Source organism: Haemaphysalis longicornis, unplaced genomic scaffold (genome assembly GCF_048455015.1).
Source record: "Haemaphysalis longicornis isolate Haplotype H1 unplaced genomic scaffold, Haemaphysalis longicornis Haplotype H1 scaffold_1, whole genome shotgun sequence".
NCBI lineage: Eukaryota > Metazoa > Arthropoda > Arachnida > Ixodida > Ixodidae > Haemaphysalis > Haemaphysalis longicornis.
In genome coordinates this window covers 213,112,744-213,256,922 of record NW_027526203.1, presented here as the reverse complement: position 1 = coordinate 213,256,922, position 144,179 = coordinate 213,112,744, and the positions used below count along the sequence as shown (strand labels likewise).

General features: G+C 47.8%; 1 protein-coding gene and 1 pseudogene across 2 annotated transcripts; one reads left to right on the top strand and one right to left on the bottom strand.

Moving 5' to 3' along the window:
- Positions 1-6,037: 6,037 nt before the first annotated feature.
- Positions 6,038-6,832, top strand: LOC144157148 (RNA-binding protein sym-2-like). The gene has a single exon (XM_077688408.1). It carries the CDS (start codon positions 6,038-6,040, stop codon positions 6,830-6,832), a length of 795 nt encoding a protein of 264 aa, XP_077544534.1.
- A 65,433-nt stretch (positions 6,833-72,265) lies between these two features.
- Positions 72,266-132,378, bottom strand: LOC144141545 (uncharacterized; annotated as a pseudogene). Its single transcript, XR_013316638.1, has 10 exons — positions 132,211-132,378; positions 131,789-131,867; positions 125,667-125,855; positions 125,198-125,329; positions 121,619-121,756; positions 120,962-120,994; positions 120,717-120,840; positions 96,348-96,593; positions 75,084-75,193; positions 72,266-72,779 (listed from the first exon to the last, which is right to left on the bottom strand). The product of XR_013316638.1 is annotated as an uncharacterized LOC144141545 (transcript).
- Positions 132,379-144,179: the final 11,801 nt, after the last annotated feature.

The following is a 144,179-nucleotide window of genomic DNA, read 5'->3' as shown; positions in this document are numbered from 1 at the left end:
GGACATCGATGACCTCAAATCGAAGATCCCGGCGAATGTATGTGCTAACTAATGGGGCACTATCGCTGTCGTAAGCCGCATGTAGGACACGGTAGCCAGGAATACCTTTAAGGGCACGCGATTCCTGTATGAGAATTACGTGAGGTTGCGAATGCCAAGTCAAAAACCATTGGATTAAGAGGGTTCGATTGGTGTTAAGGTTTCTACAGTTCCACTGTACAATGTGGGGGTTATTGTTGTCTGCCATCGTTAAGCTACGTTAGCCCGCTTCTCGGGAGGGTTGGAAGAGGATGCAGCAGCTTCTTCGGTGGATGTAGGTGGACGGGGACGTTTGAGTGAATTGGTGAGGAATTCCATGCGTTCGCCATGCTGTAGAATATTACTAAGGAGAGTGTGCATCGAATTCTTGGCGAATGGCAGAAATCTCTTCGGCGAGATACCAAAGTAACGGGTCATTCCGGTCTTTTATGTGCTGCAAATAATTGTCAGATGTGATGACTGGTGTGGGATTAGGAGATGTGTAAGAGATAGGGATGGACGGGGGAGGGGGAAGGGACGGGATCGGCTCAACCGCTGGTAGAAGCGTAGCCGGCTTGAGAAGTGGACGTGGTGGAGCTGACTTCTCCTGAACTTCCAGATGCCAGGGATTAGGTCGAGGTCTTGCAGCAATGCAGCCTCCTGTTGGGCTGGGGGTAGTGGGGGGAAGTCATCACGGTTGGGAGTTTGTTGGAGCTGCACATTCTTCTGGTTGGTGCGACCAGATGACAACTTCCAAGCAGTCGATGTTTGCTTTGGAGCGAACTGCTGGGACTTAGAAGATTTTCTGTGTTCTTCTGGCTGTGATGTTTCCAGCTTGATCCGGAGGCTTTTCCTGCGCTCGTATGCGGCTTTGTGGCTCTTTTGGTCTTGCTGCTTTTGTACGGGGCAGGTGTTGTCAAAGGTCGGATGATTTCCTCCGCAGTGGAAGCAATGGGCGGAGCAACGATGCGGTTCATCCTGTGCGTTGAGCTTGGTTGAGCAGGTGGGGCAGCGTTGATATGTCGGGGGGTGAGGGCAGTTCAGCATCCGATGCCCATATTCGCGGCACCTATTGCACTTCAGGGCATTGGGTCTCTCAGGTTTGCATCTATACAAGACGCGGCGGAAGAGAACGTTGTGGGGTACATGGGTGCCCTCGAAGGTTATTTACACCGACTCAGTCTCTCCCATCATGCGGGCAGACAGGATGGTCGCATGCCACGATTCAAGGCTTTCTAAAAGTTGGTCGTCGGAAAGTCCTTTCTCAATCCCGTGGATGACGCCACGGCACGAAACCACGGGGGCCGTCACATAGGCTTTCACGATGTGAATGCACGCTTGAATAGACAACGTGGTGATAGCTGCAACCTTTCGGGCAGTGAATTCATTGGAGGTCTTGAGGAGGATAACATTCTGGAGGTACCGAACTTGGAGGGTCAAAGCCTGCTGGTCGTGTGGTGGCAAGTTTGCAGCTAAAGCAATTGCTTGAAGGATTTCGTAGTGTCTCACCTGGGCGATTTTGAGCGTGTTTGGCGTTCTGATGACGACGGTCTTCAGTGTTGCGATTGGTGCTGGGGGAATCTTTGGCTTGGCTTTCCTCGTAATGGTAGTCCAGTCCCTCGCGTCGATGTCTTCTTCGATGACATGAGCGGGTTCTTCAGCGAGGAGAGCGCGTGCTTCGGATGGAGATGCATCGGCGGCACGTGGCAGCGGTGGCGGTGGCGGCGATCGCGCCGTTGCCATGGCAGCAGATTGGAACTCCGTTGTTAAAGGAGTACTGACACCAAATTTAGAGGCCTAAATAACGATATAATTGGCTTCAGTAGTTTGTACAGATTACCCACAGAAATTTTTGGAGCGATCCGAGGCTGGAAACGCATCAAAAATCGATTTTAATTGCCCTGGCCGCGAACTATTACAAATCGGCAGCACTAGCGAAATCGCTTAGGGTGTGACGTCAGGCTATCCGCGATTTTGCGGCCGATTCAGCATGACGTCATACAGTTGTTTCCGGAACCGGAAGCGATAGCCTGCGCTGTTGTTGTGGGCGGTCTCGCTTCGATAGGAGGTTTGGCTTGGCTGCGGTACCGCTGTGAGCAAGGCTTGCGAAGTGCGCACTTCACGTTTCCGCGCAGGTATTGCCATCTCTCGACCGGTCGGCGCACCGCCCGCCGCGCGCCGCGGGGGGCCGGTCAGCGTATACGCTTGCATCGCGGCAGATATCTGATCGCCGCTTTTAAAATAAGCCCTGATAACAATCCCAAGCACAATTTTTCACCACACTAACACCTACTTTCTCGCATGTGGAACTTCATTTTAACGATCAGATTGATTCAGAAGAGCAGCGACAAGCGGTTGCTACCGTCTTGCTACCGTGGTCTGCGCCGGATCGAGCCGCTGAGTGTCCGAGCTGGCAGGCGCGGCCGGCGTGTGCGCGAACTGTTTCCGAAGGCAGGAAACGCTTCACGATTGCCTGCTTTATCCATTTTTTGCGATTAAACGCGCGGGATCTACAAATTCAGCTCAGCGATAGTCGTAGTTGACCATGGAGCAAAAACGGTGGGCGGAGCGACGCCGACGACGCATCGCATGCACGCATCGGGTCATGTGTCTCAAATTCACGCGTACGACTAGTCGTGGTGACAGTCGTAACGATCAGTCGCATGCGAATCGAGTGTACAAATCGTACATGTGTCCAGCGCTTTAGTGTGAACCGCGTGCAATCCGTAGCAGACGATGCAGCGAACGTCCCTGACGTCACGGAGACCATGACGTCACGGTCCGACGTCACGGAGACCGTGACGTCAGGCAGTCCGCTTGCAGGCTCTCCTTCGAACGGCCATTTTCCCGCGCGGCGACCGAATTTGAAAGTGGTTGCAATAAACGTGCTATAATTAATTATATGTTGGTGGCTGACGCCTTTCGGTTCGATTTTCGTAATTACTGGGACCATAGGTATTCTTTACAGCATAAAAACTGAAAGCGAGAAATTTCGTGTCAGTACTCCTTTAAGCTTAGCGGGCGTCGGGCATGACTGCTGCCTTCGGGAGGTCGGATTTGCAGTGTAAAAACGGTCAAATACGGCAATTGAGGTTCGAAAATGATCCACGAGACTTGCCGAATAGTGTGAACTGAACGGTTCAGGTCACAGCGTCGATGACCTGGTAGGAAGAGCGTAGATTCTGCAGCTTGGTGTTGTGCCGTCTTTCCAAGCCGAGGACGATGATGATGATCCCTCTACAAGATGATTTGCCCTACGCGGCTGTGCCGTCGGAAGATGACGAAAGGGATGACGACGATTGCTACTGAATAAAACACTGTACTTCTTCGCTTTATAATGCCGTTCAAAACGGCTTTGCGCTTCTGGGGTCCGGCTGCTCTTTCTCTCCTGGGATCCGCTTTCAGTGTGGGGAGAAGCTATAGGTCGACCGTCTAGCTCTGCTGTTGTTCCAGCCTTGCAGAAGGTACGCCAATTTTTTTTCAAACGTCCAGCTTTGCATGCTCACAGCCACTGGGCTGTATAAGAAATGGTTGTATAACAAAGAAAAAAACAGTGGCTACGGCGTTGTGCTGCTGAGCACACGGACGCGGGTTCGATTCCCGGCCGCGACGGCCGCTTTTCTGATGGAGGCGAAAATCGCAAATGCCCGTGTGTTCGAGATTTCGGCGCACGTTAACGATCCCCAGGTGGTCAAAATTAATCCGGAGCCCTCCACTACGGCGCGCCTCATCGCCTGTGCAGCGTCGGCGCGTTAAGCCCTACAATCCATCCAACGAAGAAATGAAATTTCCTCGTGGTATACCATAGTTTGTCCACACGCATTTCTGAGTAGTAAAGAATGAATTTTACCGAATCCTACATTTTTTTGTCATATTGACCGCTGTAACTGTTTGCTCACCGCGTCAGCGAAGTTTTTTTTTTTTTTTTTTGCCTCAATTTAATGCGAAAACTGCCACCCTCAATGATCAGGAAATCCGACGTTCGGAGACAGCGCCGTGAAACGGCTCCTAAAATGGGTGACAGGGCAAAGAGAATAAACGGAAAACAATTCAGTAGAAAATAAGATTATGGTCGACTCAGTGAGAATCGAACCCAGGTTCTCCGCGGAATGGGAGACCAGAGCGCATCCCCGATGCAGCATTAGCTCCTTGGCGTTACGCGTGACTGCATAGCGAGTGCACATTTTTTGCGGCCTTCGACTTGGACAACGCCGACAACATGTACTCGCAGTTCGCCGTGCAATGAGTTTGACGTTGCTTAGCACGTCATTAGATTCGATGTTAAGGTAACCATACGTTAATTATGAACAGACTCCAGGCCCTCAACGGAGTTATGAGGCAAGGACCTTATTATGCCCTTGCTGCGGAAGTACTCGAAGTATGCTCCTTGACATTGCAACAAGGACATGTCCTCACCATTCAGTGGGTACCAGGCCATTGCGGCTAGCTGGTAACGATTGGGCTGACGAGGAGGCAAAGAAGGTTTCTGCAAATGCAGATGTTGTACGTCTGCCCTTCGCAAGGACGGACACGACCGCCCTTCTATCTACCATTCTCCGCCTCGCCTCGGCGAGTCACTGGTCCAACCCTGACAATCGTCTAGAAGATTACATCATCTGGACCCCGACTGCAAGTTTCGGTTACCTCCTGGCAATCAGCGAAACCACGCCACGCTGTTTCATCGACTACGGCTTGGCGTAGCCTTTACCCGTCGCTACAAGCACCTCATCGGCGTTACGAGTGACCCCGATTGTGAAACATGCCGTGTACCAGAGACTATTTCGCATGTTATCTGCCACTGTCCATGCTACGCGCATCCTCGAAAACAATTAGCGAGAACATTTGCCCGTTTCCGTTTGGACTGTCGTGTGGTGTCGGAGGAAGTACTGCTGGGACATTGGCCAGACGCGCAGCGTTCCTACAAGGCATTTAAAGCTGTGCTGACATTTCTGCGCAGCAGCGGCCTCTCAGCGATATTGTAGTTGAGGCCCGTCCGGCTAAACTTTAACACATGTACAGTATAAGTATAGGCATCTTCTGTACATAGCCATTTATTCATTTCTCCGCCATCCTCATCTCTCTCGTCCTCTATCCACGCTCTTTCCTCTCCTTTCCCTTCCCACACAGAATAGCTGGCCAGATACACTACCATCAGGCCGACCTTTCTGTGTTTTTTTTTTTTTTCATTTCAATAAAATTCCTCTCTCTATTCCTGACGGCACACGTACTCAGGTGGATTGGCCGGGATTCGCCACGGGCTCAGGTGTCCTCAAACGAAGGATCGTGCGCGCTGCTACGCGGCGCCTGGGCGTGCTCATTGGCTGCATCGAGCTCTGCTAGGCAACAGTCTACAGTGGGCCAGGCCTATCGGTGCGGCAAACCGTTAACATCGTCAACGGTGGCCTCAACCTCGGCAGTCGCGAAGCGTGCACATGGCCGCCCACAGCCGCAGAGCCCGAAAGGGAGCGGAAGAACGAAAGCGGCGAAATCCATCCTCGCACTGCTTGAAAATAAACGCAGTCTATAATTCCAAGCAACACAGCCAGTTGATTACGGAGCAAAACCACCATGATAACCCGCACCAATGCAATCCAAAAACTCTTTAACGTACATTTCAGCAAAACTCGAAAACATTGCAGGCACCTAAAAAATCGACGCAGCACTCAGCGGCGTTCGATTCCATTTTTTTTTCTCTTTCACTACTCATAAGAAATGCTTACTTCTCCTTTATTTTATTTTTACTTCCTGTGATTTTTATTAATCCTTCTGGCGCGCGCCCTCTGACAAACAAGGCTCGGTGAAGAAGAAGGAACAGAGAACGATCGCGTGCACCTCCACGACAGCGCATGATCACGTGACTCACTCACACAGATCAGCCGAGGCCGGCCACGAAAGATGCATACACAGGACGCAGAATGCTGGTCTTTTTAGACGCAGGATCAGTGCCACCGGCGTATTTGGATTCCAAGCGCAGTTCAGAGCCAAACGATTGACCGGAGATAAGGGAATTTACCACGCAATGGAACACCAAACGTTCGACGCATCACATTTCGTCGCAGTGCCGCCAGTCCGGCAGCCGCCGCAGCTGGAAGGAACGCTCTCTTCCCGCAGGGACTGCGTTCGCCTACGCGGGCTACCATCCGAGGCAGATGTTTTCACCATCATCAAGTTCTTGGGTGAGCACGCGTCCGATGTAGTGATCGGGGGTGTGCACATGATTTGCCATGCCGACGGTCGGCCCTCCGGTCAGGCGTTCGTTCAGATGGATGACGAGGACTCGGCATTTGCGGCCTCCCTGCATCTCCATGGCCGCTACATCATGGGGGGAACGGGGCCATGTTACATCAAGGTGTTGCAGTGCTCCGCGGAAGACATAAGCAACATGGGTGCCGTGTCCTTGGAGACGCTCCTGGTTGGCGGAACGGATGTAACTCCCTCGGAGCCCAGCGGCCAGTCCGGTGAACCTGGCGGACTGGTGGTGCATCCCGAAACGGCCGCCCCACTGCTGTCGGCGTCTCCAGCGGCGTTCCCGGCCGTTGCGAACTGCCCTGATGGCCGCGAACTGTCGCTGGTGGATATGTGCGCCCATATGGCGCTGTTGAGTGGCCTGCCGTACTGCACCACGGTTCATGACATCTTGGCACTGTTCCCGGACATCCCCGAGCTCACGACCAACTATGTGGAACTCCGGTTGGACTCTTTCGGCCTCCCAATAGGAGAAGCGCTCGTGACCTTCCCGAGTGGCACGGCGGTTGAGCCTATCATCAATGTGCTTCATCGCCACAACATTAGCGTCGAGCTTTTGATTCTCTGAAAAGCTCGTGGTCCGCAACACCGACTGCGCAGCCAGTTCCCATTCGTGAGGACTCTCGTTACCCGTTTTATGAAAAGCCAAGTGTGTCTCGGTGTCGGCAGCAACCCTTGCACGACTTGAGCGATGCCCAAACTGTCCGTCCTGTTGTCCAGACTGCGTGTTCTGCACTTGTTGTTTGCTTTGTGTTATGCCTCCCTTATCCGTATATTTCGTCATTTCTTTCATATTACTGTCTGTTTTGTTAAATCGTTTATGGTTCCTTCCCTCAGTGTTTCGGTATCGCTTGCATTACTTGCCGTTTAGCTATTCATTCTACCTGCGTGTCGAAATGCCGGTCCAAGATTTCAGTGGCCCCCCTTTGTTGCCTTTTTTAGTCAGACACCCACTTCGCCTTCTCTGGTATAGAATTGAGATTTATACCCCCTTTTCAGCAGTATGTTTGTGCTTTGGTGGAAAGCTTTCAAATGGGCAATAGAAATAAAAAGAAAAGCCACCTAGCCGTAGTTCTGCGGCCAGAAATTTGTCCGAGTGATTTTCTGCACGGCGGCGATAAATCGGTAAGGTTTTTCGTATTGTGTATGAATGAATCCAAGCAAACATTTGTATTTCTGTACGTAGGGACTGCACAGAGACACTCCCATTTTTTCTTGCATTAATTAGGTCGGTGGCGTCGACAGGTCCAATGAACGCTGAAACGTCGCATATATGAGCCGCATTTACGCGAAGCTTATATGGCTGGTATTCGAGTATAAATTTCGCATCTGCGAAAAAAAATCTCCCGAGGCTGCGCGGTTTTCTTTCGAAGGGTATGCTCGTCGATATACATCTTACCAACTGGCCAGCCTTTCGCAAGGACGACTCAGACCTCCCACCCATCGGCGAAAACCTGGAAGATTGGACCCAAGCCCTTGAGCAACGGGTCGGGAAACACACCCAACTCATTGCCCTCACGGAAGACATACCTGCGGTAGACCCCCACCTTACGCATATTTGGGATGCTCGGCGGAGCCTCACAAAGCGGTGGAAACGCCAAAAACACAATCGAACCCTAAAAAAGCGCATTGCCATTTTAACCCAGAAAGCCCAGACATATGCAGCCCAACTCCAAACCCAGAACTGGCACGATTTTTGTAACCAACTGCAAGGAACCCTACACACTAAGAAAACGTGGCACTTACTGCGATCTCTCCTGGACAATATATCTCGACTCACAAATAAACGAATCACCGGATACAACAACTCATACGAAATAGTGCCCTCCACCCAAGAGACCTCCTGCAATCCATAAAGCTACACCTCTTCGGAGATCCTGCAACTTACCCCTCCACACCGGACATTCAATTCACCGGACCAACTAACGAAGCCCTTGACACTCCCTTCACCCTGGCCAAACTCCGAGCCATCCTATCCCGGCTAACCAGCAACACCACGCCGGGTAAGAACCGCATCACTTATCGCACCATCCGCAACCTAAGCGAAGATACCCTCCAAGTTCTCCTTGACTACTACAATCATCACAGGCAACAGGGCACCTATCAGAACAGTGGCGGCATTCCGACATCACGCTAATCCCGAAACCTAACAAGCCTCTATCACCCACCACCCTCCGACCTATATCCCTGACATCATGTCTCGGAAAAATCTACGAACATTTAGCACATCAACGCCTAACTACCCACCTAGAAAAAAAACACCTGTACCCCCTAACAATGTTCGGCTTTCGCCAGCACCTCTCTACGCAGGACATCCTTATACAAATCAAAGAGCAAATACTAGACCACCTAAGCCGTGACGCTCCAAAGGCCCTACTGACATTAGATGTTAAGGGCACCTTTGATAACGTAACACACCAAGCCATTCTCTAAAACCTCAACCATACCGAATGCGGCCACCGAATCTTTTACTTCGTCAAGGCGTTCCTGGGAAACCGCACAGCCACGTTGCGACTCGGACCCATACAATCCCCAACTTTCGAAACACCGGTCAAAGGCACCCCGCAAGGGTCCGTAATTTCACCCCTGCTATTTAACATCGCACTCCTCCAATTACCAAGCAAACTAGACAATATCCCCGGCATTCGTCATGCCCTATACGCGGACGATTTAACCATTTGGACGACACATGGCTCGAGCGGAGAACAAGAAGACGCACTCCAGCAAGCCATCGACACCACCATTGCTTATCTCCAACCCAAGGGCCTCACAGCAGAACCTAACAAATCGGCCCTGTTGATTCTACGTTCCCGCACAAGAGGCCGACCCCCTCCCACTACCCCAGATCCCCAAGTCGTCATTCAAGGATCCCCCATCCCACAAGTTACCAAGCTCCGCGTGCTCGGCGTACCTTTCCACTACGATGGCTCCAGAGCGGCCCTTCTACCACAACTCCAAAAAACAGTCACACAGCTAACACACCTCATCCGAAGAACACGAGGCTCTACATACGGACTTAAAGAACACGATACCTGCGAGCTAATCCAAGCGCTGATAGTCAGCCGCATCACCTATGGCACCCCATTTGTCAACCTGAAACCGCAGGAAATCAACAAACTGGACACCCTCATCAGAAAAGCCTACAAAGCAGCCCTCGGCCTCCCAACCTACACATCTAACGATCGTCTCCTCAAACTCGGCCTGCATAATACCTTAAGTGAACTGTTGGAAGCACAGCGCGCATCACACCTCCAGAGACTCATATTGACACCAGCAGGAAGAAAAGTTCTCCAGGACATCGGACGCACTACCCCTTCTTCACAGCAAGCACCGCAACGTATTCCTCTCACCATCCGTCAACGCCTCAAGGTCCATCCTGTTCCAAAACACATGCATCCTACCTACAACCGGGGACGCCGAGAGGCCAGGGTGAGGCTCCTTGAAAAACGACACAGCTCAGACCCTCACACACGGTACACAGACATTGCTCGATCTACAGACCACAAGCACACAACCCTGGTAGTCCTCGACTCAACTGGTAAATTAGCAACTGCAGCCTCCTATCGGAACCTACCTGTAGCAACGGCCGAAGCGCTAGCCATTGCTCACGCCACCACTACCCACCAACAAAAACCCTACTTGACCATCATATCGGATTCCCAACAAGCCTGCCGCTTATACCAAGCCGGCCTCGCACCCCCTCAAGCCATCCAGATCCTACAACACCTCCCCGAAGACATCGACATCTGTATCATCTGGACACCAGGCCACACCGGCCTTGCAGGGAATGAGGCGGCCCACGCCGTAGCCCGCGACCTCCTCAACCGGGCACTCCCAACAGCAAGGCCAGGAAGAACCGGACAAGCTCCACCTGTCCCACAGGCACTGACCCCACTCGACCTCACATACAGCTCCATTCTCTCTCATTACACAAACACAAGAAGGATATACCCACCTCCTCATCACACTCTTTCCAACCATCAAGCGTATATCTACCGGCGACTGCGAACCGAGACATACTACAACCACACCATCCTGTCCCATATCTCCCCATCTCTGTTCCCCTACAATTGCCCACAGTGTGACATCCCACTCTCAACTTACCACCTAGTATACTCCTGTCCCCACCACCCTCACCCCATCCCATCCCCATCCCCTGAGCAGTGGGAGTCTGCGCTGACCAGCTCGGCGCCAGAGCGTCAACTCGCGCTGGTGCAACGAGCCACGGATGCAGCGCAGGCCCGCGGCCTCCTGGACGAAGGAGGCTGACCACACCTCTTTCCCTATCCCTTGAGCTCAGTAAAGAACGTTTTTCACCACCACCGAGGCTGCCCTTGTTTTCGAAGCGTGAGGCGTTGACAAACGCACGTCCTGGTGTGTGTCCCGTCATATATCAAACGACCTATTATTTCGGTGGTGACCGTGCAGTTAAAAAACACCCCAGCATGCTCGTCTTCGTCACGAAAGGACCTCAGCACCTGTGCTTGAGCGCATCACAGTCACCGAACGCGTCGACAAAGAGGAAGAGGCAAACGCTTTATTGAGCCCATTGAGCCCCTTCCCCTCCCTCAAAAAAGGGCGGGTGGCGTTCTTAGGAAGTCGCGCGCTTCCGCATCTCCTTAATTGATTTTACTTAACTTATACGATGAAGTGGTCGGACTGGGGGACGGTAAGGTTCCATGCATTTTTGTTCTGCGTGAGCAAAAATACCTTGCGGCAAAGCAAACTTTATCGCGAATGCTCAGCAGAAAACGGCTGTAGCTGTATGTGTCTCCCTTAGGAATGGCCGTCGTCAACGCTCAAGAGAAGTAAAATTTTCTCATACTTTTCACCTAAATTCTGGGTCACCTCTATGTCGTGCACTAGAAAGCGTCGCTGGTCACCAACCTCCAAATATCAGTCAAACATTATATATAATTCGAATATGGCACCATAGTAGATTAAATGTCATGACAAGAGGGGACACTATCGCACCACCGAGTCGCACAAGAGTAATTTGAGCCTGCTAATTACTGTAATTACTGAAGTAGCAAAGCACGTTTACACTAATAGCGTATATTCAGGAATAACGAAGACGATTGGCCGAGTTTCTCGCTCATAGTAACAGAGAGAAGGAAACTGCGCAATGGGAAAGAGATCACTACGATGCTAACGAGAAGGCACAATCGCACCCCTGGAAACAATTCTGCTGTCGGTTCTGTCTGTACTGTGATGCACTATGTAGCTTCTACCTCGGCGGAAGCTGTGACATGTGCGTGGTCGGCCACGGAAGTATACGCTTCAGGAGAAGACGAGAACCCAAAAGTGCCGCAAAAACGCGCTTGCTGCAGCTAAAACCACTCCCCCGCCGACGCAGCAGAAACCATTACGACTAGAAGTTTACACGTCAGACTTACATCTCTCTGGTGACGAAGACGTTGTCGTAACAGAAGATGACATGATAACGATAGACCAACCATTGGATCCAGAGAATCGCATACCTTGAAGTAAAACGTGGTGCTTTCGCATTTGCACGCGTTAGCAATCTTAAAGGGTCCATGAAAACGAAAGACAAGTTAGTTAAGTTGGAAAAAAACTACCCCTTCGTAACACCCTCAGCTCATTCCAGCCACGAAAAACATTTTTAACAGAAAAAAGCACGCAATAATTATTGAAAAACGTTTAAATATTGCGCTGCATTGACGGAAAATGGACAGGAGTGACGCAATAGAGGCCAGCACTAAGGGCATAGTTATCAGTGTGTGAATCTGCACGTTCACCCACTGCACATTCAAGTGATACAATAACGATAATCGCCCCTGCAATCGCGCAGCCGTGTTTCTTGGTCGTGGTTTTGGTCGGCGGCCGCCAATCGCAAGAACAAAATTCGGTGACGTCATAAAGACGTCGTCGAAAAGTGGCTGAGGAGGCGCCACTGTATCATTTGTTTATCCTGATATCCCCGTTATTTGTTTGAAGTTCGCGATAAAATTGGTACTACTGCCATGGGGACCTTCCAACTAACCAAACTTGGGTTTTGTCTTCATGGTCCCTTCAAGCGTTTGTCTAAACTTCTTAAGTCGGTTTCACTGTAATATACAGCGAAAACATTAAAACATCTTAACACATCATAAGACTCAATGTATCCAACATACACCGAGTCCGTTGAAAGTCGACTGCACTGCTATACACGAATGCATTGCGGGCGCGGCGCATCGTGTCATGCATTTCCGGCGTTTTTGAGAAGGGGTCATGAAGACAAAATGAGGCGGGTTTTTTTTTTTTTTTTTCGAAATGAGCCAGATCCAGAACCGAACTAAACCGATCAAGAACTAAACCGAATAATACTGCAGTGACAAGAAAAACTCGGCAACGTTCCCCTAAAAACGGGTTGGTAAGAAAGCAGTTGAGATAACGCCCTCAAAACGTGTACGGAGATCGCAGGTCGTATCGAAAATGAGCCAGTCCTGCTGCTTCACGGTCCTGATCTCCAGGGGCAGGCAGCCGAGGAAGCATATGGGTTCCGTGAAGAGGGAACCACCCCATACGGCACGTAGTCGCCGCAATTTTGGTTGGGTCAATAAAGCTGTTCTCTCTCTCTCTCTCTCTCTCTCTCTCTCTCTCTCTCTCTCTCTCTCTCTCTCTCTCTCTCTCTCTCTCTCTCTCTCTCTCTCTCTCTCTCTCTCTCTCTCAAAATTAGCCAGATCCATTTTCTCAATGGGAGTTTGCTTTGGGCTTGACTGTTCAAACTGTTATGTCGGTGTTTTGGGTACTTTCTTTTTTCCGCTTTTCAGAGCTGGCTTATTATGAATTCAGACGGCAATTAGGAGATTAGAGAAAGATATGTCCCCAGATATCAGTAACGAACGAAGTGAATGGGAGACGAAGTGAACGAAATGAAACTGAGACCAAAATAAAATGAAACAATGAGTGCGTTTCATCTCACCCGTCACTACGAAACAGTTCTGGTTATACTTATATTTTACTCCCATATTTCTTATTTTAGTACTTAAAGGAGCCATGAAGAGAAAATGCAAGTTGGTTTTATTCGATAGATTTCGTGTTTTATAGTGCCCCCAGCGCTTGTCCGGATACAAACGGTGCTTTATTCACTGAGAAATTAAACAATTTAGGTTAAAATTTTGATTTTCCCGCTCAATCGTGCGTTTTCGTGGTCCCAAATGACATCACAGGAACCGACCGCTCTGCAGCCTAGAATACCTTCATTCACGCATCCGCCGTACAGGGTAGAGACACGTATACGCTGGCGCCGCCATTTTCGGTTGCTCGCTCGCCGCCGAAGCAAGTCATTGTGTCAAAACCGCGCTAAAATTATCGCCGCAACGCGGTTTACTGAAGAAGTTTGAATCATATTGTCTGTTTCGCGTTGCTAGGTCTCGTGGGAAACGAAAAGAATAACGCGTTGAGCCCGTTGGCCCAATTGCGGCGGCACGGGACCGTTCAAAGGTTGTCTCCACCCTGTACAGCGGTGTTGGTTTGTTCCCGCGTTTCTTTACGTTCCGTAACCTAGATGGCGCCACCATACCGTGGCAAGCGTTTGGTTTGTTTTTGCCCGCATTTAAAGGGACACTGAAGTGAATTTGTCAAGCTCCCGTTTTTGCTTGCACTGTGTAGACTGGCTCAAATTAGCACACTTTTCATCGTTTATCCGGTTGACAAATCGGTAATTATTTTACAAAGCGCGAAAGAAGAAAAACCACCATGCGCGGTTTGCGGCGGCCGCACAAACTAAGCTGTGACGTTGAGAGGAGGGGGCGCCGTGATTGGACGATGCCCAAGGTTAGCAATCAAACAAGTTTCGGTTTCGGTTTCGGACTGTAAAACAACCTGTTTGACATTCGATGGCGTCGTTGGATGGGCATTCTCAATATCCCAGTTATCGTAGTACCGCGCTTCTGCCATGTTGTCGGCTGTAAAATGCATAAAATAAGCCTCCCAGGACGGCTTGAAATCGTAGCATTCACTAATCACTATCTGAGGCCTACGCAGTGCATGAACGCCCTCCGCGCCCCCCCCCCCCCCCCCCCCCCCAGACGCTCAAATGCATGCGCTTTTCCCGCATATTTGGAGCTTGCCTCACTCATGCCTGTATCGTAAAAAGCGTGTTCGCACCAGGCCAAGGGTCTGTTGATTCTGGCCTGTGCCCACTGCCCGCAAGCAGTCGGTGCTTATGGCAACAGCACGCCAACGAGAACTCGCTAGCGCGGCAGTGCCAGCCTGCGCGAGTTCTGTGGACTAGTTCGTGGAGCAATGAACGTTGCGGCCCAAAAAAAGGTGAACTCAGTATAGAAAACATCGGCGAAAAACAAAAAAGTTAACTCATAAAAAAAAAAGCATGTACCCGCGGCGATTCGAACTTGTGACTGGCAAAAAATTGCGATGACATACCTAGCACCCCAGACGACTAGGCCACAGGGGGCCGCTTGTTGCAATGGAAAAGATAAGGTATATGATGTATAACGAGTTTACACTTTTATTTAGTTTTAGTATTTCAAGCAGCTTAGGTGACTATTTGTTGTATTGCGGCGTCCCCCGAGTTTCCACAATAGCTCACGTCTAGCAAGTGCATTTCGTAGACGGGAAAGCGTTCGCAGATGCGTAGTCGTGCTGCTGACCGCTCTGCTTGTTCGCCCAGTGCAAAAAAGTGCTTCCCGCACCCTAGTTTTACGCTGTACGGTAAAAATGTCAGTTGATTTTATTTCCTTAGTACCTATATTGACTTTGCTCACTCTTCTCCCCCTTCAAGAGGCCTTATATTTTCCTACTGGCGTACCAGTCAGCGAAGCGTCGCATGTGCGCTTGTGCAGCGCTTGTGTGAAGCGACCTTGACTTGGAGCTAGATACAGTGTACAAACTAACGAAGTAAACAAAGGCGCATTCTTCCATTCCCAAACGTGTTGTGGCTTAGTTTCAACTGATCGAGCGAATTGCGACGACCCGTTGGCGGCCGGCGGACTAAACGGTGGGCCGACTGACTCGGTCGCGGAAGGTCGGCGAGCCGTGCAGTAGCGCAGCCAATTATCAGCTCCTCTCCTGCTGACGTCACACGAAAACGCCACAGAAAATGGGCGAGCGTAAAGAGAGGAGGACAGCATTTTCGAATTGATTTTTCTACTAAATAAATTCGCGTAAACGCGCACAGAGTGGTCGAAACAGGGCCCATGGACTCCGGACTACAGTTTGCGCTCGTAATCCCGCATTGTTTACAAATCACTTCAGTGTCCCTTTAAACCTGGCTTGTTTTTATTCTGGGAGAAAATATTCGTTCCCTGAAACAGTGCTCGCTCGACAAATGGGGTCACGTAAGACACCGTTGCTCGCGTCAATCGGCCAGTGTCGTCTGCGACAACCCCAAGCCCCGTAGTGCTGTGCAGCTAAACCAAGCATGCTGTGCGCAGTACGAACAGCAGAACGCATCAGTACTTCAATGTTTACATGTGCTTTCGTAACTTCCACTGTTTGTCCCATCATTCTTATTGCTTTGTAAAGAATGTGCCCTAAATTTAAGCGCAAATCGCTCGTTCGTCTAGTTTGTAAGCTCTACCTAATTTGCGTCTGCTTCTGCCAGCCTCCGCCAATCGCAGAGCTTAGCTCATGTGACATCATAGGTTCTGTTGCGGGAAATGAGCTGGTGGGTCGCATGACCATTCCCGTTTTTCCTAATTATGTAGCTTATTTGAGCGAAGTTTACGTTAAAAGTGGTGTCAGTATGATTCTAACGAGACAATCTTTTGAATGAACCAAACTTGTGTTCTCTCTTCATGGCTCCTTTAACTAACTAGCCGCCGCTTACAAGACCTGGCAAATCCCCCCCCCCCCTTCCAATCTGAGAGTATTAACCGCTTCATTGAGGTGAAGAAGAAGATATGAGCAGCCTTCTTGCGAAGAGTTTTAGAAATTTATGGCAAATAAATGAAAGCTTGCTTACTTCGTGAGTGGCTTTAGGCGCGCCCAGGAAAATTATCCCAGGGAAGAATTCGAAAAGATCTGCTAATAGTGCCAGGAGGACTCACTGGCTCTCCATGTATAGTTATACTGTTCTTGAGGCCCTGTTGCATATTTTAATGCCTTTTCTACGAATACCTAATCGCACCATGTTTGAAAGTCAATTTGAATAACGTTTCCATAAGAATGCCGTATCAACTTGAGTGTTTCAATTCAGCACGAGCCAAATCCAAACTTAGCACCGCAATATTGTTCAAATTCATGCCACAATTTTTAATTACTTCTGGCCATAAACTTCCCCTAGCTGATATATAAAATATATCATATACAAGATTTGACAGCGTGCATTTAGGTCGTTAGTTAAGTTGGACAAAGTTCCGCTTGTTCTTTAACAAAGTTCCGCTTGTTTCTCAAATTCGCGTTACGTGGATCTGGCTCATTTCGAAAAAAAAACGTCTTAAATACAAGTTTGTTTTATTCGAAAGATTTGGTGTTTTATTGCGCCCCCAGACATTGCCCGGTAGCAAACGATGCTTTATTCAGTGAGAAATTAAACTAAAAATTTTAAGCCAAAATTTCAATGCCAGCGTCTGGAACCCCGCGCGGGGCACGAGATTGAGCCCCCTCGCAACGGCTCCTGCCCCGCGTGACGTCATAACTACGTCATAGTGACGTCATATTAACAGCAATTGTTGTTATATTGCGTAGTAGAATACAAAAAGCACTTTTTTTACATTTTAATAAAAAATTAGAAAGCTACTCATTTGCTAGAAGTTTTATAAAAGAATTCTTTTGTTCGTTTTTGCGGCAGCCGCCGCTGCTGCCGCTGCTGGCGGTATGTCCACGTATAGCGTATCCGAAAGCCCTGAATGCCTGAATTTCTTGGGTCGACAACGTAGATAATGCAGAGTTAACAGAGTTGCACTGCTCCAAGTGCACTATCAGAATGTGCGAGAACGTTGCCGTATGCGGGGACCAAGCTAGCCTTTCCACACGGTAGCGAAATCCGCTCTCGAGTAATGCTGACCTGTGATTGCCTGCTGTATGCCGATGGTATGTACAGTCGGGATCAATTTGAAGGTTATCGCGGGAGCACCGACCGACCGCGACGACAGCGCCGTAGCGTGATCTTTTCTGCATCACCCACAACTAGATTATGCTAAATTTGCTTCTCCCATGGCTGTTCCAGGCAGTGCGCGCACTGCCGTCAAAAGCGGTAAAGGTCACGCTCGTTTCTTTTTTAAAGCAAAGCTTTTTACCTCTACCCCCAAGGGTTCTTTCGCGACCGTTGGTGTCACCAGAAAACTCCAGCGAACAAATAAAACAATTTACTGGCACCGCCGGGAATCGAACCTGGAACTAATAGACTAACAAAGCGACAGCCCGTTGTCTTACCGATTTAGCTACGAGCCCACGCGAAGACTGTGAAGACAGGTGGTGTACTCACCAAGCACATGTACGGGTTTACCCCCTGCGTTCTCGCTGAATGCCACGTGAACGCGTCACACGACCACTCACGCCCGTCTAGCGGCCCTGTGCGCACCTTGCTCATGTGCTAACAGTTACAAAAATTAAAGTAAGCTCACACCAATGCATGGCATCTCACTTCTAGTACGTCAATGTGCTAAAGCCTGTGGCCTCCAGTGTTCACGTAAACAATGACAGCTCCTTGTCGTCCGCCCTCACGCCAAACCAGGGAATACATTGAAATACTCCTTGATGGCCAGGCCATCACTCCAAGCTCCAACATCAAGATCCTAGGCCTACATCTCGAGGCTAACACCAAGAGTTACGTCTCCTTGCAGCGCCTCAAAAACAGCATTAATCAAATCATACACATGATCAGGCGAGTTGCCACCAAGAAGCGAGGCCTAAAGGAATCCGGTACCTTTCGATTAATTGAAGCTTTTGTCCTCTCGAGAGTTAGTTACGTCAACCCCCTGTCTTCTTCTCGACAAGGAAGACATAGAGATGCTTTATATAATTTTTAGAAAGGTGGTCGAGCAGGCCATTGGTATTCTCATGAGTGCGTCCACACAGAGGCTGCTTAGCACAGGGCTCCACAACCCGGTGGAAGAGCTGATAGAAGGCCATCTTTCTAACCAGAAGGTCCGAATGAGAACTCGATGGGTAACCGCATGCTTCACCAGATTAGCGGGGCAGCCCAGAATGTCATTCCGCTTGACGTACTCCCAGACTGTTGGCGACCAAAACTAAAGATGCTCCCTTTGCTTAGAAATATGAACCCCTCACATGACGAGGGTCACCGAAAAGCACGGGCTCAAGCGCTAAACACCACCCTCGGTGGGGTACATGCAGTTATCTACACAGACGCCTCCAAACATCGAGGGCAGCAATACGCCATCATCGTGGCTACCTCCAGAACCAACCTCCTTGCGTGTACCTCGCTTAGGACCCAAGAAATGACGGCAGCAGAAGAGGCAGCCATCACCTTGGCACTCGCTCAACCAGGGGTTCGGAGGGTAGTCATCGATTCCCAGCAAGCCTACTGGAATTACCAGTAGGGTTGGGTGTCCTGACCTGCACTGCGCGTACTAAAAAACCACTCCCCAAACGGTTCCATTCAGCTCATCTGGACACCCCCTCACGCTTCAATGGAGGGCAACAAATACGCCCACCCAACAAGCCTGCGCTTTTACCTCCCGTGCTATGGAGCTGCACGAGGACAGTCACCCGCTTGTCACGTTCAGGGAGATAACCCAGCATTATCGCCTTCTGAGACAGACCGTACCTTCGCCTTACCCATGACCTTTCAAGAGAACAACAAACTACCCTACGGCTCATTCAATCCGGGCTCCTTCCCACAGCCTACGCGTCTTCAGTTAATGTATCCGAATCGCTACGACGCTGAATATAAATTTTGCTCAGAAGTAGGAACACTCCGCCCCGTAATCTGGGTGTGCGACTTTAGCCCTTAGCACCCTCCTCTCTTTCCGTCATCTACCCAACAAGAGCAATGGGAGATGCTGCTGTCCAGGCCCTCTCTACCTACCCAGTCTCAGCGGGTGGACAGTACACAGGCCGCGCGGACTGCATATGGACCCCACAGAAGAAGGAATCACTCCCCAGGGCTGCACTCTGGGCCGTTCAGAAATCTGAACAGAAGTATTTCTTCCTCCTCCTCCTTCTCTGTCGCAAATCTCGTCGCCTCCGTCCGCGGCGCAGAGACGGAGAAGACATATCATCTAACACCGGGTTGTAGCTTACTTTAATTTTATAAAAAGTTTCCACTCTTGTGCTACACGAATACAACTCAACCAAACACCGTTCATGCTTCATGCATTGGTTTAACCTTAACAAGAATATCTCTTTGAAATAATAAATGGTGTGGTGAAGTGCATTTCACTTCTCTGTGGGTTTGCTATTTGTAGAGCGATGTGAGTGAATTTCAGTGACGTCGCATGGGTAATCGCTATGGGTGCCGTTTACAGCTTTGCTTTCCAACCACATTCACGGGGTGGATTGGCGCGATTTTTTTCTTTATCCTTTTCTTTTGCCATCGACACACTTCACACTGATACGCAATCTTCTGAGGGTAACTATGGCGGCATGCCGGGGCATTGTTGTGTAAAAAAATTGCAATTTGCTTCCGCAATGCTGCAATGCCGAGGTATCTTCGGTGTTATCAGGTTGCCGAGAAACAATACGCGGATACGTCCCCGAAAAGGAATGAAGAAAAAATTCCCCCGCATTTCCCCGAGGGGGAGAATGTGAAAGTGCGAATGCACGGTTGTCGGCCCGCTTGCGGCGCTAGCCCCGCGGCCCCCGCAGCCCACCGCCTCGCCGCCTTCTCTTCCATCTCTTCCATCGGGTTTGTAGTATCACGTGTACACCACGCAGTTATCAAGCCGCTATAACGCCGCTGAGTCGCCAACGCACGCCGCTGACGACGTAGTTTGAATGCGTTAAAGATATAAGGCGCGTCACTAACACTGATATCACCGTCGCGTCCCTGGCTTGGTCGGTAGAGCGTCGCGCTGCGGCCGCAAAGTCCTCGGATCGAAACCTGGCGCCGGATGCTGTTTCTTTTTTAAATATAGAGGAGCACTGCAGACGCCGCCGCCGCCGCCGCCGGCGGTGGATGGTTTGGGGTCGCTTATGCACTTAAAAAACTGCGGCAGTCGGCCTTTTCAGAAGGGGGGTGAGCGAATTATATGCAACAGCCAAGGGGTGAGAGAGAGAAAATGACCTTTATTGAGTAGTCCGGCGTGCAGGGGCGGATCAGGCCACGCAGGGCTTCACCGCCCCTTGTCTAGTATCTAGACCTCGAGGAACACTAGGCCAGTGTCCCGGCGTTGGCTACTTGGCGGGACCGCTTCCCCCCGCTAGAAGGAGGAGGGTCTCCCGTTCGCACCTGCCGGGCCAGGGCGTCCCCGAGCCGCTGGACGGCCATTAGCTGTGCCTCCGAGTCGGAGGAGCTTATGTGAGCTACAATGTCCGGCGGTAGTGAGTCCTGCACGGTATCGTCTTGTATCACACTACACCCCCACATGATGTGGGCCAAGGTTGCAGTTCCTTTCGCGCACATACTGCACTGGTCACTCACAAAAAGGTCCGGACACACGTATCGGGCGAGGGCGGGCGTAAGCACCGTCCGGGTCTGTAGTTGACGCAGGAGGACGCCCTCGCGTCTGTCCAGCTTCCTGTGAGGTGGGGGCAGTGTTCGACGTTCTTCCCTGTGCCATGCCAGGATGTCGCCGTACTCCGTCAGTGGCTCCGCGTGGGGGACTGTGCCGTCCGCATTCGGGGGGCAGGGGGGCGCCGCACGGTGCGCGAGCTCGCGTGCGACGGCGTCCGCCCTCTCGTTGCGGTTGGCCGTGCCTCCTCTGATGGGTCCGACGTGAGCCGGAAACCATCTGATGGTGGTAGTAGTGGTCTTCTGTGTTGGTAGTATACGGGCCGCTGTCTCGCCAATGTCACATCTGGCAAAGCTGGCGATCGCCGACCGGGAGTCGCTCAAGACTGTCGTGATGTTGTGATCGCTCCGTAGTGCTAGAGCGACTGCGGCCTCCTCTGCTTGTGTCGCGCTGGGTGCGCGAAGGCTGCAGGCGTTAATCGTGCCCCCGTTCGCGGCGCGGATCACTACAGCCACAAAGGTGTCCGGCCTGTCCGGTACCTGCGCGACATCCACGTACACTGCAGTGTGGTCCGTATCATACGTTTCAGCGAGTGTTCGTGCCCTTCCCTGTCTTCGCTCCTTATTGCGCTCCGGATGGATGTTGCGCGGGAGCGGTGAGACCACCAGATGTCTGGCGATGGCAGTGGGGATCTTCTTTCCGTGTCTTTCGGTGTCTTCCTCGAGTGGTGGTCTGAGGCCGACTCGTTGTAGGATCTGCCGGCCCGCACTTGTGGTGCCAAGGCGGACGAGCTGTGCGGTGCGCTGGGAATCGCATATCTCCTCCAGAGTGTTATGCACTCCGAGCGACTCCAGGGCCCGGTTGCTCGTGCACTGCAGGAGTCCCAAGGCTGTCTTGTGTGATTTTCGGATTGCTGCGTTTATCTTGTTTCGCTCGTGCTGCAACCATCGGTGGAACGAGCCCACGTACGATACGTGGCTCACCACGAATGACCGCAGCAGTCGCAGAAGGTTAGGTTCGCGCATGCCTTCACGTCTCGTGGACACTCTCTTCAGGAGGCGGGTCGCGATGCCCATCTTCGTCAGGATCTTTTCCAGGGCCGTGTGATTAGTGTTGCCAGTGTCTATGTGGAAGCCCAGTACCCTGATACTTCGGACGTGTGGTATGGTCGTCCCGTCCTCGGTGTGGAGGGTGATGTTGTGCATTTCGCGTTCGGCCTCCTTTCTTCGGTGACCAGGAGGTGGCAGGATCAGCAGCTCCGACTTTTGTGGGGAGCAGCGGAGTCCGGTGTGTTTCAAGCAGGCCTCGACCTCGTTGATGGCTTCTTGGAGTGATTCTTCAATGTGTCCGTTTGTGCCTCTCGACATCCAGAGCGTAATGTCATCGGCGTATATTGTGTGGTGCACCTGCGGTAGCCGGGCAAGGCGCTCGGCCACCGGTATCATCACGATGTTGAATAAGAAGGGGGAGATGACGGACCCCTGCGGTGTGCCGACGCTGCCCAATTCTCTCTCTTCGAGTTGCAGGTGTCCCACTTGGATGTTTGCCGTTCTGTGTGTCAGAAACGCTCTGATGTAATTATATGTCCGCTCACCCAGGCCCTGATATGTCCGCTCACCCAGGCCCTGCTCACCCAGGCCCTGATTGACTTGTTCCAGGATGGCGGAGTGGAGTACAGTGTCAAAGGCACTTTTGAGGTCGATGCCCAGGATCGCTCTGCAGTCGGTTCTGCTGGGGTGCTCGAGCAAATCGTGCTGCAGGAGTAACATTGCATCCTGCGTGCAAAGCTTGGCCCTGAAACCCAGCATTGTTGCAGGGTATATGTTGTGAGGGAAGGCAGCATAATCTCATCTTCGCGAATGAAAAAAAGTGACACGGAACGACGCTCTGGTCTTGCTTGCTTGGTGCTCCCGCGATAACCTTCAAATTGAGCCTGACTGTACCTGCGTTAGACGACATCGCGCAGCCGAGTGGCCCCGTTCGAGCAACCCACGTCCCACGCAAGAAAAGACACCGTCCGAGCGTGATTATGAGCCTGCTGCGGCATGTTCGGGCGGCGGCATCTGCTATCAACAGTTTGCACCACGGCAAGTTCAGAATGCTTAACTCGCTACCGCGCCTATCAAAATCGATTAATTTGATTGATACTTTTTGGAGCGCCTTTTCATAGCGTCCCAGGCGTTTCTCGAACAAGTAAAGCTGTTCGGAGTTAGATCAGAAAATGGCCTTTCAAAATGAGTTTTGTTTTCATTTTTGCAACGGAAACGTGATTTTTGACACGCTTTTGAATCACCTGGGTGTGGAAAAGGGGCGTGGTCATCGCGCGTCACGGCTACCAACGAAGAAGGACGATGCTATATGTACTACCAGAGTCCTTCAATGCTTTACTGGTCACGAAACTGCTCCGTAACTCAATGGGAGAGCTTCATATGCTGCATTTGGCCGCCGCGCGGTGTCGCCACCCTCTCACTGAGGTCACTCCTCGGGCGGCGTTGCGCTGGCTCGAACGGCGGAGCCGCGGCGAGTTGTGTTTGTTTTGTGCGGGAAAAAAATGTAACTTGCATATCGCGCTCTTGTGATGCGACTTAAGTAGTGCAACGACGATGCCGAACATGTGTTGCGTCCCGGGATGTCGTTCCTTGTACAACGATACCACAGAAAATGTTTCCTTGTTCTGTTGACCCAGCGACGGGCAGCTGTGTGAGAAATGGAGGGGTGCCATTCCAAGGAGATTTCAGCTTCGATTATAAGTGTGCGACAGTGTGTGGAAATGCACTGTGTGTGAGCATGGAAAAAGCAATGTACCCTTTTGAGAGCATCGTGGGCGTAGAATTGTACAAGGCTAACTTAAAGCCGGATTTTTGTCATATCAGTCAGGTTGTAGCGGTGCTTCATTACCTGTTTGCAAACTTGTATTACCTTGCGCTCAGGCTCGCGTGTAAAAAAGCTTTGGGACATCCTTGTGCTTTTACTTTTCATATTTCCGCGAATTATCCCTTAGTGTTCGTTTTGTTTGTTTTGTAGCCGCGCGTGGTCGATTCCGGTTTCTTATCTGGCGTTTCAACCGGAGCGCCCGTTTGCTCTTTTTGTCGTACGTCCCATCGGGCAATATTGTTTGATATGGAAAGGGTGACACCTTGTCGCTAACTTGATTTTTTGTTTCTTCGACAATGTTCTCGATCCTATTTCCATGGATCTGAAATTAATAACGTTCCAAGAGTAATGCATGCGTAGCAAACGCCGCGCAACTCACTTTATCGACGTTCATCTGTTCACGTCACACTGCAGACTGCTTCTTAGACGTTTGTGTTTCATTCTAGTCTTTTGTAGTGCAGGAGATCGCTAGCTCGCTGCGTTCAGAAAAGCTTTGCGCCGTTCTTGGCTACGTGGCAATATTCTGTTTCCTCCGTGTGCTGCACATCGCAGCGCGAAAAAATAAATTTTTGTAAGCTGGACCACGCTCTTTTGTCTCCCTTCGTAACATCGCAATTTTTTGTTGCGTGTGATAAAATCAGTTTCATTGTTCTTTTTTCGCTTCCTGTTTTTGCAAGGATTGCAAAGCGTGGAAGCAGAAAGGCACATGGAGTAACATATATCTCTTCGTGCTTTGATCCTTCGCGTTTCTGCAGCGTTTTTATGTTCTCAAGTATGTATCCACTCATCGAAAGGACAATAATATTGGGCTATCTCTTTTAGCGTTCTGTGCATTACAGAGCAATCAACGGATTCATTAAGCGTAGTCTGAACGACGCGTACTTGGTTTCTTTCAGTTTTTTATTGTATTATCGATAGGCCCGCAGCAGTCCGTCACTACACAGCTACCGTATGTGTGGCATTTACAACTTTGCTTTAAGAAAAGTAGCAATATAGATTTAAAAATCCGTAAACACGACGGCGCAGCGCTTGTGCCAGAGCACACAGAAGCCGTTGCCGTTCGCGGCCGAAGTCTACGGTAACTTACTTCGAAAAATAAACCCCCATTGAAGGCAGGTGGTAAACACAATTACTGGACTATTCATCGCTAAGTACTACGAAAAACAACACACTTAATCAGCGCGCAGGCACCAAAAGCAGCGAGCGTTTGCACGCCAAGAGCCGGCAAATACGCCGCACGCGCGGCGGCTGGATGACCTTCGTGCGGCGGTGGCGCCTGTAGTGGCGCGCGCGGTCCCTATTCGCCGCGAGCTCGACATGTAGGTGGCGACAGCGTCGCGCTGCTAGTGTGGATGCTCCGCTCAGCAGCCCGTAAGAATGCACACTGTGGGCGCGCTTCGTGCCTTTTTCTCGCCGTATGTGCGCACGAAAGGTGCAAACAAGAGTGGTATGCTGTAGTTCGGTTCCTCAACGTTCAATGCATAGCATGGAAGTGGCAGTCAGTTTTCATTACTACGCCACAAAAAGCGACGACTCATCGGGAATCTCAGAATGGCCGTAATTGTGACAATGAACTTGTACGCTGTGGCTCGTAGCAAGCTCGATCTTTCCAGACTATGGCTTTGAGCCTTCAACAAAAGCATAAATAGAAACAAATCAGGAAGCCTCGATCTCTGAAATTCAGTTTACAACGGAAATCTCAATCGCTTTCACTGGTAACATGACGCATTCTTGCATTTGTGGGATGGCCTGAAATGGTGACACTACTTAAATGCCCCGAAATTCTTTATAAGAGCTTACGATATTTTTTGTGTGTTCAAAAGGCAACATAAGATTACTGAATTTTGATCAGTGCAGAGATATAAATGTAACCGCTCTAACGGGTCTTTTAAATGAAATTTTAGCGACTCTGAAGGAAGGTTTGATGAATAACGGTTTCGGATCACTTATTTACGGCTTTCGTCGCAAGTGAACTTGCGAATTGAATTGCAAACGCACGCAGTGCAATCAACATATCATGTTTAGCTAGGTTTTCGCAAAGTGACAAGCAGGTTTACAGTGTGCAAACCAAGCTTCTGGGACCTCACAGTGAGCACAAGTTTTCTGTTACGGCTGCTCTGTTGACCATTTGTGTTCCTTTAAAAATTTAACAGGTGCCTGCAACAGCGAGATGTGTTTGCATTCTTGCGTATAAGGTCGCTTACGAACCCTAAAGATGGCAATAAAATGAAGTTGCGCTGTTGCAGATGTAGTAAAACATTTCCTTTTTATTTCTCGTTGCGAATCAGCGCAACGGGTTCCCGGTAACTACTTTGTTTTGTAAACTGAATATCGCCTTTGTCTTGGCATTTACTTCTTGAAGATTGGTTAAAAAACAAAATTCTGTGCATATCGTTTTTTTTTTCGGGAAGTGGGGGGGGGGGGAGGTCCTGCCAACGTTGCAAGAGCAGCGAGAAGAGAACGTATGTAACGCGAAAAGCCAAACTATGGGCCAAACCCCCCTTTGGTCCGAGATTGTCCAGGAATTGTGGCTCGCCTTTTTCAAAATTGTATAGAAAGCAAGCATCGTGGGAAAAAATTTATAAAACAGCGAGTGATGGCACACACCCCTCACATATGTGGGCAACAACGTGCATTATAGTACGCGTTTTCTCCTCTTTCTTTAAACTTAGGTCCACCTTAAGAGGTTAAGACGTGACCATATTAGGCATTTGGTTATGCTGAGTGAGACACGTTTCTGGACAAGGTGATTCATGTCGGATTTCAAAATTATATTATGAAAATGACACACGAAATGCCACATGACAAACGCAAACTCACAGCTGCTTTTAATTTTACCGAAAAATCCCCCTAAATACTTTTGCGCATCCATAGAAACGTATTTTAAATAATACGTAAAATTAGCAACTCGATACAGTTGGATAAATGTTTATTCCTCCTCCTCAGTATAAACAACGACTGTCCAAAAATGGTATTTATTTTAGAAAAGGTACGGGAAGGACACGATCACACAGGCGCTTGCGGATGTAAAATACGTGTCCGGTAACGTATGGGCGATAGCGCACGGGTCGTGTGCAGTGTAAATGTTTTTCTTTGTTTCTTCTTTCTATAAGGACACAGCGCAATTTCACAAGGGTGTGGAATTTGCACGCATATGCACAGGTCTTGTCGCTTCTTACCCGTTTCGCGTGCTAAACTTTTATCCTTTAAATAATCACCACGCCACCTTCAAAAAGCACCCTTCGACGTTCCCGAAACGGCAGACGACTGCACTCAACAATAATAAATGTTCAATGTGTGGAAGCAATGTTTATAACACGTTTCACACTCAAGCGGTGACCAGGGCGAAGATGTTTCGTGGAATTAAACCAGCGCATTAACCCGCAATGGCCGCTGATTATTGCGTTTCTAGAGGAAATGTGCAAGCAGAGGTAACTATGCCATTGCTTACTGCCAGACGAGCACACATATTGGTTGTTTTGTCGTGTGCAGCACGCGTCTTGCGCCGCACGCAACGTGAAAAAGCAGACGACGCGAGAGCGCCATCCACACTAGGAGCGGTTCGTCCCGCCGCCGCCAGGGGCCGACTGTGTTCGCGCTCGGGGCGAATATGAAGCGAGCGCCGAAGTTTCGTAACCAGTAAAGCATTGAAGGACTCTGGTACTACTTAGTGAAGTCCCACCGGAAATTGCTATACGCACTACCCATATAGCGCCATCTATGAGGAGCTGTCAGAAACACTGCGGAGCTTGCTTGGTGGCGGGCTGACACGACCTCCGTACGAACGGCAACGTACCTTTTCGGTCACGGCAAAGTTTGCGCTGCAGTCATGGGCGCGAAATAGATTATGGCTGCCCACAGGGACGTTTACTGCGCGTTTGAGCTTTTAATCGAGGCAGGAACAGAAATTACGCGGGCAGCCGGTGCACAACATACGGTTAATACGGTGTATCAACATATCGTATCTTGGGTCGGGCCGGCCGCGTCATTTTTTATTTTATTTTTGAGTTTTGTGTAAGCAAGTATGTGTAGCCCGAAGCTGTTCATTCCTGGGTATTGCCAACTCTCTAAATAATATCCCACGGCGGCTTTATTCGCCTTAATAAGATTTATCAGGCGCCAGATTGCTCAGATCTCGCATGGTATCTCATGGCTGCAGGGGGTACAATGTCTCGGGTTCGATTCCCGGCAGCCAAGGCTGCGTTGAATTTACGATGAAGGCGAAAAATTACTGCGTGTACCCGATGTTTCAATCAACACTAAAGATCCCTGAGTGAGATACGTGTCTACAACGCTGCCCCGTGCCTCTTAGCGCGTTGTGGTTTCGGCGGCGCACAAAACACCAGTTTTGATTGACTACGCAGCAGTTAACTAAAGCATGTTCTACAGGAACTCCTGAGTACAAACGGGAGTACATGCACCTGTGGTCATATGTGTTTGTACACCTTGCCTCAAGCTGTTAAAGTTGGCTTTTCCGCATGACGGTTAAGCTCTGCAAGAAAGTCACCGGGGCTAAATGTGATAGTAAGAAACGCTTCTGATGTAAAGCAGCTCATCCATAGTGTTTAAGAAACGCTTAGGAAACATTCCTTTGCAGTGTGACCTTTAAACGTTTCACACCCCTCTTCCCACTCGGCCTTCTTTTGGTAAATAAAGGCGCTTTCAACATGCAGACACAGGAAAAGGATGATGTATAGGACTTTTTTCTTTCACGTACATTGTCACATGCTAGCAGTGCCATTTGTCCACCACGTTTTACTTTGTGCATTGTAACAGTTTCTTACCAAGCTCCAAAGACTCGCCTAGGAAATTTCACATCACGAATGGTAAAAAAAAATTATCTGTAAATTATGTGGAAGCAATGCCCATCTCTTCATTGTTGACACTTTCTAGTTTATCAGAGCTGCTGCAACCAAGCGTCATGTTACATCTATAAACTAGAAAATACAGGAAAGAGAAGCTGACGGAATTATATTGATTAGCATCTGCGTTGTTTGAATTGTATGTTTTCCAACTGGCAGGGCTATTATTTCTATGCACGTAAGATGCCCATGATTTTGCTCCAGTATGTGAATCTTAGGTGGTTACATGCTGATGAAAGAATTCTGTGCTATCTTCATTCATACAATGTAACTCGTCCGTGCTCATGGTGAGCATGCAGGGTGCACGTGTGACGCTTAGCATGGTAAACGTCAGGCGACGTCTGCTCAGTTGTAATGAGAATATGTCTACTCCAGAATGCTTAAATAACGGAACCAATCGTGAAAAACAGTCAACTCAAAACAACCTGAAAAAAATAGAAGCCCCCTCCACCCTAAAAGAAAAAGAAGACAAGAAGAAACAAGTAACTATTTCACATTGTTTTCAGGTTATCCAAAAATAATTCTCCATGCAGAAGGTCCAAGAAAGGCTGTTGTTTCTTACACCTTCAAGAAGACATCAACACTGCCATTGTTTTACAATATAAAGTAAATTTTTATTACACCATATCCTCAGCTTCAGTTGGTGTTGTCCTTTCTGGGTGACCTGTAAAACCAAAGGTGCAATATAATTAGCAATACGGCTGTGTTCCTTCTATACATGATAGAAAAAGAGCAAAAAAAATATACATGGCAAAACCCAGGACCTTCTTCATTTTGTGTTATTTTTTGTCCTACTGGCCCAATTTTAATTCTTGAAACCTACTTTCGTGAAAAACATATTGAGCATGATTTTCCATACCAACTCTTATTATATGAAATGGCTACACAATAATTTTTGCCTGAATGTAAATGTGGCTAAGAAATTTCTTTATTATTATTTTGAAGCAGCCAGTTTTATTGCCAGTCACAGAAAATTGGGACAGATGGTGCAGAGCTGTATGCGACCACACAGTGTAAAGTAGTGTCCAATTTTTTTGCAAATCACTTGTTAGCCCAACTGGAACCACACCACATACAGAAGCTGTCGTAGTCTTTGACACAGCCTTATAAATTGACGTGAACCTTTTTCCTCCGCAGTTAAAACTGATATCCTTTTTTTGCTGCCTGGTGCTGTTTACAGTAAGAACTACATTTTTTTAGGAAAACGTAATTGCCACCCAAAGAAAACCACTTCTGATTCAAAATAGCAATGTACAAGATTAGAATCATACTGCAGAATGGGAACGTATACATGTTGCCCCCCCCCCCCCCCCCCCCCCCAGCTACCCCAGCACTTGCACCTTCCCCCATGCCCTCTGCCTCTTCCTTCGTGAAACTGGATTTGCCGGCCCCCTCAAGATAAAATCCTGCTGACGCCCATGCATAAGGAACCAATAAAGTGTGCCGCTGGCCTAATTGGTTCTCAATGCATAAATACGAGACTGATTCAAAGAGAAACGATAAGAAAAAGGGCACGGGTGCTTTCATGCTCTGTTCTAGGGTTGCCACCTGCCCGGTTTTGGACCGGCCCGACCGGTTTTTTAAACAGTGGGCCGGTGGCCGCTCCATACTTAAAACCGGCCGTCATTGGCCGGATTTCTGGCCCTTGTGCCGTGATAATACGCGTTTTGGCGCTTTATAGGCGTCAATTCAACAACTAAAACGATAAATATGTGTCGACAAGCTGCGCAAAGACACGCGAGCAGAGAAATTCCGCGGGCGAGCGCGCCGCCTGAGATGGAGGGGACCTAAGGGAGGAACAAAAGAAAGAAATGCTGCCGCCGCGGTCAGAAATTATGGCTACTTTTCAGTGAAACACATACAGAGCAATAACCAAGCTCTCAATCACTTTCAGTACAGGTTATGTTGATTTCTCTTTAAGTAAGAAAACGCTACAATAAATGGTGCTGCATGACAAAAACATGGAGTCTTTTTTTTTTCAACACCAATTAAATATGCTATATACCCCCCCTCGGTGGGCCGGTTTTTTTCTCGGGGAAATGTGGCAACCCTACTCTGTTCCACAACTTTCACTACAACTTGGAACGATGTTTTGGCCTTGAGTAAGGTATACGCCTCCATGCCTATTCGGCACTCATCAGCACTGACTTCCCCCACCTATCATTACTAATAGCTTCACACTTGTTGATTAAAAAAGTGCTTGTCGTTATGCGTCATCCCACTTGTAACAATGCATGCAACGACATTTAACAAGGTGAGGGGAAACGCGCTGAAGGCATACAATACTCGTTCGCACCGTTCAGTTGCACGGGCCGGCTGTTAAGGAACCACGCGACAACGCATGCATGCTCGCGCATCGGCTGGAAAGGCTGGTGACGGAAACACAAGCTCGGTGGTCGATGCGGGTCTCCTACTTCAACATCAGTAAAGCAAGCGTTACGGGACAAACCAACGAGGCCAGAAATACCTACCTTCAGATTGGGCAAGCCGTCTTCGAACAACTGCGGTGTGTCGACGGCGCGATCGGAAAGTTGCCACGCCAGCTTGACAGCCCTGGCGCGAATCGTGTACCTCAGCCCGGCCCACGACTCAAGGCTTGCGCTTTATTACGGTGATTTGTCGCAACAAGATTGGTGGGATCGATCCATCCATGGATCGGTCAAAAGCGACGAAAAGCAGCCATGTCGACCGACCGAACGCTTGAGACCACGTACGTTAAAAAACATAAAAAAAGTGTTTCTGACAGCACCCATAGATGGCGCTATATGGGTAGTGCGTATAGCAATCTCCGGTGGGACTTCACTACGTAGTACATATAGCATCGTCCAACGAAGAATGCGTGCAACTCGTAATTACTCTGCGCCAGCGCTTGTTTTTTGCTATCAGGGCGTAAATGGGGAACTAGCAAACGATTTCCAATCGTCAGGTTCGCGCTCTGACAGCAATAATCCCAGAAATCGGCTGAAAATGTCAAGCAGTGCCTGGTTGCAAACCTACTTTATGATTTTAGGCAGTTTTATTGCCTTTGCGCACGTTGTTCTAAGTACTGTCGTAGTTCTACTTACCCCAGGACCATTCGCAAACAGTTTACAACAGTTTCGGTTTCGTTTCTGCATCGCGAAATTCATATTTAGCGCTACTACGCATAGGGTCCCTAGAAATTGTGCTAGTCTGCCTTCCGCGCGCTTTCTCTATTGGAAGTCGTGTCCGCGCCGCTGATGCACGCACAACGCTGTGCAGAGGGCGCTGCGAGCAATCGGAGCGCCCGAGCGGCCGGAGCAAGAGCGGCCGCAGGCCGGCCTGTGCCGCGCGCTACACTGCCGCGGAACGCGAGCGCGCATCGGGGTTTGTCGGCCACTTAGAGCGGTGAAATGGAATGGTACGAGGTACATCAGCTCACAATTGAAGGTACGATAGTACTATAAGACCTTTTAGTTTCACGCCCCGAGTTTTTCGCGAATTGGGCTACGGAGCCTCTTTGCGGCCGTTGAATTTCGCGAGTGAGACCGAAGGATGAAACCGCAGCAACCAGCGTAGCCGTTTCACTACCACCGCTTGGACCATTATTAAAGTAAAACTTTCTATGTCTCACTGATGGCCTATGTCGCCTCGAAAAAGCACTGCGGGAAAGCCAACTGTCTCTGACGACGGTGATGTTTGTGAGTAAAGTGAGAGGGAAAAAAAACGCTTCCCGTGATCAGAATCGAAGCTGGCTCCATCGCGTTTTGAAGCCGACGTCTATCTCAATGCGCAATTCCAACATGGTCAAAGCAATTTGGATTTGGAGAGGAGTGCATGGACGTGCACATGTAATTAGTCAGAAAAATTATCCACTCCTCCACTCCGCAACGATGGTTGAACACGAAGCTTTCTTTGCGTGAAATCAAACGGCAAAGGGTCGATTTCAAATCCGGCGCGATCATAAGTCCAAAATGCGTGCGAGTCAAAGTGAAAGCTCAATGAGTCAAAGTCAAAACTCAGACGACAAGGAAGCGCTCACAAGAAAGCTTCGCGTTCAACCACCAATGTTCAGACAGTGAGATCCCGTTCAAAAAGAACTCCCTGCGGCACCAGAAGCTGTGTTTGTTCCACATCGAAACTACCGGGTCATTCCCGAACGTCATTGACGGTGACAAGCACGCAGCCGGCTGGTAGGCTGACAAGAAGAAAAGCGAAAGCTTGAGTAAAATGTGGTGCCAGCAAAAACTTGTTCCTATATACTTTGGGCAGAGTGCGGGGGGAGGGGGGATAAAGCAAGGTATATATGGTCATGACAGTATAAATAAACCTCAATATTTTGCTCCTTGGTTTCAAACAGCCACGATTATACGATTGGCCATAACACAAATATTCTCCCGTTTTGCTTTCCCCGCGTGCGTCTCGCAATTCTCTCCGAGTGTGTGGGTGATCAAAAAGAACCTGTGTAATGACTTGCAAGCGAAGTTACTGATTTGCAGCCGGGTTTTATTAAAAATCAGTTTCACGTACCCAATGCTGGCGAATGTTTCAAATCGTGGTATTCACGAAAATTACAGGCACGCAGAAGAGGTTTGATAGTACCTAAATTTTTGAAAATTTCCAGGTAAGCGGAGTGTTGGGTTAAGCGAAATGCGAAAAATGTATGGCCAGATCACTGGAATAAGAGCTAGTGCTGGTAACAAACACTCCAATGCACAGGGACGCTTCCGGAATACAGGCAAAAATAATTTGCAGAAAAAACTATTTTTTTAGGTATTGCGGAAAAAGAACTGCGTGATGCTCGCCTGTTTCGCGTTCGCATCTGGTCCCAAAAAAGTGTTCTCGAGCTTCTCAATGCCGCATCAACTGTTGGTCGCCAACGCTATATTCTATCTTTGCTGTGAAGCAGGCAAAGCATATGTTTTTCTTGTTCCTGCCGTTTTTGGGACTTTTTGAGACACGTCGTCGTCCACATGATCAGAAGCGTCTTCCCCAGCTATATCAACGATGTAGGCGCCAGACAGCACTCCGCTAACGTGACACCGGCCGCGCACAGTGCGTACCCCGTACAAATTTGCCGTTCGCGACGGTGTTCGGCGCGTAATGGGAGCTAAGCTTTAACCGAGAGCTTATCAGCTGCCTGCAGCGGATGTTGCATTGCGTCCTATTGTCAACATTTCGAGATATCCGTGATCCCCGAAAAGACGTTTCGAGACAAAGGGTGGAAAATGTCGCCTATGGCAGGTATATGCACGGCAAAAAAAGGTTTCGACTTAACCGATATCTCGAGATATCCGAGTTCGAGTTATGGAGAAATCACTGTCTCTGATGACTGAAGGTGATAAAACTTCGTATGCATGTACACACGTCTTGTTTTTTTTATTCGGCATTTACATTTAACAGATTCCCAGCTGACTGGACGTAACTGAGGGGGCCGCGAAGACGTGTGCTTAAGGGCCTCCAGATCAACGATGCGAAAGGTCAGGAGGCACCGGTTCGAGCTGCTTTATTTACATACACGTACAGGGGACAACATCTTGGGAAACTTGCAAAGAAAGACGGTTCCAAAGAGCCATAGAAAAAAGCGGAGCGCCGCGACACACCACACGCATTTTCACGCGCTGACTAATCCATCAGTTAACAACGGCGGGGGTATTCACAAAGAACGGTTGTTTGCTAGCTGAAGTCCCGCATGATATTTCCAAGCTGGAAAACGATGCCTTGCCGGCAGTGTTCCCGAAGCCCCCGAGTATGTGTCGAAATCGGTTCGACACATACTCGGGGGCTAGCATAGCGACACGATTCCGCGGTTTTTACAAGGCTCGATCCTTTATAATACGCGAAAACGTACTCCTGTCACTTCACGCTCCGGTTAAAACACTTCGTACTGGTAAGAACCTACTTATTTGGCTAATCTGGTTTGTCGACAGAAACGGATAGGGTTCGAAAAGGGGCAGTTAAAATGGGCTGAACCTGGCTGAACCCGCACAGAAATAGGGCAGAACTACGAAGGCAGCTGCGGCACGGCAGAGCGCCGTCCGCTGCTGCCCATCGCGCCGGCCGGCCACCGCGCTCCGATTGACTGCAGCGCCGCCGCTGCATGCATCACGGAGGAGCCCCCTTCGCGGCCGGCGGACAGCAGACTAGCACATATTTCTAGGGACCCTACTACGCAGTTACCCAACTTCAAGGCTACCTGCCATGGCGCCTGAAGCGTCCGCGACAAATCCTAGAACGAAGCACGGCGCTCCTGATTTCCCCCCACCCTAACCCGATTTCTGCGATAAGAACTTCAGATACAAGTCAAAAGGTCACACCCAGTCGCCAGATATCTGTTCCGCCGAGGACAGCGCTTCAAACCGGCCTTACACTGCCAGCTGTTCGCCTTCCAGTTTCGTTTCCATGCGAGGGTATATCCGGGTGTCTAATGTTGCTGCTTAGTTGAACTGTCTATTCGGACGGAGTCTCTGATAAGTTTTTGTACTGTTTCATTTGAAAAATGTTAGTTGACGCTGCAATAGAGGAGGCTCGTTGTGCTGATCTTTTTCAGCGCGCAACTGCTACTCGGCCAAAGATCGCAGGGCACGATTCAAGCTCATCGTACCTCATTTTTGCGAGCAAGGCTACTACAATTGCGAGTAAGAAGATGATAATAAAGCTCAGCTTTATGTTTTGAGAGATAACTGACCGTGAACGACAACAAGCGTCAGCCACGGCGTTCCGTTTTCAACTTCATGCATGTTTTTTTCCGCATCGCGTGCTTGTCCCAAATATTGTGCTCGCTGTTAATGCAAAGTCAGCCATTGACAAGATGTTTTTACGTTATGTGGGGGCAAATTGGTGCCTCTGATAATGACAAACCGCCAGATTTATTTCAGGAAACCACCCGAAATTGCACATTTTGAATTGGAGGTTGGGCTTCACCGCATGACACGAGCACCGTGCATGCTAACATTTTTTTTTATATCTGACAAACTGTTCCGCGCAAGTCGACATTTTTTCTAGGGCGTGTTTTTGAAATGTTTTCCTACAAAATGTATTTTCTATTTTTTTTTTCTACTACCGGTGGTTTGATATACACAACTCTTTTTTTATCTTTTTTTTTTTGACAACTTGACAAAAATTTTGGTTTTGATATTTTTTTTACAACTATGATATATAAAAACCTTCAAAAAACTGGTATTATTGGAAATTCCGTTAAATAATCTGCATTTTGTGCTCCTGCAATTGGTGCCTAACCAATTTTGTAGCAGGGAAAAAAATGTTTTCTCGGACCCCTAAAATTAGTCAATTTTCCGGCGGTAGCGAAAGAGTTAAATGGGTGGCCTGAAATCGCGATGTGTTTTCAAAATGACAGCAGCGTGGAACGTACAGTGCTCAGGACGTAGGCTAGACGCGGCCACTGATATTTTACTGGTCGCATGTGCGCATTACAAGTGCAAACCACGGATAGCTAGAAAAGGTAATCATTGTTGTCCCCACACATGTACCGCGTACAACCCAGCACAGTAGTTTCCCCTTTCAGGAGATTAGCAAAGAAGACCCGAAAATCGGCAGTTTGTCGCGCTTTTTGTATATATTTTCGTGTGGATTGAATTGTGGCTTAAAATTGTTTACCCGAAATACGTTTTGTGCGCGGAAAAAGTGTGGTGATCATGAGCGTCTTGCATCATAAATGCATGGCATTCAGCGCTTGAAAAGATTTTTCAGAAGAAATTATTGCAGCTGTAGTGGTGAGTCATTTCACTACAGTAAAATGTGGCAGAAATACATCTGCGATACAAAGGATGTGAAAGAGTGAGAACATTGGCAGTCTCGTATCCCGTGGCCCAGATTGTGGCTGGGTAGTTTCCATCATGCATTCAGCTCCTCACATTGGCACACACATGATGCTACGACAAATTAGGACCTGGGTCCTCCAAAAGGTACACTATAATTCGCATAACCTTCACGTCTCTGTATATGTGGCAGTATATGCTATGTTGGCCGGATTTTACCGAGGCCCTTTATGCAAAGGGACTTAATTCAGGACACCCAGCCGATAGGGTCGGAGAAGAAGCTGTACAGACGGTAACAGGAAGGGCGGACTATCATGTCTCCAGCATATGAAAACCCATGGGTTTTATGCAGGCTCAATAGTCAACGTCAAAGAGAATCTTAAGATGCGCCTGGAACGTGAAAGCCTCAGCGGATTGTTTGTGTCCATGGGTATAAGCAGCGAGCACAGTGCAAATGTAATTGATAGGCAAAGGTCAAGGCTGTAATGGTGCGAGTTTAACCAAAAGAAATGGTGAAAAACATTCCAATTTCAAACTGCATTGATGTAATATGGGCACGAGTGACGTCATATGGACGTGCACTGTAAATGCAGTTATCTGTGTGTTAACTGTACGTTAGCACTCAAGTGATACGATCAAACAGAATGGAGGCCCCACTGCAATTGCCCAGTTATGCTTTTTTTTGCGGTGGGTTAGGTTGGTGGCTGTCAATTGCACAAACAAGATTCTGTGATGTCATAGAGAAATAGCTGGAAAGTGTGGATGGAACTTCCACTGCTCTACACATTTTCTGTACTATCTTATTTGTTTGAAATTTACAATAAAATTGATGTCATTTGTTTTTTGGGCAAAGAAGTCTTTTTAATGAACGAACCTTGTATTTTTTTCTTCGTAGCCTCCGTAACAGCCTGCCTACTGTGCCCCTAAACAGTGGTCGCTAAACAAATGCCCACTTGCCAGCCAGCTTCAGGGGCTTGTAACGATTTACTAGGATTTTTCATGACCAACATAAATTCCAAGGAATCCATGGTGGTACACTCCAGGGCAGTGCAAGTCTCAAAAGAAGTTTGACAGCAGGACTGGACACTAACACAACCAACAGGCTTCATAAATGGAAGCCAGAAGCCCACCCACACAATGCCATGCAATAATCCAATGCAGCGAGTCTCTTTATTTTTATGCGAGGCATTCAACGTGTGGGTCGACTAGTGAGGTCTAGCTGGCCAGTTTGGGCACAAAATACTCACTTTTGTGATTTCAGACAGCTCTCAAAGGCCTATCTAGATGTCTTTGTTTTTTTTTTTTTTTTTTCGCAAAAAAAAGTGCAAGCTCACAGTTGGGGATCTTGAAAACATTGTTTAACCTCTCCAGCAATTGTGCGAGCCTGAGGTAACCCTGCCTATAGGTGGTCCTCATGGTTGCTAGCTCCCACAGCAAGCACATGAATGCAGTGACTGAGAAAGATGGTGGCCAAAGGGAGAAGAGAGGGTGGTTCCTGAACAAACAGCCCTTGATCATCAAAACAGCAGAAAAGACCGCTGACGACTCACAGTCCTCGGCTGGGTGTCAAAATACCTTATGGCATTCGTGTACAGTGCATTCACAAACTTTTCTCTAAAAAATCTTGCGATTACACACACTTCCTCCATGGAAGGGAGGAGCGTTGACGTGTCCCGCATGGGCTTTGCCTATTTTAAGCCTCAGGTGCAATATACGCCAAGTCCTGAGGACAAACCTCTCACTAACGCCTTCGTGAAGTTCTTAGGACTACGCCAATACCAAACTTTGGCCCGTAAGTGCATTATTTTTTATTTTACGGGCAGCCTTTGCTCGGAGGTGGCGGCGTTGGTCTAGGCCTGTTGCCTAGACCTACAGCTTCGAACACGTCACAATGACAACCCCTCCTGCGACCTCGGAGCAACCCTCAAGCTACGCGCAAGAGCAACGAAGTGACGAAGAAGCAATGGAAGACAAACACGAACAAGAAGATACCACCACGACGAACAGTAAGGAGGAATGGATTGAAATCGTCAGCCGAGCCCAGCGACGCAAACAAAAGGGAAGCAGCGCTACGTTAAGAGTAACCACTAATCATTCATCGGCCGGACCTAGCACCACGACCTCTAAGCCTAAGCCACCCCCATTTCCGAAAGACGACTACAAGCTCGTGATTAGACCCAAAGAAGGTTTATCTCTAACCAAATTGAACCCGGCCAAGCTCGCCGGAGCCATTTTACATGAATCAAGACTTACCTGGCGAGAGGCAGATATTCGTATTTAGAGTGGAAGAGACTCAAAACATCATCACCTTGAGCACACCTCACCAGAAGGCAGCGAGGGCCCTCAATCAAATCCGGGAGATAACAATTGACGGGAAAACACATCCGGTCAACATCTATGGACTGGCCCCCGCCGACTCGGTCAAAGGAGTGATTCACGACGTACCACTTTACTACAAAATGCAGCAAGTCCTCGATTACCTCTACTCCCCGGGGCATGAGCTCCTGACGTGCCGCCGCCTCGGCAATACCGGGACTGTGGTGATCACCTTCCAAGGACACAAGGTACCTTTTTATGTGTACTACATGGGAGTTGAAGTTAAATGCTACTTATACAGGAAGACTGTGCCAGTGTGTAGTGTGTGCCACGTGTTGGGACATCGTGCCGACATGTGCCCAAACCCCACCGTTCGGTCTTGTGACCTCTGTGGGGCACGGGATCCGACACCAGAGCACGTCTGCAAGCCGCAGTGTGCCCTATGCAACGGAGACCACCTGACTGCGTCCAAAGGGTGCCCCAAGAGGTTTTGCGAGCCTTTCGTCTTGCGCCAGAAGGCCCTGGCGAGGGATCGTGAAACCCGGCGCGTGTCCGCGCAATCCAGGCCCTCACGGAGCAGGTCTCGCGGACGCAGCTCATCCCGTCGCGCCTCCCGTGGACCATCCCGCTCCAGATCCAGATCCAAGAAGCGGAGCACATCCCACGCAGGACAGGTGAGCTGGGCAAGCATTGCTTCTCCCGCTGCTCATACCCCCGCACTTACCCAACACCAGTGTGCCGAGTGCACAAAGGTCAAGGCAGAGAATGAAAGACTAGAGGCCGAATGCGCGCAAGTTCAGGCAGAGCTAAGGAGTCTTAGGGAAGAGTTCGCTGCCCTCAAGGAAGCAATAACTACGCAGACCAACGAGAAACGCAGGAAGATGGTGGTAAAGAAAGATCTTCCAGTTGAGCCGGAACAGCCTAGAGTTGAGCCACGAGAAGAAAACACACACATAGTTGAAATAATCACCAAGACAATCGAGGCGCAACTGAAACAGTCAACAGCGAGTATCACAGAGCAGCTTGGCACACTAACAGCACGGGTCGATTCAACGTACAAGGAATCAGGGGCCTTGCACAAAAGAATCGAGGTGCTTGAAAAGTCTCCGAGCAGGCGTCGAGAGAAGCCTTACGACAGACCAAACACGCAAGATCCCCAGGAAGGCTTCTCAGGTAGTAGCAATGGCCCGTAACCACAAGTCGAAGCAAAGAACAACAATATGGCAGTGGAACTGCAGGAGTATTAAACCTAAAGTCGGATCCCTGCAGCAGTATATAGGAACCGTCAGTATTCTACCAGACGTAATTGCGCTCCAAGAAACCAATGCACCGGTCAAACTACCGGGCTACATGACTCACGCAGATTCCCAAATCAATAATTCAGCTACACTCATCAAAAAGGAAATCACAGCCATACAGCATTCGTTAACCCAGCATGAACAAATCGGAGTGCTGTCCGAACTATTCCCCAGAAAAACAGGAAGAGCCCAGAGCCTGTTCGTCCTCAACGTGTACTGTCGCCCCAAGAGGAAGCAGGCGGAGATAAAGCAAATAATTCAACAGGCGGTGCGAGTAGCAGCTGATAACCCGCTCATCATTGTAGGCGACTTCAACGCCGCTCACCCACTGTGGGGATACGGTTACACCAATAAAAGAGGCACAGAACTCAGCCTTGCCATGGAAGAAGAAGACCTCACCGCTGGTCACTGACCACTTGGTCCCCACACGAATGGGTAACAGCGTCACCAGGGATACTTGCCCTGACCTCACGTTAGTGAAGAATATTAGTGAGGTCAGCTGGACCAACACAGGTGAAAACCTAGGCTCTGACCATGATATCATATCCACAGTCATCCTAGGTCCCGAGTACCGAGCCCACATAGGTGAGGCCAAAATCACTGATTGGCACAATTTTCGTGAACGCCGGGAAGCCCAAGAATTATCTAGCGAGATTACAAGCATACAGGAATGGGCCAGAGGAGTACGGGAGGACATGAGATCCATGACCCAGAAAGTAAAGACCACCACGCAAGTGCCTAGCGTCGATCCCAAGCTGCTTCACTTATGGGAGGCAAGAAGAGGACTGATCCGCAGGTGGAAAAGACAACGCCACAACAGAAAGTTGAAAAAGCGCATAGCCGGACTCACCGCGGAAGCGACGAAATACGCAGCACAGCTGAGTCGAGAGAATTTTCCATTTTTTTTTTCATTTTTATTACCCTAAAGGCCCTTCCGGGCATTACATAGGGGGGGAATAACAAAAGCACACGGTACACTCATGTGCCAAAAAAAAATACAGATGGTAAATATCTGTTTAGATTGAATTTAAACAAAACGTTACAATGGAACAGAAAACTCCAAGTGCAAAATACAGTGCAGTTAAAAAATAGCAGAGCACCATAATAACAAGCAAACAACACAAAGTTTACCACAAAAATAAGATTACATAGGTTCTACCAATATACCGCAGGCGCATACTACCATGTTTTTGTTACAATCACAAAAACAATTTTGTAAGTTCTTCGGCAAATTTTTCAGGGTTTGAGATGACAGCAATATGTTTTGGAAGGGCATTCCAGTCACTGATTGTTGAAGGCAGAAAGGAAAGGCGGAGTAGGTCAGTACGGGAAAATTCCGGCTGCACTTTGTTGGGGTGGTCGATACGCAGAGATATGTGTTGTGCGGGTTTTTATTCTTGAGATAGTAAAATGAGTAGGATTGTGATAAAGTTTATGGAATAATATAAGCCGGGAAATTTTGCGCCTTGTTTCCAGAAGTTGTAGGCCGAGGTTACTTTTTATCAGTGTAATGCTTGAATGAGGTGTGTACTGGCCTGATATGAACCGAGCGCTCTTGTTTTGCAATGATTCAAGCTTTTTTGTCAAGTATGATTGATAAGGGTCCCAAATTATTGCGGAATATTCAACTTTTGATCTTACAATGGACGTATATGCGATCAGTTTAGTGTCCTTATTGGCGTGGCGTAAAGAACGACGGAGAAAACCAAGCGTTCTGTAGGTATCTGCTAAAATAAAGTTAATGTGCGCTTTCCAGGAAAGGTTGCTGGTAAGGTGAACCCCTAATAATTTAAATGAATTTACAGGCTCAATGGTAATGCTAGTAAGGGTATAGTCGAACAATATTACTTCATTTCGCGTGGTAATGCGCATAAGTTTAGTTTTTTTAGTATTAATAGACATTTGCCAGTCAGCACACCACTTTTCCAATTTTCGTAGGTCATTTTGAAGTTCAATACAACTAGACTGGTTAGTTACGCGCCGGTGAAGTACGCAGTCATCTGCGAATAACCTAACAGATGAATTAATGTCAACAGCTATGTCGTTGATGTAAATTAAAAAGAGAGTGGGGCCAAGCACTGACCCCTGAGGAACCCCAGATTTTACTACTTGGAATGAGGACTGTACGTCATCTATAATAACTGCTTGGTGTCTATTAGTTAGGTATTCTTTAACCCACCTTATAACATTCCTTTCTATCTTAATTTTTTCCATTTTCTGTATAAGGCGATTATGAGGTACACGATCGAACGCTTTGGCGAAATCAATAAAAATAGCATCAGTCTGTTGAAGTTTGTGTAGAGAGTCGTGGATATCAGTTGTTAGCTCAAACAGTTGAGTCTCGCAAGAGAGCCCGCGCTGGAAACCGTGTTGATTTGGGTATAAAATGTTGTTACTCGTAAGGTATTTCATTATTTGTGATGACAGAATGTGCTCAAAAAGCTTACATACGACGGAAGTTAAGGATATTGGTCTGTAGTTGCTGAACTCGTTTTTATCGCCTGATTTGAATATCGGAACTACATGGGCTAGTTTCCAATCATCAGGAATAACGCCAGCGTCTAAAGACTGTTGAAAGATGAGTACAAGAATCAGTGCGGAAAACTCTTTTGTGATTTTTAGTAATTTCGTGCTGATGCCATCAGGACCTGGGCTTGAGTAGGTGGGCAATCGCTCGATCACTTTCATGATTCCCTCGGAGTTTACCACAATGGCATGATGAAGTCAAGGCTAGTGGGAACGCTTATAGATGGCATTGGACTCTCCTGTTCAAAAACACTACAAAAATAGGAGTTGAAAGCGTCAGACACTTCTCGACGATTCGAACCCGATTCCGAGACAAGCTGAGGCATTTCCCTCAAGGGCGACGGAGAAATAACTTTCCAGAATTTTTTTGGGTTAGTTTTGATAAAATTGGGCAGGTCAACATTGAAGAATCTATTTTTGGCTTCAATAAGTTTCTTACATAATTTGGCGTAATCAAGATAAGAAGTCCAGTCCTCGTCTCTTTTGCTGCGCCTGGCCCTGGTGTACAAACGTTTCTTCTTGTTCAAACAACGCTTTATATGTTTCGAGAACCATGGCCTGTCGGTCGTTTCAAAGAGGCATTTTTTTGGGACGTGTATTTCCTGCAACGCTCTCAGCCCATCTCGGAATAGCAGCCAGTTCTGTGGTGCCGAACGATTTTTATAAGACTGCGAAAAGGTCGTGTAAAACTGCTCTAAATCTCTGTTTATGCCGTCAAAGTTGCTTTTAGCAAAATCGTACACCGTTTTCCTTCTGGAAGGCTTCTTTTTTGTAGCATACCTGAACAGGCAATGAACAATGCGATGATCGCTGATACATTCTAATACGTTGACGTGAGCGCTATCTGGATGTGTGGTAAGAACCAAATCAAGAATAGCATCTGAGCGTGTGGGTGTGGATACCAACTGGGTTAATTGAAAGAACGACATGAAATCCAAGAATGGGGTACTTTCAAATGTAGACTGTATGCTGTGGGACCAGTTTAATGCAAGAAAGTTAAAGTCACCAGTCAAGATAATCGGCGAGTTACTGTATCTGTTCTCAATTTGAACGAGAACTTAGTGAAGTTCGTCAACGAAATCTGCGGATGAGTCCGGAGGCCTGTAACATGCACCAATAACTATGGTTATGCTTGGAAAATTAAGGGCGACGTGCACAGCGTTTCAAGCACGCTGGTTACATCAATCAACCGAACGGGAATATGTTTCTTCGTCGCGATTAAAACACCTCCTCCCCCTCGCCTTCCATGACGATCCCTACGGAACACCGTAAACGACTTGGAAATTTCGATTTCGCTGCTGTCGATCTCTGGTGAAAGCCACGTTTCAGTGCCCACAATGACATCTGCACTACACGTATGAATAAAGGTGGCAAGTGCATCCTGTTTGCTCATAATGCTTCGAAAATTCGCCAATATCAAAGAAAGATCTCGTTCAGCGTCTTGAGCTTGCGCATTACACCCCTTTCACGAAGGGCGGCTCTGCTGCGTGCAGTCAACCACCTGCGCAGTAGCTTGATCATAGCAATACCGGCGGTTTCTTAGCAAAAGCTTGTCGAAAGATATTTTCATTTTGTCATTGGGCTGACGATGCTCGCGTGCAAAGTCCCGAAGTTGCTTGCGCACAAATTGGATCCTAGGTGAAAAATCTTCTTCAATCCATACTTTTAGGGTCTTCAATTCCTTTAGTTTAAACGCATTTCCTAGGACTTCACACTTTGTTTTGTAGTTGAGGAATTTCACGATCAAGGGGCGGTCGTAACCCTCTCTTTGAGCACCTACTCGATGTGCGCGTTCAATGTCGGTGACTTCCAAGCCAAGGTGCTCTTTGCAAAATTTCGTAATTTTCAATCCAGAGGTCACAGGGTTTTCTTTTTCTTCCTCAGGAAGTCCCTTAAATATCAGATTCTTTCGTCGCATGCGGTTATTCATGTCATCTACTACGTCCAGAAGACCTGCTTGGCTGTCCTGCCAGCGTGTGAGGGCCGAAATGTCGGTTTTTATTTCATCAACTGAGCCTCCAACAGTCGTTATGGTGTCACCGCTTTTAGATAGAGCCAGCAAACCCTCCTCGACCTTTGAAAGACGCTTCTTGATATCAATAATTCCTGCAGATATGTCTCTCATTTTAGTGTTTACTTCCTTTTGAAAAGCATCACGCGACAACGCTGCCTCCTTCACGGCACTCAGAATCATGTCAATCTTGTCAGGGCCTGGGTTGGTCTCTATATCACCGCAGCAAACCAACAGCTGTGCCAGGCAAAAAAACACGACTACGATCCTGCCTCGAGGACACCCCTTAAACAGGAGACGAGCCGTAGCATCAGCCTGTGACACAGCTACAAGCTCCCGCAGTGTCGTGCGGCCAAGGCAGCCGATGCGAGCCCGGTAGGTTTCAAGATCAACCCCCATTTCATCAAAATCACTTCATCCAACAGTGCACAGGTGGGATCTGCGGCAGAATACTAGTAGATCCCTGACGGGCACAAATGACACACACTCACCTACGAAAGGCAAAGACAACGTTCAGTACAATGTTTCGCGGCCGCAAATCCCAGCGATGCAATCCTCGACGGGCCCTTTATAGCAGCGCCGCTCAGAGTGATGACGATGTACCACGTGGTCCAGACAGGCCGGAGCCGTACAGCGCCGCGACTCTTGTGATGTCACCCGAAGGCAACCACACCGACGCAGGCGCAGTAGTGATGCAGATAACACCACCGCCTCGGCCTTCCTTGGTCACACAGGCACAGGTCACTCGAACGGAGCATCCACTACGAAAGGCAAAGACAACGTTCAGTACAATGTTTCGCGGCCGCAAATCCCTTTGCGATGGTCTAAAGGGGACTCTTAGTAGCTCAAAGACGTGGAGGCTGCTGAGATATTTGATAGACCCGACCAACAGCAAAGGCCAATCTCGCCGCACAATGACGACGGTTCTGCACTCATTTCCCGGGACGCAGTCAGAGCTACTAAAGAAATTGCAGGACAAATACTTGCCACCATCCCCTGTTACGCCTATCTCAGACTACACGGGAAGGCCAAATCCTGATTTGGACAGGGACATACAGCTATGCGAGGTGGAAGCTGCAATGGCAAAGCTTAGACGCAACACCACTCCGTGACGAGATGAGATTACCAATAAAGCGCTAGCAAACCTCGAGCCTTCCTCGGTGACTGCTCTCACCGCATACATGAACACCTGCTGGAAGAGCGGAACCCTCCCACCGGAATGGAAGACCGCAGAAGTGCGATTCATTCCCAAACCTGGCAAGGAACCACACATTGAAAACCTCCGTCCCATCTCTTTGACTTCTTGCGTGGGGAAGCTCATGGAACACATTGTCCTCACGAGGTTGCAGAAATACCTAGAAAGCACCGGAAAACTGCTATCAACCATGTTTGGCTTTAGGCCGCATCTTTCAACTCATGATATCCTCTTACAACTGAAAGAACATATCATGATGCAAGCCAACAGCCACACGCCAAAAGCCATACTGGCCCTCGACCTAAAGGGGGCATTTGATAATGTCACCCACCAGGCTATTTTAGTAAACCTCAATGGTCTAGACTGTGGGAACCGGACTTACAACTATGTCCGAGACTTTCTGTCAGGACGGAAAGCAGTTATCAAGATCGGAGACATTGCGTCGGACCCCATCGACCTCGGTGGGAGGGGTACGCCACAAGGAGCGGTTCTGTCACCCCTACTGTTCAATATCGCCCTTATTGGCCTCCCCGCTAAACTAGGGGTCATACCAGATCTGCACCATGGCTTGTACGCCGACGATATAACGGTGTGGACTGGAAAGGGCTCGGTGGGGGAAATGCAGGACCGCTTACAACTTGCCGTCGACGTAGTCAATGAATACGCGAAGAGCTGTGGCCTCTCTTGCTCACCGAAAAAATCAGAGCTCCTCATGGTGCTAAGGGGAAGGCGGCAAGCCCCAAGCATCGAGATCATCTTGGATGGCCATACCATCAGGCCTTCCCGTCAGATCAAGATCTTGGGAATGTTCTTCCAGGCGGACAGCAGGAACACAGTTCTTATCAGCCGGCTCAAGCGCACTACCGAACAAGTGACACATATGCTCCGAAGAATAACGACAAAGTCTACGGGCATGAAAGAGGCGGACACACTTCGGCTCGTTGAGGCCTTTGTGATATCCCGACTGGCTTACACCCTTCCATATGCCATACTCAATAAGACTGAAACAGCTAAATTGGACGCATTAATCAGAAAGGCATATAAGCAGGCTCTGGGCCTCCCAGTAAGCACCTCGAATGAAAAACTTTTAAAACTGGGTATTCACAACACAGTGGCTGAAATCATCGAGGCTCATCTATCAACCCAGCGGCAAAGATTGGGGTCAAGTATTACTGGGAGAAGCCTCCTAGGCAGACTAGGAATGACGTCCCCTGAAGAGGTACAGTATCGGGATATGCCAATCGAACTGCGAGAGATGATTGCAGTAGCGCCAATACCGCGCAACATGCATCCAGTACATCATGCAGGCAGAAGAGAGGCAAGAGCTCGTGCAATCGGAAGGGTCAATGACAACAGGGCCAGCACGGTCTATACTGATGTGGCTGACTACGCCAGAAGGGGATCGATGACTGCGGTTGTGACAACCGCAACGTCGCATATTACCAGCATTACCCTACCCTGCACGACCACTGACCAAGCAGAAGAGGCTGCCATTGCCCTGGCCATCTCTCAGACCACCGCAGATACAGTTGTCACAGACTCCCAACAGGCATGCCGAAATTACCTGCATGGAAGAATATCCAAATGTGCCTTAAATATTCTTCTTCAACGTCCGCTTCACCGACGAGTCAAAATACTCTGGACTCCAGCCCATTCGATCCTCCAGGGCAACAACCCCGCCCATAATACTGCCCGAGAGCTATCCCGCCGGGCACCACGAGGGATAGAGGCTGCGAGCCCATTGCTCACCTACCACGAGATCAGCCAGCATTACAGGCTCGAGCGCAGGATTTACCCCCCGGCCCACGAATCCTTAACGAAAGCCCAGGAAAGAATACTTAGGCTGCTTCAAACGAATACGTTTCCCCACTTGACGAAATTGCGCCTAATGTACCCGACCCAGTACTCCTCTCTGTGTCAGTTTTGTGGCGAACCTGGCACGCTCTACCATATGGTGTGGGGTTGTCAGAAAAACCCCAAGTTGGACAGAATTCCTCGCCCGTCTTATGAGCAGTGGGAGAGCGTGTTGTCCAGTTCCAGTCCGGAAGACCAGCTTCGGTTGGTTGAAAGGGCTGTCGCAGCTGGCACCACGAATGGGGTCCTGAAATGAGGACACCACTCCACATTTTTTTTTCTTTTTTTTTTTTAAGTGCGAATGCACTTTATAAGCGACCCCAAACCATCCACCGCCGGCGGCGGCGGCGGCGGCGGCGGCGGCGGCGGCGGCGGCGGCGCCGGCGTCCGCAGTGCTCCTCTATATTTAAAAAAATTCCCCCGCATTTCCCCGAGGGGGAGAATGTGAAAGTGCGAATGCACGGTTGTCGGCCCGCTTGCGGCGCTTGCGCTCGGCCCCCGCAGCCCACCGCCTCGCCGCCTTCTCTTCCATCTCTTCCATCGGGTTTGTAGTATCACGTGTACACCACGCAGTTATCAAGCCGCTATAACGCCGCTGAGTCGCCAACGCACGCCGCTGACGACGTAGTTTGAATGCGTTAAAGATATAAGGCGCGTCACTAACACTGATATCACCGTCGCGTCCCTGGCTTGGTCGGTAGAGCGTCGCGCTGCGGCCGCAAAGTCCTCGGATCGAAACCTGGCGCCGGATGCTGTTTCTTTTTAAGTGCATTCGTCCTCGGATCGAAACCTGGCGCCGTATGCTGTTTCTTTTTAAGTGCATTCGCACTTAAAAAGAAACAGCATCCGGCGCCAGGTTTCGATCCGAGGACTTTGCGGCCGCAGCGCGACGCTCTACCGACCAAGCCACGGACGCGACGGTGATATCAGTGTTAGTGACGCGCCTTATATCTTTAACGCATTCAAACTACGTCGTCAGCGGCGTGCGTTGGCGACTCAGCGGCGTTATAGCGGCTTGATAACTGCGTGGTGTACACGTGATACTACAAACCTGATGGAAGAGATGGAAGAGAAGGCGGCGAGGCGGTGGGCTGCGGGGGCCGAGCGCAAGCGCCGCAAGCGGGCCGACAACCGTGCATTCGCACTTTCACATTCTCCCCCTCGGGGAAATGCGGGGGAATTTTTTTTGCTAATAAAGAAGTTTATTCTCTCTCTCTCTCCATGGAATGGGTTTGTTTCCGGCAAGGTGGTTGAGTTGAAATTTGTGATTAGTAACAACATCAACCCGCTATTCGTCCCTTTCATTTAGCATGCTTGCGAGCTTCACTTTAAAAACCCTGCATTTTCTAATTTATGTACAAATGGATTGATTATGGAATATTCTCTTATTTACCTCTGCTCAAATAAAACTGTGTTATACCTTAATTGCTGCTGTGTCCATGCAAGCGTAACATTCTTCAATGGTGTTGTCTGGGGTACATTAAGCTCAGTACTAATAAGCTTAAAACCAGGGCAAGTGATGTTTCCCCTATTGTTTCAGGTTATCCAAACTATTTATAAATTTTTGTAAGCATTCTGTCTACCAATACATTGGGGGTAACTCAACTAAGCTCACCCTTTTTTCCCATGCCTTTATTATTGTTGTGCTCTACAAACACATTCCCAGCTGGAACATCCTGCTGAATTTAGGGCCCAAACCATTATTTTGCTATTTCACACGATTGCAGCTGTATGAAACATTGCTTTTGTTTAGTTTTAGCCTATGATTTCCAACAGGCCACTTAACTACTGTCAAAACCATATTAAAACATGAATTTCTATTTATAACAAACAGTATTCTAACATTTTACATAAAACATTTGGTTGTTACCTCACTTGACGTTTTTGTTACAGCCACCCTGGTTCATAGGTATGAAGGACATGTACACAACAAATGCCTTACTACAATACATTCACATGCCCGTCTTACAGCAAATCAGCAGTGACAGAAGCCACACGTTTTGGCTTTCCAGCAGAGCTTTGGTGTCACCAAAAAAGGAATCTTTCTTGGCTTCTCTGCAGAGCTTTGCACTCAAGCAAAAAGATCACTTGGTTGTTTGGCTTTCCTGCAGGACTGCAGTGTAGTGCTAGAAGGCATCAAAAAACCTTTGTGTTTTGTTTGGAAAAGGAACTTCACACCACAGACTGTGCAGAGAAAGTAGAGCTACTCACTGACTTTTTTTACAGCCACGGAAGTTTAGCAGAATCACTTGTCATTGACAAACACCATGTTTGCTTTCTGTCTGAAGGTGTGAATCTGGGAGAGTTGGTTTATATTTTGGGGAAAATACAGCGACAACAACAGTACTGAAGTACAAGGAAAGGTGGTGTGATGAACAGTGTCCATGTGTTCGCAGCTTTTTTGTCCAGTTTCTTTCCCGTGTTTTTTCATGAAGACTTGCTACAGTGCCTGATCAAGCCTGTTTTTGTGTAACAAAAATGTCAACAGCGAAGCACGTATCAATGCTCACATGCTGCCCATTGACACCAAAGCAGAAGTACGTTCATTGGAGTCATTTTATTGTTGAAGCCTTCCAGGATACATGCAGCTTTCAGCTGTACTGCAATATTCACAAAAACCAATTAAGACATTCACGTCCACATAGGTGTCCTTGGCTCCAGTTCCTGCACAAGGTATTAAGTACTCTCGGGAGAGAGTAATGTCAAGCCGTACAAGAACCATTCCCTCGTAGATGTGCTCCATAAACTGTTTTTTAGGCTTGCTAGCTTAAAAAATAGTTTCACTGCCCTTTTTTTTCAAGCTAATTACCACCACCAGAGAATGTGCTTTCTAGCAGTTGGGCTCTGCTGGGTATGCATCGTTGCAAACAAAATATGGGACACTGTATTATGGCCCTTACGACTAAGCATAGTCACTTAAGCAATTAGCCGAAACAGTTTTTTTACACAGCACAGAGTTAAAAAGCAAAAGAACATGAAATATCTCCTTGCAATTAGAAACTTTTACTGTTCACCCCCCTCCCCCAAACACAGAGCAGACAATTACCAGCTGTGAACACAAGTATTATCGTCAGCGATAGCTGAGTACCTATGCTGCCCATGGACGGGCGGCTGCTGGGCTCTCCCATTCACCAGGCCACCCAAGGAAGTGGAGCTGCGCTCCCTGCATGCAGCGTGCACGGATCGTTTCCGCGGGGTAGTAAGGTTTATTGCAGTGCCCGTCGAGAAAAATTGCAGAACAGGCTACATGCGAGGACGGATTGCGTTCGACGATGCCCTGCGCTACCTGACGATACTTGATTCGTGCACATTGACGCCGCTGACACTGCGTCGCTCGCGTTATCACGTCATCAAAGTCAGCTACCTCGTTAGCCACGGGCGCTGGAAAACTGATCCGCACATTTTACGCCAGACTCAAAATACAAGGCTTGGAATGCAAGTAGCGATCGGAGCAAGTAGACAACGAATGCAGGAGCATAAAGCCGATGGCACGCGAACTGCAAGACAATATGAAGCTAGCAACATATTTAACGGCAACAAAAGGATCACGGAAAAAAGCGGGGCGAAGCAGCTTGCCAAAATAGGATGCGTTAGGCTTACCAAGACTAGCAGCAGCAAGTTCACAAAAAATACTCAATAAATAATTGCAAACAATCCTCCCAACAAGAAAAAAGCGCCGCGAGGCAGCTGCTGTGCAAGGCGATAAGGACGTAACGTTGCGCAGGCTTGCGGTTGGAGCCAAGGCTGGAATCCCACATGGTGCACACACGCCGTCAAACATTTTTCTTCCTCCATGCCGTCAAACAACGTCTTCAAATGTGCAAAAAAAAATAGTGACGTCACAGGAAGTCACGTGGCTAGTTTAGTTTGACGTCACTTCTGCGGGGCAGGAGCCACCGCGAGGGGGCTAGATCTCGTACCCCGCGCGGGGCACGAGACTTACCCAATTTCAATTCTCCCGTTAACTCCTGTGTTTCGTGACGTCACCGAGGACGTGTTCAAGGGACACTGAAGTGAATTTGTCAAGCTCCCGTTTTTGCTTGCACTGCGTAGACTGGCTCAAATTAACACACTTTTCATCGTTTATCCGGTTGACAAATCGGTAATTATTTTATAAAGCTCGAAAGAAGAAAAAATTGGGCCCATCTCCCCGCGAGGGGGACTCGAGTAAATGCGTCGTATAGGGGGTGGGTGTATTGCGTTAACGTTTAGTGTTTGGGGAGTTGGTGGTATTGAATGCGTTGTATCAGCAGCTTCTTGACGTAGTTTGAATGAGTCAAGGATATAAGGCGCGTTCGTAGCCTTTGATTCGGTGTCGGTTTTGTGGCGCAGTGGGAAGAGCACCATGTACCTCGCGTTCCGCCAACAGGTAGTGAATGCGTTGAATCAGCAGCTTCTTGACGTAGTTTGAATGAGTCAAGGATATAAGGCGCGTTCGTAGCATTTGAATCTGAGAGCTCCGGGGAGAGCTTGAGAAGGGTTTTTGGGGAGCCCTGGGGCGGAGCAGGGAACAAAAGGTAGAGTTCGAAGCAAGGCCATCGAAGCTTTTTGCAGCCTTCGAAAGGGAGAACTCGGCACGGAAAACTATCACGGAGGTCAAACAACCTGCAGGCATGGCAAGAAGCAATGAGGAAGTCGCCAGAGCTTTTGCTGACTATTATGCAGAACTGTTCTCTCGACGGTCCGTCCTAGATGCAATCCCAGCTGAAGTGCTAAATCAAATTCCCGAAATACCTGAAGAAACCAAAGAGCTGATCAACACCCCCACAACAGAAGCGGAAATAGAGCGTACCATCAACAGCCTACCGCGGAACAAATCTCCTGGACCGGATGGTATCATCTCAGAGTTCTACACGGTCTTTAGGAAGGAACTGAGCCCCATCCTAGCCATGGTCTTCGAAGAAATAAGAAAACAGAAGCGCCTGCCATCCTCCATGCGGACAAGCCACCTGGCCTTAATTTCCAAAAAAGTGCCCACCGATTTTATCCCCGACGTCGCCGATTACCGTCCGATCAGCCTCCTCTCAACAGATTACAAGACCCTGGCCCGAGTTCTCGCCGGACGGCTCGAGAGTGCACTGAGCGCTGTAGTTGGTCCGCACCAGACATGCGGTTTCAAAGGGCGGTCCATCAATTCCAACCTACATCGCATGAGGGTAGCCGTCGAGGCGGCTGAATCAGGTCTGCTACCTTTGGCCATTGTTCAACTGGACCTGAGGAAAGCTTTTGATCAGGTGGACCACAATTTTCTACTGGATCTCCTCCAACACTGCGGAATCGGTGACACAATGATCGATTGGATCAAAACTTGCTACGAGGACATCTCTACCTGCGTAGTAACAAATAGGTCTGTGGGAACGCCCATAGAAATCCGCAGGTCGGTGCGCCAGGGCTGCCCCATGTCACCCATCCTATTCACTCTCTATCTTGAGCCACTTTGCCGTATGGCCCTTGCATCCTAGGCCATCAATGGCATGAATGTGGGAGACGAGGAGCTCCGTGTTCTCGCCTACGCGGACGACGTGGCCTTCATTTGCACTCGTGGATTACAAGTGGGCGAGGTAATTAAACTAGCAAACCAGTTTTGCCGCTTTTCGGGAGCAGAGCTAAACCTACTTAAGTCGAGGGGAGCCTGGTTGGGTGATTGGGCATCCAAACCAAGTTGCGTATTTGGAATGGCCTGGGAAGAGGAGATGTCCAATTACTTGGGCGTCAACCTCAACCAAAGCGCTGCAGTAAAAAAATCGGTGGAAACCCAAGCTGTCAGCTGCGGAAAGAAAGCTGCAACCATGGAGAAATAGAAACATCGCTCTGTTCACGAGGGCTCATGTGTGCAATGCGATTGCATACCCCGCAGTGCTGTACAGGGCCCGCATAACTACCATCGACGCAGACACCCTGAATAGGTTGCACCGGTCCTGGGCGGTATTTCTCTGGCGTTCCACATTCGAACCCATGCACCGCTCAAACCTCTTCTGGAGCCTAGAAAAGGGTGGGTTTGGACTCGTCAACGTGGAGCTCAAACTGACTATCCAACGATTCTTGTACTTTCTGGGTCTACGCGATCCGTTCCTAGTGGCAGCCACGCAGTGCCTGGGCACCAGACATTTGGCCCCGTGGCTTGCTACGACAGCATCTCTCTGCTTTGACACGCGCGGAACGAGGTTCTACAAAGAAATCGCGCTAGCCTTAGCCCTGCTCGAGCAGCATTTCTCTTGGGATTATCTGCTGAAAACAAAACCCAGAAAACTGTACTGGGACCTCGTGGAGAAGGTCCTGTCGCCCCCTCTCTACCGACAACCCCCAATACCTAACGATGTCTTGAAACGAATAAGACGACTCCCTGTGCCCACCGCCTCAAAGGACTTTTTCTTCCGCCTCCACATGGGGGTGCTGCCCGCAAAGGCACGTTTGGAGGATAAGGGTTTCTTTCACCATGGCGGCGCGGGTTGTCTCCTCTGTGGAATACGGGAAACGGCAGAGCACGTCCTCACAGATTGTAACGCCGCGGCCGTCTTCTGGGACGAGCTGCAGACCGCGTACACCGAGCGATGGGACCTGTCGTGGTCAGGCCTCCGACACCTGAGTGCGCCCACACAGAACAAGGCGCTTCGGGACTGCGTGCTTGTCCTGTGGCTCCACTCGTTGTGGAGGGCTCGAGTGGATGCAGTGGAGTGCGCCAGGAATCCCAGGCCTACCTGGCGGCACTTCACGGCAAAGGCTGAATGGACAGTGAGCGTGTTGGGGGCATCAGATTCCGACACGGAGCTCCGCGACTGACTGCAAAAAGGATGCGAAGCACTGCAGCGCTTTAAAGAAAAAGAGATGCATCGCTGGCAACGGCTGTGATGTTGCCCCACTAGTACAGTCGTCAAACCTGTTAACAACAACAAAACACGAGGTGCCTACCTACACACAGAGTGGCAGCTCACGATAGCTACAGCCGAATCTTTGGCGCCTGATTATCGGAACTCACAATGCTTCCCTACTGAACTGGGATGCTTCAGCGCATGCGCACAATTTTCCTTAGCAGCCCGAGCCCTACCGTAAGCTGTCGCTCTGTGCATACGCTGGCACATCGTTATTTGTTGTTGTTAACAGTTTTGACGACTGTACGTTGTACAGACGCGTCTCCCCTCTGAACAGGCGTTGTACATCCTTGCCCAGAGTTTACACTTATAGGGGAACATGTCAGCTTCACACGATTCTCAGTTCATGTACTCTAATATTATAGTGTCTCAGGATGTCATATTTTCCTGCTTGTTTGTTCTTTGTTGCCACCGCAGTCCCACTGCGTTGCTTACTTTGCGGCTCAAGTGAAGGCACGCCTAAAGGTGGTTGGAGTTCTTGTGGCGACAGTATGTACGCGTACCAATGTTTGTCACCGCATCGAGCGTGCCAGTGCATTATGTATATATGTATATCCTTGTAAATAAAAGTTGTGTTTGGAAGAAAAAAAAAGTAGGCTTTGTGGCGCAGTGGGTAGAGCACCATGTACATTGCGTTCCGCCCGCAGGGTCGTGGGATCGAAACCAGGCGCCGATAAGTATTATTTTTTTATATAGTGTAGGGGGAGGGGTGCGGACCTGTTGTTGAGAGCGAGGAGGGTAGCGTGATGCGGGAGAGGAGGAGTGGGGGAGAGGGCGCACCTGCGCGCTGAGCTGTTGCGGACGGACGGCGGACGCTACATGTGAGTTAAAGAAATGCTCTGCATTTAAAACTACCATGTGCTGTCTGCGGCGGCCGCACCAACTAAACGCTGTGACGACGGGAGGAGGAGCACTGTGATTGGAAGATGCCCAAGATTAGTATTCAAACAAGTTTCGGTTTCGGTAATCCGAAGTAATCTGATGGGCATTCTCGATATCTCAGTAGTCGTCATACCACGCTTTTGTCATGTTGTCGGCTGTAAAAAGCCTAAGATAAGCCTCCCAGGACGGCTTGGAATCGTAGCAATCACTAGCCGGGGCTACGCAGGGGATGAACGCCCTCCGCGTCACCGCAGACGCTCAAATGCCATGCGCTTCCCCCCCATATTTGGAGCTTACCTCACTCATGCCTGTATCGTAAAAAGCGTGTTCGCACCAGGCCAAGTGTCTGCTGATTCTGGCCTGTGCTCACTGCCCGCAAGCAGTCGGTGCTTATGGCAACAGCACGCCACCGACAACTGGCTAGCGCGTCAGTGTCAGTCTGCGCGCGTTGTGCGAAGTCGCTCGTGGAGCAGTGAACGTTACGGCCCAAAAATGGTGAACTCAGAACAGAAAACATTAGTCGAAAAGGGAAAAAACCAGCTTACAAAAAGAAAAGTACCCCCGGGGATTTGAAATTGCGACTTGCAAAATATCGCACCTAGCGCTCGAGACCACTCGGACACGGGCCAGCGCTGTCGACAACGAAAATATAAGGTATATAATGTATAACCAGTTTACACTTTTATTTAGTTGTAGCATTTTAAGCAGCTTAGGTGACTATTTGTTGTATAGCGCTCGTGCGGTAAGCGTCCCCCAAATTTCCACAATTTCTCACGTCTAGCAATTGCATTTCTTAGACGGAAAAGCGTTCGCAGATGCTGCTGACCGCTGTGGTTGTTCACCCAGCGCAAAAAAAAAGTGCTTCCTGCTCCCTAGTTTTACGCTGTACGCCAAATTTTTAAGTTTATTTTATTTCCTTAGTGCCTATATTGGCTTCGCTGACTTCTCCCGCCTTCAAGTGGCCTTAGATTTTCCCACTATACAGCATACCAGTCAGCGAAGCGTCGCATGTGCGCTTGTGCAGCGCTTGTGTGGAGCGACCTGGAAAAGGAGCACTGACACTAATTTTCGGCGTTAATATTATTGCACAGTTCGCTTCCTTCACTCAACAGAATACCCTGGCTGAAATATGAGCGGCCTGCGACGCGAAGAACATAGTTCAATTGGATCTCACTTATCGCGCCGACGGAGCAGCGCGCGGAGCGGCACTCAGCAAAATGGACATCAGCGTGACATCACTCCAGGAGAAGAAAAAGAAGTGACGCGACAGCGCTGGTCAAAAACTAGTGACGTCACTTCACGCGCGCGGCGAGCGGGTGCAACACCCTCTCAAGCGGGTGCCGGTGACGTCCGCACAAAGCGGTGAGGTCAAACCGGGACTCTGTCATATGCGCCATTCGGGATGAAAGCGCGGGAATTTGAAACAAACGATTTTCAGGCCGTTCAATGTAATTAACTCCCGCGCGCTGAAGTATTTGAAGTGCTGTTTCAGGTTCGCCAGACCATTTAGCATCAATAAAAGCAATAAAAGTGTAACATGAAATTTTCGTGTCAGTGCTCCTTTAAAGCTTGATACAATGTAACAAACTAACAACAAAAGAAACGCACATTCTTCCATTCCCAAACGTGGCTTAGTTCCAACTGAGTGAACGAACTGCGACGACCCGTCGGCGGCGGGCGGACTAAACGGTATACCATAAACGCTGGGCCAACTGACTCTTTCGGAAGGTCGGCGAGCCGTGGAGTAGCGCAGTCAAGCCAAGTCATCTCCTCCTGACGTCACACGAAAACGCCACAGAAAATGGGCGAGGGTGCAGAGAGGAGGACAGCATTTTCGAGTTTGTTTTTCTACTAAATAAATTCTCGTAAACGCACTCAGAGTGGTCGAAACATGCATGCCTGTGGACTCCGGACTATAATTTGCGCTAGTAATCCCGCAATCGGGTCAGTGTCCCTTTCAGGGAAGATTTCTGAAACAGAAGTTAGTATGTTGACTATGGCTGCTGCTAACGCAAAAGGTGTCTTTTGTTAACTGTACGTTTTCATAGGTGGCGCCACAATACCTTTCATATACCGCTCAGTGCTTGCTCGGTTTTTGACCGGATTTGTGCCTCAGTTACTTTTGTTACGGATGATAGTAACCGTTCGTGAAAGATTGGGCATCCTCGACAAACAGGGTCACGTAAGTGGCGTTGTCACTTACGCCAGTTGGCCAGAGTCGTGTGAGACAGGCCCAATGTCGTGTCAGACAGGTTCGGCCGTCATAGTACGCGCCGTACGCAGTGGTGCTTCGATGTTTGCGTGTTCGTAACTTCCATTGCTCACCCTACCATTCTTACTGCTATATAAAGAGGATGTGACGTAAATTTAAGTCCAAACAGCTCGTTCTGTAAGCTTATATTCCCTGTTTAATTTGCGTTCGGTTTTGTCGGCCTCAGAAAAATTGCAACGAGCTGCATTGAAGCAACCGAATACAACGCTACCACTTACCGATGTTTGGTCCCTTTCGGTCAAATCAGTTGTGCTTTCCCGAACTCCCACGTCCTTGGCAGTTCCGCACCGCCAAGCAAAACGTTCCTTTGTGGGACCCGTGATAAATATTGACATTTTGTTGAAGAAAAAAATTCACAGCATATCCACGGGGTGAATGATGATGAGTGGGCGAAGCTCCTGAGGGGAAATCATCGGTAAAACCGTGACTCTTCAGTGAAAGTTCGCCCACTACATCTGTGTCCGAACGTAACGTCTAGAAAGTCTCGCTTAAACCGCGCGTCGGCACCTTGGGGCTGAGCTCGCCTGATGCGTTTTGCAGACGCCTCACGAGCTCTCACTGCATCGGGGTCTGCCTGCCGATACGCGCGCTTTCTCGCCGCTTCCCGTTCTCTGACGTTTTGGAGATCCTCTTCGCGCCGCAGCCGTGCCGCTTCGCGTACGGCAGGGTCCTCGCGCCGTTGCCGTGACGCTTGGGCCTCTCGTTCTCGAACGCTGGGATCTTGGCGGCGTCGTCGCGCAGCCAGACGACACGCTTCGGCCTCCCGCTCTCGTACGGCAGGATCTTGGCGGCGGCGTCGCGCAGCTTCACGGAGCGCTTCTGCCTCGCGGGCTCGCACATCTGCAGCCTTATCCATCGGGCGACTCCGAGCGCGCGCCAACAGCGAACGGATTTTATTACAACGCTCCCCGCCATCTAGTAAACAATCCAAGAACTAAACTAGAGGTAGCCACGCCATCTAGTAAACAATCCAAGCGCATCTTTTCATCATATACAAGTACCGCCATCTAGTAAACAATCCAAGAACTAAACTAGAGGTAGCCACGCCATCTAGTAAACAATTCAAGAACTAAACTAGAGGTGGCTACATACATACGTCGAGGATGGACAGGCCCACGCCTTAAGGAGCTTCGCCCCTAAAACAAAGTGTCCTTGTGAGGCCCAGCTGCGCCTGTTTACGTCGAACCAACCGCTTGTGCATATCTCGCATTCTTCCTCCATGAGTGTCACCGCCGCCCCAAGTGTGGACGAGTAGCGCCATCCAGGTTCAGCCAGGAAAGAGATTGGCCCGCCAGACGATTTAAGCAGTTCCAATACAAGTTTCACGGGGGAGGCAGTGGCGAAGGCACGTGTCCATGTTTTCGCGAATTTATACCTAATTAAAAAGCTACGAGTAAAAGTGGCATATACCGAGAGCAACCTGTACATAGACTTCAGTGTCTGTTAAGGAGAAAAGTGGTAAGTTGTTTCTGGAGTATCGTAGTGCTGGGCGGTTTCCTCCAAGTACCAAAGAACTGCATTTTTCAGGCGTTCTGTGAACACTGCCTATCCTTCATTACGGATCAGCCCCTGGCCTTTATATAAATAAAACTAGAGGCGATCGACATGCTTCGCGTTACAAAGTATTTTTCGCGAACGCGGAGCTGATTCAAGAGACCGTGAACACCCAGAAAGATTTCAGCCTAAGTTCGGGGAGCGCGGTTGGAAAGCGAGATTTCTAAGTAAAAACCCCAAAACAATGCTGCCACGTGCACGACATTCAAATGACTGCAGGATGAGACACTTCACTTTTAAGTGCGAATGCACTTCTTAAGCGACCCTGAACCTGCGTCCACCGGCGATGTCCGCGCACGTGGAGATGGGCGCACGCAGCCTGGCCGCTGACATGGCACATACCCACGTGGGGGATTGGCCAGGAATCTCCTCGTCTTCCTTGGCAACGGGGGGAGATGGGCGCGCGCTGCCTGGCCGCTGACATGGCACATACCCACGTGGGGGATTGGCCAAGAATCGGGCGTGAGAAGGGCTAATGCACCTGCTTAAAGGAGTACTGACACGAAATTTCAAAGCTGAGATCCCCTCTAGCAATCATGTACAACGACAACACAAATAGGTGTCTGTGAATAAATGCATCTTTCTTTCTTTGTAGTTGTGTGTGTGTGTGTATGATCTCTCTTTCGCGAACATTACCGAACCGCGCAAATTCAACTCGTGCATTCGCACTTTCACATTCTTCCCCTCGGGGAAATGCGGGGAATTTTATTTCAAGACCAGCCCCATCTTTATAACCGTTTCCTGAAAAGCATTTCTGTCAAACACAGTGCAAACCAAAGACAGGCGCAATCCGAAATCGCGCCGTGTAAGTTGTCCAGGAAGAAGCCTCGATGGTCATCAGTTGATGAACAGTTCCTTCGACTTGATTTCTCCTGTCGAAACGGTCTGTGTGCTGGCGTTCACGAAGGCAGAGACAACAAGCTTGCTGTCTTGCTTGGAGGATGGCCCTTGGTCAACGGTCTGGACACCAACGTCGCGTAGGACGACTCGCAGACTCTCTTTCTGCGCTACGAACCCCGCCACCGCCATTCTCGCCAGCCCAAGGATCACACGGTCGTATCCACCAGCAGAAAGTAACGACAGCTCTGGAGTACCGCCAAATGCTGACGGCTTTTTGCATGCTCCACAGGACCGCCTGTGGGCAGGAGTGCTCGCTGGCGCTGGCAGAGTGGCACGAAGGCCAGCCATACAGGCCGAGCTTCACTTCCCATACTGGTCACCGTGTCCACTGGCTGTTCGTTGTCAGAGGGTACACGGAACGGACCATTGGACGCCTCCCCAGCTCTTTCTATATCGGTCTGGAGGTCTTCAAAGCAGAGGGAGTTCTCCGCGTCCTGCGTGTCACTCTAAAGCCGGAGCCCAAATTCTCTGCCACACACCTCTTCGTCTCCTGCCCTGCCAGAAGAGGTCGCAGCGCATTTCTTCCCACATTCCTTTGACGCCAACCATGCAGTCGAGGAACACCGTGTCGCCCTCACGAAGCCCCTCGTTCAGGTCGTCCTTGAACATGGTGCCGTCCTTGTAGAAACACCCGATCCTGAACTCGATATTTTTCGTGGCTGTGCGTTCCCAAACCACGCAAGTTCCGGAGCACTCCCGGGTCTTAACGATGGTCCCTTTGCCTCTTTGCAAACGGAGATGGAAAGCTGGGAAGGTGGGGATCCCGGGCCCACATTTTGGGTGTTTTTTTTCTCCGCTAAAATCACCGCTTGGTCCCGGTTCAGGTGTTGGCAATGATTCATCACTACCAAAGATCTTGTTTGGTATTCTGTTAAAAATGTCCTCGCAATCGCCGGCAAGTGGTTTCTGGGGCCTCTGCCCGATCCATACCAGCGTAGCGATCCATTTCTCGTCTTCCGCTTGTACGGCATCGAAGCTTATTTCCTGGCCATCCGCCACTTCCCAGAGAAGGTTGTCGATTACCTTCAGGTCCCGATACGTGACCTCGACGGCTGCGGTAGCCGTCACGGCACGGCGGGGTCCGAACTTTGCCGTACGAACCGACTCGGTCACGGGATAAAAGAATCCCCGCTCCCCGGCCAACTTACGCCTGCCTTCCAACTCTGACGACGTGTGCCTCGCAATCCCCTTTCCCTTTACCGAAGAGATGCTGGAGTCCGCGTTAACTGAGATTGCATCCCATTCTGCGCATCCTGCAGAAGGCTCCTCAAGGTCAGCTTCTCGGCTCTCGTATTATCGAGCTTGGCGAGACGGAGGTCCTGGATGTCGAATTCTTCATCGGGCATGAAAACGCCGTTGCCGCTCGGCTGACCTCCAGAGTTGCCAGCACAACTACGGTCGTCGTTGCGGCAGAAGTGCACCGTTGTGGCCTCCCACCCGACCTTGCTGGCCGTCTTCTTGATGCGCTTGGCGTTAAAGCGGACCTTATCTCCAACGGTGAACACTTCTGCGAGATTGTTGTTCGACGGGCCGAGTGGCTTGTCCACGGTGTCCGCATGGAAGCTGGTCCGCTCGCTGTGCTTGCGGCCGAATTTCATGGAGCCATAGCTGGGCTTGACCGTTTCTACCAGACCGTACTGGTCGACAGTGCGAGTTACGATTTTGCGCCGTCCTCCGTTGTTGCCGTGGAGTGAGGGACAAGGCGACGACGAGGGCGTGGTCACGGGGGCACGGGTGACCCGGCTGGTTCGGAAGCGGGCTTCGCACTCCTTGGGCCCCACCTTGGCGTCGAGGGTGACGCAGTTGCCCACCCGCAGCCCTGAGGATCGCAGGCTCCTGTGATGGGCATTTGGAAAGACCTTCACGTCGAAGTAAACGCTCGTACTGGTGGGATACTTGACGGAGATGAAGCCGTAGACGCTGAATATTCGGTATACTTTACCCGTGACGTCAGTCAGGCAGGTGACGACCTCCTCGTCAGTGCAGCTGTGCGACGTGGTGGCCATGAAGCCTGTGCCGTTGAGCGTCGAAGTCGCCCTGCGTTTTCTGCGCCGCACGTACACCTTGCCCTGTTTGCCTATACGACAAACACTTTGTGGAACTGTCGCAGGAACTCCTTCAGGGACTCGGCGGGGTTGCCGCACTTTGTCCTCATGTGAGGCGGCAGACGGGACAAGTGGTCGTTCAGCTCCTGGAGCGAGATGCCCTGGTTCGACTGCACTCGCCTCTTCAGAAATTCCACCGCGGGGTTTCTCTGGCAGCCCCTCCGCTTCGACATGGGTGGCACGTCGTGCATCGGTCGGATATTAGTGCACATACAATTATAGAGCCTCTAAATCGTCGCAGAATCACACAATATTTTGTCTCGGTGGCGGCTGAAACTAGCTGCTGGTTCAATCACGCGCTGGGTGTTCTCACAGAACAGGGAGGATTTTAGAGAAGCAAAGGTCTAGCTTTGCCTGTAGTGCCAGAAAAAGCGTAGTGGCGGCGTCGTGAACTACCCAGTACGCCCGCTTGATGGCGCTGTAAACACGGCTTTGTAAACATGGCGGATGCTTTTTGCACAGGCCGCTTGAGCTCCTTAATAACATGGCTGCCCTCGCACGGCGGCCGCCGGTTCGTTGCTCCACGGCCGGACTCGACTCTCCTCCTCCCGCGCGCGAAAGGGGCGTCGAGTCCGGCCGTGGCTGCTCCTGCTGGCTCCTGGCTGGCACGCTGGTCGCGTGTTTACTTGCGCCGCGCTAGTGAAGTGATGTTACGCCAGGTGACCAGATGGCCTCGACTGGCACAGACCACAGTGAGCAGCAAGTGAGAACAAATCGTTTATTGACATCCGCAAGTTTACAGAGGCCAGGACATCATTTCATTTCGATCGCTGCAATTGTACGTCGCTTTCGTGACAACATTTTTTTTTGCCATAACAACTCGTTCACTTGCGCTAAGATTTCGAACGAAGGGCACAAATGAAGTATTGACGGCGACAACGGTTTCCTTTGCACCGTCTTTCTAGCGGAGTGCATAACACTCACCTTCTGTTTGAAGAATCGAATATTCTGGCCTCGACAGCTGCCTTCCGATGCGGAATTTCCCACATTTGTCATTCCACAAGCACTCAATTCTCGTGTTTTGCCAGTCCTCTCAACAACTGATGGACGCAAAAGCACATAACAGCAATAACAGTCACGAAACCGGTGCTCCGCGCACATTGAAACGGTCGGCCGTTGCAGCGGTTTCAATTTGAATTGGCGGCTTTGTGGTTGCGAATTCAGAAACAAGGTGGTGCACCAGTCGGCTGTTCGTAAAAAGTTGCGTACATTTTTGCTCAACAGATGTTTGATGCGGAACTTGTTAATAGTATTTTTAAATAACACATTGTAAGCGAACTGTGTGGGCTCTTTGAGTCACGGAATGAATGTTTTGTATTCTATACCAAAAGTAACATTTTGCCTGCGCCGTCTGGTGGGCTTGATGGTCGAAAACAGCGCTTTAGGTTGGTCAAGGTTGGTCACGTGGGGCGTCGATTTTTACGCCGCCTATAGGGAAGACAGGGAACGTCCAAGCTTGCGAGCCCTGGTGTTCTGGCACAACGAGCGACTGCGCGCGCGAGGCGTGGACTGCGCGATCGCAGCGCCCCTTGTTGGTGTTGTTTGCGTGGACATCTATAAAATAGTATGGTTAAAAATGCTAAACGTCATAATAAATAAAGGGAAATTAAAAATTGTACCGTCACAGTATTCCGAACCCATGTCTTTCTTTGGCGAGCGAGAGTTCAGTCCATGTTTGACACCATTGGCACAAGGGGCTGGAAAGCAGGATCTCCCATTGCTCTTGTTGGGTAATTTACGGAAAGAGAGGAGGGTGCTCAAGGCTAAAGCCGCACACCCCGATTATGTGGCGGAGTTTTCCTATTTGTGCGCAAAATTTACATTCAGCTCAAAAAATAGAGCGCGACTTGGACAACGACGGTAAAGAAGGACGACGGGGCAAGCGCTCGTCCCGTCGTCCTTCTTTACCGTCGTTGTCCAAGTCGCGCTCTACTTTTTTTTTTTATTGCGGAAGTTTTTGAATCATAATGCACCAACTTGCCCAACAGATTTGTTTACACTCAACGTCGCAACGGTTCGGGTGCATTAAGTGGAGACGCGTCGGGTGTGGGATTAAGGAGCCGGATTGTATGAGCCGTAGGGTAGTTTGTTGTTCCCTGCATAGGTGAGGGTGGCGCAAGGGTAGGGTTTGTCTCTGGAGGAGATAATGCTGGGTTATGTCCCTGAACGTGACAAGCGGGGCCTCATACAGCCCCATAGCCTGTGGGGTAAAAGCGCATTCGTTGCCCTCCATGGAAGCGTAGCGGGCGTCCAGATGAGGTGCAGGATGAACCGATTGGTAAGTGCAACACACGCAGTGCAGCTCGGGACACCCACCCCGGCTGGTAATTACGGTAGGCTTGTTGGGAATCGGTGACTGTCGTTCGAATCCTTGTGCTGAAACTTCTTCCTCTTCTGCGTTGTAGCAGAAGACAACGCATCATCACCAGTTTCATTAGCACCAACGAGGCAGTGACACGCGCTCGCGCTGCACCCTGGTTCAGCTTTAGATGGCCCTACGGTGGACCTCAGGCCTACCCCATTTCTCTTGGCGCGAGCAAGGTTCCGCAGATATCTACGGCTAGGGATGACACAGGAAGGTACTATATATCACAGGCTTGGATGACTATGCCCATCTTGCTCACACTTGGAATGCGAGATTTTGCGAGTCCCGCCAGTGTGAGGTCACTTTGACCAGCATCAGATGCAGAATACCACAGCTTAATTTTTATTTGCATCGCGCTGGTCTCACCTCCTCCGGTCTTTGTGCTGCTTGCGGTGAAATTGAAACAATTGAACACTTTTTCCTGTACTGCCGCGGTATTTCTTTCATTCGGAAACGGTATCTAGCCGCACCAATTCAAAGTATTGGCCTTCCTCTGTCGATGCCGGTGCTTCTTTCATTCGGGGCCACATCCCTGGGGTTTTGTCATAGAGGGATTACTGCGGCCATCCACGCGTACATATCAGAGACCAGACGCATGTCCTGCTAACCCGGTCAAAATTTTTTAGCCTTTTCTCCCGAAAATGCAATCATTCACTGATTCTTCTTTAGATCTATTTTTTCGGTAACCGTTTCCCCAATTCCTACAGGATGATTATATAGGGCCGTGAGGTGGGCGTTTTAGCCCCAAAAAGCCAGCCCGTTTCTTGGCCAATCCCCCACGTGGGTATGTGCCAATAGAAGAGGAGGAACAACAACAACAGCAGCAGCCAGTCCCATTAACGCCATTGTTGCAACCGATGCTTCTGTCCGGGAGGAGAGGGCAGGCGTAGGTATTTTTTCTCCCGGTCTAGATTGGGCCTTTTCCCTCCGGCTCCCTAACTTTACTACATCTTTCCACGCAGAATTTCTCGCAATAGTCTTGGCCCTTCGTAAGCTTGGTTCTTCGAAACGACAGGCAATAATTCTCACGGACTCATTTTCTGTTTGTTCTGCCCTTACTTCTTCAACTTCATCCCCCCTACGTCGAGTTCTTGCTTCTTTAGCGCCTTCCTCCCTTCGTGAACTTCGTCTGGTCTGGGTACCTGGACATGCAGGTATCTGGCTTAACGAATCGGCGGATGCTCTGGCGGGAATGGCATTGGGCGGTCCAGTAGTGGAGGTTCTGCCGCCCATTTCCCTCGTAACTTCGGCTCGCTTCCGTAGGCTGTGCTTACTCCAAAGTCTGCCTGATTCTACCTACGACGACTCAGAGCTCGAGCACCTCCGGTACTCATGGAAGTGCAGCATAAGCCAGTCGCGAGCTTGTGAAGTAACCCTCACTAGCTTTCGCTGTCGCGTGCCAAATTTAAATTATTACTTGCACCGCTCTAATCTGGCCCTGTCGCCGTTATGCGCCTTTTGCAAAGAACCAGAAACAATCGACCATTTCTTCTTCTCCTGCCGACGGTTCTCCTCGATAAGACGAAGATACCTAGAAAGTACATGCAGCCGGCTAAACCTCCCGCTGTCTGCTACAGTTATTTTGTCATTCGGGGCGAAGGAACTGGGATTCTGCCACGGGGATCTTTGCAGTGCGTTGCACTCATTCATCCTGGAATCAGGCCGTCTGCCGTGCTAGACAGTATTTAGCTTCATTGGATTTTCTTGACAAGAATATGCGCGCCAAGCTCACTGCTTCGTCTGTACCACTTTCTTCGTGTTTCTTACTTCCAATTTTCATTAAATGGTGTTCGTTGTTACCTTTTTTCTTTCTTTCTCTAATCTCCTTACTTTTATTTCTCTACTCATCTACTGCTAATCCATCCTAATAATTAAAATTTTTTTCTTTCCCTTCAAAAATTACCTAATTTCTTTCGGTAAGGCGCCCATTTCCTGGCCAATCCCCCTGAGTGGGTACGCGCCATTGAACTGGAACCACCACCACCACCACCAAGCCCTCATCCTAACCTGACGTGTGCTTTCCCCTCTCTCACGACGGCTTGGCAGCCGGAGGACCTCGAGGTCCATTACACATTGGTTGAGTTAGAGCCAAGGCGATAGCTGCCTCTTGTGCTGCCGTCATGGCTTGTGTCTTAAGTGAGGCACACGCAAGGAGGTTGGTTTTGGTGGTAACCACGATGATGGCGTACTGCTGCCCTCGGTGTTAACGTGTTGGGAGGCGTCTGTGTACACCGAGAGCTTTGCTAAATATATTTATTACACACGGTTGTTTTGAATACATATTGCAAATTCTGTGGATTAGAGGCGAGGAACGTAAGGCTGTCTAAATTTCTCAGCACCCTCAGCGAGGCTTTTCTTACCCCTCCTTTACCCGCCCGTTGAACGTTACTTGTTGTTTTGGATTCTGTGTGGGTGTGACGAAACAAAACGCGAAACTTTTGGTATGCCTGCCTGCCCGCATCTGTCTGTCTGGCTGTGTTCCTCGATTCAGCCACCAGGGCAAAGCTAAAGGAATTCGTTAACTGAACATTTATATGAACGAGAAATTTTCAATGTAGGAAATGTAGAAACTGTTCGGTACTCAGGCGAGAGACGACCGACTCCTTCACTGTGGAAAAGTTGCTAGGGCGTCCCCAGCCTACTCTCACTTTTCCTCATTATACCGCTTATTTTGAGTGAAGTTTGCGTTAAAAGTGGTGTCAGTATTATTCCAACGAGGCAATCTTTCCAACAAACCAAACTTGCATTGTGTCTTCATGGCCCCTGTAGGGCGAAAGCCTTAAATCTTTTTCATGGAACGCGTCGGGAAGTGCAGAAAATTACTGTTAGCTACATTAAAAAAACAGGAGACGGGAAAGGGAAACCGCAGTATTTGAGAGGGGTAGGCCGCTGTCGCACGTGCAATACGAGACGCCTTGAGGTGAAGATACCGACGGGGTGGAGGTACAGGAAGCTCCTGGCTATGGCCGGCGAGTGGAACGAGCTTCGAATCGTGCTGTCCAGGGGTCTGGTCAAGTAGTGACGGCGCGCGGCCGCAAAGCAAAAGATCCATCTAGGCTTTCGCCTTCACCTTCTTAGCGAGTTCTAGGCATTCCCCGTAATTTTAGATTTTGTTTCTGTTTCTTGCAATACTCTTTCATTGCCTCCGAAAAATACCAGTCACCCGCAATTTCCCTATTATAGCGAGGGAACTTGTTCGAACTTGACCAATTACGCATTTACTTAGATTTAAGGCACCACACTAAAAGCGTCGCGCGCTTTTGCAGTGGGGTACTCGTCAAAGAATGCTTACGCATTAAAATAAAAATTAGTGCAGACAGCTTCGTGCATGATGGCTGGTTTTTACCTGCCTGACATTAACGTGGCCCACCATCGTTCTGGTTTTTTGGGGGTTCAGCTGTGACAGCCAGGCCAGCTGCCACCTAGGATGTCACGTTTCCCTGCAGTTGAAATTATAAAAAAACGAAGAAAAGTCGAGATTGCAAATAGCTAAGTACAATCGCCTGGTGCATGTACAGTCTTTGTCAAAGTTTTCTAGATCATGGCTCCCGGGGCCGGTGCAGGCGCGCGGCCGAGCAGGGGCGTTGCGGTCGCCGCTTCCAGATGGTTGCGCTGCTAAGAGAGTGGGGAGGACGTTCGCTCTTGCTGTCTTTCTGTGGCAGGCTTCACCACCAAGTGTGGCGCGCGGCCAGTTTCTCAGCGGAGGCACTGTGCATCAAGTGGCGTCGTGGAGGCTTCAGAACGAATTTGGAACCACGCTGTTTCGTGCACAGCCGCGCACCGTCCAAGCTTTTTCATTTTGTTTTAGACAGCACGCGAACGTTTTTTGCGAAGCATGTGCAGTTGATTCTTCACGTTTTTTTCTGCAGGCAGGAAATACCCATCTCAGGATGCACCATTTGTTTTCCGTGCGTGCACATTTGACGACACGCGATGAAACAATGAAATAGGGCGTTTACAGTAGTGTTATAGAGGCACGTATATTATAGGTTGAAGAAATTGCAGTTCATACGGTACAAAAAAGAAAAGAAAAGCCACACCACGTCGAGGCCCTTACTCCAACCGGCTTTCTATCCGCTTTGCACCGCTCCAAAGATCAGCCGAATTTTTATAAGCAAATATTTTACTAACGCTAGCATTACCCTAGACACCTTTCGTAAATGGTACACCCCATCCCTGCCACCTCGATGTTCCTATACTGCGCAATTCCTACACCCGCCGATCTTCAGCCGCCAGGAATCAAGATCTCCTGGCTGACTGACGCGGCAGAGGGAGCCCAAAGCTCTCTACTTCTCAGCGAATAAGGTTCTTTCTCTCTCCCTCTCCTGACAAAACAGCGTTTGTCATCACGTGGTACAGAAACTGGAAAATAATGCTGTTAAAGAACCAGGATGTAGAAAGCATCAAAATTCAACAATGTACACTCCAAGTCCAAACGGGTGACGCACGAAAGCCCACAATATCGAAACCCCGGTCTCAGTTGCCTCCTCACCGGAAACCCCGCTCGTTTTGCCTCGTTTTCGAAAGCCCCGTATTCGCAAGCCCCTGTCTCATTTGCCCCGTGCCGATTGCCCCTCGCTGGAAGTCCTGCTCTTTAAAGGAGCCATGAAGAGAAAATACAACTTCGTGTAATTTGAAAGAACTAGGATTCAGTATCTCATTCAGCTCCATTACAGCCCCAAAAGATGTTTTTAACGAAAAAAAAAAAGCAAGAAGTATTTAAAAACTTTCAAATTTTGCGCCACAGTGACGTGTTATGAGCAAGAATGACGTCATACGGGCCAACAATAAAACAATTTTCAGTGCGTTAACTGCACGTTAGCATTCAAGTGATGCGGTCAAATGGAACTAGAGGCCCCATTACAGACGTCCAGTCATGTGTCGTCGCGACAGGTCAGTTAGGCAGCTGCCAATCACACAAACAGGGTTCCGGGACGTCATAGAAAAGTTGCGGGAAATTGGATATGGGGTCGCGACTCGCGACTGCTTCACACGTTTTCTTTAATATCTCCGTTATTTGTTCGAAGATTGCGATGGTATTGGTATCATTGTTATCGGGACTAAGCAGTCTTTCTAAAAGCAGTCTTTCTAATAAACCCAACTCGTGTCTTGTCTTCATGGCTCCTTTAAACGCCGCGCTCATAATCTATGCCCTCAATATTCTACGTTTGTTTCCTTTTTTTCTGCGTAATTTAGCTGTGTGGCGTATGAGAGGAGTCGTAAAGACAGGAGATGAAAAGTAAAGAAACGAGAACTTTGACCGAAGTTGTTGGCCGTGACGCCGTGCGCAAACCACTTCAGCAGCCTCACCGCGTCATTCATCGTGCTGGCATTTCACCGTGGATTTAGATGGCAGACAGGACACTATTTCTGTTGATCGCCTCAAACCAGCCAGGCACTTTGGCCAGGCATAGCTGCCGCTGGCCCGTCAGCTGCTGACGGGCCAGCGGCAGCCATGCCTGGCCGAACACTCGGAGTTCTTTGGAGCACTGAATACTCGCGTCGCGAGGCTCTCGCAGTGAGCCTCACAGTGGTGCTTCGTCGTCTTCGTCAATGCTGCTACAAACTAAAAATGTTTGCTCTGTCTCTGCCGTCCAGGGGTTTATCCCGAATTTTTTGGTGAGGGGGTGTTGAAGTCCTCCTAGGGGAGCATTTTGGGGATGTTGGGTGGGTGCGTATAAATCCCTGGGCAGGGTGCTGGTGGTTGTGGAGTCTTGTTGAGGGAGGGGCTATAAATCTCTGCTGCCAACCCCCGCCGCATTTCGCGGCCGCCAGGGGGCACCACACATGGCGCATGCGAGTTTCGTGACGTCACGGTGTTTACGTACAGGGAGAGGTCCATTTACCACCTACTGTACTCGAACACCCAGCTTGCAGACCACCCTTGGCTGCAGACATGGCAGTGTGCTAGATGAAACTGCTGCACACAAGACTACGATTCTGCCCGGACCAGAGGAACAAGACCGCCACCCTTTTACACCAGTATACAACTTTTCTTGGCAACATAATATAGTTCATGAGGTAGAAAATTGAACTTAGAAGTGTTGAACATAGTAACTGTGTAACAAAAACCTGTAAGCATAACCTAATGCATTTGATGCAAGGAATAACTAGCGCAAAAAGGAGCCATGCAATACCCTTTTTTTGCACTCAGTAATTATTACTTGGGTAAATAATGAACCAGCTAGCCCCACAACAAGTTTTATGATGTAACGTACCTTAATAATTTTCACGAGGTTAAGGATTGATGTGTTTTTACTGCTCTTCATTTTCCCCACTTCGGTTTGGTGCCACTATTTTTGTGCGCACATATACAACTCGGTCAATGCAATTCATTATTCTGGATAGAAAGAGACGTCACACAAGAGAGAGAGATTTGTTCTAAGAGTTAACAGCTGGAGGACCAGCCTACCCCGGAGTGCTGTAATGAAAACAGGTCATCCTGCTAAACCTTCGAACATCTGGCTACCAGGGTGTCAAAACAAAAAACGAAGGGAAAAAAAATGATTGGAACGAGAACGTAACTGAAACGTCATTAATTACTTCGTTCAGAAGCTAAACTGAAAATCACTTCGGTTTTCAGTTCGAGTGGAAAGTTCCGGTACATCAGCAGTCATTCCATCTTCCATGCAATGAAGTGGGAGAATGCCGCCGGTTCGCAGGCATATAAAATCGCCTTTCATTTCGTTGGCGCCATCTTTCCTATGGCAGGCTTGCTGCCTGCATCCCTACTCTATTTGTCCATTACCGTGTTATAGAACTCTCCGGAACACTACAGGTCTATTTCAATGGCCAGTGTTCAGCTCTACACGTGATTGCCGCCCGCAGTTGGCTGCAAAGCAGACGTCGGGGCTGTGTTTATTCTTCTATGGCATTGTTGTGAGGGGGTGCTATACAGTAGCCAATCATTTTTTCTGACTTTCCCGAAGAACTGCCAGTTGTCCCATAGGAGTAATGCGTAAAGACTAACGGATTTTTCAGACTGCTCTTTTATTCGGACTATAGCAGACCTGCTGCAGTGGCTCAGTGGCTAAGGCGGCTTTGTGCTGCTGGACCAAAAAATGTGGGTTTGATTCTGGGCCAGGCATTTATGATGGAGGCGAAAAGCGAAAATGCCCATGTGTCGACATTTCAGTGCACATTAAAGATCCCCACATAGTGGAAATTAATTCGGAGCCCTCCACTACAGCGAATCTCATAGTCCAGGTGTAGCTTCAGTGCGTTAAAGCCTACAATCAATCAATCAATCAATCAATCAATCAATCAATCAATCAATCAATCAATCGACAGCATACACAGTTTGCAGAGAAAAGAGCTGAATACAGCAGCACACTTTATGAAAGCAGCTGCAAGTACTGTTGCGCTTGTACGAGAGCCCAGCGAAAACTCAATTCTGAATTTTTATTGCGCGCTACCACAAACAGTTACGTACCGTTACCAGCCAATATTTTTTTCGATAAGAGCTCAACCGGAACGGAACTTTTGTCTATAGAAATAAATAGAAACTGGAACGAAAAACGTTTCATTCCGACACCGTGCCGACTACCTCTGCTTCATATTCCATATTACTCCCTTACTCAAGCACGCACGCACACACACAATCACCTTTGCACACAATTTTTATCCTTTTACAGCGGTCTGTTGTTCCAGATTTCCGAGTAGCAAGTCTGCATAAAACGACACATGAATGCATGATAAATATTGTGCCTGGACCATGTCTCAACTGACAAATTATCAGAATTTGACTGTACATCCAGACCACTTAGGCCTATAACTTGGTATTACTGTGGACACAGAAACAAAACAACCTGTAATCAAACTTTGACAAACTGGCAACCATAAAAAAACACAAAAGTACAGTTTATTTCCTGAACAAAATTGACTTCTTCCCTGTGTTCACCTCACATACAACCACATTTTTTGTGAATCCTTTCGTTCAGGACATTGGATGGCCAAATTATATCATGCCCAGCCGTTACTGGGGCTGTCGGGATGTGAAAATGAAGCACCTAAGTAGTGCGGGGAGCCATTTTACAAGATGTGTTCAGTTTGGAAACTGTGCCTCTCTCACTGTGCCGCTTTTTTCTGCTTTGCAGCAGCAGCAAGCTCCTTGACCTGCTTACGCTTGGCATCAAACTTGGCCTTTGATGTCGGTGCTGAAACCGCTTTGTAAGCCTGCTTCTGAGACTGCTTGTCCCCTGTTTTCCACCAAACGCCTTTTTTTCTCCATCTTTCTTCGAGGATTTTCCTCCGGGCATCTTTTCAAAGCTCGTCCCTTGCTTCGAAAACTCCCGTTGCTGATTTTGTTTGCTCTTGTTCTTCCTGATCCTTTTCTTCTTTCCAAGCCCAGCAGCTAAGAGAAAGAGAGAAAAAAAGCAGAACGACTCAGGCCAACCCAGCTGCACCCAAATAATGAAATGTTCAGAAACAGATGCGTGCACCGAAACTGTTATCTATCACATAACCCTCTATTTAACGGACACCAGTTGAACAGATGGACTGGGCATTATTGATGACAGGGCTGGACAATGTGCTTGCAATGTGAAAAACAGACCTGATGGTTAGCCTCAGTGGAAGGTGGGCAGCTGTAAGTGGTCGTTTCAAGGGTTTCACGTGAAAGCTAATCGACACATAAAAGACCTGTGGACTGGGTGCCTTTAGAACTTCTTCCACCTGCCTTCCTACTGTCCAGAAGATACTGCTCCTGAAGTTGTAAAGCTGGTCGTGCATGCCAAGTTGATCTTGCACACTTTTTAGCATGCCTTTGTGGGACGTTAGTACTGATTGTGTGCTTGTCATTCTTGATCCTATATTTGAGCTGTTTCTCTCTTAAAATATCACTGGCATGGTTTGCTCCCTAGCATACAATTTCAAGCCAATGCAATCAACATGAAGCAGCAAACAATGAAACAGAGCCTGCTCACATATTGCCCATTATGTACTAAAGCAAATTTAGGCATGTTGCAATTCTAAACACCTTCTGCCCGTTTGTTCCCACCTCAAAATTCAGGGAAAGCAATGTAAACTGTAAACAGGCAGGCAGGCAGACACACTCTCTCTCTCTCTCTCTCTCTCTCTCTCTCTCTCTCTCTCTCTCTCTCTCTCTCTCTCTCTCTCTCTCTCTCTCTCTCTCTCTCTCTCTCTCTCTCTCTCTCTCTCTCTCTCTCTCTCTCTCTCTCTCTCTCACACACACACACACACACACACACACACACACACACACACACACACACGCGCGCGCACACACACACGCACGCACGCACGCGCGAACACACATACACGCACGCACGGGCGCACACACGCGCGCGCACACGCACGCGCAATAAAATTATGTTTATTTAATAAATAAAATGATCACAAACTATGCCGTGTGACTTGGTGCTTTTCCGAGAATCGCGGTTGCGAATCCTGTATTTGCGCTCTTTTCGTTGACTTAAATGAAGTGTTAAGACATCTGTCATGTGTGCTGCATGGGTCAAATTTGAAAAAAGAAAACGAGAAACGTTTGCGTACGCACGACGCAGTTTGCTCGGTACGCAGATCTTGGTAGAAAAATCAGCAAGAAAATAAAGAAAAAAATTCACAAGTGACGTATGCTGGCCAGCCTAAAGCACGCCACTCTTTCCTCAGTTGACACAATACGATAGCAAAATCATCAAACAACGAAGAAAAAAATATCGGCATGATAGCGAGCTCGATCGCTAAAGCACGGCGCGGTCTGCTCGGTTGGCCAAATGGGATGAAGAAATGAGCAAACAGTAAATACACGACGTAGCCACCTTTCCCGTAAGAACCCTGGTACATTAATAGCATTATCAACGGTTTTTACACGAAAAAAGAACTGTAGCCCCTCGGAGACTGCCCCAACGCACGCCTACCCGCCGTTACCCGAGGCGAAAAAGCGCTCGGGCGGGGCACGAAGTGCTTCACTCGGCAGCGGCCGCTTTTTCCACTACCCAAGTATTCTAGTTCACTCTACATAACACCTTCTTTTCTTCTAAACATACACTGGACCATTACCCAAGAAGGAACGTTCTCCGCTGCCATCAAAACTCAGCTATTCAGACGTCCTGGCACATTATAGGCTTGGCGGAAGAAAATTTCCGCCACCTCATCCACAGCTAACCAGACAAGAGGCCACCACACTTCGGCGACAGCAGACAAATTCCTATCCCCACAGCATGCTCCTTCATTCTATCTACTCCACTCAGTATCCCTCTGCAATTTCTGTCCCACGCCCAGCACCCTGTACCGCAAGGTATGGGTGCGCCAAAAACGCCAAACCTACCCCCTATCCCCTTCCCATTTTTTGAGCAGCGGATGTGGATGGCTTGTACAATAATATCTCTCTCTCTCTCTCTCTCTCTCTCCTCTCTCTCTCTCTCTCTCTCTCTCTCTCTCTCTCTCTCTCTCTCTCTCTCTCTCTCTCTCTCACTCACTCACTCACTCACTCACTCACTCACTCACTCACTCACTCACTCACACTCACACTCACACTCTCACTCTCACTCACTCACTCACTCACTCACTCACTCACTCACTCACTCACTCACAGATCTCCAACAAGCCAAAAAGACATAGTTTTGGTATGGAGACAGCAGTGTAGTGGTACCTCCGAAAGACAATTAACCAAAAGGTTCCAAGGAACAATGCTCACGTTTTAGGTGGTAGGAGAACTTCAGATGATGTCCATCCAAGCTGTGGCAGGCCTTGTTCTGAAGGGCCTTCACCAGCGCTTCTTTGTTCTCAAACGTCACCAGGGTGAAGCTGCATGAGAAAGGATTGCAGATCCTGCGGTCATGACAGCTGGCAGTGCACAAATTTCACTGCCCTGACAATGCCTCAGCCTCACTGTTGAGAATACATGTGCACTACCGTAAACAGAGTAACTCAAACACCAAAAACAAATCAGAAACACAAAAGACCGAGAGTAGTTCAAAGAATGCTGTGCAAACACTGCAACATTAGGGAGAGCACATCTGAGGTGATTCTCCATGCATACCGTGCCGCAGCGCTTAAGCAGGTGAACCAATGTAAAAGGTTGCAGTTTAAGTAAGGCCTTTGAATATACTCACATTGTTGGCAGCATCTTGCTCATTAGAGAAAGAAAACATTAACACTGAACTTCGGAAATAATTCTGCAATATATTAAGTTTAAGAATGCCACAAAAACACATGGTTTGTAAGCCATGTGGCCAACAGCCACTGCCCCTGTCAAGGGAGGCTGTACGGGATTTCAGTACTTTGGACAAGACCAGTTCATTGTAGTGTTGTTAGCTTTGATATGCGTAAATATGTATTGTGAAGCAACTCCAAGATGTCTTCAATGCAGTGGGTCAGTTTTGTGGTGCGTAGGGTGACGTAACTATGTGTGGGATCATCTAGATTTTGTTCCTGAACAAGCTGTTAATGAGGAGCAGGATCCATTCAATCAAGTCACTAACGAGCAGTGGGATAACGGGTTTTGCAACTGACAAAGTCGTCAATGGGGAATGGGGTCATGTAGGTCGTGCTCCTTTTCGCATACCTATTAACCCTTTCAGTGCCACTCCCGAGATAACTCGGGCAACCTCCCTGCCATGCCCGAGTATACTCGTGTTGCCTCTTTACCGAACTCCCTGCCACTCCGAGGGAACTCGTGTAAAAAAAAACATTGTGGACGTTTCACCACATCTATTTAAAGCCACTTAAATGCATAGATTGGGTCGAGTAAATTTTAGACAACAGATGGAGCCCATGTTTCTTCATCTGCATCACTGCGGCTTATCTCAGCAGCCTGGCCACGTTAGCCGTGGCGAGACAGATGTGACTATAAAGCAGCGAAGGAGGGCTCATAATCTACGTGTTAGCGGTGAGGTGACACTTTCAGCGGTGCATTCTTTGAAAAATATCTAAATAAAAATGGTTTTCCAAACATCTGGATATCCTTAATAGAGAGTAATTATTTTTTTAAATATTTAAGCGTTAAATTTTTGTAATCCTGTACAAAAATTTGTTTGGATATCCTGACTAAAGTGTTTACATGTCCTGCAGAGTATTGTAGTACATTACGAGCCTCATAATTCTGCCGTACACACATGGAAAAAAAAAAAAATCCAGGCAGGGAGTGAGTAGTACAAAGTAAACTCGGCAGTGACAAGGCTAAAGACAAATCCTTCTCCTTCAGCATCACGGAACAAAAACATTTCATGAGCACGCACTCGGCTTTATATGGTGACTACACAGCACAGGCAACGGACACACAGCACACACCACACACTTCTTTTACTTTTTTATTAAAGCATGTGCCCTAAAATTGAAAGATTTTAGTAACTTATGGTAATTATTTTGGTTTAAACAGGGGTGAGACAGCTGAATCAGATTTGGGAACAGTTTTTGGAGCAGCAAAATCTCGATTTTGGAGCAGAAGAACCTTGATTTGGAGCAGAAGAGCAACATTTATTGTCACCTTAGGAGCCTAAAAAATCACATTTTTGGCAACTGAGGGGGGAAAAGCGCAATTCTTTTTATCAGTTTTGAATGCACATAACACTGAAGCAGCCTTTCAATAAAGTTTTCTTCTATCAGGGTATCACAAGGTACAAACTGCACTACCTGTTTACAAATTTCTTAGGCTCTATGCATAGATAGTGTGGAGCGCCGTTGAAAATATCAAATTGAAAAACTAAGCAATCGTAAGGCATTCTTATTATCATGTAACTGCCGAAATTATTATTTTTATAATACCAGACTAGGCTTTGCACACAAGTGTAAAGCCACGGCAAAAGTTGCGCAAAGCAAGGTGAAAGTCGTCGCATCCCACCAGCCCTCCCATTTCAAGCCCTAAGGTGCACAATCACTATATATACGATTGTAATTTAAGTAAAATTGGTGTGTTTAGCCACCTCTCTTTTGTCATTAAATTTCACTCCTGATAGATGAACCATTATTACTAGCAGGCAACATTAGCACGCCCCGCAATCGGTGCTTGAACATTTGGCGGCAATGTAGCCTGCTCCGCCAATTCTGCAGTGTCGATCGCCCCATTCCTGCTGCTCACAAGCTCGCTGTCAAAGGCAGCAAGAACTTCACGCTTTAGAACACCACAATGAGTCCGAAATTTCACTTCAAGCACACACAGCGCCTCCCACACCTCACACTTAAGGCCGAAACACGGCAAATTTGAGGGCACCACGTAGTTTTTGATGAACTCCTGTCTTTCGTGTCGTGCAACTTCCCGCAACAGATCAAACGACTAAATGTAAACCCAGCCACTCCCATAACCAAAACCAGGATAGAAATCGGCGAAGAGCACTCTGCCTGAACCACAAACCACAAGCAAGTGCTTCGTCCGGCCATCGCCTCCTTTACTTTTTTAATGCCTGCAGCGTCGCGCCGCTTCCCATTGCTGCCAGATCGCCGGCCTATTTCACTCACCCACCGCTCACCCACCTACCCACCCACCCTCACTCACCCACACTCACCAGCGGGAAAGGAGCACTTGTATACAGCCATCGAGCGTGCTATAAAATCCGAGAGGATTCCCACACAATGGTGCGAAAGCAGAACGAGTTTGATCTATAAAGGCAAGGGAGAGAAGGACAAGGCGAGCTCATACAGGCCGATTACAGTCACGTCAGTGCTCTATAGATTAGCTATACAAGCCATCAAAGCCGAGTTGTTGAAGTGGGTGGAAAGCAACGGTATTTTAGGGGAACTGCAAAATGGATTTCGACTGGGTCGGCACTTAGAAGACAATATTTTCTATAAACCCAGACCATCGAAAATTCGGCAGCACAGGGCAGACCAACATGGCTACTGTTTCTGGACATAAAGGGAGCCTATGACAACGTAGATAGGGTCAGAATTTGTAGGGCTGCTAAGGGCAATATATGAGGATAACAAGGCGCATATTACATGGGAAGGGCGTACAGGCACAGAGCCCGTGTACATTTGAAGAGGTTTAAAACAGGGGTGCCCCCTTTCGCCATTGCTGTTCACACTTTCCATTAGAGGAATTGAAAGACGTTTGGAGGAGAGTGGATTAGGCTTTGACTTGTTGTACCGAAGCAATGGAGAGTTGGCGGAGCGACGGATTCCGGGATTGATGTACGCGGACGATATAGTGTTGCTGGCAGATAACGCAAAAGACCTTCAAAAACTGGCCGACATTTGTGGTGATGAGCCAACGCACCTAGGCCTACATTTTAACCCACAGAAATCTGGAGTCATGATGTTTAACGAGTAAGCTCATACAGCACCAATAAGGATTCAACAAGAAGCCATACCATTAGTAAATAAGTACAAATACTTGGGGATCTGGCTTAATGAAGGAAAAGGCTACCGAGTGCCCATGAAGAACACCTCAAACTGAAAGGGAGACGAAATGCAGCAGTAATGAAACAAAGAGCACTTTGGGGATACAATAAGTACGAGGTAGTGCGAGGTATCTGGAAAGGGGTAATGGTGCCGGTGATCACGTTCTCTAATGCCGTATTATGCTTAAAGTCCGATATCCTGTCGGGACTGGAGGTTAACCAAAAGGCAGTCGGCAGATTAGCACTGGGAGCTCACAGTAAGACTACAAATGAGGCGGTACAAGGCGATATGGGTTGGGCTTCATTTGAGGCGAGGGAAGCGCAAAGTAAGATACGTTTTGAGGAGCGGCTTAGACATGTAGATGAGAAGAACTGGGCAGCCAGAGTGCACAGGTACCTGTACCTTAAAAGTGTGGACACCCAATGGCGGAAGAGGACGCGAAAGCTGGCGACTAAATATAACTTGACCGCGATAAATAAACAAGGGGGGGCAGTTAAAAAGCAAGTGAAGCAAACAGAGACGCTTATGTGGAAAGAGAGGATGGAAAAGAAGGGATCACTGGGAATCTACAAAGCAAGCAAACAAGAGATCCGGAAAGAGAACTTTTACGACAACAATAAAGGTAGTGTGTTGCTCTTTGAGGCGCTGGCTGGCCGCTTGAGAACTCGAACTTACATGAGCAAATATTCGTCACATACATGTGATACATGTGTGGGATGTGGCAGGGATAAAGAAACAATCGACCACATAGTAATAGGATGCCAAAAGATTCAGCCGGATAGAATTGGGGGGAAAGTCCTACTTCCTGAGGCACTAGGCTTCGCAGTTGATGGAAGCATTAACTGGTCAGCAGTAGGTATTACTAAGCAGCGGCTAGAGTATTGGTGGAAAAAAAAGCAGGGAAGTCGATAAAGTATCATCCCAGCCAGGGGTAGCGGCAGGACAGAATTAAAAAGAAATCCGAGTTGAGGGACTAAATTTAAATTCAAACTACTAAGATAGGCTAGATGGCGCACGCCGTCACCAAGATTCAAAGGGGAGGCCTTTCATCATCATCAGCATCATCGGTAGCGGTTGCTGGCGTCAGCTCATGCCGGGTTTTCGTGCGCGATTTTTCTTCCGTCTGAAGTATATTATAAAATAAAACTTGTATCCCTGCGTTTTTGTTCTTATCTTAGATAACTGTGCTCTTTTCCAGAGTGCTTTATACTTCAATAATTAAATGAACAGATTCTGTTTCGCTCGTAGAGTTTATGGGCCCGCTTTAACTGTATCGGTTTCGGCGCTCTTTGGCGGATATATTGGCTACTTTGAATAGACAGGTGTAACTCGCTACATGTAATCCGATTCCTGCACAGTTTGCTGCTCTCATATGTTCTGAATGGTTGTGTTTCAACTCATGATACAGCAGCAGTGAAGCTGTCGGTTTCATTGGGCAACGATACGATTGAGACGTATATATCGGACAACGCACATACGTTTATTACAAATTCAAACAAATTAAACGGCATAAAACAGCTTAAGATAATTATAAATGAACACAAACAAAACAGATGTGAAAACAGAGTTGTTATGTTACACTGCGAGCGAGTACATACACGCGTGTATGCATGCGCCGCACCTGCGCGCACGCGTATGGGTGGAAGGCTGATTTTCAAAGTTTGAGAACTTTTTGTGAGAGAGGCTTTGTGCACCATATCCTTCTCACTGCATTCTTGTCGGTCATATCAAATGCATGGTTGGTCAGCAGCGGCTTGATGAACTTTCTACATATAAGTTCCACCAACTCCCGCCGACGACCTTCGTCGGAATTTGACCTTCGTCGATGACCTTCGTCGGCATTGACGTGATGAGTTCAACGCTGTGCTTCAAACATGCTTCGAGGAGCTTCGTAAGCGACCGACGATCAGAAAGCATGGCATCAACAAACTTCTTTAATCCATTCAGCAGTCGCACTAGCTGCTGCGTCAGATATGACAGCCCACCTCTGTCCTGGTGGGATATCAGCCCGTCCGTGGCGCAGCTTCCCCTCAGTTTCTGGACCAAAGCAACACACTTGTCACATGCGATATTCTCTGCGACAGCATGAACTATGTATCCTCCGACGAATGAAAACGCGGCCATCTCTGCTGTTGGCAGGAATGGTGTCGCCGACGTGCAGACGTCTCGGAGCGCTTGCTGTGCCAGCTTAACGGTGGGAGACGGGGTTATCTCAGTGCTGTGCACGTTGCTTCCGACAATGGCCCGGGATGAGCAGAAAGACGTCGAGCTTCTGACATTGCTGCGCTTTGAAGAAGCCACGATACTGGTCTTCAGCATTTTTTCTATGCCGCAAAGGGTGCTCCGCACGTCCAACATATCGTTACAGCCGCCGCAGCGCCGCAGTATTCCGAAGAATGATTCGATTGGGTTGCTAGAAAGTTTCCTAGTCAAACAAAAATAAAACCGAAGCTCACTCAACAGAAGCCTGATGCACTGCACGTTAGAGACAGTGGTGAACACAAGAGCATGGTAGGTCTCCTTTGTGAGAAAGTTGTCTTCTGAGCTTGTCTCTGAGGTTTTCAATGTATTCGATGAACACAAGTTCAAGAAAGCAAAGTCGGGGATCGTCAGGGTCAGAAAATTCCTTGGTGTACGAGTTGTTTTGGTGGATGTGCTGTTGGCACATCCATAAGCACAAACCACTTGTGCATGTTGCTCATGAACTCGACTGTTGGGCCGACTCCTGAAAACTTTGCGTCACAGGTGTGTCCTGCCTGGTCTTTCATGAAAACACTTGTAGTGCAGTCTTGACTCCCATCTTTTCGAGGTACGATGGGTAAAAGTGTCTTCTGGTGAGGAACCGGACAGGCTTCACACTGCTTCCCCGCTGCAGCTTGTAGAGGTCCTTAACATACGTCGATGATATTTCTTGGTTTTGTCCGAAATCCGTGGATAAAAAATTACGCCCACCTCCCCTCGCGGGAACCCTGGTGTGATGTTAGCCTCCCCTCGATTTCCCTCCTTCCAAAAGAGATAAAATTCATGTCTGATTGATCGCCTCTTAGCCTCTGCGCAGGCCGAGTATTCCAATCAATTTGTTTGTCATTGCTTTGTGATAGTGGTGAAGTATATATGCTGACTGAAGAAATAAAACACATTTGGTTGTTAGTCAGCGCTGTGGTCCTGTGTCCTTTCTTGTCCTGTTTTTTTAGCGCTGTTTTTTCACTCGTAATCCTTTTTTGGATTGTTTTTCTGCACACCGCGATTTTTCAAAGCACCGGCGGTGTCATGTCAGAGGCAGTTGGATTATACGCAGATGGCATCAACACCATGCGCCATGGCACCACGGAAACGCCGCATTTTTAGTGATTTGGATGCACACATCGCAGAAAACCTTGGTTTTTGCAATCCATGTGCGGCCAATTTGTGCTTCACAGGTTCGAGGAACTGCTTTGCACAGTGGCACGAAAACAACTATAGTTGATGACAGGGTAAGAGTGCAGCAGGAGCTCCGCCCACAAGCATTGTGTGGCCGCTACCCGACTCTCTGCGGTTAGGAAAAATAGTTCATTATATTGCACCTGTTTATACCCATGATTACTAATATGAGCGGCCGACAGTATAACCATCTGATTATGAAGTCGTTTATATATGTCTCATTCCCAAGAATGAATGATTTTCACAGGAAAAAGAAGTCGTCCTCATTGAAAACTGGCTCAGGAGAAAAAAAAATTACTCACTGAAACAAAGGTTATTCTTGGTAGAAACTATTCCTGGTGTATTTTATACTTAAATCAAGGCTATCTGCGATTGTTGTACTGTTAGACAACTGGATTAACATATAAACAACGTGCATACGATTTTTGGGTCTGAACAGTTCGAATTTCGATCACTGCACGTCGCAGTGCGACTATTTCTTCTTTCCTCCATGATTCCTTCACTTTGCGTGTGCACTCCTTGTCAAGAAATGTAGTCGGTACAATATCTTCCACAGCCATCATCACCGTTAAATCAAGCGTCGTAAAAACAGGGTGGAAGAAAGGGGCGGCTCATCGCCACAATGGCTGGATGCAGTGCATGGACTGTGTAAGCCCAGGATGAAAAGGAAACCAGAGGCAAAAATTCAGTGGTGCCTTTCAGAAATCAGCCGCGATATCAACGGGCCACATATTGTTCTATGTGACCATTTTGAACGTAGTGACGCCCTGCAAACACCTATCGCGGTGACGCACACTAACAGTGGAGATCGCGATGCCGTATAAGGTGTCCTGCCTTGCAAAATCAGCTGTAGGTGCGAAGAAACAAGAGTTATTTTTTTCCGCTTAAACGAGACGACAACACCATATGGCGCAAGCAGAGAATTGCAGGATGTGAAACGTTACAAGTCTAATCATTGCTACTTCACGAGACACGTGAGTGCAAGACGCTCTACGTCAGTTGGTTAGATTGACAGTATACGGTGTCATGCTTTCAATCCAGGCGACGATTTCAGAGGTGTTTTCCGGCGATGTAATAAAACAGCTGCGGCCGTTTCTCTAGCGTCATATCACCACCCCGCAGTTTACAGTGGAATGATAAGGCAGAGAACTGTGACTGGCAGTGAAAATTGATAGAAAAACACCTTTAAGCACTAGCAGCCGCCTAAAAAATTACTGTTGCAAGCTTTTATCGAAAAAATGAATAGTGACCTACAAATGCATCCTTCCGAAGTTCTACTTTGCAAGTTGTGCTACATTCAACTTTCATTGGCTTTACACTGATATGCAGCAGCCTACCGTGAAGATATTTTTATTACTGATGAGGCTTTTGAAATAGCATACATAAAGAAAATATTCAGTTCAACATGTAGTTTCTTTGCAGCCATGTCAAACTTTTATGGAAGCATTTTCATTTCTGATAATCTTCCCGAAGCCAATAATCCTCCCCTATGTACACCAAACGGTGACGTCGAACACCGACTGCCCCATACGAAACTTGAACGAACGGCTATACAAGTGCATTCAATTCTTACCGCACCTATTTAGACTAAGCTCAACAGGCCCAATAATGAGTATGAACATGAGATCTAAGTGACTTATTTAAAAATGTGCTGACATCTTCATGCAAGCATTTCCATTTTGTCCACTTCTGCAACCATTCAGAGCACCGAACTGGAACAGGGAGAAAAAATATTTAATTCTCACTGCCTCTTGTCAAGGTGTCATGGGCTGCTGCACAAGCATTTTCTATTCTTACCACACTTTCCAGCCAGCAGCAGCAAAGTGGCACCCTGAAAGCCCGACGTTGAATCCATTTTGATTTGTTGCGCCAGTGTTTTCAATGCCTAATGCAGCTTTAAAGCCAAAAGCAAGTGTGTGCGTGAGAAGCAGCAACTTCACAGCGTGAAGGTGTGGCAGAAATTCATTCTAACGTACTACATAAGCATTTTCAACTCTCAGCACAACTTCATGGCCAGAAACTACAATGTGTGCGTGAGAGAAGCAGCGACTTCATAACCTGAAAGTGTGGCATGAATTTATTCTAACATACTATGTACCGTAAAAACCCGCGTATAATACGAGTTTTTTTTTAAATTTGACTATGTCAAATTGGCGCCTCGTATTATATGTGGATCCCAAAGTTTTCAGCCAAAAATTTTCACTTTCGGTTTCAGCGGAGGGTGCGCCATCTTGCGGTGGCGTTAGCTGGCTGCTGCTTTTCTCAGCCGGCGCCATTTTTATTGTTTTGACCACGCAAAGAATCTCGGCACGTTCACCGCAAGTCTATCACGATGTCGGGTGCACGAAAACAGTATTCGGCTACAATTAAAAGAAAAGTTATTTTATGTGCCGAGACCATCAAGAATTGCTTCGCAGGATGGCAGTTCGGCGTCACCGAAGGCAACATTCGTGGGTGCAGAATGTTAACAACTGGTGCTTGGCTGGATAAAGTCTGTGTGGTGTCGGCGGCCTGGAGCACTTTTGGGGATTCCCGTCAGTGCTCGTGTTGGACGCCTTTCGTTGCCACCTGGCCGATTCCATGAATAAGTTGTTGCGAGAACCCCGCACCGAACTCATTGTCATGCCAGGAGGAATGACATCCCTGCTGCAACCGCTAGACGTTTGCATCAACAAGCCTTTCAAAGACAGCATCAGGTCCTGCTACCAAGAGTGGATGAGGTCAGGAGACCCGTAAGTGACAGCTACCGAATGGCTGACGCGGGTTTCTCCAGCCGTGCTTTGTGGCTGGATCGCGATTGCGTGGGCCAGCATCCCAGAGGAGCTCGTCAGTCGCTGTTTTAAGAAATTCGGCATCTCGAACGCCCTTGATGGCACTGAGGACCACTTTCTAAGGGAAGACATTTCCGACAAGGCGACTTCAGGAGACAGCGGCAGCGAACCTGACGATGACTGCACGCACGTCGGGAGACAATGCAAGCGAAAACTGACAATGACTGAACGGTAACTTCAGTGCAAATAAATGTTTTCTGTGCTCTTTACCTCGCATTAGGTATATGCGGATGAAAACTTTTTTTCTGATTTTGCTGTCCCCGAATTACACCTCGTATTATACGCGGGTTCGTATTATACGCGGGTTTTTACGGTAAGTGTCTTCAACTCTCACTGCAACTTCATGGCTAGAAGCTACAATGTGTGCGTGAGAAGCACTGACATCACAGCCTAATGGCCAGGTATTAAGCCATTCCAACGCACTACATAAGCACCTTCAAATCTCACCGCAACTTCATGGCCAAAAGCTACAATGTGTGCATAAGAAGCAGCAACATTACAGCCTGAAGGCCTGGCATGAACACATTCCAACATATTTTATTAGAGCTTTCACTTCTTACCATAGCTTTCTAGTCAGAAGCAACAGTTCAACCTTGCGAAGGAGTTACATAGCATCTTGAAGTGACGTAAAACCATTGCGACCTGCTGAGCAAGTTTTTCCAATTTTTACTGCGTGACGTCTGTACAGCTGGAAGCAACAGAGTGTGCTCAAAAAGCAGCGACATGGCCCTCTGATGGCCTAAGCTAAACCATTTTGTTATGCCGCATCGCTGTTTTCTATTCTTCTTGCAGCTGTATAACCAGAAGTAACAGTGCATGCTTGAAAAGTATGAACATAGCATTCTGAAGGGGTGACATAACCCATTTCTACCTGATACACAAGTGTTTGCAATTACTGCAGCTCTTCAATCTGAACCCCCTTCAGTCACTGTTTGAAGGCTCTCCGACTCTTGTCACAGTTGCTGGAACAATAAAAACATCTAAAAGTGGGAAGCGGTGTTGAATCTAAATAAAAGTATGCTCCATGGGAAGGTGATCAAGCATGTTCTCCACTCTAAAATAACAACGGTCTATTATGACAGAGACACTGCAAATCTGAATGTCTGCCAATACACTATGTAACCCCTTTGTTGAAACTTAGACTGCACAAGCACCAGAATGCAATCATTAAACTACAGCCATCACTACAACAGAGCTGCAACTACAACACAGCTGCAATAGACAAATTTTTATAACTAGTAAAGCCCATCACACAAACTTTGCAAATGCATTCAGCTATTCCAAAACAACTTTAACAGCTGACAACACTTCTGAGAAATTCCACACTGCACACAAAATACGCAGCCTCAGTCCACGCATAGTCAGTTTCTCTAATGCCAGTTTGTGTAGCGATGGGAACTTATGCATCATAAGCTTAGCAGGCATAAAAAAAAGCTGAGCGCATGCGTATTTTTGGCAATGTATAAAAAAATACGTGGTTATGTCGCGGGGCCACTCACTTCCGGCTTTCTTCAACAGCATGGTTCAAAATCCAGCACTCATACAGTTTCGATGTTTATTTACCCCCTTATACCTTTTAAAAATGCTACTGATGATTACGACCAACCAATGACAGCCAAGAAACGAAACGCCACCACATTTGATTACCTCAACAATACTCTCACTCGTTCATACTTTTGTATGTGCGATAATATGCCCATTGGTATAAACATAACACCATAGGCACCCGTCTCTTGCAGGAAGGCAGGTTCATACTGATTTTCTTAAAGCTACCCAGTCTCGGATAATTGTGCACGAACGTTTAATTCTTCGCGAGTCTCTGCAATAATGCTTTAATCGTACCTGATTACACCAGGAAAAAAAAAAACTCCCACACCGCTGCTTTGTACCCCGGCAAGCTGAAGGAATGCGCGAATCAGTAAGGAAAGATACCTTACATCGTAAAATTTGGCAATCGACTTAATAACGTGTAAGGCTATACGAGCAGCCGCATCCGGCCAAAAAACACGCCACACACGTTTGCACAATCCGCGTCAGGCCAGACGGACACCACGTAGGCCTGCGCTTACACTGAACTAAATGTCTTGATCCAGTGGCGCGAACGGGAGCGCTCTGCAGCGTTCGGCTGAAGCAAAACGCGTCTACCGCCGCCAGGGGCGCCACTGCGCCTTCTCCGAAAACGGTACCGCGGTTGAACGGGCCATTGCTTGGGGCGGTCGCCAGCTATTGCCGCTGCCGTTTTTTAGTGTGGTACAGTAATTAACCTATATGGAAGAAAGATTCTCACATTTGTTGTCCCTGTACCTTTTTGGGAACGTTTTGTTGCTTATTAGACCCGTTTGAGCCATCGGGCAATGGCTAGAAACAAAGCAGCGCTGTGTCGTCTGCTAGCGGCACAGACGATACGAGCGGATGTGCGATGCGTTGGCGGCGCGCGGTCAGACAGACTGTCCGTCTGTTTATGGTCGAGGCCGGCCTTTCATTTTCTGCGTGTTTTACGTTTCCGTGATGTTCCCCTACAGAAGCAAGAGGTATGCAGTGGTCAGGAAAATAGTTATTGCGAGTGCTGTCGAAAAGAGGTTAGGCAGGCCGGGTAGCCGCGATGTCAAAACGAAGGACGGAAACCTATTGCTTTGCTCCGGGGTGTCACAGTGGGTACCCAGGTGCTCCCAAGGAGGCGTCTTTGTTCGCCGCTCCCCTGGGCGATGAACTGCGCCAAAAGTGGGAACAAAATTTGGGAAGACTGGACGAACCCTTGACCATACCTTCAACCGTCGGTGAGCGCCACTTTGAGCCCGAATGCATATTGCGGGATTACATCCACGTAATAAACGGCTGTGAAGTGCGACTTGCACGCGGGAAACTGTCACTGGCTCCAGGTACAGTACCTACCGTCCTGCCTGACTGTGCGTCGAATTCTGTACGGAGCACGCGGAAGCCGCAAAGGAAAAGGCGGGCAACAACAAGAGTTTCAGTTTCGGCAGCCAACAAGAAGCCACGACAAAGCTCAAGAGCCGGAAAAGATGAGGTGCGCCAGCCACACCACGAGGCTTCTCTCTCTCCGCAGGGCTCATCAAATGAAGTCGCAAGTTCTATGGAATGGGATGCTTTCACGATGACCCATCTTCAAGAAGTCAATCTTCCTTCAAAGCTCTGGTGCCGGCTAAATTGTGCCGACGTTCAAAACGTTCTTTTCGCTACCACATAGATAAGAAGAGAAGAAAAGCAAGAATTTTTTCACGAGAAATTCGTGCTCTTCTGCCCACATGACGACAAAGTGTCGGCGCAAACATTTTTTCGCGGTGTGTTATGCGGAAGCGGTGAAATAGATTCCCTAGCTGTTGCGAACAGTGTGCTACAAGAAGCTGACAGCAGTTCAGCTTGTAAAGGGGCCATGATGGCTACGGAGTTTAGTGATCATGTATTGCACGTGCTAACACCGAAGCTGCGGTCTCAAACAACCACATTTGGAGACGCTGCCTTCAGCACTAAGTGCCCGGGGAAAGTTTCCTCTGAAGGTCATTTGTTCACTGCAAACTTTGCTGCTGAGAAAATCAGCCGGGTGCTACTGGATGCGTGAATACTGGGTATAATTTGCTTCTGTAGAGGCAAATTCACAAGTAGGTTCATGCCGGGACTTTATTGCAGTAAATACAAAAAAGTAAATCCATTCGTAAAGAATTAAGCATAGCAGTTGTCCGCCGGCGGCACATCGAACACGTATGCTCGTGTCGATCGTCTGCGCAGGTAGCAGACGACACCAAACTCGATTTATAGCCGTTTCCCTACAGCAGGGGTTCTCAAGCATGTTGGTCCCAGGGAACCCTGCTAAGTTCCGTTAAGTACCAAGGAACCCCCCCCCCCCCCCCACCTCCCGCCATTTTTCATTCCGTTAATGCTACATTAACGTGCAATAAATTCAAAAGCAAGCAAGGGTATCGTTTTTTTTTTCCCCGTCGACTTTACGCGAATGCATACGCTAGCGGCACCTATCTCCAAACAGGAGAAATGCGCATGGGGGTAATATAAGACCGAGATTCAAGTGCAGTAGTTTAACCACGTGGCCCGTTTTCGGAGTCTGGCTGGCTACAAGTTGCTGGCGAGATTTATTGTGCAGCTCGCGCGTTTCTATTATGCGCCTAGATGTGCTTACTGACACTCGGGCGTGAGTAATGGAAGTTCCTTAGATCGATCGCACCTCAAGTTCACCATATAAGACTTTGCGACTGCGGAACCAGGGAAAATTTATCAGTGGCTCGCGGAATCCTGAGGAGGGGCCTGCGGAACCCCTAGGTTCCGCCGCTAGGTTCCGCCGAACCCACTTTGAGAAACCATGCCCTACAGCTCAAATGGGCAGGTTTGCAACAAAACGTTCCTAGCAAACGTTCCTAGACGCAAGTAGCCCCCCTCCCCTTTTTTTTTTGTAAAGGTTAATTACTACCCAACATCGGAACAACGACAGCCATAACCACTGCCTATCGCCTGAAGTACAGCGACTGCCACGGCGGCGCCTCTCGAAAAGGGCGCAGGAGCTGGTGGTTTCTACACAAAAGAGCACACCCCTTCCTCGACGTTCGCGCCACTAGATCATTCTAGTTCACTATACCTGCGCTCAACATCGGGCGCAGCCTACACTCACAGCAACGAACGAAAACGCTTGCAACTTGTCGCCGCTACTGCCATAGATGAAAGCAAATCGCCTTATTTCCTCACAGGGGTTGCGTTACACCGACACAATTTCCACAATCACACCAGCAACAGATGCAGCTTCGATGCTTCGACTTTCTCAGATTGAGTTCGGCGGCGACGTTCCGCATAAAACGGCCCACCAGTGCCACTACGATTTCCTCACGTACAAACGACGACACATCAAGACACACACGGGACAGATGACGATAAGCGGCTTCTTGATGCACTACAGCACATTTGTAACACAAATCGCATACAGAGCTTTCGGTTCTCGGCAACCTCGTTGTCGCTGGACGGCTCAGCAGAGGTCGGTGGTCGGCAAGCGAGCGCCGCCATATTGGAAGTAGTTCTCTCAAACATACATCGCAGGCGTCACACAAACAGCGAGACGCCATTGGTTGCAGATGAACACAAAATCCCTTTGATCTTGAAAAAGCCGCTGCAGAGTTAATCTGTCACCAACTATAGTGCCAACATTTTTTCTGTAAATCAAAAAAATTTTACGGCTAGGCGTGCGATCTTTGCAGGAGTTTTGCACTGATAGTATATGTACGAAATGTATATCTTAAACATTTCTTATCTTAAACATTTTTTGTGTGTGTGTGTGAAGCAACATCGACGTTTTTGCTTATTTTTTTCTGTGTTTATTCCGAAACTTTTCTGTACACCTTTTTTTTTTCTTTTACTGCAAATACAAATTCCTGTTTGAAACAATTACCACTGCAAAGAAAATCTACTCTTCTGCCATTCGATTCCATACGAATGGCAGATTCGATCTGTTGCATATTTTTTGTGACCAGGAAAAAACTGTTTGCTAGACTACCCAAAATCACTGCTTTTGCCGTAGGCATGAAAGTGTTAAGAGGCCATTTAGATCAGACTCGAGCTGTGTCAATGTAGCTCACTAAAATCTGCTCCTTGGTCCCATCTGTCAACACATAGCAAGCAGTGTAGGTGCAGACTACACTTCAACAAATGTGATGCACTTCACAGGCAGCATAATCAGGCCTTCTCCATGGAAGGGACAATAAAGCTAAACTAGCTTCGGTTTTACCCTGTAGACTGGGCACTTTATAGATACAGTAAAATCTCATTACAAGAGACACTCAAGGGACCCAAGAAACGTCTCTTGTAACCAAGGTCTCTTGTATGCAATGCTGCTAACATGGCGAACATAGAACAACCAACCAAACCGCTTTCACTCAAATGTCTCTAATAACAAACTGTCTCTTGTAACAGTGTCTCTTGTAACAGGGTTTTACTGTATTACGGTGCTTGTTAAATGATGAAAGCTACTTTCCACCCTTAGAAATCAACAAATAAAGCATAACATTGTCTCTTTTCAGAACTGCTTTGCGACCCCGAGAGTGCAATCCCAAATCACGATTACAGCAGTGCTCCTCCCACACTGCGAGCATGAAAGCAACCTACCAAGGGTCGCCAGGTGCACAATGTGTATGTTCATAAGACCACAGGCAAATTATCTTATCCAGAAGCCATCACAGTACTTTGTAACCTGGCAATCCGAGATTTGTGGCACTAAAAGTTGTCTAGTGGAAATTGTATTGTGGCAGTGCCAACTTTTTTTAACGTTTCCTCCACTTCCCGCACTAAAGAAGGGCTGCTGTCACCTGGTGTAGTGTGCTTGTAAATTATGCACACTCCTCCACAGATCCTTTGAAAAGCACACAGACGCGTGCATGAGTGGAAGAAACCCCCTCCCTCTAAAGATAGCGGGCTCTGTTATTTTGACAGGCAGGCGGGAGTGAGCTGATAAACCCCCTCCCTCTAAAGATAGCAGGCTCTGTTATTTTGACAGGCAGGCGGGAGTGAGCTGATGGTAACCTATTGAGAATGCACACAAAAGTTGCCACGGGGGACCACCATGCATGTCCTTTGATGGAAATACTTGCCAAGATTGTGGTTTTGCTTTCTTTTTGTTTCTGTAGTGCCTCAAGTGTGCACGTCCCGCGGCGGCCGCTTTTCTGATGGAGGCGTAAAGCAAAAACGCCCGTGTGTACGAAATTTCGGCGCACGTTAAAGATCCCCAGGTGGTCAAAATTAATCCGGAGCACTCCACTACGGCGCGCCTCATCGCCTGCGTTGCGTCGGCGCGTTAAACCCTACAATCAATCAATCAATCAAGTGTGCGCGTCACATAGTTTCCAAGTTCACTTTCAAACAATTTTAACCATCAGACAGCATATTTTCCCCCCTTTATTTGCACTGTTGATAAAGATTGATAAAGGCACTGATATTTTAATTATCCCAACTTACCGTTACGCAGCAGCAAACATCCCTAAGCAACTTCTGTAATCGAAGTATTCTAGTTTGGCTTAATTGTAGCCTTCTAGCTGAGACGGTGTCAACATGTTGGTTTATATCAAAATGGCCCTTCGGTTGCCACCAACTCAACCCTAAAGGGACATTAAACTGACCTCTAATGTAACAGAGGCATGCAAACAATAAGCCTCTAGTGTGTGTTTGCCTGTAATCCACTAAGTGCAAGATAATAGACACTAGCCCAGTTCCAAACTTGCAAAGTTTCAAGCTTTCTGAACTTTTTTTAAGAGGAGGGGGATGTTTGTGGGAATAAAATGTCCCACTGCTACAAAACGAGCTCAAGTGTTGATTAACCACTGCATAACAACTGAGCAAGTGTGGTAGTCTCAATATGACCCGGACATCCCACACAAGCAGCACACTGCTGTGTTGGGTTTTCCATGTCTCGCTCCTTCCCTTCTATGACCCATAGAGTTTCATACAAATACATACTTAAGGGAAATGCGCCAACCACCCCACTCGCTCCCTATTTTAGGAAATCTGGCGCTAGTTTTTAGGCAAGCCGCTCTTCAATGTGTGTGCTGTCGTTTACTGTGGAGATGCACTTCATCAACACTTGGCACGGCTCCTTAAAGGGAAGCTGAAGCGCTTTCCAAAAAAATTGAGTTAGAGGCACGTTTATATAGTTTCTTGCGCGGTGACTCCAAATATCACATTGAATTTTATCGTACATGAGTCGAACCGGCATTTACCTTGCAAAACGCGCGGTCCCGTATGAAAGGCGCACGCTTTTCGTCTTTGACGCCTCTGATTGGTTGCGTCTGTCATGACGCCACCCTTCGGCCGCGCGGGTTGTCGGAAGCATTGGGAACAATCGCGCGACAGCGGCGCTTGCCTTTTCGGCAATTTAGCTTGCAGTTTAGTGTTCGCACATGACTGCAAGTTTATTTTCCAACTTCCCGTGCTGCTGGTTCAAGTATCTTGGAGCATAAACTTGCTTTACACGACCGAGAACCCCAAAGCAGTGACCGTCGGCTAGAGGGTTCCGTCAAAATATTTCTGAATTAGGCAACCAGCATAAAGGGTTTCTATTCCTTATGTTAATATTAGGTACTGGCTGAACTGTTTGTTACTATATACGAAACCATTTATGCCCAAGATTAAGCGGCGTTTTATAAACGATCTACCAGCGAAAAGCACGTTAGTGCACTGGGCGAAAAAATAGCGTTCATGCACTGTAAACATATATGCCAGACATATGTTTCCGGTACACGCATAAACCAACAATCGGGCTCTGCTGCCGAATTTCCTTTGTCCATTGCGCCCACCCCACACCCCTTACTCATCCCCATACACACACACACGTGCGCACACGCATGCGTGCCATTTGGGCAGCGATGCTAAGGCGCCACCGCAATCGCTAGCTGTGCTTCGATGAGTGGCGTCTTACTGCTTGACTTGCATTTATTCTGAAAACACTGTAGCATACTGGCGCCTCCGCAGCATTATCGGCTCTAGTAGGGCTTGACTTTCGCACACGGAATCTTGGGCAAAGAATTAGGCCCCCCCAGTCAACACAAATTATGTTGGGGTGGTGGTTCGGAGCGGTGTTTTTTCATTCCAGACAAATATATTACCTTATCGTGGCATTTACACTTGCAAAATAAGTAATGCGGTGGTCTTGGTTCTTTTACTTTGTAGGAGTACTGTTGACCTATTAGCCAAGAGAGAACTTCTATCAGGATTGGCCCCTTGTTTTATTTTCACCAAAAATTGGGTTTTAGAACACTGTTCTAAGCCCATAGGGAAAGAAAACCGACGTGTTTACCGAAACAGGTATTTCCTGAACAAATGTGACTTTCTTTCTAGAACGGAACGAAACGTCCCGGGCCAAAGTACAGCAGTATTCACCGTCCTTCCTAAATGTAGCATTTAATGTGGACATTCACGTCCGTTGCATCAAAAAGAGAAAAAAAAAGATATGGGAAAAACGCATTGGAGCGTTTCACAAAGTATCTAACGTAGTGTAGTATATTCTCTGTCATCAAGCCCAGCCACCTCGGTTGTCGCTTCCGTATGTTATAAAACATCCCAGCGTGGTATTATTCTGCTTAGGAATACGGCATGGTAACGTATGCCTCATTTGGCGTTCATGCATACTTTTTGAACACGAAAATTGTGCAAATAAGTGTTATCAACAGCAACAACAAGTATCATTTTTCCTGTGGCGAGCCTCTACAGGAAACACACAAAAAAAGCATGGCAGAGGCGGCTGATCTGGCCGGAAGTCCAGGTATGACGTTTTCAGGCCGGTTTTCGCCTGCGCTCTTTGGTCTTCCGGCATCGCGCGCCGAGATGGGGGCGGGGCATCGGGCCACTTTTATTTGCGCATTGCGCCACTTCTATTGCATGTACTATTGCGAAAATATTTCCTACACGGGAACTATTCAATGTCTACTTGCTGCTAGTCAACTCTTCTTTTAATTCTAAAACCTCTTCCCCTTCCCTTTAAGGGGGGACACTGGTCTTAAAACAATTTCGTTTAATTTTCTAGTGTAAAACTTGTCAGTCTTGCTGCTCTTCTCCCACTGATTTCAGATATGCCATTATTTTCTCAGTAGGTCAATTAGTTCCCAATATAATTAGCACTAATTAGCCATTTTTAGTCAAGCAATAGACAAAACAGTGTTGGTCATAAAACTGTAATCTTTATATTTTCCAATACTATGAACCCTGGTGAGTGCAATAATCGAAGCAGTTTTTTGATGCATCGCTTGAAACTAATTTTACAGCTCGTTAAACTTTGGTGTTTGAAATGGGCACTCAAAATGGCTCCTTGCCACTGGTGCTACCAAAGTGCTACACTGCTCTTAAAACCGCTCCTTTTAATTTTTAAGTAAACTCTGTGAAACTTGCCAGTCTTGCTGCTTTCTTTTCACTGATTTCAAATATGCTGTTATTTTTTGAGTCAGTGAATTAGTTACCAAGATAATTAGAGATAATCAGCCATTTTTGGAGGAACAATAGACAAACAGTCATAAAACTGGAATCTTTACAGTTCTCAGTACTATGAACCCTAGTGAATGTAACAAGAGCATCGGTTTATTGATGCATCGCTTAAACCTAATTTTACAGCTCATTAAACTTTGGTGTTTGAAATAGGCATTCAAAGTGGTTCCTTGTCACTGGTGGCACCAAAGTTTAATGAGCTGTAAAATTAGCTCCAAGCGATGCATCAAAACACCAATTCTTTTATCGCATTCACCAGAGTTCATAGTATTAAAAATGTAAAGATTCCAGTTTTACAACTAACACTGTTTTGTCTATCGTTCCTCCAAAATTGGCTAATTATCTCTAATTATCTTCGTGACTAATTGATTCACTAAAAAAATAATGCCACATTTGAAATCAGTGAAAAAAAAGCAGCAAGACTGGCAAGTTTCACATAGTTTACTTTAAAATTAAAAGGAGCAATTTTAACAGCAGTGTGCCCCCTTAACGAAGTTGCCTGCAGCTGTGTAAATCTTAACTATTGTGTTTAGTTAAAAGTTATTGTAATATGAAAGCGTAACTAAGAAACGTTTTTGTCCGAAATCTTCAAAAGCTTCTCTACTTCAAAATCTTCAAAAAAAGAAAACAGCCATTCCACTCAACGTGAAAGCTGTCGGATGTGCAGAGCAGTGACTCGTCATAATTGGCTGTAGCGCTGTTATCCGCCCACTGCCACCACCCAATGCAATTCAAATTTTCCACCTCCGCAGTGCTTGCGTGCCCCCCCTGCCTCAAACAGCACCAGCGGGAGTTCTGTTCTTTTTGTGCTTGCTTCCCCTCCCGCACGTGCCGGCATAGTACTGCCACTTTTTTTCACTTACCATCGTAAAAACCAACCCAACAAGTGTTCCTAACTAAATGAACGCGGGCGCTGTGGATTAATTATGTATGTTTTGCCTCAAATGTACTGGCAGTTTTCTTTGGGCTAAAAAACGGGGAGATGTATGACAAGCGCCAGTGATTCACAAGTGTCGAACGGTTATGACTATTTAAACCGCTTGGTTTTCGAAGCCTCTGCAGGACGCCCTATGACGGGTATGCTAAGCTCTACTTGGGTCCGTTATCTTGCTGCGCCACCTGATCCCGCAGTTGCTTGACATCTAGCGTTACAGCGAGCTACAATGACAAGGCGAGCCCCGAAAGAGTGCTGCACTTAAAAAATAGATGTTGCCCATTGTTGCCTCTGTCGTAAGAGGCCACAAGAAGGCATGTTGCAAGCCAGATTAAGTAAGTGAGCAATGCTTCCAGCCACAATGGCGGTGCACATGAAGGCACGCAATCACAGCGACAGATCTCCCTCTAGTATTTAATATTAGCATGGCATGCGTGGCCCATCCAAGGCTACTCACAAGGCCATGGTGGCCACCTGGGTGGCGGTGGGGAATAGCCTGGCCACCCGATGCTGGGAGAGCCCCTGGGGCAGGCCGTACACGCACAGCTGGTTGGGCACCTCCCGCCAGGTGGAGGGCAAGTCGGCTCTCTTGGCCCCCCGGTAGCCCACCCGCAGGCTGTGGCCCCGCAGCTTGACCTTTTCCAGTCGCTTCAGGTTGCGCTCCGCCACCGCCTCGCTCGGGAACTCCACAAAGGCAAAGGTCCTGCGGGGCAGCAGGGAAAAGAGGGAGGAGGGGGGGTGCTTACACACAGGCGCTTCCTATCATCAATAAAAAAGCAACGAGGAGGTTGCCAACGAAAACCTGAACCGTCCACAATGCGTCCTTCTAGCAAACTAACTGGACACAGTGGCACGTGATTCTTCTAGCGTAAAATTTGTAGTATTTGGCTCCATGGAAAAAAAGATTGACACACGGAGCATGAACTGGGGATGCACATACCTCGCAAGCTCTGCCACTGAAGTGAGGAGCAAGAGGATACCTCTAAACACAAGACTGCCACATGTGGGCAGCATGTGGGCAGCCTCATTGCTCCTACTCTAGAGGAGCATTTCATGATTTCTGTGTGTGTGCTCCATGCATTCCAACAAAAAAACACTTTAAAACTAAGAAAGAGTGTGAGATTGAAAGTGTATGCATGCACACACACACTTGGGTGAGGAAGGCGTGTTAACTGCAACATCCTTCAATGAAGTAGCATTAGGTCGTCGTTGCCAGATTTTTGCGTATTTCCGCAGTGCCAACCAAAACCTGTGGGCTTAAGATATTTCTTGAGTGCACCTGGCTTTCACAACTGCAGCAAATTCTCAGCATACTTCCTAATCCCCATGAAATATTTCGCAACAGAAAAGCAGAGTGCTAATTACTGACAGACTCAAAACCTTCCATCCCCTTCTGGCTCATGGTTAAGTTCCTTGCGTTCCTGTGTATCATGACACCTTGCACCATGAAATTTAAACCATTCTCACAATGCGAGAACAGTTCATCACAAACAACAAATATGTGCCACGACAACTACTACTAAAGTGGATCAGGACAACCAGGTTAGGAATTCGAGGGTTAAGGCAACTACTTTGTAAAACAACTACACGTTTTTGATTGCACTATGTGTGACTGCACAGTTGGAAACCCCTAAAATGTGCTGTTTTTAATGACAGATGCTTTCAAAATCACAATAGTGATTGCCTCAATGAGATCTTCACGGTACATGTCCTGGTTGTAAGATGCAGTTAAACCTGGATGTAACGAATCTCTATGTAACAAATTACTGGATTTAACCAAGTTTTTTAATTCCCCAATTCCAGCCCCATTGAAACCCATGTGTTTGCGACCTCCATGTAACGAACGTGTTGTGATGGTTACCCTGGACGTGACGAATTCTCTATGCTGATGAGCCACTGTTTTTCGCAGTTTTTCTGAAAAATCGGCTGAAGAAATCCACTAAATTAGCCAATGTTGTCTGCACCACAAACTACCGTGCGGTGCGAACGCTATGGTTACCCCCCGTGTGAGTGTGATGTCGGTTAAGTGCTGGGCCTGGTAGTCAGACGTGCCAGTGCTATCTGTGGTGTCTGTTTGTCGATGGTCAGTTCTGCTGCCAGAAAACAAAAAGTTTTGTCTTTGCAAGACAAGCTCGCAATTTTGAACACTGTCTCCACAAGCGAGAAAGAAGAATGTAGCCGCTCCAGTACAGTATACCAGCTAGCACCCTCTCACCAATTTTGAGGGCGGAAAGAGCACCAAGTTCATGAAAAGGTGCCATTTCAAAATAACTTAGGTCCTTGAAACGGCACCGAAAAGTGTTAACAGTCAAAAGTAACACTGAATTACCATAAAGTTCCGAGAGAACGCCCTCCACCGAAACATCGCCCCCGCCCCCCTTACGGGTGAAATATTCAATTCACTGAAAGACCCCAAAGATCGCCCACCCCCTAAAATCGATGGCTTTAGCACCGATGAGTGAACAAAATCATCTATTTATCACCTATAGCAAATCGTCTATTTATGTGCTGATGTGGTCACTCATTTGTCTTTTCCGCGATTGACCTGAAAGTTTGCCCATCTTGAATTTGTTCTTGATATCCGCGCAGTTTCGGTTGGCGGTGTGGCCACCTTTTTGTAGTTTTTTTGCTCCTGACCCGAAAGTTCAGCCATCCCTAATTTTCACTTATCACTGTACTTTGGGTGGGCGTTCTTTCGGAACTTTACAGTAACTATGCTACGAGATCTGTGCACCATCTAGACACTGGTGTCAGATAACACGGCAGGGCAAGTGTGATAGTAGGACTCTGAGAAATAGAGCTGCAATTAGACAGAGTGCCAGAGGCTTGCGAGGTTGTCTCACTAAAGGCCAACTGCACTCAAATTTTTGACAACGTAAAAATAATTTCACCGAATAGTACACATAAAATGAGTGCGAAATGCAAAATACTACGTTTCAAACATGAACACGGGCGACGCAAACGGCTCACGACATTGGCGTTTTCGGAACCAAAACTGAATAGAAAAGGCGGCCTTTACCGCCAGCCGGACGTGACGTCCGTGATGGAACGGAAGCGGCCATGCCAGAACCGGAAGCCGCTCATAGCCGCCTTCAAATGCACGTGGTAGCGTCGCGTTTCACACTGTTATTTCCACAGAACTCCCAGTAACGTTTGGCCAGGGTAATGGAGTTAGGTGCAATCCCGACATCGCGTTGCCATCAATCAAAATGATTGTAGATCGTATAACATTTATTTTATCGTAAGAATAACTGCCGTTGCAGCAATCCTTGGCATTGAGAGTAAAAAAGTGGGCCCTGATTTACAAAGCTAGGTGCTCGTACGATATCGAAAAACAGCTTTGGTTAGTCGGCGCCTCGGCTGTCACGTCGCTCTCTTTGAATGGAATAAACTACATGCGGGCTTCTGGAGAACAATCACTACTTTTACTATACATTACGTGCAAACAGCTTCGTGAATATCGGCCCAGTATTTTCCCCCTGTGCACACACAGAGAATTGAATTATAAAAGGAATTAAAAACTATAAGCCAGCTTCCACAGCTAAAAGATGCACTGAAACACGAAAAAAGTTACCTAGTATCGACCAATGTTTTCTACTTTCACCAGAAACATGTGCTGTTCAAAACCTTTTACTTTCAAGTAAACTAAATCTAGCCCTCTAAAAAGTAACTACTTCATTCGGGAATCGAAAAAAATCAAGCTTATTGTTTATGGGAGGAGTAGTTTTGTTAGCTTTCGCACTTCGCGAAGACAACAGACGATATTTGTGCGGATGTATTAGCTACCATGAGCAAGGCTGATTTTTATTGTTAGCGAGTGAGGAAAAAGCCGCACAAATGTTTACACCCGCGTGTACAACAACTCTAGTTAGGTCGCAAAACTTTGGACAGGTCTAAGAAATGAAAGTGACCTAAATATTGCAATTATTGGACGCAGAAGTGCAAGTGGTCAAGAATTTATAATAATTCATTTTTTACTGTGATAGATGCAATAGGAATGACAAATGTAAGGCAAGTGAGCGTGTCGCACTATTTTTCTACTTGGTAGAAATATTATTTTCAAGTAAAAGAGTTTTGCTAGCTCCAGAACGTTCGCAAGCGCGTGTATAGTTTGTAGGCTTCTAACTTATTTTATTACCCTGAAAAAAAAAAAAAAAAAGGCGGATATTGCTACCTATGTGGTTAGTTTGAAGCATGTGATGGCGACGGAGGTACAGCGTGGTGGTGTAGCAGAGAAACGCTGGGCGAACGCGTCCCTGAGCCTGGCGAAGCGCCGTGCAAGCCGCTGAAAAAGCGCGAGCTCTACGGGACCGGTTCCCCAACCTTCGTCAGGCCGCTCGGAACTTGTTTCGACGACTCTCCGCCAGGTGCAAACCTCGTCTGCACGGAGCTACTTTGAACGACGGTACGTAGTGTGCTGTGTGCTTACGAAGCTTAGGATTTCACCAAGGTGATTTTAAGAGATTAGACTGCTTATCCGGATCAAATTCGGACAAAGAAAAATTTGAGTGCAGTTGGCCTTTAAAGGGGACTCACCTGTTAACATTCCTATGGGACTTAATACTTCATCACCCACGGGCTTAAAAACCATCGTGCACGAATACGAAATGTTTTACAAATGCACACAAACGTTCAAAACAGCATAGTTTGCTTATTTTACAAATATGCTACTTCCGTACTGAAATAAATACAGAACACTCTCACTTGCTAGCCAGCTAGCGCCATCTAGTGAAAACTAGATAAACCAAAGTGTTTCTTGTTTATTTTTGATTTCAACAACGAAGCGATTTATTTATGAAAGAACCAAAGTAGGCCATTAGGAACATGTCTATGTGTTGGTACATGATTAAACCCATGGGTCATGAAGTGGTGAGTCCCATAGGAATGTGATCAGGTGAGTCCCCCTTAAACTGCTCGCTTGTTTCTACTCAACTGCTGCGCGAAGGGTGCTGTCTATGGTAACTCCGTACAATACAAAGTTAGGGCACTGTATATAAATGTTGTGATGAGTTGAACCACGATACCAAATCTACTATCCCGCACAAAATAAGCTTCAAACACAGTCGTACGAGCCCCACTACGAGCTGTGTTGCCACATTTTGGGGTGCGTATGAAACAGAGCTTTTTGTAGCAGGACGACGCAGAAGAGGGCTACTTGGTGCATGATTTCAAAACAGGAAAACAGCATTTGAAGGTGACTAGGCAAGTGCTGCATCCGTTTGCTTGTCTTGCCCCGCCCACGCACTGTTTTCTTGTAGCCGTTTTGAGATAAATTAGGAACACGGCTTGCTCAGCTTACTCATGTTTAATAAAAAGACTGTGTGTTGTGCTACTTGGTGCATTGTAGCTTGAAAAGGAAGCAACACACAGCCCATCCCTGCGCCCAATTCAGCGCTTCCATTTAAAGTTACGTTATCAAGACATAGCAGTTTTTCTATGCCACTGTGATCCATAAGACGCAGCTCCCTTACTTGTAAAAAAAAATATTTTCTCGGGGGAAAATTTAAAATCCTGAAATCATACACAGCTACCTAAAATATGTAGATTTATGTACACATCAAAGAACAGCGATACTAACCTGAAAACGGCCACAAGTTTTTCAATTGTTTCCACAACAGAAAAAAAAAAAGTTAAACGCAAAAGCAGGGAAAACCACCCAGACATTAACACACGCGCTCTTTACAGAGAGAGAGGGAAAAAAAGAGGGGGGGGGGGCAAGTGTATCTGCTAAACTTGGGCAGCAATAAGGGCAAAAAGCAAAGCAAGCTCAATGTAAAGTAGTACTTAGTGTTGAGTGACGCTAGTTCATTTATGTGTACTCCATGCAGCAGTGCCGTCCAGTTTGTGCAAACAAATGAAATCACTTTCAGGCCATTTCTCCATGATGTCATAGAATCTTCTTTTGCTGGCCTAAGCCACCACCAAGAAACAAGGTTGGGCGACTAATAATGGGGCCTCCAATTCCGTTTGATCATATCGCTTGAATGCTAATGTGCAGTTAACACACTGATTACTGTTTGTAGCACTGGCCCATATGCCACTCCTGCCCATATTACCACCTCGCTGTAGCTTGAAATTTCAACCTTCAATACTTCTTGTGCTTAGTTTTTTGGTTAAAAAGTGTCCTTCGTGGCTGGAATGGAGCTGAGTGAGTACAACAAAGTTGTGTTTTACCTTTATGGCCCCTCAAAGCCAACTAGCCCAGCAACACAGCCTCATGCACTGCTGCCTCTTTTGGTCAGCCTCCCATGCAAGCACTTTAGTCCACGCCCTGAGCAACACATGGCAGAAAAATGAAATAATACAGTAAGCCCGACCAAGGCATTTCACCAACTGCATCCATCATAGCCAGCTAGTCTACAACCATCAGGTTGTGTCCCTATCAGCGCCAACCATTGCTTGGGCAGCCGCTGGCCCACACTATTGCAAGCATACTTTCTTGGTCATGCCATAACCATCGATGCTGAATTCTTTGCCATGCTAGAAACCACAAGTTAAAATGGTTTACAAAATACAGAACTAAGTTGAGTCTCCAACATTTAGATAAACCTGGTTATCTTCTGCAAGCTTTAATTTTCAAGGTGTGTTTCAGCGGTCGCAGCATTACGTCGCATTTCTCTTTATTAGGTGCTTCCAACTGCTTTCCAACATTGCAAAAATGATTGAAGCATTTTGATTCACGTGATAGTCCTTTTAAGCACTTCTTTGGAATTTTACTTTGAAACAGTCTATACTTTTCTCGTATTTAAGATACTTTGCTCGTATTTATAGATGTTTTTGCTGGGTTAGCTATAACTTTAACACAACTATATTCAGCTAACTGATGGCTCCCTTTCTATTTTTTTTTCTTTCTCTTCAACAGTAAACTGCAGTGCAGGTGCCCTGAAGCCAGCCTGTTTACTCTGTGCTCAAAGGCACTGTGATGACATGTAGCTTCACTTTAGTTCATAAATTTGGCAGTTTGTAACTTACAACTTGGCTAGATGAGAAGTATTGCTTCAATTTATGTTTAAAGGAGGCAGATTTTAAATTTGATGTAGTCCTGTGACATATTTTGGAAGCAGATAAAAAGGGTAGGCAGCACGGTTGCTCAGCACCAACTATGCACTGCAGTCTTCGCAGAAATTGGAAGTTGTGCAACATCTATCAACAATGGTCAACTCCAGTAGGGCACTACAGTGTGCACTGGTGTAGCCATAGGAGTTTTGTTCTTGTTCAGAACGAAACTAGCTAAAATTGAATGAGTCGAGCCCACGTGAACTCTCGATGCCCCTTCAAATAAATGGTGCACGCATAATTCTTTGGGTTCCACCTGCCATCGCACTCTTGCTATCCCCACCCAGAGATGACAGAACTTCCTGTAAATTGCCCAGGTGCTTTTGCCCTGTAGCGACTTCTCAATTCCCTTATCACCAGAAAATAGCACTATTCTGACCCCCAAAAACAGTTAGTTTGAACAGCAGGCAGACAACAGCATTTAAACTTACCACCGCTTCTGCCAGCCTTAGTCAATGTAACCACCGAGGAAGTGCATGGAAACTATTAAGGCCCACTCATACTTGCGACGAGAGTTCCCGTCGCTTTCGTCACAGGTAATCTGTCGCTTCGTCACACGGCAACAAAAACCAGTTGCGACCATTTGACAAAAACGACCGTCGTGCGACAAAGCAACGAAGTTCCCGTCGCTTTCGTCGCAAGCGTGAACTAACTGCGTGAACCAAAAGACCAACTGCACTAAAATTTTCACCTTGGCCAAATTTACTTCGAACATACAGCACATACTACAAAACCAACTGAGACATGACTAGTAGCCCCTTGTTATGTGTTAACACTTTCTTGACCACGCCCATTCCCGTCGATAGTATATCATCGATGAATACATATTCAAATTTTGGCGCTCTTCGTTTCTGGACAGTTAAGGCCATCTAAAGGGCAAAGGAAGAACTATTTCATCAGGTTCGCTTTTTAGTTTCTTTTCTCCGCCGCAGGGGGGGGGGGGGGATTGTAAATGTCCTTCGCCGATGGGGAGATGAGCTCATGTGGTTTCGGTTATGGAGTCGACGCCGCTCACAGATGCTTCATGCGAATTTTGACGAATTCCAATGAATATGAGCTGGAATCTGTAAATGATGCTAGCAGCACAGACACAGAAGACGATTTCAAATTGTCAGACTTTAGTACGGACGGCGCAAGTGCGTCATACCGCACTGGAACATCAACAGGTATCCGCCGGTAAGTTTTGCCTCCTCCTCCAGCTGTTTTATTGCGAGTGTGCATTGATGTAAACAAATCTGGCCTGTCCTAAAGGTCACAGCTCTTATCTGCAGGGTGTCGACTTCGTTTGGGCGAGACCACTTGGCACTGGCTGCACAAAGAGTTGAGTTCTCTCCACGAAGATGGCCCGGAGTTGAACTTGGTATAGCGTTCCGGAGTAGCACGCAGCGGTTCGTCAGAGCCGTTGATTTCGCCGGCAGCATCCAGAAGTTCCGGAGCTATCACAGTGCTTGCACTTCGATCAGTTAACTTTCAGACTCAAGCTCATTGAACAGCTGCTGGGCTGTGATGAAAAACATCTTGCAGGCCTCAACGTCCCTCCTGTTGTGTCCCCTAAAACTGCACCTCGGGTCCCCAGCACCAACCACAAAAAACTGAAAAATACCGGAACTGCAAACTGTGCTACGAAGGAAGGAAGGTTGAGCAGAAAACAAATGTCTGCGAAACATGCGCAGCCAACCTTTGTTGCACCGCGTCGAACTGCTTCATGCGGTGGCATGACAGGCACTAGTGCTTATATTTTTGTACGTATTAAGATAACTTTTGTACTTACACAGCTCATATTTGCAGTATTATTCTATTAGGGCCTTGTGTTCACATAGTATATTTGAAAATTTTTTTTGTGCCGCCTCTGCAAAGTAGCACTGATGTTTCCAGCAATTTTCTTTCTTTTTTTGTTTTATTCATTTTTTGATAAAATTCGTAATAAATCTTGTTTGAAATTATTACTCTTGGAAAGACCTACCCCTCCTCCACCCTTTCATACCTTACACTCTAGCATCAATCATTTCCTGTGGCAAGAAAAAAAAATATTTCCTGGACTACCTAAAAACAACAGATTTTTCCATGGTCACGAAAGTGTTAATTATAAACGTTTAAAATAACTCAGTCGCAGGCGACGGTGCTATTGCCGGCGGATCGCGCAAACAGCCATGAAGCGGCCTGCGACGCGAAGAACATAGTTCAATTGGATCTCATTTATCGCGCCGACGGAGCAGCGCGTGGAGCGCCACTCAGCAAATGGACATCAGCGTGACATCACCCCGTGAAGCCAAAAGAAGTGACGCGACCGCGCTCGTCAAAAACTCGCGACGTTACTTCATGCGCATGGCCCCACGAGCGGCGAGTGGGCGCAACACCCTCTCAAGCGGGCGCCAGTGACGTCCGCACAAAGCGGGGAGGTCAGGCCGGGATTCTGTCATATGCACCGTTCAGGATGAAAGCACGAGAATTTGAAACAAACGATTTTCAGGCCGTTCAATGTAACTAACAATCGTGCGCTCAAGTATTTGAAGGGCTGATCAGGTTTGATTGATTTGATTGATTGTGGGGGTTTAACGCGCCGACGCAACGCAGGCGATGAGGCGCGCCGTAGTGGAGGGCTCCGGATTAATTTTGACCACCTGGGGATCTTTAACGTGCGCCGAAATCTCGCACACACGGGCGTTTTTGCTTTTCGCCTCCATCAGAAAAGCGGCCGCCGCGGCCGGGAATCGAACCCGCGACCTCGTGCTCAGCAGCGCAACGCCTTAGCCACTGAGCCACCGCGGCGGGTAGGCTGATCAGGTTTGCCAGACCATTAAGCATCAATAAAAGCAATAAAAGTGTAAAAAAATTTTGGTGTCAGTACTCCTTTAAGACTGCCACGAGGGCGAAGCGTTGCGCACAGGTTTGCCCCGGCCGGCCGGCCGCGTGCTGCCACTTGCTCAGCGGCTGGTCGGGCTGGAACGTCCCTTCAGCCTAGCCGTAATGGCCGTGCTCTTCTCAATTAGTTTCAAAATCTCTCTTTTTTGATATCGTTTGCGCCAAGGATACACGTATTTCAGCTGTCATATTTTGTATCTTTGCAGTCTTTTTAGGCAGACTATACAGAAATAACGTTTCGGGAGGTAGAAATTTTTAGTGCAGTTTCCATTTAATTTGGCAAGTCACCACCCTCCTTTTTCTACAGCCTAGCTTATTTGTTGTGCTTGGCACTGAAATTGGTCCAACCGTTATCCAAACGTGGCAATTTTACAAATGACGCAAGGTCGCACGTTGTCTTCAGGGTCCATTCACAAGAGCTTGGTAAACGCACGTGTGCCCTCTGTTTGGCATCTTGTTTATCCCATGCAGCCACAGTGAACCTGTGGTATGCTACCACCATGCATGTGGCCAGCAACCAGGTTTTCAGACCTGACAAGGGCTACATATGAGTAACAAGAACACCAAGTGGAAAGATGAGAAACAAAGGAAAGCTAAAAACTAAGTAATGTAAAGGGCATTTGTGTGTAAAGAATGGACAAGGCTGACGCAGGCTAAGAGCACTTGGTCGACAATTAAGTCAGTTTTTCTTTTTTCGAAATGAGCATAGGCATTTACTGGACGTAAATGCCTATGCTGTCAAAGCTATTCTATGATATATTTTGCATGTCAGCTAGGGGAAGTTTATGGCCACAAGTAATTAAAAATTGTGCCATGAATTTGAACAATATTGCGGTGTTAAGTTTGGATTTGGCTCGTACTGAATTGAAACAATCAAGTTGATGCGGCATTCTTATGGAAACGTTATTCAAATTGACTTTCAAACATGGTGCGATTATGTTTTGGTAGAAAAGGCATTAAAAATATGCAACAGGGCTTCCAGAACAGTACAACTATACATGGAGAGCAGGTGAGTCCTTTGTACCATTAGCAGGTCTTTTAAAATTCTTCCCTAGGGTAATTCTCTAGGGCACACCTGAAGGCACTCACGAAGTAAGCAAGCTGTACATTGCTTTGCCATGAATTTTGTAGGGACGGGCGAGACGAAATGAAATCATGTTTTATACAGTTTCGTTTCGTTTACTTCGTCGTTGACATCTGGGGACATATTTTGCAAATCTAATTCCCGTCTGAATTCATAAGCCAGCTCCGAAAAGCAAAAAAACTTCCCAAAGCACACATGAAAGAGTCTGAACAGTCAAGCCAAAAGCATACTCCCGTTGGGCAAATGATTTTGGCTCAATTTGATCCGTGAAACAGCAGGATCTGGCTCATTTTCAATACGAACTACGATCTGCGTGCACGTTTTGCAGGGCATTATCTCAACTAGTTTCTTGCCACCTCTTTTTTAGAGGAATGTTGCAGTTTTTCTTGTCACTGCAGTTTTATCCGACTTAGTTTCGGTTTCTGGGTCTTGCTCATTACGAAAAAAAAAAAAAAAAAGAACCGAAAGCCTCAATCGAAGAAACTTTGTTCTATAGTGGACATGGCGATGGCAGTGATGGATTGGCTACTTGGAGCAGTGCCTGGAGCACCAAAATGAGGATTTGGTGCGCACTTGGAGCTGGTTGTTTTGGACCACTTTAATTGTCTTGTAAGGACTAACTACTTAGAGCCATAAAATTCCTCAACATGCAATAAGACTAGGAAAAAAAAAAAAGAACCACAGACCATAAGAGCACAAGAAGAAGCTTTTAGCTGGTTTTTCCAAGAAATTTTTTCAAGCACGAAAACACTAGTTCAAGAGAGCACACTGTACAAACAAAAACGAAAGCCTAATTATCTTACAACTTATTTTTCTGCAAAGAGTGCAAGTCTCACAAAGCTTTCAAGAGCTTCAGCTGGTTCTCCTTCAGAAGACTCTGGCCACTTTGCACGTCAGCAAAGCATTATTTGTTCATGCCTCTTCAGATGAGGAGATCAGCATTGCTCGTCTTAGCTGAATCGATTTTGGCCTGCAATTCTTGCCGTTTGCCTGCCATGCTTGTAGCACTGGAATCGCCTGTACCGACCCCTTTTCACGTGGTTCTTCCAATGCTTGGCCTTCAACTCGCTGCATCTCATGTTTCTGAGAGCCTTTCAGAGCTCTCTACTCAGGGGCACTGCTGCTGCATTGCAGCCAAATCTTTTCGAGAGCATTATAGACTGAAGGCCGTTGACACTTGAAATCGAGAAACTAGTTTGGCTCCGAACCATATGCTTATTTTCACTACATCTGCGTTTCCATGCGAGGCTTAACAGCCCTTTTACAAGTGCTCCCACTAATGGGTACCTTAGGGCACCATCACCTAGTCATAGCTCAAAGATTTTTTGAAAGAACTCGTCCAGCCGATCAAAAGGGCTAGTCAGTGTTTTCTGTTGGAACAAGGCTGAATTCATCCATTAAAGAGGACACCTGCAGAGATGCAATTATTGGAGAAGATCTTCACCAAGTTCTCATGGATGCAGCAGAACCTTCTACAATGACAAGGCCTGCTGATGCAGCTGAGGTCCCTCAGAACAGATTTTCGAAGTGGATGCCTGGAGAGCAGGAGAGCAGGAACAGTGGCCGTTAAGTAGGAGCTCCTTGCTCCTCCTTGGACCTATTTCTTTTCAAGCGGTGCCCATTCAGCGAGGGCAGCTTCGGTATCTGCACAGATTTCAATGTGCTCCTTTCAGTTGGATGGTTTACAAAACCTCTCCGGACTTTTCCTGGTAGACTTCTCGGCACAAGAAACATCAAAAGACCTTCTTGATCAAAATTCCATCTCAGAAAAGAGGATGTGCAGCAGTGGCTCTGTACAAATCAGTACAGTCACGCAAGGAAAGTGCCTAGGACAGAAAAAATTCACCTGTGCGCGATAGATTTAGGTGGTTTTAGAGCACACCACGAGCATTTAGACCGGACAGCTCCACATCTTTCCCTGCTGGCAGCTGTTGAACGAGCCGATCAAGAGCCGGGCCAAGTGCCAGCCAACGTGAGCTCACATGTCGAAGAGAAACATTCTCAGGTACGTTTAGGGAATTCTGGCTGGCTTTCAGACGTTACTTTGTGATGCAGAGTTTCTGAAGAAGCAACGAGTATCTTAAAGTGCCGTGTCTACATGAATACCCAATGCTGCTAGTGCATGCCCAAAGGCATGGTGGACTTTGTGTGTGCAACGAACACTACCCCAATAATAAGAAGGGCAGGGCCGACATGTTTTTTCACCTGTCTTTTTAGGCTCTTCATTACATAAGGCCCGCCGCTGTAAAAACACAACAGGCCGTCTCTTGGAAGGTCTTGTACTGCTTCCTTCATAGCATTGAGGAGAATGTCTGCTCTTGCTGATCCCAGGTGGAGTGATTGCAAATGTTCAACAACGCTTTTTGATTGGATGAAAAACCAGTCATGAACACAGGACACAGAAGAAAATGATGGGACAAGCTGGTATTAACAACTGAACGAACAAGGCTCTTGAACGCCTAGAAATACCTTCAGAGAACAGCATTGCACATGCATGAATAGCCATGTGTCACACGAACAAACTCTTAAAGGAGTACTGACACCAATTTTCGGCATTAGTATTATTGCACACTTCACTTCCTTCAATCAACAGAATACCCTGGCTGAAATATGAGCGGCCTGCGAGGCGAAGAACATACTTTAATTGGATCTCATTTATCGCGCCGACGGAATAGCATGCAGAGCAGCACTCAGCAAATGGACATCAGTGCGACATCATCCCGTGGTAGCCAAAAGAAGTGATGCCGACACCGCTTGTCGAAAAATCGCGACGTCACTTCATACGCGTGGCCCTGCTAGTGGCAACTGGGCGCTGGCGCATTCACAAACAGGTGCACGAAGCCAGAGCTACAGGCATAACCGCTGCCCAGAAAGGCACTGTTGGCAAAAATAAAGCTCCACACACTGGAAAGGAAGCGATAATATAGCCCGGAATTGCAATAGAAGTCGCCATCAGGACTTTTATTGAAAGCATTCATCGAATTTCCACCACAGTGGTAGGCCTAGCACCTTCAGGCAGCTGAGCTGTTCAGCTCCGACGGCGGCACAGTCAACATAACGCCCCCACCGGCCTCCGCAGTGTTTTGACATCCGCACAAAGCGGTGAGGTCATGCCACGATTTGTCATGTGCACCTTTAAGGCTGAAAGCGCCGGAAATTGAAACGAACGGTTTTTAAGGCGGTTCAATGTAATTAATTATCGCGCGCTGAAGTATTTAAAGTGCTGTGTTGGGTTTGCCAGACCATTAAGCATCAATAAAAGCAATAAAAGTGTAACAAAATTTTCGTGTCAGTACTCCTTTAAAGCAACCACAGCGGTTAGAAAGCTCATCTCTTCACCAGACAGGAGCACTGACGTGCCACTGACGGAATAGTTTCCCCCTTTCTACATATAGAAAGCCTCCAAAATTTCCCGTTGTGTTCCAGTACTTCCCCGGCCTAATATGCTAGCGTTGCCAAAAGCAGGAGTGCCCCCACACTGCCTACAATGCCTCGGCAGATGAGCACCGTCACTCATGGAAAGGGAAGCCTTGTGTTCCCTGAGGTGATCATTAACACAGCAGCCCATTTGGCTGATGTAAGCTTTGCCACACGGGCATAAGGGGATGCACACGTGTAGCGCAAGGCACAAATTTCGAAACATGTTTAGTACCACACATAACCCTTTTTCACGTATGCCGGAAAGTGGCATACACTTGGTGTTCTCGGGCCTGCAAAAGTTGGGCGGTCTGTGCAGTCGCATCAACCGGCATTTGCGAAAAAGGGTTACGTGTGGTCCTAAACATGTTTCGAAATTTGTGCCTTGCGCTACACGTGTGCATCCCCTTATGCCCGTGTGGCAAAGCTTACATCGGCCAAACGGGCTGCTGTGTTAATGATCGCCCCAGGGAGCACAAGGCTTCCCTTTCCACGAGTGACGGTGCTCATCTGCTGAGGCATTGCAGGCACTGCGGGTGCTCCTGCTTTCGGCAACGCTAGCACATTAGGCCGGGGAAGTACTGGAACGCAAAGGGAAATTTTGGAGGCTTTCTATAAGAAAGGGGGAAACAATTGCACCAGTGGCTCGTCAGTGCTCCTGTCTGGTGGAGAGATGAGCTTTCTAACCGCTGTGGTTGCTTGTTAAGATTTCGTTCGTGCGACACATGGCTATTCAAGCATGCGCAATGCTGTTCCCTGAAGGTATTTCTAGGCGTTCAAGTGCCTTGTTCAAACAGTTGTAAGTGCCAGCTTGTCCCGTCGTTTTCTTCTGTGTCCTGTGTTCGCTGCTGGTTTTTCATTCAATCAAACATGTACCAACTAGCCCAGTCCAATGCCTTGGTGAAACAATTCTTTGTTGGCCAGAACAGTATCTCATGAGCACATCAAGCTGTTGGCAGTGCTGTTCCGAAATTAGTCTATCAGACACTATGTAAGAAACTCTCTATTCGCCGCACTAGAAGTTCTTGGCAATCTGAGGGTCAGCAAGCTTTAGTGGACAAATAGCAGAAGCTGTATCACCCCACGGAAAATGGCAGTATTACATTCAACTTTGTTTTCATTTCCAGGACTATTTTGGAGCGAACATGGAGTATTCAAATTAACACGCTTTTGGAGCAGCATGGAGCAGAATGGCCCTCTTGGTGCAGCTTGGAGCAATTGGCACAGCAGTTCCACTACCATGATGGTGAGTAAGGAGTGTGGAGTGATATTTGCACTTCCGCACTCTTAAAGGGGCCATGCAGACAAAATACAAGTTTGTTTTATTTGAAAGATTTCGCCTTTTGTAGTGCCCCCGCACTTCTCCGGAAGCAAACGATGCTTCATTAACTGTCAAATTAACCAATTTAAGTTAAAATTTTGATTATCCGGCCAAATCGTGTTTTCGTGATGTCTGCAATGATGTCATATGTACTGGGTCGTGGCCTCCACGATCAGCTGACGACGGTGTGCCGTTGGCAGCTGATCGCGGAGGCCACGGCTGGGGAGCCTTGTTTACCGTTAGTCAACTTGCACAGCGCCACCCTGCCTTGGCGGGCAGTTTTCTGGCTTTGTTTTCGACCATATTTGTAACTGGCTTGTTTTTGTTCAGGTAGAAAAGAATCATTTCGCGAAACATGGTGTTCGTTCGACAAATGTGGTCCCGTAAGACGCCGTCGCTTCCACCAATCGGCCAGTATCGTCTGAAACAACCCCAAAGAGCCGCAGTTCTGTGCAGCTAAAACAAGTATAGTGCGCACAGTACCAACAGCAGTACGCATCGGTACTTCTATGTTTACGTGTACGTTCGCAACTTCCACTGTTTACCCCACCATTCTTATTGCTAGAAAAAGAATTGACCCTAAATATAAGCACAAATAGCCCATTTGGCAAGCTTATATGCCCTGCTAATTTGAGTTTGCTTTTGCCGGCTTCAACGGAGCTGTCGCTTGCGACATCATAGGTTCTGTTGCGGGAAATGAGCTAGGGCGTTGCATGGCCATTTCTTTTTCTAATTACATGGCTTATTTGAGTGAAGTTTACGTTAAAGGAACCCTGCAACACTCTTTGTTCACTGCTGGTTTTTCATTCAATCAAAGATGTACCAACTAGCCCAGTCCAACGCCTTGGTGAAACAACTCTTTGTTGGTCAGAACTGTATCTCATGAGCACATCAAGCTGTTGGCAAGTGCTGTTCCGAAATCGGGCCCTTATTTCAAGGGCCCAGTCTATCAGACGACACTATGTAAGAAACTCTATTCGCCGCACTAAACCAAGGCCAAGTAACGTTTTAGATTATGCTGCCAGGAATAGCTGAGCCAAATATTACATGTGCCCGTGAAGCGGTGAGTGCGCACATCGCTGTGAAAGACGCGGAAAAACCAACCGCGCTCTCTTCAATTTTCCTCATTATGCACCCCTGGCATGGCCTAAACGATGTCATTGAGGCCATGGCTGTCCTATTGGCTATCACTAGTCCACTTCGTGGCTTCTCTCTTGCATTTCCAGCGACGATCCGCCGTCGGCGGCGCTATGTAGAAGCCTCTTCTATGCCTGAGCTTGTACGCACAGTTAACGTTTTAAATGCAGAGCATTTCTTAGCCTCGCCTCTTCCTGCGTCGGACGGCGTCCACAGCTCCGCGTCCGCAGCAGGTGCGCCTCTCCTCCTCCCCTCCTCTCACTCGACAGCAGCTGGCGCGCGCATGCGTCGTAGTCAGCCCGTTCGCTCCATCGCGGTCTCGGCGTAACAAGTGCGTGATAGCAGCGCGGTGGGGCGTGGAAGGGCGCGCGCTGCTTGCGCATGCGTGCTCTCCACCCCGTACTGCTCTCCCTCTACTGCGCGCGCTGCAAATATAAAGCGGCTAGCGGTCGCTCGTGCTTCAGTCACTGCGTTGCTCCTTCCTTCCTTGGTTGACGCTCGCTCCACCCTAACGCGACTTTACTCTCCTCTCTACCCCAAACCAACACCAACGCAACTACGACCCAACTACCTACCCTAACGCGACTTTACGCGGCGTTAACGACCCCCAATGCTCTGCATTTACTCGTGTTCCCCTTGCGAGAAGGCGCGGGAATTTTTTTTTTTTTTTTGTGTTTTGAGTGCGCACAGAGGTTGAGTGACCAACTGAATACTCCCCTTTCAACCAGACCACTAGACAATAAATGCTTATTGCTTCAAAAACGCCCTACCAGCCTGAGCGCGCACTTGTGAACGGGCAGCCATGCCTGCTTTTTTGTGGCCCCAAACCGTAAATAGACCCCTCCAAGTTTCTAAGAAAAGGAGAAAACTCCCCAGCCTGTCATATATTGAAGGCAGCTGCAGAAGACGCCGCAAGCTGCCCCTGTCTCCGCAAGAGCGTGCAGCTTTTTTCGCGTTGTCCGCAGTAGAGTTGAGAGGGAACAATTAGAGATTTCTCATCGCGCGTAGTTTTTGGCGATAGTGAGCAGATTTTTATAATTCTTGCGGGAGGAGATTGCTGGGACAATAGACTTTATCCCAAAATACGTTCCAAGTAGTTGATGGCAAGTGCTGCAGGGTCCCTTTAAAGGAGGGACCAGTAAGATTCTAATGAGGCAATCTTTAAAATGAACGCAACTTAAAAATCCCTTAAAAACACTGGGAACTTGACACAGTAGGGGGAAGGTAGCACTGTGCTCATATCTTTTGCTGTTCCGTGCCCCATGTGCTGCGTTGGATACTGAAGTTGGACGAAGGGTTGACAGGACTGTCACCTAAAGAGAGACCACCCTTACAGCACTAAAACATGGGCCACACTGTTGGAAAGGAGGGTACCAGGGAGAGCATGCATAGAATAAAAATGATAGTGATTTGCAAAAGCCAGAGTGTCCAATGCAGAATGTGTCCTATTCACCGTCCTTTGCCTTCAGTCTTTTTCTTCTCTCAGTAACTAGGACTCGGCACCCATCCACATTGGCATTGCCAAGAAAGGATGACATTCAGCAGGGACATACTTTGCTACTTGCCTGAAGCTAATTGCAGGGGTGAGACAGCTCAATCAGATTTGGGAGCAGTTTTTGGAGAAGCGAAATCTCGAATTTGGAGCAGAAGAATCTTGATTTGGAGCAGAAGAACGAAATTTATTATGTCACTTTAGGAGCCTAAAAAACCAAATTTTTGGCAACTCGGGGGGGGGGGGGGGGGGGGGGCCTTTTTAATTGGTTTTGAACGTACATAACATTGAAACAGCCTTTGAACAAAGTTTTTTTCTACCAGACTATCACAACGTACGAACTGCACTACCTTTTTACAAACCATTTTTAAATTCTTAGGCTCCGTGCATAGATAACGTGGAGGGCCCAAGAAAATATCGAATTGAAAAAACTACGCAATCGTGGGGCATTTTTATCATCATGTGAACGCCGAAATTGTTATTTTTGAAATCCCAGACTCTGCTGTACTCACAAGTGTAGAGTCACAGCAAAAGTTGCGCAAAACAAGATGACAGTCGTCGCACCCCACCAGCCCTCCCATTTCAATATTGCCCCAAGGTGCACATTCAATACGATGGTAATTTAAACTGAGATTTAATTAGGCTCCAACCAATACAAGGCAAAAATGCAAAAACCCGACGTTTCGAAGCCGGCTCGGCTTCTTCTTCAGGGGTGACAGTGGCCACGCTGCAGCTGCGTCTTATAGTCTCACATTTGCTGCCCTCACACAAAGCCCCTCACTGCGGCACGTAATCCGTGTGTGTACACCGAGGGGAGAGTGCCAAGCGAGCGATTAACATTCCCAGGTGTGCGTTGAATATGCCACGATTCGAGGAAAAGCCGCTTCCTCCAGTTCGTTTCCCTTTCGAGGATGGCCGTTCCGGAGAGGTCAATTTTGTGGTCGGCCACTTCACAGTGTTCGGCGACTCCGCTGCGACCTCTACTCTGTTTCCGGACGTCGTTCCTGTGTTGCCTAATCCTCTCCGGCAGGTTTTTGGTTTCACCGATGTACGAGGCGTTGCACCCCGCGCACGGAATGCGGTAGACAACCCCGGGTGCCTTCTCTATTGTCGGCAGGTCCTCTTTGCGGCGGGTTACGGAGTGAATGAACTTTTTCGGGTAGCCGTTTTTCTTGAGGTCCGCAAATACACGGCTTACTTCTTTCTTACGTTCTGATTCCGACGAGCACATTGCATCAGCTCTGTTAATTAAAGACGACACAACTGAGGCTTTGTGGTTAGCGGGGTGGGCCAAATTAAAATGAAGGTAGCGGCCGGTGTGCGTCGGCTTCCTGTGAACGGAGAACACCAGGCCCCTGCCTCTTCTTGTCACTTGGGCGTCAAGAAAGGGCATGGAGCCGTCTCGTTCACATTCAACCGTGAACTGGATGGCGGGGTGAACGGAATTTAGGCGTTTTTTCAGGCTGTCCACTGCGGAGGTCTTCACTATGCAGAAGCAGTCGTCTACATACCGAAGAAAAAGTTTAGGTTGCGGCCGGAAGGAGCTCAAAGCCTTCCCTTCCACCACGTGTTCCATCGTCAAGTTAGCCATTGTTACAGAGATGGCGGCCCCCATTGCGGTTCCAGTTTGTTGGTTGAAAATTTGCCCATTATGCAGGGGTGAGACAGCCCAAAGAGATTTGGGAGCAGTTTTCGGAGCAGCAAAATTTCGATTTTGGAGCAGAAGCAGCTTGATTTGGAGCAGGTAGGGACATTTAATACATCGTCTTGTGAGCTTAAAAAATCACAATTTCAGCAATTTGAAGGGTCAAGTACACAATCCAATAAGTTTTGAATACACGTACACTGAAACAGCCTTATGTGAAAGAATTTTTAAAGAGTATCACAAAGTTCTAACTGCACTACCTTTTTCCTAACTGGTGAGATTGTGTTGTGGCTGTACGCAACACTGACAACAAAACTGCCCTTAAAATTATCAAATTTAAGGGCTCTGCAATTGTGGCGTGTTTTTTTACCGTTTCAATGCTAAAATTATTATTTTTGTAATCCCATGCTGCGTTGTACGAACGAGTGTAGTCACGGCAACAGTTGAGCAACTTCGAGCTAACGGTCGCATGCCTACCCGTTGCAGTCCGTGGGGCGCACGTCCACCCGGTGATCATTTGAGTAGCGTTACTGTTTAGCCACCTAGTTTTGGGCATTAAATTTCACTTCGCATACATTAAGTGTTATTAGTCGCGTGCTATGGCAACCATGCAGTCCTGCAGCTATTCGGCGCTGCCTGGACAGGTCGCGGCGCCGCAGCGCCGCCCGCAACTTTCGTGCCGACCGTTTCCTCCCGGGCCGAGGCTCGCGATCGCGCTTCGAAGCATAGCAACACCTCAGCATTTTACAACACCACAACGAGCCAAAAAGTTCAATTCACGAACCCGATTATAGACGCACGCACCGCGTTTCGCACTCAAGGACAAACCACGCTGAAGTCGTAGGTCCCACATTCAGGGTTGCCACTGGTGGCTACTTTTCGCCAAATTGGCGACTTTGAGACGCCCGTGGCGACCGAAAATCACAAATGGCGACATGGCGATTTTATGGCGAATTTCGGCTTGGGACTCTCGCTCCCCCACTTCTTTCTCCGTCCGCCCCGACGGCTCTGCCCAACACACCTAGAGGATATTCTTTCCAGTCTAGGTGGCGTTGCTCTGCCTAGTCGGTGTTGCTTTGACACGGCCGCAATACCTCTGCGCGTGATGCGGTCAAGTGGTGTTCGAAAGTTTCAGTCGTCTCTGTTCAGTGTCTTACCCGCCGCGGTGGCTCAGTGGCTAAGGCGTTGCGCTGCTGAGCACGAGGTCGCGGGTTCGATTCCCGGCCGCGGCGGCCGCTTTTCTGATGGAGGCGAAAAGCAAAAACGCCCGTGTGTACGAGTTTTCGGCGCACGTTAAAGATCCCCAGGTGGTCAAAATTAATCCAGAGTCCTCCACTACGGCGCGCCTCATCGCCTGCGTTGCGTCGGCGCGTTAAACCCCCACAATCAATCAATCAATCAATCTGTTCAGTGTCTTATTTCGTCCGAGGCGTGGGCATGTCGAGGCGGCGGCGTGGGGGTTGGCATCGGGGGTCAGAAAGCAGGATCGTAATGTCGATCGTAATTCTGGACTTCCGAAGAAAGTCGCGGCCCAAAATCACGGGGACACTCTGGCTTGGCAGGCAGATAAAACGACATCCGACTCCTCCGCCCTTACCATCGAACTGTCAACCTTGCGGCGCCGCCGGCACGCGCCACACCGCTGGCAAGGCTGGTTGTGCCACAGTCTCACAGAACAGGGAGGATTGCTGCACCGCGGCCGCGGCCGCCGGCGCGCAAACCGTTGCCAAAGTGAGCTTTTCCCGCCAAAGTGATGATGATGAAGATGATCAAAAGCCTCCCCTTTGAATCGGCGTAACGGCATGCGCCATCTAGCCTATCTTAGTAACTTAAATTTAGTTAACCAGGGTTCGCACAGGCTTCAAAAGCAAAAATTCAAGGGTTTTCAAGGACTTTCAAGGATTAGAAAACACATTTTCAAGGTCCCCATCTAATGTTTTATCTGAGATTATCTATAGCTGTTTCAACACAATGAAAGTTTTTTATTGCACAATACCTAAGCACAATATTGCCCATTTAGAGTCACTAACATGTGCGTGAATGCTCCCCCAGCTTTATTTTGTATATCATGGTTGGTGTTTTTTTTTTCATGTTGTTTTGCTCAGGCTGTTTGATTTCAAAACTTCGTTAATGTTGCCTGCATGTCCTGCTTTGTCAGTAAGAGTATCAGTTGAAACTGAATCAGCAAGTGTTGCTCTAAGGCAGGACGAACTATGTACACGTCCACCATTTGCACATAAAAGCAAACACACACGGAGCGTATGAGGCACAGCAAACATGCAATGAGCAAACGTCCACAGACTTGGAAGATGCAAGATAGAGAACAGAAGCTGGCTTTAACTGGATTGTATTGTGACATGGATTGTTTTGAGAAAAACCTGCTCCCAATGTTGCCTCGTAATAATAAAAATCCACAAACCTTTTTGAAATTTCAAGCATTACACTCAAGCTTGATTGCTACAATGTTTTTTTAGATTTGTTAACACCTAAAATCCACGACAAACGCTTTAAATTGATTCTCTTTGGGGCATTGATTCTCCATAAAAATCAAGGATATTCAAGGACCATTTAAAAATTCCAGGACTTTCCAGGCCTTGAAATTGACACTTCTGAATTCAAGGGTTTTCAAGGTTTTCAAGGACCTGTGCGAACCCTGGTTAACCCTCAACTCAGATTTCTTTTTAATTCTGCCCTGCCGCTACCCCTGCTTGGGATGACACTTTATCGACTTCTCTGCTTTTTTTCCACCAATACTACAGTCCGCTGCTTACTCCAAAGTGGGCTTTTCCTGCGGCGCCGGCTAACGGCTAGTCGAAGAACCAGGCATTATGAAGCGTACCATACGACTGGCATTGAAAAACGTCAATACAATATAAGTGTTTTGAACGTTGCTGATTTTTATGGGGTTATACAAAATTGGGAGCTTTTATTTTTAGGCGTTGCCGTAGATATCTAGTGTGGCAACACTGTTGGCGAATTCTAAAGCAAAAATGGCAACATTCGGCGACTTTTTGCTGGCCGTCTGGCGATATTGACCCAAAACTCAGTGGCAACCCTGCCCACATTTCAAAACTTTTTTTACGAGCCGCGCAACTTCTCGTAATCTCGCACCAATCTCAAACCATATCCCCGCGTTAACGTCACTGTTCAGAGCCACAATTGATAGAATGAATAGACGAACCCAGCTGATAGCGTAAAATAAACCAGGGAAAATATCGGCGATGCGCAGTGAGCGCGTGAAGTAGGCAGTAGCAGGCAGATCAGGCGGCGGCCATGTTTGTAGCCACAGCGATGCCTAATCGGGAAGGCCGTTTCAGCGAACCCAGACAGAAAGCCAATCGTGTTTTAGAAGCCATCGTTTGCTTCATTTCTTCAGTCTATTTTTGTCATTTCTGTGTTTGCAATTGACCGCCAATAAAAGCGGTCACTGGGATGCGGGAGGCTTTCGTCCCCACCGGAACTGACATGAGCATCAAAACCCGTGCCTTTCAGGCTCTTTTGGAGCAGTTTGGCGCAATTTTCATGCTTTTGGAGCAGCTTGGCGCAGGAAAATAGAATTGTATCAAAAAGGCGCAATATGCGCAGCTGTCTCACCCCTGATTATGCGAAAAATGTGTGCTGGCCAAGCAGAACTCCAGTAGGCGGCATATCTCGTCAGCAGTGAGCGGCGTCCTTTCTTATGGGTTGCGTCAATTTCGAGGGCAGTTCGGGCCGCGGATACAGCCAGCGGTACAGGAACACTAGTGAACAATGACACGACGTCGAACGAGACCAGGCTCTCGTCTTCGTCAATGCACACCTGTGACGCAAGTTGCACGAAGTGGCTGGAGTTGCGTACACGAGTCGCCGTCTTCCCGGCGAGGGGGGCGAGGATGCGGTGCAGGAAATTTGAAAGGGCTCGGCATGGGGATGATGTGAAGTCTACGATCGGGCGAAGGGGGACGCCAGGTTTGTGGATCTTCGGTAATCCGTAGAAACTAGGTGCGGAGCCATTTCGACAGATCAATCGAAGGTATAGAATTTTTTGTTCGGGGTGGTTCTTGAAAATCGCCGCGAGTAACTTGTTCAGCTGCGTCTGCGTTTGGTTTGTAGGATCCCTCTTAAAATGGGAAAAAATTTGACCGCAGAGGAAAACCAAGCACTCCAGGAACTTCGAAAAGACGAAAGCATTGTCATCCTACCTGCCGACAAGGGCAACTCGACGGTGGTGTTAGACCGCCAGGACTACGACAGGAAGGTTTCGGCTCACTTGGATGGAAACGCACATACGAAGTTAAAGTGGGATCCTACAAACCAAACGTAGACACGAAAGCTTCGCTTTAAAAATAAGCGTTACAAACACTGCAAAAGTAGGAGGCCATCAAAACAGCATCACCGACACAAATGTAACACCATTAATTTCTACCTGAAGCATAACCTACAAATTCCAGAATTTGCCATATTCAATTCCAGAATTTGCCATATTCCTTACACTGACTGACTGCAAGTGTACGGGCAAGCTTTGCATGGTTCAGTCTGACTTTAACACAACACAACACATAGAATCAAACCTAAATGAACAGTCATTCTGCTGCCTCATGGCAAACGGACAACTGTGCAAAGTGCCAAGCTTTGCATATTTTTTTTGTATACAAGTTTATCTGCCATGCCACTGTGCATAGCATAGCTGTACAACCTGATCTGCAAGGCCAACCCTACCTGCTATGCTTCAAGTGAACACTGAAAGTGGCAACATGTCTGCACATTCATACAGGTCCCTTCCAGCTTGTTTAGACTGCAAACCAAATGTGTACAAGAGAGAATGGTGCTTACAACTTTTCGCCCAATTTGACATTCGTCCGCACACCGATTATGTCGGGGGACAGCGCCTTCACATCCTCAACTGTGCAGCCTTTTGGGAGATTGCCCACATACAGGAACAACTTGTCGTACTCATCTGCAAACAAGATGGAAATGGGCCACCTCTGTACAGACCTGTTGCCACAGGCGAGAGCGAGTGCTCACATTCGGCTGTGTCTGCGTGTCAAAGTGACACGTAAACTGCAACTGACCCTTACCTACATCCATGAAGATGGACCGTGGGATGCCATCTAGGTAAAGCAGAAGAGGTGTGATGAGCCACAAGTTCAGCAATGCTGCAACAAAACTAGGCCGGAGAAGCAAAAGGCATAGGCTACAATGCAACTACATTCAACAAGGTGGAAGTGCCTGTCAACTCATTCCAATGTCGACGTTCGCCCTCTCGACAATACTTAATGAGATGGCTGGGCACCACTGCGTAGTTCACATCTCGAGCTCAAGTACTAACCATTCTGCGTAAAATTCAGTCTTTGTGAGAGACCAACATTTCTTTGATGATACAGACTTGCTGCACGTTGTGCCCAAAATAACCACCCCTTTCCTTACAAGTTTGCACTCTTACTCTTCTAGCACACACTACTATGCCCCTGTGTATAGACATACCGATGTAGGCCAGCGGGAAATGAGACGAACTACTACATGAGATGTTGGTTTTATTTAAAAAAGGAAGGATATGAATGGGAAAGAAACGCAATGAGGAAAAAGAGTGGTTGAACACCGATCTCTACAATCACAGTGGTAAAAGAGTGGTGGGGTGGCAGACATGGTGTCTGCGTGATTGGAGTCATGTGACATCCGTGTTTGACCCCATGACCCCTGGAAGTAGCGAACTCAGGGACGATTCCCTCGTGCACCTCCTAGCTTGGACTTCTTGCTCGTCTGCTCAGTGGGCCCGTCCTCCGACTTGCGCTTGGCCTTGTTGGCACCATCTTTGGAGGGCTTCTTGGCTTTGGCTGCAGCTACCTCCTCCTCTTCGTCATCCTCCTCATCCTCTGCAGAAAGGAGAAAGCCCCACCATCCCTCATAAGAAAACTGCAACGGCAGCTAGCTGTCTCACCTAACAACGTGCAGAAGACACTATCAAAATGTATGATGGAGCTGCTAACAATCTTTTTCGACCCTCTAACTAAAGCAAAAGAGGCACTATAGAAGGGTCAGAGTCCTGTATACACTCAAAGATCCCAGTTCCATATTCTCTCCTGCTTTAGCCAGTGGGTTAGTAAAAAGCAAGAAATCGAAGTTTCGCAGTTGAGTATGGGGCAGTGTTATCTTAAACACAAGCGCACACGCCCTCCTATGCGGTTGCTGAGTGTGGAAGCTCGTCTTGAGGGACCAGACAGCGGGGGCTGCACCTGACAACCAAGGAGGGCTTACAGCCAAGCACTGAAGTGCCTCGCCTAACAGCAATATTGGTTCTTCCGTTAATTTTTTTTTTTTTGGTGCACCATCAGGAAAATTGTTTGGTGACCACAGGTATGTTGATAGATTGATTATGAGGTTTAACGCGTCGACGCTACCCAGGCAATGAGGCACGCTGGGCTCCAGATTAATTTTGACCACCTGGGGATCTTTAAAGGGACAGAAAACCAATTGTTGCCAAGCATATATTCTCGATCCCAAATGAAAGGGCATCACTTAAAGCACCTTAACGAGAAACAGCTTTGCTGATAATGCCCTAGAACTTTTTAAATCAAAATTTTTAGATCTACGAGCCCTATGTGTCCTCCAAAAAATAATGCTGGCAACCATGACATACTGTTGTCTGTATGCAAAATGAAAAGCGATATTTAAAAACTTGCCCCCAGATAAAAAAAAAGTGAATCGCAGGTTTTCTTATTCCTTTGTGTGTTTTTGAATTCACCATTCTATTTTGCATGAAGGCGCCATCTGTTGGGATGGACTATCGGTAGAATCTGGCTTCACGTTGTGGGGGTCAGAAGTTCAATTCTCCCTGGAAGAGTCTTTTTAAATAAAGAAAAGCTGCCATTGGCATATTTGGAAACTTTTAAATGAATATTTTGGCAGAACAAATGCCCCTTACTCAGGCAGAATCATCAAAGCTCCTTCACTGGGTCTGTTTACTGAACGCAGCCGTTGATTCTGGGCATGGAGGCAGTTAGCCACACTATGAGCAAGCCAGTGGCGGCGGGCAGTGTCTTAAAAATTTTCAAAAAATAACATACAATTTAAACTTATACAAATACTTGTGTTAAAAGTAAATAAGTGAATAAACATTTCAGCAGTTAAGTAGCACAAGGGTGAGACAGCTGAACCAGATTTGGGAGCAGCTTTTGGGGCAGCGAAATTTTGATTTTGGAGCAGAAGAACCTTGATTTGGAGCAGAAGAACGACATTTATTATGTCACCTTGGGAGCCTAAAAAGTCAAATTATTGGCCACTCGGGGGGAGGGGGGGGGGAGGGAGTGCGCTTTTTAATCGTTTTTGAACGTACATAACACTGAAACAGCCTTTCAATAAATTTTTTCTACCTGAGTATCACAAGGAACGAACTACACTACCTTTCAAACCATTTTTTCATTCTTGGGCTCTATGCATAGATAACGCGGAGTTCCGTTGAAACTATCGAATTAAAAAACGGCAATTTTAAGAAATTTTTATTATCCCGTGAATGCCGAAGTTGTTATTTATGTAATCCCAGACTCGGCGTTACGCACAACTAAGAGCCACGGCAAAGTTGCGCAAAGCGAGGTGACAGTCGTCGCACCCTACCAGCCCTCCCATTTCAAGCCCCAAGGTGGGCGTTCACTACGATCGTAATTAGAGTATTGGTATGTTTTGGCATTAAATTTCAATTCAGATAGATGAACCATTATTACTCGCGTGCTATAATAACCCGTCCCGCTATCGGACACTGCTTGAACATTTGGCGGTAATGTAGCCTGTGTCGCCACTTCTGCAGTGTCCATCGTCCCACTCCCGCCGCTCGCAAGCTCACTGTCAACAGCAACAGTAACTCGGCGTTTTATAACGCCGTAATGAGTCCCAAATTTCACTTCAAGCACGGACCGTGCCTCACACTCAAGGCCGATACACGGCAATATTGCGGGTATCCCGTTGTTTTTGATTTGCGGGTACCCCGTCTTTCGAGTCGCGTAACTTCCCGCAATAGGTCAAACGACTAAATGTAAACCCGGCCACCCCCATAACCAAAACCGCGGTAGAAATCGGCGAAGAGCAGTCTGCCTGAACCATGAGAAACTGCTTCGCCCAGCGGCCATGTTTTCCAATCTTCACCCCACCAACATGGCGGCGCCCAGTAATGTCGTTCTGGAGGTGCGGCACTCCCAAAATTGCTGTTTTAAAATCAACTTGCACAAGTAGTTTGTGGAAACTTTATATGGGAAAACTTTAAAAATTCACACAATGTAACATGTGCAACCCGACATTGTGACTTTTGAAAAATCTATCCCGTGGGCAATTTTATGCGGGTTTTTTATCGAATGATCAATCAATTAAACCTTTACAAACAGCATCACCTTCAAGGTGCTCGAAAATTATGCCGTCAGTAAGCATTTTCCCCTACTGAAATTGACGGGAGCGTGAAAATCTTTGGCTCTCATATTCTTTCGGAGCAGTTTGGCACAAGTTTTGCAATTTTCAAGCTTTTGGAGCAGCCTGGCGCAGGAAAACGAATTTGTATCAAAACTGCGCAATATGCGCAGCTGTCTCACCCCTGGTAGCAGCTAGGTTTGCAGGTCACGTGACCGGGACACAGTGTCAAGTCTTAACACTACAAACCGCCACCCTTCCGATTTCAGAAAGTTCGCTGCCAAATTAAAATTATTTCCACCAATTTTCTTATAACTTGCTCGTGGTTACCCGGCTATATAAAGTACTGGCTTTCATATGAGCTAGAGAACATATACGCGACAAAAATCGGTTGTCCGCCGTGCGTCGAAATTTTAACGTGCGTCGAAATCTTGAACACGGGTGTTTGTGTTTTGAGACTGTTAAGCTCAGTAACTTATACCCGAACAAAAATGGCCGTTGGCCTTAACGGGCATTAGGCAGAGTGACATGGCAGTGCTAGATTGACACCAACAGAGGTCACCGGTCTCTGTTCTGCCGGTTTCCCTCCGTTCTGTCAGCTGATAGGCAAGATGGCTGCACCCAGCAATGTGTCCCCACTGAAAGTGAGCACACTGTCGCAAAAACACTGTGTGGGCACAGTCGCTGACGCTTTGCTAATTAACTTGTGGTAGGACAACGGTGCTGCAGTTAGCACAAGCTATGGATCGTTAAATTGGGACGCTTCACTATGTTGGAACAACAACAAACACAGCATTTTGCAACGCCACGGACCGGCTAAATCAGGTCATCCAGCCCTGTTACAGAAACACTGTTGGGAAAAGTAAAAGAAATACACTGTGCAGCATACAGAGCAGAAAATAATTGGAGATGCAGCCACTCACCGTCCTCCAGATCACTCTCGTCGTCCTCTTCGTCATCTTCGTCCTCACTGCCTTCCTCTGCAGCCGCAGCCTGCTTCCCTCCGCGCTTCTGCTTGTTTTTGGCCTTCCCTGCAGCCACAAGTTGGGGCACTGCTGAATATAGCGAGAATGCAAATCAGCACCCCACGCAGCATGTGCTCTTCCCGAGCACACACCTTTCACGGGGGGGGGAGAGCAGAAATTTGACGACGGGAACAGCTGTTCAATAAAATCAGAACTCAGCCTGTTTAGGACTCAATGTTAGCCTGAGCATAAAATCGCATCTCAGTAGGCTCACCCTGGAACAAAAAGGCAAGCCTAGTCTGACCGCTCAGGATGCTGCCTTTGAGTGCCTGACCATGGTTCATAAGCCAACTGCTGGCCACAACGAAGGGAAGTCTCTGGGTACAGCGCCCAGCAAATTATGGTAACGGCAGCAAGATCCCCTCACCATCATCGTCCTCCTCTCCGCTGAGCCCCTCACTCTCCTCATCATCAAGCTCCTCATCGTCGAGGCTGTCCTCCTCGTCTAGTTCATCATCCTCGTCGTCCAAGTCCTCGTCATCTACATCCAGGTCATCTTCCTCAGAGTCGGCCTCTGGTCCAGGGACCTTCGGTTTCTTGTTTGTGACGGCAGAAACTGTGGGCACAGGAACCAACAGCACAGGTTCAGTTCATCGACTCTCTCTGGAAAGAGGGGCTCCCCCTTTGGGTTGCCCGTGTTAACAGCTATGTGGTAATAGGTGTCATTGAAACTGATGCACCATTAATGTACTTTCCACACAATAGGGCATTAATGCCTCATTCAATGTGAGTGCAAAAACAAATTTCAGTGTATTTTCCCCCCTTAAATCAGAATATGGACTGCAGTAACATTTACCGTCACTCACTGTGGGTTATTGTTGTGGCATGCAATATCTCTCTGCAAAATATTTTCGTCTAATAGCTGCTGCTAATGCAGTTTTGTTAACATCTGCCCCTCTTAATGGCAATACCTTAAGATGACTAACCTTAAATGCAGTGTTGTACACGTTCCTCTAAAATAGGAACGAAAGCTCGTTCCTCGTTCCTTCCCAACTTCGAAACGAGTTCACGTTACAAGTTCCTTTATTGCGAAAGGAATGCGTTCCAGTTCCACTTCAAAAACTGGAACGCGAATTTTACATTAATGTTACAATTAGGTTTTTAAATTAAAATATAGTTTTGGGTAATCCTGGGTCGAAATTAAGTGAGAAATTTAAAACTCACATCGAACTACGTATATTATATGAATATTAACACCGCCGGCAGCAGATTATTGGAGATAAAAATAATCAAAAGAAAATCTCCTAGACGAATTTTTTCAGGGAGCACCGGACAAACTTTAGGCGGCGCTAGGACATTTCGGTGTGGAAATTTCAATGTACGGACATTCCTGTGTACGGACATATCGGTGTACGGACATATCGGTGCTCGGCCATTTCGGTGCGCACTTTTCGGCGACCAAATTATCCGGTGCTTGCCTGTTTGTGAGAGCCGTTATATTTTTACTTCCGCTTAATGTGGGTTATGGACAACAATCTGGAGCAGTGAATTTATTTATTGATTGATGCCATGTTTGACTTTGCCAGGTATTTTTAAAAATTCTACATTTATATATTTTTGTTTAATACCTTTTCCTGCCGACACCTGTTTGCAGCCGATTCAATTCTTTAGCACACGTTTTTTTTTCATTTACGATTGGTTGTTAATTTATATTCGCTCTTTTTTAGCTAAGACCGGTGTTTACGATGGTCTGATGCCTTTTTTGTATTTTGTAAAATTACACACCCCCAAAATTACATAAATTACATGCACACTCTCAATATTCAAAACGTAAACATTAGCTAGCCCCCCAGAATGCAGAAAACCTTATGAAGGCTATTACGTAGGCTGGGCTGCCTTGCTAAAATGAATTTGCGAACACTGGTCTCGGATATTGTCATGGAGAAAGAACGGGCCTTTTTGAAAACAGCCGCAGCTTCTAATGTCCTAAATATGCCCACCCCCCCTTTCTGCCTGCATGCTTGAATCTCGACCAGATTTCTTTTTCAGTCTATTTTCGGTTTCCCCTGAAAACCCTACAGGCGTGGCAGAGTTCACAGTCTCCGAAGCCTCACCGCAGTGCTACAGGAAAAAGCTTTACATTCACCAGGAGCTCACGAAACCTCTATAATGTGCAACAAAAAGCCACCCATAAAGCAGCTGAGACCACAATGGCCACTATAGTTTGCTGGCTACGCACTTCCGCGCGTCGCGGTCGTACCGATGGCGCTCCCCCATCGCCCTTTCTTTGCCTTCAGTCTCCCCATTGGGAATCAACTCTTCAAATCGCGCACATCATGGACACCCCAGGCATACATTGCTTTCTCCCATTATAAGGAGCAAAAAAATTGAATACGGTAGTGTGACGAGAGCGGCAACAGTCGTGTTCACGTTTTCGAAGTCCAGTTGACGCAATGGTGAACCACAAGTGACACCCCTCTCTCTCTCTCCCAAGGGGGCTTGTAGCCGGCGGGGCTCAGCCTTCCCTTCCCCTAAGTAACGCCATCGTAAGAGCGATCGTTGGTTGGTTAGATTTAAGTAGAACCGACACCGAATGCAACGAATACAACATTGATGGAGAAAATAATTAAAACGGAATGCACACGCACTTAATCTACCTCGTTTTTCTGTTGCTTTTTTTTTGCGGATTTTTTGCTGTGTGTGTGTGTAGAAGGGGGGGGGGCTAAAAGCAGCTGCATCTTGCACCGTTGGGTGAAGTGAAAGCAAAGCGCTTCGGTAACACTTAAAGTAGTAGGGTTGTTGACATGAATGTCAAAATAAAAAAAAGGTTGAACGCATGAATGTTAATTTTTACCATCTACTACAGAAATTGGGTTTTACATGGCAATGCTCTGCGAGGGTTTAGAGTTATTTTCCGCGGCGCAAGCAGAAGTCTCGAACGTAAAAGCATATCAAGTCGCGAAATTACAATATTAAACCTAAAATGTTCAAAGAATGCCTGGGACATCCGTGACTCAAAATGTCTGGGCCAAGACGTTGTGCACCAAAATGTCCGTTTACAGAAATGTCCGCACCGAAACGTCCTGCACCTAAAGGTCCGACACCGAAATCTCCGGATCCCCTATTAGACAATCTCTGCCAGGGACCAATTCTATCGGCCAGACGCCGCGTCCTGGCCTCCCCAGGCAAACGATGAAAGGTGAAAAGCATTCTCGCGGCTACGCTATTCACCCATCGAACGCTGCGGAAGTTCAACCAGCATGAAAGAAAGCACAAGCTGCTGCCTGCTGCGTGGTTATTCTTCTGCCTTTGATCTTCGAAGAAGCACTTCCGGCTGAAGGGCAGGCAAATTGACCAGCTTATAGAAAGAGAAACGCAGTAGCGACCTGTGGATTTTTGTACTCGAGCCTTGGCACCAAAAACAGCCAAAGCCTAGCGATGTAACGGCAGAAACCCCGTTCCTTCAAAAACCTAACGAGTTATTGTTACAGTTCCACCGACCCTTAATGGAACGATGGCGTTCCTCCAAAAAGGAACTAGTTCCAGGAACGCCATTCCGTACAACACTGCTTAAATGTTTGTTAATAGATACTGTGGCTCGTCTTCCACACCTATTGTAGAGAATGAATGATGCATCAATTTGTTAACCTTGGTACACAAGCGTAGGAATATACACCAGCTATCTTGACAGTTTACTCTTATACCTGTGCTACACAAGCGTTTAAAATGACATTCGAGTCGAATGACCTTCGAAATTTCAAATGCCATTCGAACTGGAAGGAGTTCCGCTGATCTACACGACAATTCTCAAAGGCAGTTGAAAGTTTCCGAGTTGCCCGCAATGTTTTGGTGTCGCCACTGCTGCCCTGTTTCGTTCTTTTGCAACATTTCAATTTCAGAGTTAAAATGGGCAAGAAGACAATTATTAGTGATAAAATTGATAACATTCTGCATGCACGTACAAAACATGCACAAGATGGCCAGTTTTATTTTGCTTTTACGCACCGCCGATGTTGAAAGTACCAAGTTACCTTGTAATCATCGAGCGAGTGACAAAAAACAAAGAATTTAAAAGTTATGAAGATCGTGCATTTTAAAAACATAGTTTTACTCAAAAATGATTGTTTTTGCTATTACCACATGCATAAACTGCTCCCAAGGGTACGACTGTTCGCATTTCAAAGGCCTTTGAGATTCTCAAAGGTCAGTTGTCTTGCTCCTTTGACTCAAATGCTATGTCAACCAAATCAATGCCTTTGAAAAATGTCGGGCAGCAGCACAAGGATGTCGTTTGAGTCCAATGAAATTCGACTCGAAGGCCTTCGAAACACTCGTGAAACACGGGTATTACTCTTTGTTGTGCTACATATGCATCGCTTGTGATGAATTTAGGCTAGCCATTGCTTTCAGCACAGGCTAGAATCCTGTGACCACTTGAAGTTGCTCAGTAACACTGTTGTTACCAATCTTTGATCAGAAAAAAAAAAAAAAAGCACGGAGGCTTTAATTGCCTGACACTTGTTTCCTTTGATATGAATGGTGTAAGCAGTGTCTAGCCATGGGTTGCAACGCCCCCAATGCAGCTCAAGGACAAACAAGCCAGTCTGAAGAACAATGGGAAGGGGGTACACATCCTGCCATCTCCGCTTACTTGATTTGAATTTCCCTTCCCCTCCCAGGAACACAAAAGAACAAGCATAAGGTTGCTTTGCAATCAATCCCCTGCCCCTGAATTGTCCTATCAAGAATGTCTTCCTGTTGCCAATGGGCCGGATCCCATTCAGCACAATGCCCGTGTGCAGACACCGAAAATCCTTAACTACATATATAGAACGGCTCACAAATTACTTGAAGGAACACCTTGGTTACGTCCAGTGCAGCTAAAATGCACAGCAGTCAACACCACACCGCCCACCCTCAAAGCATCTATTTGCATTACTTAAAAAAAAGAGGGGGGGGAGGGAAGGAACCTAAAAATGTTACAGCACCAGAAACTCACTCAAGTAAACTGAATGGAGGTGAAAACCGAAGTTAGGACGTCCACCTCTGCCCATGCGTAATTCTACATTTACATTTTTTTCTTGCCAGCTAAACTTTTGGTGTGGTCCACTAGCAAATTGTGAAAGCAATGTTGCTTTGGGAAACTACCACATCTTGGTGCACACCTATCTCGCATTTTGCAAAATGCTTTTTCTTTTGCACAGACACTGCGGTAATTGTAGTCAAGCGACTGAACGTAAGTACCAGCTCTCATATCTTCAGCTGAATATATCCCCCCACCCCACTAGGACATGATACGGTACTGCGGTGAAGCCTGCTGACCGTTCTTAAAAACAAGTCAAGTCCCGAATTGCCGAACTCTGGTTCTTTAGAAAAAAGAAACAAATGCGTGTCACAAGCCCCTCCTTGGGAGAGGAGTTACTATGGCTGCCTCAAAAAAGGCGGCGACAAAACGAACGCGCTATTCACAGGCGACAGCACTAACGAGAACTCCAAACACGTGTGGCACCAGTGCGAAGCCAATGTTAAGGGGTGTTTTTTCTTTGAAACTTTTTTTTTTTGCTAAAAGGCGCATTTCGGAAGTTTCATGACACTTGCACCAGTTTCGCTTGAATGACACGCGTAGGTGTGCACAGCAGCACATCTGCGATAGCATTTATGTTTACAACGGTACCATAACAAAATTCGCCAATAGTAGCGCGAAGCAAGTCAGCCCCAACATTTTCAAGACAAAGACGCCGCCAAGTACCCTGCGGGAAATCAAACCGCGACCTCGTGGCGAATAGCGCGACAAATAGGCAAAGATGCGGAAGGTAAATAATTTTCCTAACATAAAAGGTCCGGCTACTGTTGGCTGAACTTTTGAAACAAAAAAAAAATACGTCACCTGCAATTTTGCACAGAGCGACCCGTCGTCGCATCGCGCTGCCGATAACCGGGCGTAGTGAATGGGAAAGCCAGTCAACAAAGAAAAAGAAGTCCCATGATGGTAACAAGACGCAAAGGTCAGTGTTTGCATCTTGCAGCCATGGAGCAAAAAAAAACGAATTGTGAGGTCACGCTAAGCGTATTTCTACACCCAGCATAAAATTTTCCGGCTACTTGCTGAACGAAGCGGCACCATTTTCAACGGACTTCCTGTAGATGAAAATGGCGGCAAAAGCAAACGGCGAGAAAATGGCGGCAAAACCTCCGTCCCACATGCGCCATTGACACGATAACTTTGTTTAAATAATGCAGTGACGCCCGTTACATATCTCCCTTAGGCGAAGTCTTAAGATATTTTATTGGGTACGCAGCGGCGTGGAAAACTCTCGACGCACGTGGAGACGAAGCAACATGCCACTTCGGCCAAGCTGTCTTGCGAACTTTTTCTCATTAATTTTGTAAAGTTTCCGACGAGCTGACACCAAATCACAAAAAGTCGCTCAAAGCGACGTGGCAAGCAGATGCAAGTATTAATTAAAACAAAACACTACTTCCAGGTACCCGACAATTTATCAAATCGGCATGGCATGTGCTCGTACGAAATGCAAAGTAGAAACGCACCTTTCAGGTAGTCTTCCGTGTCGGACTCCCCCTCACCATCGTTGTCATTCGGTTTCTGCAACAACTTCTCCTTGCCGACCTAAAATCCGATACGCAACTTTGTTCAAAATGGATCCCATGGAAGCCGGCTCTGCAGCAGTCTCAATAAGCCTAGTTTTGCCCTTTGGGCATAGCGCGCGCGGAAAGCCGGCTTGCGCGGTGCTCGGTACTCGGGGGAAACATTTTTACTACCAAAAAGTGATGTTAAGACCTAAGCCCCATAACTAGCCAGTATCAATTGTAATAAAATTATTCTCAAGCACTGCGCAGTATGAAGTGCAAGGGCAAATAGAAATTGGGAAGAAAAAAAAGTGACGAAAAGGACTAGTCTAAGCTGGTGAAAAACATTGCCAACAGTGAATAACGGATCATAAATATCTCACCTTAGCTGGCTTAGCGGGCACACCTTGGTTCTTCTTGAGCTTCATCTCGGAAGACTTTCTGCCGAATTAACACCTTAACACTTTGCACTAGAGCAACCGTCGACCACGCGGTTCAAATCTTTTTGTCAAGTCGGCGTAGAGAGCGCTGCCCAATGTGGCCAGTTGAAATCCGGCCGTCAGGAACACGACTTCAACCACCCCGTGGCAACCGCAAAAACTATTTGTTTTAGAAGAATGTCAATAACAAGAGTAGTTCAACATTTGTTTAGTCATAGTAAAATATTTATCTAAATATTGTAATAAAAAAGGTTAAAACTATAAGTAATTTTTCTTCCGGTCTCGTCGTAAATGTACGCATCACAAGAGTTCCCGCTGTAGGTTTTCTTATGTAATTGTATTACTATTTGTTATAACATTACACTTCAATCACCGCCTAACGCCCTTCAGACGCAAATGCAACATAAAATTACCAGTTTGTCAACGGGCCCGTCTAAAGTCCCTTCAACGCCGAGCGAGGGACTTTAGGCCCGTCTGCTCTGTCTGCTCACCTTGTTTGTAGTCCATGTTTGTAGTGCACTCGGTCACTGCCATGGTCACTGCAGCCCGCATGGAAAACTTGCCATGTGTTCAAGCAGCCTTTTTTTTTTTTTTTGTATTATTTAATTGAACTTGCTTACACATTTATAGGACTCCCAGCTCATGGTGGGTTCGTTCGTACGTGCACGCACACGCATACACACAAAGGCTTTCCAAAAAAAGGGGGCGATTTCTCAGCAAAGGTGCAGAGGCTGACCACACTGCGAGTGCGAGCACATGCATGGCTGCCAGTTGTTGTTTCTCTCTCTGGCTGCCAGTGGGGGAGTAACGAAAAGGAACAAAAGTAATGAAAAAGGGGTCAGATAGGGGAACGTACCCCTGCTGCCGTGAAATTCATGTGAAAGGTGGGGGTAAGGGGGGGGGGGGGGGTGCACGGGAGGGACTGCAGGACCTGCAGGATCGATATTTTGTGCACGAATTCTCCGAAAGCCCGCATTTTTGGGGGTGTGTCTTACTGCCATTTTTAGTTCGCCGGACTGGAAAAAGGTCCTGCTTATCGAGACTTCACTCTGTCGAGACCGATCGAGACCCAAGACGCCCAAGACGCCGAAGCGGCGAACTTTTCTTTCCTCCATGCGAAGCGGTCACCGGTGTTACTTGGGTAGTGGAAAAAGCGGGAAAAAGCGGCGGCTGCTCCCCACGGCGCCCTTGAAGTCAAACGTGTTAACCGCCGCGCGTGGCGCTGGTGTGCCCCGCCCGATGAGATCCCGAAGCGACGCGCGTTGATCGACGTGCCGCTATGCTGCTGTTCGGCTATTCACGCTGTGTTTTGACGTTTTTTAACCGCTGCACATGGTCTTTTTTGTGTGTAATTACAAGAGGAGCCTTGCAGGCACTGCATTGATCCTTAAGTGTTCTTGATTCTGTCTTTTATTGGTAATACGGACAGGGTGTTATGCGTGCGACGGTCTCTAATTGCAGAAGGGCCATGGCTCATGCAGTTTGAAAGGATTGTGCAGTATTGTGGGGTGGGACTGCACCCCTAATAAATTTATGTGATTGCTAGAAATATTTTATATTTGTGATTTGTTTTACCCTGCTTTTATTTGTTGAGTTCCTAACTGTTCATAATTATCTTACGTCTGCAAGACGTGGGCAGTACATTTCATGAACTTGTGCATTTCTAAAGCGCTAATTATTTTACGTTAATGGGTAACCAGCGTTCCAATGAACTGTGCACTTTTAAAATGATCGCGCGATAAAGTGTGCCATGTGGAGCTTTTCTTAGAACTACGTACGGTTGCGAATGTGCTTTTCGCTGACTTGAGTGAAGTTTTTAAAACGTATCGTGTGTGTTGCGTGAATTAGTGCACTGCAAGGGCCCGGGCCAGGTAGCACGCATTTTCTCGGGCCCGGGCCAGGCTCGGGCTTCAACAAAAATATTTTGGGACGTGCTTGCCCGAGCGCATATAGTGTCTTCGTGATGGTTGATGTTTCCGCATTGATCACTTAGCTTAAATGGAAAACAAAAAAAAAAAATCAAAGTGCGAGGTCACTGCGGTGCCGTTAAAAATATTTTTCGCTGATACTATACTGAAAAAATATTTTCTATGTCAGGATCATATATATATATATATATAGCGAATCAGAAAATGGGAAATGAGGGGCTGTGTGAAATAAGACAGAAAATAAGGGTTGGCAGTCAAGAAAACCTCGGAAAGCAAAGGGGAGGTTGTGGTGGGTCATAGAAACACATGAAGAGTTTTTAGAGTCAGAAAGAAAGTGGTGAAAAAATGCCCGCCGGGTGGGATCCGAACGCACGACCTCCAGAATACCGGTCTGGTGCGAAAGTGGTGAAAAAATGCCCGCCGGGTGGGATCCGAACCCACGAACTCCAGAATATCAAATGCCCGCCGGGTGGAATCCGAACCCACGAACTCCAGAATACCGGTCTGGCCGATATTCTGGAGTTCGTGGGTTCGGGTCCCACCCGGCAGGCATTTTCTTTCTGACTAAAAAAATTCATCATCTGTTTCTATGACCCAGGCGTGGGTTCGGTCCCCACTCTGGGCGCGTGTTTTTCTTTCTTTCTTTCTTCTGTATATTAAAAAAAAATGTATACTTAACCGTAGTGAAAAAAAAAAAAAGAAAAAGAGCCTAACCACACCCCTATGCCTCCTTTGGCGTTGTGGACTGCCGACCTATCTTTCTATATATATATATGTGTGTGTGTGTGTGTGTGTGTGTGTGTGTGTGTGTGTGTGTGTGTGTGTGTGTGTGTGTGTGTGTGTGTGTGTGTGTGTGTGTGTGTGTACAAAGCTCGGTCCAAGTTTAAGAAAATTAAATGCGATATATCTGTATATATACTCGCTCCAGATTGAAAAGGAGGACGATTTTTTTCGGGCTCATACTCCGTCGGACGCGGGCTGATATTTAGAAACAGTCTGGCGGGCTCAGGCTTCTTTAAATTTGTGTGTGTGTGTGTGTGTATGTGTGTGTGCAGCCACACTTGCACACACACACACACGCAGGCACGCACGTACGCGCACGCATGCACGTGCGAACACACACGCGCACGCACACACACACGCGCACACACACACACACACGCACACACACGCACATACACACGCGCACACACACGCGCACGCACGCACGCGCGAACACACATACACGCACGCACGGGCGCACACACGCGCGCGCACACGCACGCGCAATAAAATTATGTTTATTTAATAAATAAAATGATCACAAACTATGCCGTGTGACTTGGTGCTTTTCCGAGAATCGCGGTTGCGAATCCTGTATTTGCGCTCTTTTCGTTGACTTAAATGAAGTGTTAAGACATCTGTCATGTGTGCTGCATGGGTCAAATTTGAAAAAAGAAAACGAGAAACGTTTGCGTACGCACGACGCAGTTTGCTCGGTACGCAGATCTTGGTAGAAAAATCAGCAAGAAAATAAAGAAAAAAATTCACAAGTGACGTATGCTGGCCAGCCTAAAGCACGCCACTCTTTCCTCAGTTGACACAATACGATAGCAAAATCATCAAACAACGAAAAAAAAAAAATATCGGCATGATAACGAGCTCTATGGCTAAAGCACGGCGCGGTCTGCTCGGTTGGCTAAATGGGATGAAGAAATGAGCAAACAGTAAATACACGGTATACCTTTCCCATAAAAACCCTGGTGCAATAGAGATTTTTAGCATAGCGTGCTCCGTACGCTAACGCTACGGCGGCGGGTAGTGGGGCGCGACTGGGGAGAGCAAATTCGTCACGGTGGGGTGGATTAGTTCCGCGCGGCCTGCCTTCGCCATGCCCGCTCTTTCCCTCCGCTGAGGGGTAACCTCCTCGCACTCCCCGCACGCGCATGCGCAGTCCGGTCCCGCTACCCGCTAACCTTAGCGTAGCGTACGGGAGCCGCTATGCTAAAACTCTCTAATAGCATTATCAACGGTTTTTACACGAAAAAAGAACTGTAGCCCCTCGGAGACTGCCCAACGCACGCCTACCCGCCGCTACCCGAGACGAAAAAGCGCTCGGGCGGGGCACGCGAGCGCCACCGCGCGCGGTTGACACGAAGTGCCTCACTCGGCGCATAGCCTCCTTTATACTTTCTGTGCCTGCGACGTGCGCCGCCAGCGACCGTCGGCGTTCCGCTCGCCGACTGCCAGCGGCCGCCGAGGGGCGGCGCTAGTCACGTAGGGCTGGCGCCGCGCCGCCGCTGCCCCGCTGCCGCCGCCGATCTCTGTTCCCGCACTAGCCGCTCCGAGCGGGCTGGCGTGCTGCTCCCGCACAGAGTTCTTTTCTTGGAGAATCGCACGTTGTTTCTCCTCCACGTGCAATGTTGAGTACCTGCACCCTTTAGTGCATGGTTCTTTCGTTTCGGACGCCGGAGGGATGTGGAAGAAGTCCTGTCATCACCAGGAAGTCCAGTAGTGATCCCATAGAATCTCTGTTCGGCACTTTGCGGAGATCACTGCGTTCCAATGACCAGTTAGATGTTGGATAGGCAGCTGTCAGCGAACAGCAGCTGTCGCACATGTTATGTGCGACAGCTGCTGTTTGCTGACTACGGAGCCACGGTCCGATCAGCCACTCACGGAACCAAGACAGAGGCGGACTTCTGTACCCTTCTGATAAGCTCGTCTATGTCTTGGACATGTCCTACGCCTGTTCATAGAAACTGCTCTGAAAGACGAGCCGAAGCTGAAGAAGCCATTGAGGACACTTCAGGAAGCGGCTATACTTGCCATTGTTGATTCTGGCCTCCTCAGCTGCCCCCACAGTGAACAGCAGCACCACAAGGAGCTGGCACAGCTGATCTGCCTGAAATTTTTCAGGCCACTACTTGTGAACTATACCTGTGCAGCCACCGACAAAAATGACGTGTATAAATCATTTTCAAAAAAGCCTTTTTGCAGAAAGTATGTAAAGCTTTAAAAAGCAGCCTTTATTTATTGTCTCTTGTTCTTGAGAATAAAATGTTTGAGTGCTTTTTGGTTTCCACTGAATGAGTTAATTGCCTGGTCTTTTGCGCTGCTTAGCACGATGTCGCGGGTTCGATTCCCGGCCGCTGTTCTGATGGAGGCGAAAAGCAAAAAACGACCGTGGGTACGAGATTTCGGCGCACGTTAAAGATCACCAGGTGGTCAAAATTAATCCGGAGCCCTCCACTACAGCGTGCCTCATCGTGTATCATTGCCTGCGTTGCGTCGGCGCGTTAAACCATAGCCTCCTTTAAAGGAGGCTATGGTTAAACCCTACAATCAATCAATCAGTATCTTGTTTTCTGCCCACTGGGTTGCACCCCATTTCAACTTAACATGCTTTCCTGCCTGTTCCATTTGTTTCACTTAGCATGCCGCACGCTCGAAAAAAAAAAAAAAAAGACGCGTCACGGCTTCTCCAACAAAAAAATGCGATGCGGTTTGTAACAGCACGTTTATATGCACTTAAGCATTTTATTTTCCTTCTTTTATAGTACTTTTTTGGGTCGTGGTAATCGTAAGCCAACTCCGCACAGTGCCCACCACAGTCTGTGAAGACGTCGTGCTGCTACGCATGATGTTGGTGTTCATTAAGTGTTCATGTGTACACAAGTGTTCATTAAATATTACTCTTACGTTCGGCACCACTTGAACCCTTTGAACAAGGGCTGTAAAACTTCCTGTATTTCCACCAGTAGAGATATTGTTAGAAAGCACGCAACCTGCAAGCAAGAGAGCTCTATAACGGTGCAAACGGGTGCACGCCGGCACTTCTGCGCGCTCGCCATCGGCGCGCCGACGGCCCCGGCACTCTACGTAAGTGGCGCCCCCACCAAAGTGAGCGGCCGCTCTCCGCAACTCGAGCGACGGAGCCCTCCTATTGTTCTCCCGGCGACGTCGCAGGCACAGAAAGTATAAAGGAGGCTATGCTCGGCGGCGGCCGCTTTTTCCACTACCCAACCGGTGTGCACGTGTGCTTGCGCGCGTGAGAAACTATGCGCGTACTCGCACTCAATGCCGGGATCCGGACATTTGGGTGCAGGACGTTTCGGTGCGGCCTTTTCGGTGTAGGACGTCTCGGTGCTGACATGGTGTACAGGGTATCCCAGACATCCTTCTAAAAACAACTTAGCTTTAATATTGTAATTTCGTCAGTTGATGTGATAATTGCTGGAAACATACATACTAGTATATACGCAACCATGCACACCTGTATAGTAAACGTGGTTAATTTACTTCCGTTCAACCTTTTGCTTTATTTTAACAGTCATATGTACTTTAAGTGTTACCGAAGCGCTTTGATTTCACTCTAACCCAACGCTGCAAGACGCTGCTGCTTTTAGTACATTCTGACCACCGCTCCCGCCCTCCCCCCTCACCGCTAAAGCGCAGCGAAAAAAAAGAGAAAGGAAACGAGCTAGCTTAAAGGAACCCAGAAAAGCTTTGTGAAGGTGGCAATCAAATGCATTCAGGTGGTAGAACACATAACGGGGGATTTTTCAGCCAAGTGTGAGCCCCATACGTTCTACGGATAATTTGTAAACAATTTTTGAAGATCGCCTTTCTCAGTGAGCGCGCCGCCGCAGCGAGCCGACCGCGGTTGACGCAATGGCGTGGCGCCCGGAATCAACGTCCCGGAATTAACGCGGATGTGACGTCACGTTTGCTCGCAGCGTACCCGCGCGGTGTGTTTACATTTTTCCCAGTGCTGCCTACACGCCGTGTGCGCCGTAGCGGCCGTAGTCACAGAACTGCCGTAGTGGCCGTAGTGGTTCAAGTCGTCGCGTTTGACTTTTGCTGTCGACGCAAGAACTCGTGAAGTGTCGATGGTTGTCGCCCTGTCAACCTTCGTTCAACAGCTCCAGCGTCTTCTGGCTCCACGGCTTCGCAGTTAGCTGTGGGCGTTCAACTGTCCACCATCGGCCGACTCAGGTGAGCACTCCTTTTTGGCGGGTTTGCAATCAGTTCGCATATCTCCTACTGAAAAGCTTGCTTTCTGCTCGCGGCAGTTATATTAGCGACGCTTACGAAATTCTTAACGGCGCGTTCTCACCGTCTTGCATTATTGTCGCTGTTTATGCCGCTCTGTTCGCGTCTGTCGGCGATCGCGAGCTGTTGACGGTTTGTTGCACGGCGCGGAAACTCGCTCTCATGCAAACCCGTCTCGCCCATGGCGTTTCCTTGTCTCTTCTTTAATGTGGCATCATTAACATCACTTGTTATCCTCGACGCTTTTTCTAGACAACGTGCCTTGTGCTAACCGATCTTAATATTGTAACGAAAATGAACTTGCAGTACGATCTGTTGGTGAAGTTAAGAGCGTGACAGGACGCTGTTGGCAAGGTTTTCATGTGTGCGTGTGGTTCGTGAGGGCGTTGTAACACGCTCCTTTAGCCTGTTGAACTCGTTGCTGCATCCAGCACTTTTGCTTGCCAGGAGTGCCTGCCAAGGGATGCTTACTTCGTTATGTGTTTTCATCTTTAATAGTGGGGCCAATCATCGCTCAATAACCGATGGAAATTCAGCGGGAACGACCCGGATAAATCAGAGCGGCCAAGAGCACTGCTTCTGTGGTCTTTGCTGTCGTTTGCCCTTTTTTTAGTCATCCTAGATTGTTTATTTACTGCTGCCTCAACGGTGTTTCATTCCTCATGTTCCATGTCTTTCTCTTGCAGCATCTCCTGACTGCAGTCACGGTGCCCCTAGCCTGCCTGCAGCACTCATCCTTCCATTCTAGTGGGGACTGATGTTTGCAGGCCACTTGTCACAACCAAACGGGTTCCCGACTTTGCCTGGCTTGTAACTGATGGTATACTTTAGATACACCGCTGCGTTCTCTCTGTGCATACATTTAAAGCGAGTGTTTACAGTCACACGGTAGTTGATAGCCATGAACACAGCAGCGTGTGTACTGAAAATCAAGCTCAGTTATTTAGGCCAATGTCAAAAAACCAACCTGGTCTACGCATCCATTCCAGCCTGACATTTTCAAGTACAAGTCTTTCAGTAAGTAGTGTAACAATGAAGAGGTAGGGATAGCTCATGCACTGCTTATTTGCTACCTTCATTTTTTTACTGATGAAAATTTATGGACGATGCTATATGTACCACCTAGTGAGGTCCCACCAGAAATTGTTATATGCACTACCGATATAGCACAATCTATGAGGCGGGCTGGCGTGACCTTCGTGCAAACAGCATCGTACGTGGTTTCCGTCACGATAAAGTTTGCACTGTATTCTTGGGTGTGTAATGGGTTATGGCTGACCACAGGGTCGTTTACGGCACCTTCCAGCTTCCAGTGGAGGCAGGAACATAAATTACGTTGTCGGCCAGGGCACAATACATGCTGACACCACCATAGATATACCGTGCCTCGAACGCCTGCGTCATTTTTTTTTTAAATTTTACTTTTGAGTTTTGTGTAAGCAAGGATGTATCTAGTGCCCCTATGCTGTCTATCCTTGGTTTTTGCAAACACTCTAAGTAATATCGCACGGTAGCTTTATTCGTCTTAATGAGATTTCTCAGGTGCCAGATTGCTCAGATCTCACATGGTTTCCTATGTCTGCAGGGATGTACAATGTCTCGGGTTCGATTCTTGGCTGCCGAGGCTGCATTGAATTTATAAAGCAAAAAAAAATTAACCTTCAGTACACGATGACTTGGTTTACGCTAAAGATCCTTGAGTGAGAGGTCTACCACGCTGCCCTGTGCCTCATAGTGCGAAGTGCCCTCAGTTTACTCGATTATGCAGCAGTTACTTAGTGCCTTCTCATGTAAACTCTTGAGTGCAAACGGGAGAAGGTGCACCTACCTCGCCTTGAGCTGTTAGACTAAGTTGCCTTTTTCGCACGATGTCTAAGCTGCGTGAGAAAGCCATACAGGGCTGAGAATGTTGTAAGAAATGCTTCTTATGTGAAGCAGCTCATACATAAAGTTTAAAAAAAGCTTAAGTCACATTATTTTGTAGTGCGCTCTTTAAACGTTTTACACCCCTCCTACCGCCGTGCTTTTATTGTTAATAAAGGCACTTTGCATATGTAGACACAGGAAAATGAAGCAGGAAGACATATAGATATTTTTTTCAGCTGCACAGTGTCGCAGGCGATGCACCTGACGCAATGCTGTTTGTTCATCAGGGTTTGCACTGTGCTTTGAAACAGTTTGTTACCAAGATCCAAAGACTCACTTGGCAATTTCATGTCAGGAATGATACAAAAAGATTATCTGTGGAAGCAATGCCCATATTATTCTTGTCATTTTGTAGTTTATGAGAGCTGCTGCAGCCAAGCATTCTATGGTATATTTATGAACTAGAAAATACATGGAAAAGGCAGTCTCTAAGCTGGGGGAAAACTATCGAGTAGCATCTGCATTTAGTTTAAATAGTGGCGTGCTGCCCAACTGCTGAGCAACCGCTATTAATTTTATGCCATGTCAGATCCCCATGATTGTGCTCAAGTATGTGAACTCTTAGGCAGTTACATGTTGATAAAAGAATTCCGTGCTATCTTCATTCATTCTCTGCAACTCGTTTGTGCTCATGGGGAGCATTCGGAGTGAGACGCTTAGCATAATAAAAATCAGAATACGCCTTACTCAGTTGGACTCAAGATATACCTGATCAGGACACGTCTACTTCTGAATGCTTAAATACCTGATCATATATGAAAAATGGCCAACCTAAAAAGCTGAAGGAAAAGAAGCAGCCCCACCCCTTTACCGTAAAATAAAAAGAAGACGAGAAGAAACTATTTTACATTGTTTGCAGGCAATTAAAAATAGGTCTGCATGCAAAAGGTCCAGGCGAGGCTGTTGTTTCTTACGCTTTCAAGAATACATTAATACTGTTGTTGTGCAATATAAAGCGAATATTTCTTACACTACTCCCGCGGCTTCAGTTGTCCTATCTGGGTGACCTATGAGACCAAAGGTGCAATGTAATTAACAGTACGGCTATGTTGGTTGTAAACATGATAGAAAAAGAGCACAAAAGTATGCATGGCCAAATGCAGGACTTTTGTTGTGTTGTTTTTCATTTATAGTTAATTTTGTTTTGTCCTATGGCACAATGCAACTCTCAAAACCACCTTTCCTGAGAAACCTATTGAGCACAATTTTTCATACCAGGCAATACTACGTGCAATGGCTGCTTGAATATGTGGCTAAAAAATGTCTTTGTTATTTTGAAGCACGCAGTTTTTATTGCCAGTCAGACAAAATGGGGCCAGATGCCATGTGTGCAGAACCGCATGTGACCGCACCATGGGAGGAGGAGGACAAACATTTTATTGAGCCTTTAAAGGCCCCTTAGGGGACGTGGTGACCGGCGTACTGGTGACCACAGCAGCCGTCGCCGTGACCACTTGTTGGGTAGACAGGTCGGAACTTCCCACCACCTCAGCCCAGTGCCCACCGTCTGCTAAGAGGGGATAGGGGTTGTGGGGACAGTTCCAAAGGAGATGGTCCAGAGTTTCCACTGCTCCGCAGGCCGGGCAGTTGGGGGAGTGGTAGACGATAGGATAAATATGGTGCAGGTGGCAGCAACAGGGGAGGGTATGGGTTTGCACCAGTCACCATAGCCGTTCTTTTCTGTTGGATTAATCCGGTTGTGCGAAAGGGAGTTGGCGGCGTGAGAGGCAGTAATGTGCCGTAATGTCTTGGAAGGTCAAAAGACTGTCCCGAGCTGATAGGGCTCCGTGAAAGGGTTCGAGGCTAGGGCCTGCTCGGACGGTGAGCTCTCTAGCGGCCCTATGTGCTGCCTCATTTCCCCCCACGCCCATCTGGGCAAGAGTCCAGATCAGCTCTATGGGTACGGTAGGAGGATTTTTGAAGAGAATTCCGAGCGCCAGGGGCGAGATCATGCCTCTTCCGCCTCATGTCGGATGGTGCGGACTCTTAAGCGCTAACCACATGGAGCGATTTTTCCAGCGACGCGACGAGCGACGCGACTAGGATCCGCAGTCGCCGAACCGAAGTCGCTCGCCGAGGCAACCACATGACAGCGACGGCTCGAGCGACTGAGCATGCGACTGTGGCGATTTCAATGTTTCCGCACTGCGCATAGTAACGCGCTTGGTACGCTGGATGTTTGCAAACATTTTTTGTGTTCATTTGTCATAAAAAGCATGACTAAAAAGTATTACGCCTTTCTACCTTGCTTTTTGCACTTCATTGCATCTCTAAAACTGGTTTGGGTTAGCGATAGCGCACGCTTTTCCTTCTGCGCCTCGCTTCTCGGCTCCAACATGAACGGCGTGAAGAATTCGCTTTCTTGACGTCGTTTTTCCCACACGGGTCTCACCCAGTGTGAGCGGGAGCCTTCTTGCTTCTGCTTCAGCGTGTACTCAAGCTTTGCCACGCAAAGCTTTCTTTGCCGCTGCACCGCAAACGTCGTCTGCGTGGATCTTCCCCCCGTTCTCTTTCAAAACCGGAGGTTGCGTGCTTACGTAGGGGCTCTCCTATTGACTAGTCGCTGAGGCCACTTCCGGGAGGCGAGCGACTGTTTCTGGCGACCCAGAACCGAGCGATTCGATGAGCGACTTGGTGCGCGGCGAAAAGTAGTTCGTCGCTAGTCGCGTCGCGCCCCAAGTCGCTCGCAAAATCGCTCCATGTGGTTGGGGCTTTAGGGAGTTAGAGGAGGAGTGTTGGGATGGTTGATTAGTGCGACAGCGTATGCGTCCTGCCGTCGGTAGCAAGCTGCGTCCATGTAAACCGTAGTGGGTTGGACGGGGTATTTCTCTGTAAGCGCTTGTGCCCGTTGTTCCCTACGCTGCTTGTTGAAAACAGGGTGCCTATTGCACGCTAAGGGTCACAGAGAATAGGGGCTTTAAGGTTAAGAGTAGCGAGGAGAGTGCGACCGGTGGGGGTGAATGAGAGCCTATTTAGCTGACCGATAAGGTGGGCTTCAATGAGTTCCTCTGCCGTATTGTAAAT

Coding starts and splice junctions, on each gene's coding strand:
- LOC144157148 (XM_077688408.1), top strand. CDS start 6,038: ATGGAACACCAAACGTTCGACGCATCACATTTCGTCGCAGTGCCGCCA.